The sequence below is a fragment of the Anomaloglossus baeobatrachus genome, chromosome 3 (assembly GCF_048569485.1).
Source record: "Anomaloglossus baeobatrachus isolate aAnoBae1 chromosome 3, aAnoBae1.hap1, whole genome shotgun sequence".
Lineage (NCBI taxonomy): Eukaryota > Metazoa > Chordata > Amphibia > Anura > Aromobatidae > Anomaloglossus > Anomaloglossus baeobatrachus.
The window spans coordinates 154,576,904-154,721,082 of record NC_134355.1 but is presented as its reverse complement, the minus strand read 5'-3'; the positions used below and the strand labels follow the sequence as shown (position 1 = coordinate 154,721,082).

Here is a 144,179-nt window from a genome sequence, read left to right as displayed (position 1 = left end):
CCATTAAAATTCCTAATACCCTGACCCTCTTAGCCCAGAGTTTACACATCTGCCCATACACGGCAGACCTCACGTGTCAGTCCCAGACCCTGTTGATACCTCAGGTCTTCCATTTCCCTCCTCTCCTCTTTGTGGTTGACAGTCCATTCTTTCGCACCACACTGGTACAAGTCCTGGGGACACAAGGCCAGTGGCAGAGTCCATGGGGTAAAAGGGGCAAGAGTCCATGGGACAAGGATAGTGTGCGAAGTCCAGGAGCAGGGACAAAGTCCATGGCAGATGACTTGCAACTCTCTCACCAGTCACAGTCCTGCAATCCAGCAGAGGGGTGCATAACAGCAGCAAAACAACTTGGTAGGGGAAAAACAAAACTTAGGCCACTCCGGGCCAACTTCAAAACTTCTGATCCAAGAAGCCATTTTAACTTTTCCTGTGACTGACCTCACACCAAAATAGCCTGAAGGGTACTTTACACGCAGCGATATCGGTACCGATATCGCTAGCGAGCGTACCCACCCCCGTCAGTTGTGCGTCACGGGCAAAACGCTGCCCGTGGCGCACAACATCGCTAACACCCGTCACACGGACTTACCTTCCCTGCGACGTCGCTGTTGCCGGCGACCCGCCTCCTTTCTAAGGGGGCGGTTCGTGCGGCGTCACAGCGACGTCACATGGTAGCCGTCCAATAGCAGAGGAGGGGTGGAGATGAGCGACTGGAACATGCCGCCCACCTTCTTCCTTCCTCATTGCCGGTGGACGGAGGTAAGGAGATGTTCGTCGCTTCTGCAGTGTCACACATAGCGATGTGTGATGCCGCAGGAACGAAGAACAACATCGCTACTGACCAGACAACGATTTTTCATAAACAAATGACCTCTCTCAGACAAACGATTTTTTGCCTCTTTTGCGATCGTTTAAGGTCGCTCCAGCCTGTCACACGCTGCGATGTCGCTAATGACGCCGGATGTGCGTCACTAACACCGTGACCCCGATGATATATCGTTAGCGATGTTGCAGCGTGTAAATGGCCCTTTAGACTTTGCCACCTTCACATACACATCTGAGAGGGTTCCCTAAGCCATGTTCATCATGACTGGGAGTCTCGCCACATCCATAGCTACGAGAAAGCTGGCTTCTGTCTCCCCACCAGGATTGTGGGTCTGTAGCGTCAGCAAAGGCGGGGAGCTGCTCTTCTATAAGGACCCGTTGGTTTATAGCACTCCCCAAAAGGCTCCCTCAGCTAAGGCTTGCACCACCATGATCGCATACCAGCCCATGGGCTCTCGTCTTTGATAAAGCGGACCCAGTCCCCCCAGGTAAGAGCGGAACCCTCACAAAATCCGTGATTCATGTACACCTTGGTTCTGGTACCCCTCCACCTGGATGAAGCCAAAGCCCTGCTCGTGGTCCAGATGATGGATTACACCGAAAGTTATGTGGACGCTGACTGCTCTGCCACCTAGAAGCACCAGCTGGGTCTGAACCCAGGCTTCCCGTCGCTTCTTTCCCTCAATGATCTGGGTGACCCACGTGATCTCTGCTGGGTGCAGGTCAGGGGTCTCTCAGCTACAGGGGCAGGTGCTTATGGGTCATAGGGTCACTTACAGACACCTCAGTCTGTGGTGGCCAGGGCATCGGGGCCACCTTGCGGCATAGCCTGGTATCTCCTTTGTGGTCCCAGGCTCCCTCACAAGCAGTGAAACCTGCAGCTGCTGGTTCCGCTCTCCACGGCTGCAGGGCTGCGAGGTCATTCTGGGGGTCATCATTGCAACTTTCTGGTCAAGTGGCAGGGCCTGTTTTTTCATGGCCCTCGGCTAGTTGCATCACTGCAGTCCTCCTGGCCTCCCCTCCTTTGGTTCCACAACTATTTGGGCACCCAATTCTGCCAGCCGTGACTATTGCAGGCATGCAGCCCATACCAGCAGCTGTCCTTAGCTAAGAATAGCTTCATCTCGATGTTTCTTTCCAGCCTCTTCCATGTTGTCTACAGAAATGGCGCTGACCTGTATTGTTGGGGAGTTTCCATCTTCCGGACCACACCCTCCAGGGTGGGTTCTCTTCCAGCTCTCCTGTCCATTTTTGCAGATCCACTGCCGGTTCCTTATCAACTTTCTGGGAATGGTGGGCTCTCTCTTGTCGGTACACTCACTGTACCACCACACATGGGGAGTTTCTTAATTCCCAGCTTCTGAGCAAACAGGGTCCGAGTTTGCACTCTTTTTCCACTGTACCACCCATGATGATTGAGGCTCTTTTCCTGTCCCAGGGGATGTCCTGCCATATTTGTTTTCTTGGCCATTAATAGTCCCTTAACTTAGGCAGCCTTCTTTCTGAGATTCTGTGGGGAATGACCCTGCTCTCAGCACCACTTGAAGGAGGGTGCTGCCCCGGGCCCCACAGGTGCCATGCTCCTTCTCCAAGGAGGCTCTGTGTGCGGAACTGACTTTCAGGTGGAAGAGTTCACTTAGCCAACCAGTTTTGTTTACTTTTATTCTTCACACCATTATGACAGACATGGCCTTGCTTTGTGGGGTTCTACTCTTCGTGCTAATGTGGCACCCCTTGGGGTATTATCCACAGTAAAACCATCATTAGTTACTCAACACAAGCACTAGAGCAGACACCGCACTACCACCTCTGGCCAGAAGGGGGAGCTCAAGAGACTCCCCTAGATATATTCTGATCTGAGGTAAAATTGACAGTTTAGTTTGTCTGTTGGAGCCAGGACGCTCAGAGGAGCAGCCACAGAGAAATTGCTCTGAAGTCCTTGGGAGAGACTGACAATTTCCAGGCCCAAGCCATCGGTCTGAGGAGGAGGAGACAGAGAAGAGGAACATTTCAGGAACCGGGTAGCCAATAATATCTACCCCTGAAAAGGCGCAAATACGGACACCGGATCCGTGGCTGCATTAGTTTCACACAATACAGCAACCAGGAAAAGTGAAGGCGATTCAAGCTTCACCAGGGTCAGACACAGCAACATCCAGAGAGTTCAGCGTTACTCCCAGAGGGGGTAAGCAGAGAAAAAGGACTCAAGTTGCCTGTTGAATTAGGCCCCGAGAGGGACAGTTTGGGCCAGCAGCCAGTTCACACACAGCAGCAGGGCCACACACAGACAGCGCAAAGAAGGAGGCCAAGGACCCGGCAGGGCAGAGTAACTTAGTCCTCCTGATACAGACTCCGGTGATGGGACTTGTTGTTATGCAGTTTTTGTTAAAGTAAACCGGTTAAACGTTGCCTGCGCCTCAGTCTCTCATTTAGACAGTTGCCACCTATCCAGGATTGGGACCATCGAAGCTGAGAAAACCTGTTGCTGATCAAGTAAGTGTCTGCGCCCCTAAAGTCTCCTCACAATACCATTATCTATAACCACCATTGACTTTTACCTCACCTGCCTGGGACCCACAGCCCTACCCGGAAAGGGCTTTCCACCTCAGCTGCCTAACATCATCATCCCCGGCCAGCTACTGGCAGTGGTGGCTATAAATAGCCACATTTATTCCGGGTGGCGTCACGAAAAACTCTTATAAACTGTTATTTATCCCTTGTAAATACCCCCCATTGCACTGTGCATCGCCTGAGACCACAGCCCGGGTCGAGCCACCCGTGACATCCCCTCAAGAAATAGACCCCGATCCGGTGCTGGGTACCCCGGTCTCCAGGGCGACACAAATTGGCGTCACGAACAGGATCTACCGTGCCCAGCTAAACTGGGTATTGTGTGCCATGATTTCCAGTAAAATTGGTCAAAAACTGTGTGAAAAACATCAAAAATTGACTTTATTAAAGAAAATTTATTTTCCCCATTGAAAACCATTGAAATTGACTTTTTCCCATTGAAAGACATGGGGACAAAATGGCCGCCATCCTCTGAGGTAATCACCTTATATCTGCCTGTGTTATTTGAACTGCTCCACAGCCTGAGCTCTGACTAAGAAAAACAAAAAAAACCAAACAAATCCTGCTGCACCACAGAACTATTGTGCGCCATCCCGACGGGAGCAGAGGACCGGAAGGGTCCAGATTAACTAAGGGGGCACAACATGTCGCACCACGGAGATGCTGATGCACCAGGTGATGCGACTGCAGCAGAAGGACAAAATATGAATAGAGTGTCTGGCAACCCAGCGGCGCAAGGAGCAGCGCCCATTATGCCATTTCTGATGCCCTATACTCCAGGTGACCCGTGGCTACCACACTATGAAGGTAAACCAAATACTCTTGATAACTTTAATGAGAAGCTGCAAGCCTACTTCTACATGTACCCTGCCCTGACAGAGATTCAGCGTGTTGGTCATCTTATGGGACAATTAGCTGGCAGTGCCCTGCGGGAAGTCACAGCCTGGCCAGTAGATGCAAAAGACACTGTTAAACATATAATAGCCGGATTGAAAGCAGCTTTTGAAATCACTGCCGGCAGTAAGGCTAAAACAAGATTCTTTAATTGTAAACAGAAACCCAATGAGAGCCTGAGAGACTTTGCTTTAAATCTACAGGAGGCGCTCAAAGCACTTACATTAGCAGAACCTGTCTTTACCACCGGAGCAGATAAGCTATTGAAAGATCAATTTATTGAGGGACTCTTAACCCCTTCTCACCGGGGGCATTTAAGCATGCTGGCCTTTAAGGATCCCGAACTGACATTTGCTCAAATAAAGGAAAGTGCCATTCGTCTCCAGCAGGCAGAGGCGCCCCGGGATCTGGATTTGTCTCAAACTATTGCAGAGGCACCTCAGCAGCAGGGAGTGCCAGTGACATCAGCCATGTCAGGGGCTATTGCTAAATCTCTGGAGCCTAACACCAATGAGGCTCTCCATCAAAAGCTTGCTGCCCTGACAGACACCGTTGCTTCAATGGCTAAAATCATTCAGGAGTTGCGTGGATCCCAGACTGCACCCAAGATCGAGTCGGCGACCAGCAAAGAGGACGTTCCATGGATGAGGCCCAGGAGATACTCAGCGTGGAGAGGACGACCCAGCGACCACTACCAGCCGGATGGACAGCCCATTTGCCGTCGTTGCAAGGAGCCAGGCCACTTTGCCTGGGAATGTGCTTTAAACAAGGATCCCCTGGGAAGGCGGGCCGCTTCGCAGGAATGAACTTTCAAGGTCCAACACCCTGGCATGACAAGTACGTAGGAGGGCGTCCCGTTATCCCTATCGTGCTGGACGGTATTCCCCTCAACGCCCTGCTGGACACCGTTTCCCAGATATCATCGATTCCGCATATCCTTTATAAGGCCCCCTTCACACGTCCGTGAAAAACACGCACGTGTGTTACGGGCCGTTTTTCGGGTCCGTGTCCCGTTTTTGTGTCCGTTTTTATGGTCCGTGTGGCATCTGTGTGAATTGCGTATGCTAGCCGTGTTTGTGTGTAGAACGTCCGTGTGTGTGTGTGGAATTAACGTGTATGTGTACGTGGAATGTCCATGTGGAATGTCCGTGTGTGTGATGCACAATGTCGTTTATAAATGTCGGCTGACAGCAGACAGAGTTGCGCGATGAGAATGAACTCGGGTGAACTTCACCCGACTTCATCCTCATACCGCGGCTCTGTCTGTGTCGAGTACTGATTAGCGGTCACCTGTGAAGGATTCACCGGTGACCGCTAATCCCCCGAGTGACTGAAGTTCCCCCCCTCTCTCATACTCACCGTTCCTCGATCCCCGGCACGGCGCTGCACGGCATTCACACTGCTGCGGCGGCTTTTACTATTTTGAAAAAGCCGGCCGCTCATTAAACAATCTCCTATTCCCTGCTTTCCCCGCCCACCGTCGCCGATGATTGGTTGCAGTGAGACACGCCCCCACACTGAGTGACAGGTGCCTCACTGCACCCAATCACAGCAGCCGGTGGGCGTGTCTATACTGTGCAGTAAAATAAATAAATAAATAATTAAATAAAAACGGCGTGCGGTCCCCCCCCAATTTTAATGCCAGCCAGATAAAGCCATACGGCTGAAGGCTGGTATTCTCAGGATGGGGAGCTCCACGTTATGGGGAGCCCCCACCCTAACAATATCAGTCAGCAGCCGCCCAGAATTGCCGCATACATTATATGCGACAGTTCTGGAACTGTACCCGGCTCTTCCCGATTTGCCCTGGTGCTTTGGCACACACACCAGAAAAAAATCCTTCATTAGAAATAAAAAACACACACATATACATACCCTGGTTCACCAATTTAATCAGCCCGAAAAAGCCCTCCATGTCCGGCGTCATCCAGGATGGTCCAGCGTCGCATCCAGCTCTGCTGCATGGAGTGTGACAGGAGCTGCAGAAGACACCGCCGCTCCCGACAGCTCCACGCGGCAAATGAAGACAGCCGAGTGATCAGCTGAGCTGTCACTGAGGTTACCCGCTGTTACTGGATCCAGTGACAGCGGGTAACCTCAGTGACAGCTCAGCTGATCGCGCTTCTCACCTCAGTTGCTGCGTGGAGGTGACCGGAGCGGCGGTGTCTTCTGCAGCTCCTGTCACCTCCATGGAGCAGAGCTGGATGCGACGCTGCATCATCCTGGATTACGCCGGACATGGAGGGCTTTTTCGGGCTGATTAAATTGTTGAACCAGGGTATATGTGTGTGTTTTTTATTTCTAATAAAGGATTTTTTTCTGGTGTGTGTGTTTATTTACTGTAATTTACAGATTAATCATGAAAGGAATCTCGGGGAGACGCCTGACATGATTAATCTAGGATTTAGTGGCAGCTATGGGCTGCCATTAACTCCTTATTACCCCGATTTGCCAAAGCACCAGGGCAAATCGGGAAGAGCCGGGTACAGTTCCAGAACTGTCGCATATAATGTATGCGGTTTTTTTTAATTATTTATTTATTTATTTTACTGCACAGTATAGACATGCCCACCAGCTGCTGTGATTGGGTGCAGTGAGGCACCTGTCACTCAGTGTGGGGGCGTGTCTCACTGCAACCAATCATAGGCGCCGGTGGGCGGGGAAAGCAGGGAATAGGAGATTGTTTAATGAGCGGCCGGCTTTTTCAAAATAGTAAAAGTCGCCGCAGCAGTGTGAACGCCGTGCAGCGCCGCGCCGGTGATCGGGGAACGGTAAGTATGAGAGAGGGGGGGAAACAGACCGACAGACTGTGAGAGAGGGACAGAGAGACCGACAGAGAGACCGACCGACGGACTCAGGGAGATTGACCGACATACACAGAAATAGAAAGAATAGCCGACATCACTAGAAATTAAAACACCAAACGGACACGGACTATAGGTAGATGCATACGTGTTTACTAACGTGTGTGCACATACCCATAGACTTTCATTGTGTCCACGTGTGCGTGCTCCGCGCAGATAACGGACATGCATTCGTGCAAAACGCAAACACATACGGATCACGGACACGTACACACGGACATAATGAAATAACACACGTGTGACCACAATCATAGATTAACATTGGTGCACGTTTGGCCGTGTCTCCGGTATATACGGAAACGGACCAAACACGCACGTGTATCACGGACGTGTGAAGGGAGCCTAAGAGGTACTGGGCTGGTACAGACATTGATAAAGGACCATCTAACGTTGCATTGAGTATATGGGCTAGTAATGGTGAGATAGTACCGCAAGTAGGTTTTAGGGAAATGACTGTCAAGATTGGTAGGGTAGAATTACAGAAGCAAGGTATTATTGTTGTTGATGTTGACCGGCGAGAACGTGAACCAACTGTATTGATAGGAATGAATGTAATAGAAAATTGTTTTTCCGAGGTCCTTACTGTCTTACAGCAACTCGCCAAGACTGCCAGATGTGACCAGCAAAGAATTCTACAGAGAGAGATAAAAGCTTTGGTGTTAAAGCAACAGGTAGAAGTTGCAGGTGGAGAAATTGGCAGTGTGAGGGTAAGTGATCCAACCCCTATTGTAATTCCGCCTAAAACCGAAATGTTGGTATGGTGCAGAGCCGCAATAGGCATAAAAGGGCGAGATTATCAGGCTTTGGTAGAACCCGTGTACACTGATAGTAGGCCCACTATACTGACAGCCAGGGGAGTAGTCGAGGTACACCGGGGAAGGGTGCCAATACGTCTTTTAAATTGTGGAGAAGAAGAGGTCACTTTACCGAGGTATGCTACTATGGCAAAACTATATACCGTTGACAACAATGCCATCTCAGCCATTGAGCCCTTGGATCCGTCATGCCAGGCGGATGACAATGGTTCACATGGAGAACTGGTGGATTGGTTTCAACAGTTGTACGTAGGAACAGATTTAACACCTACCCATCAAAAACAAGGGGTGTACAGGCTAGTGAGAGAATATGAACAAGTTTTCAGTAAACACCCGCTAGATTTTGGGCAGATCAAAGGGGTAGAACACACAATACCCACCGGTAACCACCCACCAATAAAAGAGAGATATAGACCCGTACCGCCCGCTCACTACCAATGTGCAAAAGGTATGCTAAGGGATATGAAACAAGCCGGGGTAATAAGAGACAGCTGTAGCCCCTGGGCGGCCCCTCTAGTGATGGTTAAAAAGAAAGACGGAACCATGAGAATGTGCGTGGATTACCGGCAGATTAATCACATTACCCATAAAGACGCGTACCCCCTACCTAGAATAGAGGAATCATTAGCAGCATTAAGATCTGCTAACTATTTTTCCACCTTAGACTTAACAAGTGGGTATTGGCAGGTCCCTGTGGCGGAGAGAGACAAGGAAAAAAACAGCATTCACCACACCGATGGGTCTCTGTGAATTTAATTGTATGCCGTTCGGACTCTGCAATGCACCCGGTACCTTCCATCGACTGATGGAGTGCTGTCTAGGACACAAGAATTTTGAAACCGTCCTCCTGTACCTAGTTGATGTAATAGTCTACTCCAAGACTTATGAGCAACACCTACAAGACTTGGCAGAAGTATTTGAAGCCTTGTCCGAATATGGCATGAAGATCAAGCCATCCAAATGTCACCTTCTTAAGCCAAAGGTACAGTACATGGGAGACGTTGTAAGTTCAGAAGGAGTAGCACCGGATCCCGAGTAAGTAACCATGATAAGGGATTGGCCAAGACCCACCAGCGTGAAAGAGGTGAGGCAATTCCTGGGACTGGTGGGCTACTATCGCAGATTCATAAAAGGTTCACAAAGTTAGCAGCACCCATACAAGACATCCTGGTAGGGCAGTAAAGGAAGCCCTCAGCCCGGAATCCTCCTTTCCAGTGGGGTGACGAGAGGGAAGAGTCATTTGAGATGCTAAAGAAGGCACTGACAGGAGAAGAGGTTCTAGCATACACAGATTACCATCAACCCTTCATCCTCTACACAGATGCCAGTAATGTGGGACTAGGAGCAGTACTGTCACAAAAGCAGGGAGGCAAGGAGAAAGTCATCGCCTTTGCAAGTAGAAAGCTCCGGCCTACTGAAAGAAATCCGGAAAATTACAGCTCCTTCAAGTTAGAACTATTGGCAGTAGTCTGGGCTGTAACCGAGCGTTTCAAACACTATCTGGCAGCTGCAGAATTCACCATCTATACTGATAACAACCCGTTGACCCACCTGAATACAGCAAAATTAGGTGCGCTGGAACAACTATGGATAGCCCGGCTGTCTAATTACAACTTTGTGATCAAGTATAGAGCAGACCGCAAGAATGGAAATGCAGATGCCTTATCCCGAATGCCACACTTGGAAAATGTGGAAGAGGAACTGGAGGAGCTTGAAGAAATTGAACTACCGGCCTTCCATCGTCCCAAGCTAGGACAGTATCATTCAGGTGCCTATCAGAAACAACAACAAGCGACTCTTAACCCATTAGCACACCACAGATGGGCTGACACGCAAGACAGCAATCCGGCTGTGAAGTTGGTAAAGGAACTGCTGATGGAACATGGTGCATTTCCCAACCAGAATGCCCCGGAAGAGACACATCAACTCTGGAAAGAGAGAGGCAGAATGTTCTTGTATCAAGGGAAGCTCTGCAGAAGGTACACTAATCCAAAGACACATGAATTAGTCTGGCAAATAATAGTGCCTAAACAAGATGTAAAGATGGTCCTGGAAGCTTACCACAATGGTGCCGGTCATTTCAGATGGAAGAAACTAGAAATACTCTTGAGAGAAAGATTCTACTGGGTTGGTATGAGAAGATCAATTGAAGAATGGTGCAGAAACTGTGGCCCGTGCAACCTCAGAAGGAAAGATCAACGAAACCAAAGAGCACCACTCCAGCCCATAGTCACCAAGCAACCACTTGAGCTTGTCGCCATAGACCATGTGAAGTTGACACCAACCGGTCTGGCTATGTCTATGCCTTAACCATCGTGGACCATTACTCACGCTTCTTAGTGGTGGTACCCGTGAAAGATCTCACAGCAAAAACAGCAGCTAAGGTGTTCCAAACATACTTTTGCAGACCCCATGGTTACCCTGAGCAAGTACTTGCAGACCAAGGTACAGCCTTTGAATCAGAGATATTCAGAGAGTTCTGCAATATGTATGGTTGCAAGAAGATCCGGACAACAGCATATCATCCTCAAACAAATGGCTTATGCGAAAAGATGAACCATATTGTAATTGACTTATTGAAGACCTTGCCGGAGTCAGAAAGAAATCAATGGCCGGAGAAATTGCCCAACTTGGTAGACCTATATAACAATGTCCCAGTAAGCTCTATAAATTGCACCCCAGCTTACCTTATGCGTGCAAGACCCGGTAAGCTACCAATTGATCGCGAAATGGGAATTCTGAAACCGGATGCAGAAGTGCAAGATTCCAATTGGGATACCCTACGTCAACAGCAGTATCGCCAAGTACAAGAGTATGTGGAAAGAAGTCTCCAGCAAGCTAGAGAAAGACAAGAACGAACTTATAATCAGCATGCTCTAGCAACCCCCTTAAAACCTGGTGACCAAGTACTAAAGAGAAATCGTCGCACCAATAAACTTGATAATCAGTGGGAAACCATCCCGTACACAGTTTTACCAGCAAGAGTGAACAATCCTAAAATGTGCCTTATCAGCAAAAACAGAGGGCTAACATCAGTACTAGTGTCAAGAGACAATCTGAAACTATGTCCTGAAACCTTGAAAGAGCCAGAAGTTATCCAATCGGAACCTGAAGTAATCCAACCCGTACAGGTTCAACCAGTTAAGGAAGAGGAAGAAAAAATTCATACACTCTTAGGAGACTTTCCTAAAACCTGGCCCACGTACCATGGTGCAGTGGTAGTACCAATGATGGCCTTTTACCAAGTACCAGAACTAACACCAGAGTCCATACAACCAGAAGCCCCAAGACAAACAGAATCAGAAGTTGACCCTGTACCAGAAGAAGTCCCAAGACAGGAAGAACAGATTCCTAGTTATAGTGATCCCAGTCACGGTGGACTTGCCAACCCCACAAACGTGGAATCATCCTTAGCAGAACCAGAAGCACCCGGTAGGTACACATCCACTCATACCATCATGCTAAGTACGCCTAGGACACTAATTTTACGTAGGTCCCAGCGTAATACTCAAGGTCAACTACCGGCAAAATATGCAGATCATCAAATGTGAATAAGTTAAAATGTGAGTTGTGTATATGTTATGTAGTACATTTAACAGAATTTAGAAAAATTTAGTTTAGTCATTAGTAATTAGTTTGCAACGTTTAAGCCCAGTACCTACAGAGACTTTCCTGTATGAACTGCTTACATATTCTTGAACTTTTCTTCATTATTAACTATGAACCATGCCACAGGACCGGTTGTGGTAAAACTACTTGTAAATAGTTATCAGCCGGAGGCGATAAACTAAAACTCCGGAAAGACTGCTTTTTGATCTTTTTCGACATTCTTTTAGACTTTCTTTTAGACTCTGTTGGAAAAATGGAACCAAGTTCCAAGACACTAATTGCAGTGCCTTTTCTAGCGGATAGTTAGTTATTTCAATATCTTCAAGAATAGAACTGTATTAATGGATGCTGTTTGAAGTGACTTTTTACAGAACTCTATTTTTGCACTTTGAGTGGTTTTTGTATTTTTTTATTTTTACGACTCTGTACATATTAATTGTTATATCATTTGTTTATTGTATCACAGTCCCGGAGTACTGTTTTTCACTAAGGGGGAATGTGGCACCCCTAGGGGTATTATCCACAGTAAAACCATCATTAGTTACTCAACACAAGCACTAGAGCAGACACCGCACTACCACCTCTGTCCAGAAGGGGGAGCTCAAGAGACTCCCCTAGATATATTCTGATCTGAGGTAAAATTGACAGTTTAGTTTGTCTGTTGGAGCCGGGACGCTCAGAGGAGCAGCCACAGAGAAATTGCTCTGAAGTCCTTGGGAGAGACTGACAATTTCCAGGCCCAAGCCATCGGTCTGAGGAGGAGGAGACAGAGAAGAGGAACATTTCAGGAACCGGGTAGCCAATAATATCTACCCCTGAAAAGGCGCAAATACGGATACCGGATCCGTGGCTGCATTAGTTTCACACAATACAGCAACCAGGAAAAGTGAAGGCGATTCAAGCTTCACCAGGGTCAGACACAGCAACATCCAGAGAGTTCAGCGTTACTCCCAGAGGGGGTAAGCAGAGAAAAAGGACTCAAGTTGCCTGTTGAATTAGGACCCGAGAGGGACAGTTTGGGCCAGCAGCCAGTTCACACACAGCAGCAGGGCCACACACAGATAGCGCAAAGAAGGAGGCCAAGGACCCGGCAGGGCAGAGTAACTTAGTCCTCCTGATACAGACTCCGGTGATGGGACTTGTTGTTATGCAGTTTTTGTTAAAGTAAACCGGTTAAACGTTGCCTGCACCTCAGTCTCTCATTTAGACAGTTGCCACCTATCCAGGATTGGGACCATCGAAGCTGAGAAAACCTGTTGCTGATCAAGTAAGTGTCTGCGCCCCTAAAGTCTCCTCACAATACCATTATCTTTAACCACCATTGACTTTTACCTCACCTGCCTGGAACCCACAGCCCTACCCGGAAAGGGCTTTCCACCTCAGCTGCCCCACATCATCATCCCCGGCCAGCTACTGGCAGCGGTGGCTATAAATAGCCACATTTATTCCGGGTGGCGTCACGAAAAACTCTTATAAACTGTTATTTATCCCTTGTAAATACCCCCCCCATTGCACTGTGCATCGCCTGAGACCACAGCCCGGGTCGAGCCACCCGTGACATCCCCTCAAGAAATAGACCCCGATCCGGTGCTGGGTACCCCGGTCTCCAGGGCGACACACTATCGTTTACTATCTTGGACTGTGTCCTCATGACTCCAGGGTCTGTGCCTCCTTCCCTCTCATACCGCACACCTTTGTCCGCTTCTGAGCCCCAATGGCTATCTAGCCGAGGAACTCTCTGTGCCCGCTAGGGTGAGCCATAGGCTCCGGACCTCCAAAGGTTGCCTCTAGGTTCCCTGTCTGGCCCTTACACCGTGGACACACTTTCTCACTTTGAACTCATTTCTTGACTGATCCCTTCCCAAATATCTGCCCTGGCATCTGTCACTGCTCCCTTAACTACTTTAACCCTATCTTATCAAACACTACTTCTAAACTTGCTCTACCACCAGCTAACCTAACCACAGAATACAACCTTTGGTAAGCTGTTGAACAATCATATCTCTGCTACATCCTAGGCTATTATCTTCTAAAACACTTAAATATCCACACATGCATTTATAATATAGTACAGTAAATACATAAAATTTAGTATATTTATATCATGAGGCATTGCCCACCTATTATATGCTGCTGCATGGACTATGAGTAAGTACAAATATTCCTCTACCATTAGAGACACCAGGACTCTACATGGGATGTCATGGTTGGGGGATCACGATTACTCCCTCAATAGTTTTCTATTTGTTGCTTGTGTGTTTTTAACACAGATATCTACAGGAGCGTACACTGAAATCATGGGGCCCCATAGAAGTTTGAATTGGGACGCTCACCAAAAAAAAAAAAATATTAATATTTGGTAGGGTCACAGTAGAACATATTTCACAACGTTGCTGCCCTTACAAAGTAATTTTCCTTCAAATTAAGCCCTTGGATTCCTGTGTCATTGCCTCCTGCTCCCGTAAAGTATGATAGCAACAAAAGTGCCATCAAAACACAGTATGAGACCCCGACAGTGAAATCCTTCACAGTACCCGCCACAGCCCTCCAAACAGTATAATGGTCCCCATACTGCCCTCCATACAGTGTGATGGACCCTACATAAATCTTCATACTGTATAATTGCTTCCATATAGTATAGTGGTCCATTATAGCACTCCAAATAGTAAAATAATCACCCACATAGCCCTGCAAACAGTATAATTGGCCCTAACAAAGTCTGGCAAACTGCAAAATGGCCCCCACATAGCCCTGCATACAGCATACTGGACCCACATAGCCCTCTATAAAGTATAAAGACTCCCACATAGCACTCGTTATAGTATAATAGCCCACACATATCCCTACAAACAGTATAATGGCCCCCACATAGCCCTCCATAAATTATAATGGCCCACACATAGCACTTCAACTAGCATAATGACCCCCCATCGGCTTTCAAACAGTATAATGGGCTACACAAAGCCTTTTAAACAGTATAATGGGCCCCATATTGCCTCCCATATAGAAAAATGGGGCCCACATTGCCCTACATTTAGTATAATGAGCCCAATATAGCCTTCCATATAATATAATGTGTCCCATATAGCCTTCAATATAGTATAATGACCCCCATATGGCCTTTCAAACAGTATAATGAGCCTCACATCATAGCCTTTCAAACAGTATAAAGGGTCCCACATTGCCTTCCATATATTACACAGGGCCCCACATTGCCTTACATATAGTATAATGGGCCCCACATTGCCTTTAATATAGTATAATGCTCCCCACATTGCCCTCCGTATAGTATAATGGACCCTACATTGCCTTCCATGTAGTATAATGTACCCCGTATTGCCCTCTATATAGTATAATATATAATGCACCCCATATTGCCTTCCATGTATTATAATGCCCCCACATTGTACTACATATAGTATAATGTGCACCACATTGAGTTTGATGTAATATAATGGACCCTACATTGCCTTCCATATAGTATAATTTTCCCCATATTACCTTGCATGTAATATAATGGGCCCCACATTTCCTTCAATATAGTATAATGAGCCCCTCATTGCCTTCTATATTGTATAATGGCCCTGCATCGCCTTTCATGTAGTATAATATGCACCACATCCATATAGTATAATGCCCCACATTACTCTCCATATAGTATAATGAGACACCCATAGCCCTCTAAACAGAATAATATACTCCACAATGTTCTCAATCATTAAAAAATAAATAAACACTCACCTTTTGTGACGCCCTGGACTAGTCAGGTCGTCCCAGGTAGTCCCGTGCACACACACCCCCTCCCTAAAAAGGTGACAGCAGCCAAACTTAAAAACCTTGTCACCACCCTCCAGATTTGATGTCCATACCAGGGGGGTGGAGCCAGGCAGTTGGCTCCACCCACCGAGGAGTTCACAGGCCTGGAGGCGGGAAAAAGACACAAGTTCTAGGTAGATTCGCTTTGACAGTGAAGGAGAGAGGTCGAGTTCAAGGGCAGACCTGTGACCAGGCCTGCCAATAGTCTACTCAGGTGTCTGGTTTGGAGCCCAGTCACCTCTGGCAAGGAGGCAGACGGTGGTGGCTGCCTGCAGGAGCTGGGATTACAGCCGGTGGAACCGTAGGGACCGGGGTCGGGCGGTGGCCCGCCGGTACCAAACCGGGGAACTGATTGGAAACTGGAGCACCAGGAGGGGTACTCAGACCCAGTACGAAGCCCCGAACCGACAGGGCCGAGTCAAATCAACTGATTGAGGACTGGACTTAAGGACCTTTCCCACACAAGACCCGTTAGAAGACAACAGCCCAACCATACAGGGTAAAGCCACCGCCAAGGCATAGAGACCCAAAGGGCCAGCATCTGCGGGCAAACAGGGCTCTACAGGCAACCAGCAAGCCGGGGAGCGGACTACCGTTGCTTAGGCATAGGAGTCAAACATTAACACAAAGAGGTGCAGGAGAAAGGCGGAAACCACCAACCTGTTAAGGGAGAAGCTGCAGCCGGCTGCGGGCCCCGTTCATCATCCCGTTTGGTTTACCAGAGACTCCAGTGTATTGTGTCATAGTGAGTGAGCACCAGCATCCAGCCTGCGCCTGTCCCCACACCTCAGCACCTCCCTCGGGCCCCCGGGACCATTACTCCCCTACCCACGGAGGGGTCAACACCAAGCTGCGCAACACCGTCCCCGGGAGGTCTAGTTAACGGCAGCGGTGGTGTCCATCTATTCACCACAACCCGTGGGTGGCGTCACGAACTTACATCCCTTCCAAACCACCGCGGCCCCGGACGTGGAACTCCCCACCGAAGTCCCTGCATGTATCGCCAACCCCCTTGCAGAGCGACGTGACCCCCGGGTCCGTGAGGAGCTCGAGCCACCCACCATACGAGCACGGATCCGAGCGGCTCGGCGGTCGCAGCCGAGCCCGCGGGGCGGTACACTTTTCTCATTCCTCCACTACTCTGGTTTCTGCAGTGTGTGGCCTGAAGCGCTGCACATCTCGGCGCAGTGGGCGTGATATAGTGACATCATCGCGCCCACTGCGCTGAGTCATCAAACACAGCGGTGGCATACCTCCATTGGAAGCAGCCCATGCGGTCGCTAAGGGGCCCATTCGTTGGGGGTATGGTATATTGCCATCTCCAGCACCTTCCCACCACCACCCAGCATCACACTTTCAACATACAGTCGAAAGCAATGAGTGAGTACATTGGTGGCCAATGGGGATAATACACTATGGATGACTATGGAGTGTGAATTATACCATATAAAGGACTATGGGTCAGTGCATTATACTTTATGGAGCACTATAGGGGTGCATTATACGATATGGGGGACTACGTCAGTGCATTATATGATATGGAGGACTATGTGGGACCCATTATACTATATGGAGGATTATGTGGTGCATTATATCATATGGAAAGCTATAGGGTGCATTATGCTATATAAAGGAAGGACTATGTGGGGCCCATTATACTATATGGAGGACAATGTGGGGTGCATTTTACTATATAGAGGGCTATGTGCAGGCAATTATACTATTTGGAGGGATACGTGGGGGTCATTATAATATTTTGAGGGGGCTATTTGAGGACCATTATATACTGTGAAGAGGTGTGGGGACTATTATCCTGTATCTAAGCCTACTCTACATGGAAAGCTATGTAGGGGTCACAGTAGGGTTATCATACTGTGCATGTGGAGGGTACTGTAGAGGAATTCACTGTGGGGGTATCATACAGTGTTTGTGGGGCACTTTTATTTGCATCGTACTTTTTGGTGTAATGAAAGGGGAATCTAGGGTCTAGGGGGTTCAGTAGTAGGAAAATTCCTTTATAAGGGCTGCAAAGTAGTGAGATATGATCTTATGTGTCATAGCCAAATATTAATTTATTTTTTTTTTGTTTTTGGGGGGGGGGGGGGCGCAATTACAAATTCTGCTATGGAACCACTTAATACACCCCATGTCACACATAGAGGGAGAATGATGGAAGAGGGAGATGACAGCTCCCTCATCTATCATTGCTTTCAATTATATCGGCATCTGTACAGTTGAACGTGAGATTCCAAGCGGAAGGGGCTCGATGCTAGCCCTAACACTGGGCCCCTGACTTAAAGGCTCCATAGCGGTCGCATGGTCCTCTGCCATTGGCGGTACAGCACTGCATGTCTGTATGACAGCGAGGATGGAAAGAGCTACAAATGCATCTCAATAAATTAGAATATCCTCAAAAAGTTCATTTATTTCAGTAATTCATTACAAAAAGGGAAACACATATTATATAGAGTTATTACACAGAGTGATCTATTTTACGTGTTTATTTCTGTTAATGTTGATGTTTATAGCCAATAAAAATCCAAAAGTCATTATCTCAGAAAATTAGAATATTATATAAGACCAAAACTCAAAAATGTTGGCCTACTGAAAAGTCTGTATAGTAAATGCACTCAATATTTGGTTGGGACTCCTCTTGCATGAATTACTGTATCAATGAGGCGTGGCATGGAGGCGATCAGCCTGTGGCACTGCTGAGGTGTTATGGAAGCCCAGATTGGTTTGATAGCAGCATTCAGCTCATATGCACTGTTGGGTCTGGTGTTTTTCATCTTCTTCTTGACAATACCCCATAGATTCTCTTTGGGGTTTAGGTCAGGCAAGTTTGCTGGCCAATCAAGCACAGTGATACTGTGGTTATTAAACCAGGTATTGGTACTTTTGGCAGTGTGGACAGTTGCCAAGTCCTGCTGGAAAATTACATTTCCATCTCCATAAAGCTTGTCAACAAAGGGAAGCATGAAGTGCTCTAAAATTTCATAGTAGATGGCTGCATTGACTTTGGTCTTCATAAAACACAGTGGACCTGCACCAGCAGATGACATGGCTCCCAAAACATCACTGATTGTGGAATCTTCACACTGCCAAATCCTGCCGGAAAATGAAATTTTCATCTCCAAAAAGCTTGAGGGAAGCATGAAGTGCTCTAAAATTTCCTGGTAGACGGCTGTGCTAACTTTGGTCTTGATAAAACACAATGGACCTACACCAGCAGATGACATGGCTCCACAAACCATCACTGAGTGTGGAAACTTTACACTAGACCTCAAGCAGCTTGGATTGTGGCCTCTCCACTCTTCCTCCAGACTCTGGGACCTTGATTTCCAAATGAAATATAAAACTTACTTTAATCTGAAAACAACACCTTGGACCACTGAGCAACAGTCCAGTTCTTTTTCTCCTTGACCCAGGTAAGAAGCTTCTGGCGTTGTCAATTGGTCATGAGTAGCTTGACACAAGGAATGCGACACTTGTAGCACATGTCCTGAATATGTCTCTGAGTGGTTGTTCTTGAAGCACTGACTCCAGCAGCAGTGTTTCCTTGTGTTTCTCCAACAAATTTTTGAATGGCATTTTCTTCACAATCCTATCAATGCTGCAGTTATCCTGGTTGCTTGTGCACCTTTTTCTACCACACTTTTTCCTTCCACTCAACATTCCATTAATATGCTTTGATACAGCACTCTGACCAGCCAGCTTCTTTAGCAATGACCTTTTTTGGCTTACCCTCCTTGTGGACTGTGTCAATGACTGCCTTCTGGAAATGTCAAGTCAGCAGTCTTCTCAATGATTGTGTAGCCTACTGAATCAGAATAAGGGCCGCTTTACATGCTGCGACATTGCTAGCATTTGCTGGCGATGTCGAGCGCGATAGCACCCGCCCCCGTCGTACGGCTGATATGTGGTGATCGCTGCCGTAGCGAATATTATCGCTATGGCAGCGTCACATGCACATACCTGTTCAGCGACGCTGCTGTGACTGCCGAACAATCCCTGCTAAAGGGGGAGGTGCGTTCGGCGTCACCGCGACGTCACTAAGCGGCCGGCCAATAGAAACGGAGGGGCAGAGATGAGCGGGATGTAACATCTCGCCCACCTTCTTCCTTCCTCATTGCCAGCGGACGCAGGTAAGGTGAGGTTCCTCGTTCCTGCGGTGTCACACATAGCGATGTGATCAAAAATTATTATGTGGCGAAAAATGGTACCAATAAAAACTCGAACTCATCCTGCAAAAAAAAAGCCCTCACATGACTCGGTCAGCAGAAAAATAAACTATAGCCTTCAAAATCCGTTGATGTAAAATAACATTATTTTGTAAAAAGTGTATACTATGGCACCCCCCTCAAAAAAGAAATCCAGAAAAATCTGAGCTCCCAAATCCAAATGCCCCCTCTCTGAGCCCTCTGGTGTGGCCAAACGCTACTGTACAGTCACATGTGGGGTATTGCCATGTTCAGGAGTAATTGGAAATCTGAGGTTAAAACAACATTTTAGTGGTAAAAATGTAATTGTTTTGTTTACCATACAATAGTATAAAATTTTGTGACACACCTGTAGTGTTAATATGCTCACTGCACCCCTGGGTGACTTCATTGGAGGGGTGCAGTTTGTAAAAAGAGGTCACTTGTGGTGAATTTATGCTGTTCTGGCACCTTAGGGGCTCTCCAAACACAACATGGCATCCGGTAATGATTCCAGCCAATTTTGTTAGCCAAATGGCGCTCCTTCCCTTCTGAGCCCTACGATGCGCCCGAATAGTTGATTTCCACCACATACAGTGCCTACAAGTAGTATTTAACCCCCTGCAGATTTAGCAGGTTTACACATTCGGAATTAACTTGGCATTGTGACATTTGGACTGTAGATCAGCCTGGAAGTGTGAAATGCACTGCAGCAAAAAAGAATGTTTTTCTTTTTTTATTTTTTTTTTAAATTGTGAAAAGTTTATTCAGAGGGTCATTTATTATTCAACCCCTCAAACCACAAGAATTCTGTTTGGTTCCCCTAAAGTATTAAGAAGTATTTCAGGCACAAAGAAAAATGAGCTTCACATGTTTGGATTAATTATCTCTTTTTCCAGCCTTTTCTGACTAATTAAGACCCTCCCCAAACTTGTGAACAGCACTCATACTTGGTCAACATGGGAAAGACAAAGGAGCATTCCAAGGCCATCAGAGACAAGATCGTGGAGGGTCACAAGGCTGGCAAGGGGTACAAAACCCTTTCCAAGGAGTTGGGCCTACCTGTCTCCACTGTTGGGAGCATCATCCGGAAGTGGAAGGCTTATGGAACTACTGTTAGCCTTCCACGGCCTGGACAGCCTTTGAAAGTTTCCACCCGTGCCGAGGCCAGGCTTGTCCGAAGAGTCAAGGCTAACCCAAGGACAACAAGGATGGAGCTCCGGGAAGATCTCATGGCAGTGGGGACATTGGTTTCAGTCAATACCATAAGTAACGTACTACACCGCAATGGTCTCCGTTCCAGACGAGCCCGTAAGGTACCTTTACTTTCAAAGCGTCATGTCAAGGCTCGTCTACAGTTTGCTCATGATCACTTGGAGGACTCTGAGCAGACTGGTTCAAGGTTCTCTGGTCTGATGAGACCAAGATCGAGATCTTTGGTGCCAACCACACACGTGACGTTTGGAGACTGGATGGCACTGCATACGACCCCAAGAATACCATCCCTACAGTCAAGCATGGTGGTGGCAGCATCATGCTGTGGGGCTGTTTCTCAGCCAAGGGGCCTGGCCATCTGGTCCGCATCCATGGGAAGATGGATAGCACGGCCTACCTGGAGATTTTGGCCAAGAACCTCCGCTCCTCCATCAAGGATCTTAAGATGGGTCGTCATTTCATCTTCCAACAAGACAACAACCCAAAGCACACAGCCAAGAAAACCAAGGCCTGGTTCAAGAGGGAAAAAATCAAGGTGTTGCAGTGGCCTAGTCAGTCTCCTGACCTTAACCCAATTGAAAACTTGTGGAAGGAGCTCAAGATTAAAGTCCACATGAGACACCCAAAGAACCTAGATAACTTGGAGAAGATCTGCATGGAGGAGTGGGCCAAGATAACTCCAGAGACCTGTGCCGGCCTGATCAGGTCTTATAAAAGACGATTATTAGCTGTAATTACAAACAAGGGTTATTCCACAAAATATTAAACCTAGGGGTTGAATAATAATTGACCCACACTTTTATGTTGAAAATGTATTAAAATTTAACTGAGCAACATAACTTGTTGGTTTGTAAGATTTATGTATCTGTTAATAAATCCTGCTCTTGTTTGAAGTTTGCAGGCTTTAACTTATTTGCATCTTATCAAACCTGCTAAATCTGCAGGGGGTTGAATACTACTTGTAGGCACTGTATGAGGTATCTGTGTATTCAGGAGAAATTGCGCAATACATTTTATAGTTAATTTTTTCCTGATACCTTTGTGAAAAAAAATCCTACCTGGTTGAAGTAACAATTTTGTGGTAAAATTGTATTTTTATTTTCACGCCTAAACTTCTGTGAAGCCCTCCGGTGTTCAAGGGGCTTACCAAATATCCAAATAAATTTCTTGAGGTGTCAAGTTTCCAAAATAGAGTCACTTGTGGGAGTAATCCATTGTTTAGGCACCTCAGGGAGTCTCCAAATGCGACATGGTGTCTGGTCTACTGATTCCAGCTAATTTTGCTTTAAAAAAAATTCGAATAGCACTCCATCCAGTCCGAGCCCTGCCGTGCACCCAAACAATTGATTTCCACCACATATGAGGTATCTGCGTACTCAGGAGAAATTGCACAATAAATAGAATGGATCATTTTTTCCTGATACCCTTGTAAAAATGCATTGCAAAAAAACATTTTTTGTGTAAAAAAAAGAAACATTTTCATTTTTTTTCCTTGAAGCACCCATGTAGCACCTAAAGGGTTGTTAAACTTCTTAGATGTGGTTTTGAGCAGTGTGATGTGTGCAGTTTTCAGAATGGTGTCACTTTGAGAAGCCTAGATGACAGAAAATACCCAAAGTCCTTAAAAAAACGGTTTTGTAAATTTTGTTGGAAAATTGAGAAATTGCTTTTGAACTTTGAACCCTTCTAACTTCCTAACAAAAAAAATTATGTTTCAAAAATTGCACTGGGGTAAAGTAGACATGTGGTAAATGTTATTTTGTAACTATTTTGTGTGACATAACTCCGATTTATGGTCATAAAATTTCAAAGTTTGAAAATTGTGAAATTTTCAGCAAAATGTTTTTACACAAATAAAAAATATTGGCCTAAATTTACAAACTATCATGAAGTACAATATATCACAAAAAAGCAGTCTCCAAACCACCAGGATCCATCAAAATTGTAAAAAATGGCTTGGTCAGAAGAGTGTTTTCAGACCGGGGATGAAGGGGTTAAACTGTATGACTTGGATCAAACATTTTAGATATATTTTCACAAGCTTCTCACAATAGTTGGTAGAAATTTGGACCCATTCCTCCTGACAGAACTGGTGTAATGTAACTGAGCCATGGTTGCACGTCACCTTGCTTGCACCTACCTTTTCAGCTTTGCCAATAAATTTTCAATAGGATTGAGATCAGGGTTTTATGATGGCCACTCCAAAACATTGACTTTATTATCCTTAGGCCACTTTGTAACCAATTTGGCACTATGTTTCAGGTCATTGTCTATTTGGAATACCAGTTTCCTACCAAGCTTTAAGTTCCGGGCTGATATCTTGAGATGGTGCTTCGGTATTGCCACATAATCTTCCTTTCTCACAACACCATCTATTTTGTGAACTGCACCAGTCCCTCCTGCAGCAAAACAACCCCACAACATGATGCAGTCATCCCCGTGTTTCACAGCTGGGATGATGTTCTTAGGCTTCAAAACTTTTTCCTTTTTCCTCCAAACGTAATAATGGTCATTATGGCCAAACAGTTCAATTTTAGTTTTGTCAGACCACAAGACAGGTTTCCAAAAATTAAGATCTTTGTTCCTGTGTGCATTTAGAAACATGAATCTGTTTTTTTTTCCTTATGCTTCTTTTGGAGCAATGATTTCTTCCTGGCAGAGTGGCCTTTCAGCCCATGTTGATACAGTACTCGTTTCACTCTGGATAATGACACAATCTTACCAGCTTCTGCCAGCATCTTAAGGTCTTTTGCTTTTATTCTGTCTTATCGAAGCAAGTTCATCTCTGGTACACAGAACCGTCACCTTCCTGAGCGGAATGATGGCTGAACATGCCCATCTTGTTTGTACTTGCGTATAATTGTTTGTACAGATAAATGACACACCTTCAGGTATCCGAAAATTACACCCAAGGATGAACCAGATGTGCAAGTTCACAATTCTCTTCCTGAGATCTTGGCTGTTTTAATTTGGCTTTCCCATGATGCTACACAAAGAAACAGTGTGTTTCAGGTGTGCATTAAAATACATCTACAGGTATATCTCTAATTAACTCAGATGTTGCCAATAAACACATCAGAAGCTTCCAAAAGATATGACATCATATGGGCTGTCCCATGTTGTTTAAAGGCATAGTACTCTTAAGGGGGCTTTACCACTGCGATATCGGTAACGATATATCGTCGGGGTCACATCGTTAGGGACGCACATCTGGCGCCGTTACCAACATCGCAGCGTGTAACACAGATCAACGAGCACAAAAACGTGAAAAAATCGTTGCTTATTGACACGTCGCTCATTTCCTTAATATCGTTGCTGCTGCCGGTACGATGTTGTTAGTCAGTCCTGTGGCACCACACATCGCTGTGTGTGACACCGCAGGAGCGACGAACATCTCCTTACCTGCCTCCACCGGCAATGCGGAAGGTGGTGGGTGGGATGTTACGTCCCGCTCATCTCTGCCCCTCCGCTTCTATTGGCCTGCCGCTTAGTGACATCGCAGTGACGCCGAACGAACCTCCCCCTTGAAGGAGGGATTGTTCGGCCGTCATAGCGGCGTCGCTGCACATGTATGTGCGTGTGACGCTCCCGTAGTGATAATGTTCGCTACGGCAGCGATCACCAAATATCGCATGTACGACGGGGGCGGGTACTATCGCGCTCGACATCGCTAGCAAACGTTAGCGATGTCGCAGCTTGTAACGCACCCTTTAGTGTATGTAAACTTGACTTTGCAGAAAATAATAAAAATTGCCTGAAAACATTCTCTCTCTCATTATTTTGGGATTTGGCAAATATAAATAATTTTTGTAATCCTAACTGACCTAAAACGTGAAAGGTTTATTCTGATTTCATGTCAGATAGTGAGAAAACCATGCATATGGGTCTTTTTTGATAGTGAATGTAAACTTATGGTTTCAACTGTTAGACATCCCCTGAAAATAAGCTCTAGTGCATCTTTTGATGCCAAAAATTTTGGGGAGAACACCGTCCAAGAGGGGGATAAAGATTTGGGACATTACTACAAGAAAAGGACCAGGATGGTAAAAGACCATGTCTAGGTCGTCCATGGATGGAATGCTCTTATCCAAACCCATACTCTTTGTTTCTGAGTCTGTGGAGCTACGTTTGGAAGATACGCATTCGGAGAAGATCTCCTTCATTGTTCTTCCAAATTTGTCTTTTTTTTTTTTTTTAAGTCTGACTTGGCTCCATGCCCAAGAGCCCGTTCTGGACTGGAAATCCGGTGAGGTACTCCGTTGGGAGCAGAAATGCCTTGAGAAGTGTCTAGTTAGTGCTTATCCATCCAGGTCTTCTGAGGTAACATCTTGCCATCCGGTCCTGCCTGTCAGCCAGCTACCATTGACTTAGCCGAGAGGAAAGATGAATTTGAAGGGGTCCCTGAATCTTCGGATGTCTACCTCGATTATGTTTCCCAGAGAAAGAATTCTAAACAAAAAGACATCCAGCCATCTCTTCTTACATTAACTCTGAGAACATCATTGTAAAGAAGACGTCTATTTCTGGCCTGGTGAAGAGGGGGCCAGGGGCTTCTCCACAGTCCTCCACATGGGTTTCCCCTGCTTCCTCCTCCAGGGACCTGTGCACACCACACAGGTCCTCAGAGAGCACTCCTAAGGCATGTAAACACCGTTGCCCTTCTCTTAAAAAGGACCTGTGTCAATTCCAGGAATTTCCCCTCAAACTATCACTGGGAGGCATTGGCTACTTCAGGCACTCTCCCACTAGGCAAGCAAAGGAGAGAGGCGATCAGTTGGTACAAAAATTGTTTTTATTCACAATAATAGCAAACAGGTGAAGGGATAAGAGGCAAAAAGCGATTTACATCACCACAATGTAAGGTGGTATACTATATTTAATAACAAAATGGCTGACAAGCAGTGCATAAAGGTATGTATGTTGAGTCCATGCTACCGTGTATAGCATCCAATATTCATTATATCCATATCATTATCACATCAATAATATGGGGTCAACACAGTACATACCATACATAAACAAATAATCATACACATATATTCATACTAGTATCATACCGCTGTGTCCATGTCAAAAATTATTCATTATTCTATGATCAAAATAATTCCGATCATAGGATATAGCCTGGCGCAACAAGGAAAGCACATAAATCAGGGATTAATGAATTACTCCACAGAAAAAGCTCATGATAAGTGTGTATGCAAAGCTATACATGATAGAATACATACAAGCCATCATTGCATATATAAATATTAAATGGAAACCTATCCCAAAAATATCATCCACCATGGGATCACGCCCCCTGACGAAGGTACACACCGAAATGCGCATCGGGCGCATTACCACCACAGTGTTCATTATCATCTAGGTAATGTTATCCATGTTGACTTATGGCTAGCGGTGCATTTTTCTTATCTTCTGCACTTTTATGTGAGTACCGATAGCGTATGGCTGTGTCTATGATATCCTGGCGCTACATGTGCTGCAGTTTTACTGCGCCCTTGGTTGACATATAGGGAATTATGTTGGCTCTTTATCTGTATGCAATCATTTAATGGACTACCTGTGAGACATCTGTTATGACCTTATGTTAGATAGCTCCCTTTTTTCTGCATGTGATTATATGGTGATGTCTGATGTGCGCTCCATTATGTGTTATATTGCGATTATGTGTTGGAGTACTGATTAGACATCCCTTGTGATCCCATGGTGGATGATATTTTTGGGATAGGTTTCCATTTAATATTTATATATGCAATGATGGCTTGTATGTATTCTATCATGGATAGCTTTGCATACACACTTATCATGAGCTTTTTCTGTGGAGTAATTCATTAATCCCTGATATATGTGCTTTCCTTGTTGCGCCAGGCTATATCCTATGATCGGAATTATTTTGATCATAGAATAATGAATAATTTTTGACATAGACACAGCGGTATGATACTAGTATGAATATATGTGTATGATTATTTGTTTATGTATGGTATGTACTGTGTTGACCCCATATTATTGATGTGATAATGATATGGATATAATGAATATTGGATGCTATACACGGTAGCATGGACTCAACATACATACCTTTATGCACTGCTTGTCAGCCATTTTGTTATTAAATATAGTATACCACCTTACATTGTGGTGATGTAAATCGCTTTTTGCCTCTTATCCCTTCACCTGTTTGCTATTATTGTGAATAAAAACAATTTTTGTACCAACTGATCGCCTCTCTCCTTTGCTTGCCTTGTAACTTTTTAGCGATTTGGTCCATATTTAGTAGTCCTTATTTGCACTCTATGATATATATATATATATATATATATATATATATATATGATATATTGATATATCCTTATGAACATGCTGATGGTTATGCCGTTATTTATTTTACTCTCCCACTAGGGAAGGTGCCTGATCAACATGATTAGTTAGTGCTTCTTACCCTAGCCAACTAGTTGTTAGGTCCCTTTATCTACTGTGCAGCCTCATGTCAGTGTACAGTGTCCCATTCCAGTTTCCCTGCCCAGTCAGTTCCCCAGTGTCTGTCTATGGTATCAGCCTCAGCTGTCCCGGTGGTTCCTGTTGCTTTAGTGACTCTATTCATCCATCCTAACCATGCTGTGCCTCAGCCGTCCAGGCTACTCCTGCTAAACTAATGACTCTGTCTGCACCAGCATCCGTCCTTGCCTTGAGAGTCAGCTGTTACAGTCCTGGTCACTGCCCTTTTGGAGGGCACTTAGTCAAACCCTTCCGACTAAAAAAAAAAAAAAAAAAAGTAAGCTTGGGTCCCATCTGTGGTCCAATAGATCCACTCCTACTCACCGCTTTATCTCCAGTGTTTAGCAATACAGTATCAAAATACTTATTTCCCCTACTGTACATGCTGTCCAATCTGTGGGCAGCATGTATCAGCTATCAAGTCCCCGTTAACCTCAGAAGAGCTGAAGAAAATAAAGATTATGGTACCCATAGAAGAAACCTGTATTTGGCAATTCACAATGTTGTCAAAGTAATATTTATTTGTTTTTTAAAGGAAACCTAGTCAACTGAATTATGCTGCCAATCCAAGAGACAGAATGAAATCAGATATGATTTTCCCTGAAAATCTGACATTTCAGAGAAAACATGGTTAGAAGAGCTGGTGGACTATAAGGAAACACCTGCCCCAGCCAACTTCCTCTGCCAAACTCCTGTCGATTGACAGTTCTTTCCCCTGTGTGTACAGAAGATACTTGTCAATCAGCTGAATCAGACAAATTAAAAGCCATCTGGACATGAAGCTGAACTTGTCATATCGCCCTACAGTCCCAAGCCGGCTCTTCCAAACTATATCTTCTCTGAAATGCATAAGCTTGTCAAACAAAAACATACCTAGCTTCAATTGTGCAGCCAGTGCCCCCTCTGTCCCCCCCCTTTACTTCAACATGACTCAAGTACCATTGAAATCCTATGGATACACTAAGGATGTGGTAAGAAAGAAATAAAAGCCACTCAGAAAAAAAAAAAAAAAAGTTGTACTGGTTCTTTACTATCATTTCTAGTCATCATCAGTAACTGTGATAGGGGTTTCTGTAAACACATCCAGGGACAGGGAATGATCAGAGCTAGTTACAGCCCGTAGAAAGCACAATAATATAGCTATAGAACACACAACACATTTAATTAATCTAACACATTGTAGGAGTACAAAATCTAAATCAAATGACTGATTAAAATGTACAATATGTAGTATAGTTTATCTTCTCTCCAAGTTTTGTTCCTGCAAGATATTCCTCAAACTTAGCATCCACCTCTTTGCTCTGTTTCTCAGTGAAAAGACTCTTCCAGTCTCCAATTTCCCCTAAAAAAAAAAAAAAAAAAATTAAAATTATTACTTCTACTAGTACTATAGATAGATATCACAAGGTAGAATCTCCAAACGTTATTGTGATTACGTGACAGATGATCTTTAATTACCTTTCACGTAAGTTAATAAATACAGCATTACTTTCTACATATCCCAGATTATAAAATGAATAAGATTATTGTTTTCCGCTAATAAAATATTGTCCCACAACAATGGTAGATCAGATAAGACAATAGTAAGGCCTCACTCACATGGCTGTAGAGTCACTCATATGAGATAATCTATAGCTGTTTATACTGTCACTAGAAGGTGGCCCGATTCTACGCATCGGGTATTCTAGAATTTACGTATTGTGTAGTTCATGTATGATTTTTGTTATAGTTATATCTCTATCTATCTATCTATCTATCTATCTATCTATCTATCTATCTAGATGTTGTTGTGTGTAGTTACCAAGTGTTTGTGTAGGGCACTGTACATGTTCTGGGTGTTGTCTGGGTGTGGCGGGGGGTGAGAGCGGTGTTGTATGTGTGTTGCGTTGTTTGTGGAGCGCTGTGTGTCTGTCGCGTTGTGTGTGTGTGTGTGTTGAGCGGTTTGTGTGGGTGTGGTGTGTTTTGGGGGGAGGTATGTTTTGTGCAATGTGTGTGTTGTGCGGTATGTGCGTATATTTATGTATGCCGCGGTGTTTGTGTGCTGGGTGTTGTGTGTGTGCAGCGTTGTCTGTGTGTGTGGGTGTGTGTATGGCGGTGTTTGTGGTTCCGTGTGTGTGTGTGTGTGGTGTGTTGGGGGGAGGTGTGCACCTCCCATCGTGCTCCATCCCCCATGCTGCGCACCCCCCATCATGCCCCATCCCCTATGCTGCGCATTCCCCATCGTGCTCCATCCCCCATGCTGCGCACCCCCCCATCGTGCTCCATCCCCCATGCTGCGCACTCCCCATCGTGCTCCATCCTCCATGCTGCGCACTCCCCATCGTGCTCCATCCTCCATGCTGCGCACTCCCCATCGTGCTCCATCCTCCATGCTGCGCACTCCCCATCATGCTCCATCCCCCATGCTGCGCACCCCCCATCGTGCTACATCCCCCATGCTGCGCACCCCCCATCGTGCTACATCCCCCATGCTGCGCACTCCCCATCGTGCTACATCCCCCATGCTGCGCACTCCCCATCGTGCTACATCCCCCATCGTGCTACATCCCCCATCGTGCTACATCCCCATGCTGCGCACTCCCCATCGTGCTACATCCCCCATGCTGCGCACCCGCCATCGTGCTCCATCCGCCATGCTGCGCACTCCCCATCGTGCTACATCCCCCATGCTGCGCACTCCCCATCGTGCTACATCCCCCATCGTGCTACATCCCCATGCTGCGCACCCCCCATCGTGCTACATCCCCCATGCTGCGCACCCCCCATCGTGCTACATCCCCCATGCTGCGCACTCCCCATCGTGCTACATCCCCATGCTGCGCACCTCCCCATTGTGCTACATCCCCCATGCTGCGCACTCCCCATCGTGCTACATCCCCCATGCTGCGCACTGCCCATCGTGCTACATCCCCCATGCTGCACACTCCCCATCGTGCTACATCCCCCATGCTGCGCACTCCCCATCGTGCTACATCCCCCATGCTGCGCACTACCCATCGTGCTACATCCCCCATGCTGCGCACTCCCCATCGTGCTCCATCCCCCATGCTGCGCACCCCCCCATCGTGCTCCATCCCCCATGCTGCGCACCCCCCATCGTGCTACATCCCCCATGCTGCGCACTCCCCATCGTGCTACATCCCCCATGCTGCGCACCCCATCGTGCTACATCCCCCATGCTGCGCACCCCCCATCGTGCTACATCCCCCATGCTATAATAGTTCTCCTATTATACTCAGAGAGGAGTATAATAGGAGGACTGTAATAGGAGGAGTAGTCCTGGGGGGAGAGGAGTATAATGCCGGCTCCCTGCACGTGTACCGGGAGCCGGTGTACACTGGTAACTATGATACACATCGGGTAACTAAGGGACCTTAGTTACCCGATGTGTATAATGGTTACCAGCGTTCACGGGCTCCGTCAAGATCCCAGCAGCGCAAGGTTATGTCTGGCGCTGCTGGGATCATGACGGAGCCGGTGTACACTGGTAACTATGATACACATCGGGTAACCAAGGGACCTTAGTTACCCGATGTGTATAATGGTTACCAGCGTTCACGGGCTCCGTCAAAAGATCCCAGCATCGCAAGGTTATGTCTGGCGCTGCTGGGATCGTGACGGAGCCGGTGTAGAAGCAAGCGATATCCCAGGATGTTGTGAGTGTGTGGATGTGATGTGTGAGGTGTGTTTGAGAGAGACTTCAAATGAGATTTGCCGTGACGTGGCGAAGCAGCTCAAGAAATTGCAATTTTTTGCCAAAAATCTCAAAATTTTTAAAATAAGTACAGTTTGGAATGTTTAGTGCTGTAGTGCACATTTGGTGCTGCTTTTTGTTTTTTCTTCATTGAATTGGTCGGTGGTTGACCTCCACCTTGTTTTGCACCCCAATTTGGGATGTATTCCATCTGTCTAGATTTTGGCGGTTGGTGACTGTTCACATTAAGTCATCAGGCTTTGTCCACAGGCTATTTACTTCATGCAGCATTTGCTTGGACCTGTCCCGCCCACAGCCATGACTCAGTCATGGGTACGGGATTGAAATAGACCAGGTGAGTGCTGCTAAGAGCAGTTCTACTATTCATATGTGAGGCCGTATGGCACATTTTATAAAAATATTTTAGTGTAGGACTGCTTCAAATGAGATTTGCCGTGACGTGGCGAAGCAGCTCAAGAAATTGCAATTTTTTGCCAAAAATCTCAAAATTTTTAAAATAAGTACAGTTTGGAATGTTTAGTGCTGTAGTGCACATTTGGTGCTGCTTTTTGTTTTTTCTTCATTGTGTTTGAGAGTGAGTGTGATCTGATGTGTGTGTGTACTCACCTGGGAGTCGGAGCTCCGTGTCAGTTGGGCCAGAGCGAGCGTGCATTGCGTGAGGGGGCGGGGCCTGCAGAGAGCCGGGGCGAGAGGCCAATCCGTGTGGGGGGGCGGGGCCATGGCGAGCCCAGCGGCCAATCAGCTTTGTGTCACCGTAAGGACACAATTTTGGAGCATGACAGACAGACAGACAGACAGACAGACAGAATAAGGCAATTATATATATAGATTCAGCTCAAGCGCTGCTCAGATCTGAGTGTCAGTTTACTGTGATCCAATTCTCTCACATGAGAGAATCCTATCACAGGTGCAGAGAAGATGGAGAAACCAATTTCCATCTTCTCCATTACTTGCATAATCCAAGTGCAGTCTGATGTTTTGCACGTACCCATAGACTTAAATGCCAATCATAGAATGCTGCATTTTTTTTTTTTTTTTAAAAAGGAATATAGGGCCCCCATGGTATAACATTGGCCTGGTGGCTAGCCGATAGAACATCAGGTAGCCCTTGTCTGTGTCAAATGCTTGTGTGAGCGAGTGCTAATGGTTATAGAACATTATAATCTCAAGTTAAAGTGAGAAGTGGTAAAAAAATGCAGAAGTCAGGGTCATAAGGCTTAAGGATCATAAGGATTTTGTCCAGCCAATAAATTTGTAGATATAGCCCTCTCCACTACTTATGTGTGGGTTATTAATTGTATTACATATATTTATTTAAAAACAAAATGTTTTAATAGATTTTCATTTTTAAATTAGTAACTCACACCTCAAAAATCTAAGGGTGACATTTGGGGGAGAAAGAAGAAAGAATGTATTAAGTGCAAGAAACTTAAAAAGTTGTTATCCAGGACTATACAAGTTTTTTACTGTAGGTTTAAGAACTAGCAGGCAGGTAATTGCTTAGTACCTACCTGTTCTGCTCACAGATTTCTGCTGGCACAGACTACTACTGTCAGCAGGGCCGTATTTGCCATTAGGCACTTGAGGGCACGTGCCTAGGGCGGCGCCTTCCAGGGGGGCGGCGCCCAAACAAAAATTTAAAAAAAAAAAAAAAAAATATTTTTTTTTTTAAATCTTCCTCCCTCCCTCCTCCAAACTCTTTATTAAATCCGGGGCCTTTTTGGAGGAGGGAGGGAGCGCACAGTCATTTATAGTCGCGTCTATAACACGCGACTATAAATGACACTGAGCGTGCCGGCACTTACTTCCGGGGTCAGAGGAGCTGTAATCAGCTCCCCGCCCCGACGTGCTGCCGTGCGCTCACTGTGCAGAGGTCACAGGAGCGTGAGGCCGCGCAGAGGAGGACGGGAGCCGCCGCCGCCGCCGGAGATGGAGCCGCCGCCGAAGATGGAGCCGCCGCCAGAGATGGAGCCGCCGCCAGAGATGGAGCCGCCGCCAGAGATGGAGCCGCCGCCAGAGATGGAGCCGCCGCCAGAGATGGAGCCGCCGCCAGAGATGGAGCCGCCGCCAGAGATGGAGCCGCCGCCAGAGATGGAGCCGCCGCCAGAGATGGAGCCGCCGAGCAAGATGTCAGATGCCGCCGCCGCCGCCACCGTGGAGAACGGGAGATGCAGCCTGGAGCAGGTAAGCGCTTTACAGCCGAAGACAGCGCCGAACAAGCAACCCGGGGGGGGGGCGCAACATGGAGGATGGGGGGATGGAACATGATATGGGGGCGCAACATGGAGGATGGGGGGGATGGAACATGATATGGGGGCGCAACATGGAGGATGGGGGGGATGGAACATGATATGGGGGCGCAACATGGAGGATGGGGGGATGGAACATGATATGGGGGCGCAACATGGGGGATGGGGGGGATGGAACATGATATGGGGGCGCAACATGGAGGATGGGGGGGATGGAACATGATATGGGGGCGCAACATGGAGGATGGGGGGATGGAACATGATATGGGGGCGCAACATGGAGGATGGGGGGGATGGAACATGATATGGGGGCGCAACATGGAGGATGGGGGGGATGGAACATGATATGGGGGCGCAACATGGAGGATGGGGGGATGGAACATGATATGGGGGCGCAACATGGAGGATGGGGGGATGGAACATGATATGGGGGCGCAACATGGAGGATGGGGGGATGGAACATGATATGGGGGCGCAACATGGAGGATGGGGGGGGATGCAGCATGATGTGGGGGCGCAACATGGAGGATGGGGGGGATGAAGCATGATGTGGGGGCGCAGCATGGAGGATGGGGGGGATGAAGCATGATGTGGGGGCGCAGCATGGAGGATGGGGGCGATGAAGCATGATGTGGGGGCGCAGCATGGAGGATGGGGGGGATGAAGCATGATGTGGGGGCGCAACATGGAGGATGGGGGGGCGCAACATGGGGATGGAGCATGATGTGGGGGTGCAGCATGGGGGATGGAGCAGAATGGGAAAATGAGGGAGGGTGGTGGACAGTATAGCAAATGGGAGTTACAGTATGGAGAATGAGAGGCATGGTATGGAGAATGGGGTAGCATGGGGGGGGGGCATGGTATGGAGAATGAGAGGCATGGTATGGAGAATGGGGTAGCACGGGGGGGCATGGTATGGAGAATGGGAAAGCATGGGGGGGTACTCTGTATGGAAGGGGAACCATGGTGGGCTTGGTATGGAGGGGGCTTGATATGGAGAAGGGGCAGCATGGGGAGCGCTCAGTTAGGAGCCTGGAAGGGCTGGGTATACATAATGCGAAGCATAAGGTTTATTATAGAGTGGGGACATCATGAGGGGGACAGTGAAGTGGGGGCTGCATGGAGAGGTGGGGACAGTGGAGGTCATAGTTCATAAGTGAGGAAGGTCTGGAGGGTATAATTCAGTGGTGAGGACAGTGGGGTTTTCATGTGAGGGGGCAGTGTAGTGGGAATGTTATAGGAGAGAATGTGGAGGCTGTATACTATAAGTGACACGGTGTGGGGTCATTCTTTGTGCTGTGAGCTCAGTGATGGGCAATTACTTATTCTTGGGCACAGCCTTGGCTTACTTCGGGTGGTTACTCTTTAGTGAGAATTATGAGTCTGTCACCAGGTTTTTGCCACCTAATTTGAGAGCAGCATAATGTAGGGGCAGAGATCCTGATTCCAGTGTTGTCACTTACTGGGCTGCTTAGTGTAGTTTTGATAACATCACTGTTTAATCAGCAGTAGTTATCATTACAGGACTACTTGGTGTGCTGCAGGTAGTCCAGCATATTCATGAGCTCTGTATAACTGCGAGATCTGCAGCAGAGAAAACGACAGCAAACAGCTCAGTAAGTGACACATCGCTGGAATCAGGGGCTCTGTCTCTACATTATGCTGCTCTCAGATGGGGGAGCAAAACCTGGTGACAGATTCCCTATACGGGCACCATTGCAGTATGTGCTGCAGCAGACCAGACAAGAGGGGAGTCTTGGGAGACGCAGGACAATGTGTTGCTAAGAGCGATGACATTTTACTTTTACTCCCAAAATGGCAATTAATCTGCAGACACATTTATATAGGGGACGTCGCTCTGGCATGTACAGTTTTACCTTAATATTATATATATGCAAACTGTTCTGTCCCCCCTGGTGCGGCCGATGTCTTGGTGCAGATGTGCACCGTCCTATTTGCATATTAAAGACAGTCCCTCGTCCTTAGGTGAGAGTCAGTGCTGTCTAAAATCACTTAGCATTTCTGCACGTGTCCTGACACTGGAGGAGCAGAGTAGCACTCCAAGTGTCAGTGTGGGTGCGCCTGCAATGTGACTGCAGTGTCCGCGTGGGTGCGCCTGCAATGTGACTGCAGTGTCCGCGTGGGTGCGCCTGCAATGTGACTGCAGTGTCCGCGTGGGTGCGCCTGCAATGTGACTGCAGTGTCCGCGTGGGTGCGCCTGCAATGTGACTGCAGTGTCTGCGTGGGTGCGCCTGCAATGTGACTGCAGTGTCCGCGTGGGTGCGCCTGCAATGTGACTGCAGTGTCCGCGTGGGTGCGCCTGCAATGTGACTGCAGTGTCTGCGTGGGTGCGCCTGCAATGTGACTGCAGTGTCCGCGTGGGTGCGCCTGCAATGTGACTGCAGTGTCCGCGTGGGTGCGCCTGCAATGTGACTGCAGTGTCTGCGTGGGTGCGCCTGCAATGTGACTGCAGTGTCTGCGTGGGTGCGCCTGCAATGTGACTGCAGTGTCTGCGTGGGTGCGCCTGCAATGTGACTGCAGTGTCTGCGTGGGTGCGCCTGCAATGTGACTGCAGTGTCTGCGTGGGTGCGCCTGCAATGTGACTGCAGTGTCTGCGTGGGTGCGCCTGCAATGTGACTGCAGTGTCTGCGTGGGTGCGCCTGCAATGTGACTGCAGTGTCTGCGTGGGTGCGCCTGCAATGTGACTGCAGTGTCTGCGTGGGTGCGCCTGCAATGTGACTGCAGTGTCTGCGTGGGTGCGCCTGCAATGTGACTGCAGTGTCTGCGTGGGTGCGCCTGCAATGTGACTGCAGTGTCCGCGTGGGTGCGCCTGCAATGTGACTGCAGTGGGTGCGCCTGCAGTGTGACTGCAGTGTCCGCGTGGGTGCGCCTGCAATGTGACTGCAGTGTCCGCGTGGGTGCGCCTGCAATGTGACTGCAGTGTCTGCGTGGGTGCGCCTGCAATGTGACTGCAGTGTCTGCGTGGGTGCGCCTGCAATGTGACTGCAGTGTCTGCGTGGGTGCGCCTGCAATGTGACTGCAGTGTCTGCGTGGGTGCGCCTGCAATGTGACTGCAGTGTCTGCGTGGGTGCGCCTGCAATGTGACTGCAGTGTCTGCGTGGGTGCGCCTGCAATGTGACTGCAGTGTCTGCGTGGGTGCGCCTGCAATGTGACTGCAGTGTCTGCGTGGGTGCGCCTGCAATGTGACTGCAGTGTCTGCGTGGGTGCGCCTGCAATGTGACTGCAGTGTCTGCGTGGGTGCGCCTGCAATGTGACTGCAGTGTCTGCGTGGGTGCGCCTGCAATGTGACTGCAGTGGGTGCGCCTGCAGTGTGACTGCAGTGTCCGCGTGGGTGCGCCTGCAATGTGACTGCAGTGTCCGCGTGGGTGCGCCTGCAATGTGACTGCAGTGTCCGCGTGGGTGCGCCTGCAATGTGACTGCAGTGTCTGCGTGGGTGCGCCTGCAATGTGACTGCAGTGTCTGCGTGGGTGCGCCTGCAATGTGACTGCAGTGTCTGCGTGGGTGCGCCTGCAATGTGACTGCAGTGTCCGCGTGGGTGCGCCTGCAATGTGACTGCAGTGGGTGCGCCTGCAGTGTGACTGCAGTGTCCGCGTGGGTGCGCCTGCAATGTGACTGCAGTGTCCGCGTGGGTGCGCCTGCAATGTGACTGCAGTGTCCGCGTGGGTGCGCCTGCAATGTGATGCAGGCACGTTCTGACACCTGGTTGCTGCCTGTATTTGACTGCTGATTCAATGAGGAAGGTTGTTGAAGTGAGCAGACAGCACATCACAGCGCCGTGTCCCCCTCCTCACTGTGCTCCTCCTGTGTTGGATGCACACATGCACTGACGCTTGGTGTGTGCCGCTGTGCTCCTCCTGTGTTGGATGCACACCCGCACTGACGCTTGGAGTGTGCCGCTGTGCTCCTCCTGTGTTGGATGCACACATGCACTGACGCTTGGAGTGTGCCGCTGTGCTCCTCCTGTGTTGGAGGCACACCCGCACTGACGCTTGGAGTGTGCCGCAGTGTTGGGTGCGGTGCAGCAGGAGATCTGGTGTTACGGTGCTCACTCTCACCAATGGATCACTATTAAGACACAGGCCTGGCTAGTATTTTCCTATATTAGGTGGTATCGTGCACCCAGGCTTAGGCCGCGCAGAAATGTCCTCATTTTCATATCAAATAAATGTGGCTTTTTCAGTGAACATTAAAGGGAACCTGTTACACCCTTTTTCAATTTTAAACTGCCCCCAATGTCTTGTTAGTGACGCAGTGTAAGTGATGCACATTTTCTGACTAACAAGACAATGGAGCAGTTTAATATTAAAGGTCGTGACCAGTTCCTTTTAAGCTGAACTCTATGGGTGGGTTTATTTCTCCACAGATCATGTCCCCCATATAAATATTTCTGCGGTCTAGGTGTCATTTTGGGGTGACAGATTCCCTTTAAGTCAGCTTAAAAATCATCTCACCTGACGAATGAAAGTTTTTTTGCTCGTGCATCGGGTGATGGACACTGTTTAGATCAGTTTCCCATCTTTGGCTGCAGTGTGAATGCTGCTTTTAAAGGGGTTTTCTCACATTGGGATCTTACCCCCTATCCTTGGGATGGGGAATAACTTTCCAATCGCTGGGGGTCCGACTACCGTGGCCCCGAGTGTTTCCCAGATCCAGAACATGCAGACAGAATGGATTCCGGGAGTAAAATTTCATAGTCCTGTCTCCTGAGCTGTGCACTTAAAAGGTCTTTTGAGCAATTGGTGGGGGTCTAAAGTCCCACCCCATGATGCCCCTTCTCCCTACTGAGCCCACCTCTGCCCTACTAATCTCCTCAGAATTAATGGACCTAAACCTATAAGATCTCGTCCAAAAGTTAAGTCTACTGCCTGGGACTAATCAGTATTGTGGTTCTTATATGGTCTACAGTCTAATGATGTCTGGTAACAACTACCAGCATCTCCTTACCATTGTTAAGGACATACTGAGAGTTGTACGTTAATGCAATACATAGATGTATATGGGTCTAACCTGACACTGCACTTGATTGCTGTGTGAAGTTGGCATTGTATTCATGTACTGATGGTGGTTTTGGCGATGTATTGTCTTCAGGGTGTGTTTGGTGATGTTATTGTGTTTAGGGTGGTTTTGGTGATATTACTGTATTGACAGTAGTTCTGTTGATGTATTACTGTACTAACTGTGGTTTTGGTTACGTATTATAGTATGTAGTGTGGTTTTAGTTATGTATTACTGTACTGATGGTGGTTCTGGTGATAGTCATGTGGCTGTTGTAATCTTTACCTTATCAGTCTTGATCCTAAAACATAGGGTCAGCGTGCTGGACTAAAAATACAGCTATCTGCATGTCTGTCAGCCGAATAAGTAATAGACTAAAGCCCCCATACACTATAGTCTGATTTTTAGGCCGGCAGCTATCTTGCTCGGCTCTCCAATATACAGGAGCACTCATTCTGCCAAGTGTTTCTGTGTTCTTTATTAGAGCCGCTGCTGGACATCTCCGACAGCAGCTTATCATTTAGAGGATAATAGGATCTACACTCCGTAATTGGACATTCTGGATCCTTATTCCCCTGACAATCAGAATTGAGAGCCCCTGTTCACATTGGGCTATCAGCAGAACCTGTCGATATTGGCGGGTTTAGACAACTTTAGGTTAATGTGTATGGAGGTCTTAACTACTATCTGAAGGCTCTGGGCTCTATCAGGGAATGTGCACACGTCTTGTAGTGGTCTGTGAACCCGCGGAATTATTCAGACAGAAAACACTTTAGGACAGTCATCATTTTATCCTGAAGCAAATATTTATTTTTTTTTGCTGTGGCTTCTTGGTTGTTTTTTCCAACATCTTTTAGCTACTGGATTTTACTTATTTTTTAAATGAAGTAGTAAGCGGCATCCAAGCAGCAGGCGCCATATAATGGACCGGTCACAACTAGTAAGCGGCATCCAAGCAGCAGCCGCCATATAATGGCCGGTCACAACTAGTAAGCGGCATCCAAGCAGCAGGCGCCATATAATGGACCGGTCACAACTAGTAAGCGGCATCCAAGCAGAAGCCGCTATATAATGGCCGGTCACAACTAGTAAGCGGCATCCAAGCAGCAGGCGCCATATAATGGCCGGTCACAACTAGTAAGAGGCATCCAAGCAGCAGGCGCCATATAATGGCCGGTCACAACTAGTAAGCGGCATCCAAGCAGCAGGCGCCATATAATGGACCGGTCACAACTAGTAACCGGCATCCAAGCAGCAGGCGCCATATAATGGCCGGTCACAACTAGTAACCAGCATCCAAGCAGCAGGCGCCATATAATGGCCGGTCACAACTAGTAAGCGGCATCCAAGCAGCAGGCGCCATATAATGGACCGGTCACAACTAGTAAGCGGCATCCAAGCAGCAGGCGCCATATAAAGGACCGGTCACTGTCAGCCGCTTCATGTCTGAGGAAACCTGACGCGCTTAAAAAAACTCCAAAGACTGAACATATGAACAGCAAGTCGTTTTACATTGCAGTGTATGAGTTCATTTCTTTAATATTTAGAGTTTGGGTTTTTTGGGCGGGTTATAGGGCGGATCTGTCTGGAAAAAAAAAAAAAGAAGCTGTGTGCATATAACCGTAATCTGACTGATCAGAAGGGGGCGCCACCACTGACAGTGCCTAGGGCAGCAAAAACCCCAAATACGGCCCTGACTGTCAGTGAATCTGCGGATGTCACAACTACAGGGCAGCAGCTTCTCTACCACTGTACTGTGTTGATGGGGTGTGACTGCCAATGTCATGCTTATTGACAGCCTCCTTCCCACTGCAAAACTATGGGACCATAGCTGTCAATTAGCATGATGTTGGCTTCTCCATCGACAGGGTGTGACAGCCCAGAAGAAGAGCTACTCTGTTGACATGGGGGTGGGGGGGGGGGTGGAGGGGATAGAGTTTAATAAAACACACAAAAAAAAAAAAACACACAGTAGTAGAAACAATCAGTGACCACTGTGACCCAGTGGAGAATAGAACAGGCAGGTAGTTTCTAACTAGTTAGCAAACTGCCAATTAGTCTTTTGACTTATGGTGTTAAATAAATAAACAACTATCTATAAGAATAATAAATTATCCTGGATAACGTCTTTAAAAGAATAAATTCACTTCATAACTTGGGGTTTCCTATTATGATTCAGGGACCGAGGAGGACCAAAAAATGCGGAATCCCAAAAAGGTAACAGAGTGGCTGGAAACGTAGTGGACTGCAGACCTAATCCTGACACACAACTAACAGTAGCCGTGGGGCGTGCCTACGATGACCTGGACACCTCTACAAAGCCGGGGAACTAAATAATCACAGATAGAAATATAAGAAAGCTAATCTGCCTCGGAGTAGTCCCCAAAGATAGATAGATAGCCCTCCACATGTAAAGGCTACAGTGATATGGAAAAATACAATACAAAGCCAGAAAAGACAGATTCAGCAAAGGTGAGGCCCAAACTATCTTTATAGGAAAGGATAGGAAAGAGCAACTGTCTGCAGCCATAAAAACCCCAATATATACCAGCACTACTGATATGGAAAAATCCTGAGGTCACACAACCTCTCCCCCACTGTACCAGCACTCAGATGTTACTGGGATCCAAAAACACTAATACAGATGAGGGACTGAATTAATACTAAGCATGACAAACACAAACCTTGCAGAATCATGGAGCCAAGTATACAGACACTCCCAGCAGGGAATGATCCCATTCCACCACTCCACACAGACAAAATAGAAATCATGCTTTAGTATCAAAGCAGAAAAAGCAACAAGAAAGTGGAAAAACAAACAGCAGAGGTACAAAGACCACTTATCTGAGAGTAGTTCTGGAAGTGAGAAGAGCTGGTTACAGAATGTCCTTAACACACGAGCAATTGACCACCGGCAAGAAACAAGAGAAAACTACCAAGTTAAAGAGCCCAATCTGACCCAGATTGCCAGTCCTCTGCAGATGTGTCGCTTTCATTCCACACATCAACTGCACCGCCAGCACTGACCACAAGAGGGAGCCCCAAACTGGAAAACGTATTCATAACAGTTTCCAGTTGGCAGGACCACTTCAAACATTTGCAATTAACATTTAGACAGATATTTGCCCTTCTATACACACAGTTACAAATGTCTGCCATAAAGAAAATAAATAATGCAACATGCAAACTGATAACTTTACAGTTTTATTAAAAGCTGCATTCTCCTCTGCTGTTTAATACACTTCGGGTTATGGGACAAAATGGAAACCTGTCCATTAAAGTTTCTGAGATCATTATCGAAAAAGTCAAGCGTTTGTAATAAGCAGTCATCTCAACTGTACATCTCACAATTGTTGTGCATTTAGACGGAGAAAGAAATATAGAAGGAACAGTTTTAAATATTTACCTTTTCGGAAAAAAACGTTTCCTATCTTCCCATGTGTTTCATCGGATTTTTCTTTCATAGACTTAAAAGTAGATTTCTCTTGAACTCTCTGTAATTGCTCGTCAGTCAAATTTATCCCAAAGAAGTCACAAATTTTTTTCAGTTCTGCAAGGAGATCCTTAAATAAAAATAAATGCAAAAAAAGTTAACAAAAATAAATAAAAAATAAAAGTTATGCCTTACTTTTATTTTCCAGCTTTTCCCTGCCAGTTTCTCCCAGCTCAGAAAAGATGGGTGAAGCTAGGAGATGGGAGTCAAACCCACACCTCATCTAATTCATGACAAGCTGTGGCATTCCTGGCATCAGAAATCTCACTCTAGTACCTGACTGGAGTAAGACTTCACATAGTAAATAGGAGGTGCATGGCACACACCAGACGCTCCAGATTCAAGAAGAGGAATGCACCTCTTCATGGATCAGGCGCACCCATCTCCAGCACTCCCCCTCATTACCACCAGTCTAGATAAAATTGGGCCCTTTATTTCTAAATATTAAAACTTGTATTAAACACTTCACTTACCGCTTTCATTTCTTCAAATGTAAGTACCAGCATATTCCCATCATCAGGTTTTTCCCAGCCGCGAGTAAAATCAAAGTATGATCCATAAATAACTAAAACAAGGAGAAAACAATTGGTCTATATTTAGTAAGAGATAAGACCAGGCCGCATTAAGAGTAGAAGTTACACTTGATTACTTCATGTTGCCTATTTGCCAAATGTCCCCCCCTCCCCTAATCTGTTGATCAAAATTTGACCAATCTGGAAGAAGATTGACTGTGGTTGTGGTGTTCCTGCCCCTGAAGACACACGTCTTGTATAGAATATGAAGGGCTGAGCGGATCTAGACTGTAAAAGTCCAGATCCGCGCGGTATCAACGATATCTGGGTGCTAGACCCGGGATCATGATCCGGATTCAGCAATTAAAGTAAAGTAAAAATAAACAAAAGAAGAAATAAGTAAGTTTCATACTTACCGAGACTGTCATGGCGGCACACTGCTTCCGGGTTGAGCATTCACTTCCTGTACTGTGCATGTATACACAGCTTTCCATGTTTTCACCACCCACCAGTCGTCCTCTTGTCTGATTGGTTGCAAGCTGACGCACTCCGAGCCTGTGACAGTATCTGCCTGCAGTCATTGCGGCTCAGTAATAGGCTACACTCATAGCTGGCAGTCTTCTCTATGGCTGATAGCTGTGAGAAGTAGCAGAGGATTTTTCTGTGTCTGTGTTCATTTACAGGTTAATGTGATGCAGGTATCTCATAGACGCCTGCGCTATCACATTAACCTAGGGTTTAGTAGCAGCTGTGCGCCACTATTAACCCATTACTACCCCGATTGCCACAGCTCCAGTTCAACGGGAAGAGCCGGTATGGCACCGGGATTGTCACATTAATAGATGCGGCAATACCGGGCTGAGAATATCAGCCCCCAGCCAGCATTATCATGGCTGGGGGATGAAAATTAGGGGGGACCGCACATTTTTTTTTTTAAATTAAAAATAAATAAATAAAAAAAGTCTGAGTCACGCTTGCGAGGGATACACTGCATTCCCCGTCCACCGGCAGTCCTGCCGCCTGTGATTGTTTGTCAGCTGACACTCAGAGTGGGGGTGTGTCTAACTGACCAATTACACGCGTCGGTGGTCAGACAAAGTAGTGAATATTGAATTGTCGGCTCCGGAAGGGAAAAGTGTGACCCAGGAGGAGTTTGCCGCCATGACAACACCTCGGGTAGTACCGTGTTTCCCCGAAAGTAAGACCCTGTCTTACATTAATTTTACCCCAAAAAGTCCCATCCTGTCTTACTTTCGGGGGAGGTCTTACATTAGCCGAAAAAAAATGACAATTTCTTTTTAACCAATAAATTAACATTTATTAACATGCTGAAGAGTCGGTCATCACCAAACAGAAGAATAAAACAAATGTAGCGTATCAAGAATATCTTGTTACTACCGTATTACCGTATGACGGTATTTCCATGTATAACATGTAAAACAACGAACTAACAACAACAAACAGTCTGAATGAGTTATATTGGAAGCGCTCATGTCTAGGGGTAAAAATATACGGTACCGTATCAGCATTGTTTATCATTCAGTATCTCTTTTACAGTACAGTACTTAACGTTACACCGTTCAACTGGAAAGCAGACAACAAATCAAAGTACGGTAACAGTAACACACTACGGTACGGTACTGTACGGTAATTGCCGTATACCCTCTGCCTGCATACCATAACAGTGCCGTATCCCACTGCACACAGCCCCATACCCCATAACAGTGCCGTATCCCACTGCACACAGCCCCATACCCCATAACAGTGCCGTATCCCACTGCACACAGCCCCATACCCCATAACAGTGCCGTATCCCACTGCACACAGCCCTATACCCCATAACAGTGCCGTATCCCACTGCACACAGCCCCATACCCTATACAGTACATGTTTCCCTACTTGGTTTTTAAATGCTAGACGTTTTCCTCTGCGGTGCGGCTGTGGGTGCGGAAGGCCTGTGCTGCAGGGAACGCTGTGCCAATCAGCAGGGAAACAGCGGTGACGTGGGGCTGGGGCGGCAAATTACAGCCAGAGCTGCTGGGCCAATCAGCGCTCGAGCCGGGGGCCGGCGGTGACGTGGGGAGCAGGGGCGGCCAATGAGCTGTTGAGCTGGGCGGATTGCGGGGTTAACACGGCGAGTTAACCCCATGAGCGCTGGACCCGCCCAGCTGCACCTGAGGACACCTCTGGAGCCTGGGGACCCAATGGGGGACAGCAGCGGCCCAAAAGGTAAGGGCCTTACATTTCACAGCGGCCCCCCAACCTTGCCTTACATTCGGGGGAGGCCTTACATTGAAGGACCCCCCCGTAACCCCCACCCTGTCTTACTTTCGGGGAAACACGGTATGCCGCACTCGCTCCTACCCCCCTATCCCCTCCAAACGTTTTTATAGTCTCTGGATTCTGGTCCCCATTGACTTATACAGGCACCGGATTCCAGAGTGGATCGGACTCTAAAATCTGGCAGTGATCCGCCGGTCCCGGTTTTTGGCAGGTTCGATCAACTCTAATATGTACTTGTAAGCTTGCGAGCAGGGCCCTCTCCTCTTGGTTTCTGTTGAGTTTTGTTATTCTGTAATGTATCATATTGTCTGTAAATGTGCCTTCTGAATTGTAAAGTGCAGCGGAATATGTTGGATTATATAAATAAAAATTATTAATTATGGTGTAGTGATTTTTAGTAATACAAGTTGGCTGCTAGGCTCACATAAAACTAACTGATTTGCCGGGATCTCAATTTTTATATGTATTTTCTTATCAGTAATGCATGCTCATATTCCTATATTCATTGTTAACATCTTAGCATTTCAGAGTGCCACTGTTTCTTTATTAGTATGATTAAAAAAAATAAAAAATGGTATGGCATAATAATATAGGATATAATAAAGGTATAGCAATTTATAGGATGTAGCAGTGTTGATAATGCAATAATATATATATATATATATATATATTTATTTATATTATATATAAAAATATTGAAATGTAGGTAGTCAGGTTTGCCCAGCAACAGACTGCAGGGTTGGACAGAGTTAATGTTGTCCACGTAAAGAAGGAAAAGCAGCCCACACTGGGTGGGGTCAAGTTTAAAAAAAAAAAAAAAAAAGTTGACAATTCCTGCTAGGCAGTGTAGTTTATTGACCTTGCGTGAAGAACATCTGATGACTAGTCTGCTGACTGTCGAGGCCTTGTGCAATGGGTGATTTGTGGCAGGGACAAAGATTTTACAGGATAGTATGAATCCAGATAGTGGGTTGGGAACAGACAAGAACATCGAGAATGATAAAGATAGACCCTCTAACTAAGTGGCCCAAGGTAGTTAGAGCCAGAGTGCAGTCAGAGCCAGGACCTTTCAACTGTAAATTAATTGGGTAAAGTTTACTGGTGATGAGTGTAACCCCCAATACGAGCAGAGTCTCTGTAAACAACGATAAGCTTAAGGCCTTACTCTGGTGATACCTGAACCCGCATGGAGAGACGTAGGGAAGGGAATTGTCACTGGTGTGTTGGATAGGGACTTTCGTTACCAGAATAAATGGAGGCATCCAAGTTTTACATTGTATACTGAAAGAATGTGTTATGCCTGCCATCTCCTGTGTACTGTTCTAGGTGAAAAAGTGCTGAATCTGTCCAAGACCCCCTTCACTCGTCAGTGATTCTGGTACGTATGCGCTTTTTTTTTTTTTTTTTATTATACGTACCAAAATCACTGACATACACAGACCCATTATAATCAAAGGGTCTGCTCACACATCAGTGATTTTTCACTGAACGCGTCTCCGTGCAGCATACACCCGTGTCCATGATTCTGCACAGAGACAAGTCAGTTTTTTTCTGGCATCACTGATGACGCACGGACCACACTATGGTGTGATCCGTGAAACACGTACCAGAAAAACACTGACATATTAAATAAACATTTTCAACTCATCTTTCCAGCGACGCGCTTTGCAGCCTCTGCAGCTCCTGCCCGGCGCATGACTATTCATGAAAGCACGAACAGCCGACCCGGAAGTAGCTGCAGAGAGCGGTGGGCAGATGCTGCAGAGCCAAGGAGTTCAGCACCATGGACAGCAGGAGCGAAGGCAGGTGAGTAATGTCCATTTGCAATCACGGATTGCACATGGACAATCCACGTGTGCCGTGAATTATGGAACACGGAGGGACATGTGCGTGTTTTACACGTCAGTGAAGAACGTCAGTGTTTTTCATTGACGTGTGAAAACGGGCCTAAGAGAAATTGTGAAAGAAAAAAAAACACCACACACACACACACACACACACACACACACACACACACACGTGTCTCAGATTGCTTCTTGTTCCTGGTCAACCGAATCGGCAGCATGTAGCCTGCACCTTTACACAGGCCACACTATCTAAGTCCACACATCCATCTTTTGTAGAGTGCCAGCGTGTCAGGACTAAACCCCTTGCGCACATTTACCGCCCTGTGCCCTCTTAGGCTATGTGAACACGCTGCGGAAAATGCGCGGATTTTGCCGCGGATTTCTCGCGGAAAAACCGCGGATTTTCCAGAAATCTGCAACACAGCTACTCCCCAGCCATTCCTATAGCATTTGGGAAATGCTGTGCCCACGCTGCGGATTTTTCCGCAGCGGAAATCGTGCGGATTTTCGTGCGGAAGAATCTGCAGCATGTCAATTATTGTTGCGGATTTTCGTGCGGATTTTGCCTATTCAATTGAAATAAACAAAAAACACAAAACACCGCAAAATCCGCGTCAAATCCGCACCTATGAAAAGGTGCGAATTCCGGGAGAAAGCTGCGGATTTTGATGCAGAAAAATCCGCAGATACAGAGTCCCGTGGGCACATAGCCTTACACTTCTGACAGACTTGTTTGAAGCCCTGGGATCTGTCTTTATTCAGCTATTAGGCTATGTGCGCACGTTGCGTACAGTCACTGCAGAAATTCCTGCAGCGATCTGAAGAGCACATGTGCGCTTTAAATCGCTGCAGAAATGTCCGTAGTGAAAAAAAAAAAAAAAAGCAGATTCCATGCGCTCTGCCTGCAGCTCCTGCCATAGACAGAGCAGGGGCTGCCGGCAAAGCGCATGGAAGAAGTAACATGTCACTTCTTAGAACGCAGCGCTTCGGCAGCAGCCGAAGCGCTGCGCTCTAAAACGCCACGTGCGCACGGCCCCTGCACTATCTCCATAGACTGTGCAGGGGACGCAGGACGCATGCAGTTACGCTGCGCTACAAAGCGCAGCGTAACTGCATGAATTACGCACACGTGCGCACATAGCCTTACATTGTATTTCAAATACCATGTAGGGTAGACATAAATTAACAATTTTTACCTAAAAGCATGAAGATGTAACAAACTTTATCATTAAGCATACACTATGTGCACACAACATTGAGCTACTGTGAATAGCATCAATTTACTTTTGTCTCCAATAGCAGGCATATATTTTAAATTTTATTTTTTAATCAACAGGAATTTTATGAATGTTACGAAAAAGTTTGTTTCTTTTTCAGGGTACGGTACCACTCATCACTGCCTGTATATTCTATTGTACCGCCCCGCGGCCTCGGCTGCGGCCGCCGAGCCGCTCTGATCCAGGCTCGCGTGTCGGTGGCTCGAGCGCCTCCGGACCTGGGGGTTACGTCGCTCTGGAAGGATATAGTGGCAGTGCACGCAGGGGGTTTTGGGGTGGTTGTTTGGTAAAGTTCATGACGCCACCCACGGGTCGTGGTGATTGTAAGATGGACACCACGGCTGCCGTTGACTAGGCCTCCCAGTGACGGTGTTATGCAGCTTGGTGTTAACCCCTCCGTTGGCAGGGGCGATGGTCCCGGGGGCCGTACGGGGAGGGATGCAGGCCGGGGTGCAGGGTCGCGGTGCGGTGCCTGACTGCACTGGTGTACTCACTCTGACACAAGGTAACGGAGACTCTGGTAAACCAAACGGCAGGATGGACGGGGCCCACAGCCGGATGTGGTGTTCTCCCTGGACGGGTTGGTGATGGCTGTCGTTTCCTTGCACCTGTGTTACGTTGTGAATGACTCCTGTGCCTGGACACTGGTAGTCCGCTCCCCGGCGTGTAAGGGGCCGTAGGAGCCAGTTTGCCCGCAGGCACTGGCCCTTTGGATCTCTTGCCTGTGGCGGTGGCATTTATCCGGGATGGTTGGGCTGTTGCCGTCAATCGGGACTTGGGTGGGAATGAACCCCTGAGGTCCAGACCGCAACCAGTAAATTTGACTATCAGGGTGGCTTCTAGCCTATTCGGGGTCTGAGTACCCTGCCTGGTGCTTGGCTCCAATCGGCTCCCCGGTTCGGTACCGGCGGGCCACCGCCCGACCCCGATCCTACGGTTCCACCGACCGTACGCCAAATCCTGCAGACGGCCACCACCGACTGCCAACATTGCTAGAAGTGCCTGGGCTCCGACCCAGACACTAGCAGTTCCACTGGCAGGCCTGGACTTAGGTCCGTCTGTATGCGTCTCTCTCTCCTCCACTCTTGAACTCCTCCACTGAACTGTTGTGTTTTCCCGCCTCCAGGCCTGTGAACTGCTCGGTGGGCGGGTCCAACCGCCTGGCTCCGCCCCACCTGGTGTGGACATCAGACCCTGCAGGGTGGCAACAAGGGTTTCTTGTTTGACTGTTGTCACCTATCCAGGAGAGGGGTATGTGTCCTGTTATGTTTGTGACTACCTGGCTAGTCCAGGGCGTCACACTATTGTACCTCATCCACATGTGAATGTGGTAGACCTTGTCAAGGGATTTCTGTCCTTAAAAGGGAAGGTGTCGCGGATTTATATAATCCAAAACAACGATTACTTGTAAGATAACATGCAGTTATAATGTTATCTTGCTTTAAATAAAGATGTCTTTCAGTTTTTATAATGCTGGAAAGCTGGCAATGGGGGCTGCCATTTTACATTCCAAGTTTTAGCACGACAGTGCAAGCTCAATTTACAGCACCTCATGGACATAGGCGATAGTAGTCGGATTCCGACCCCTTTAGTTCTATTACAACTGAAATGGTAACGCCTATGTGGGCTGCCCAATTTGCAGCCGTGGGTGTGTTCAGCCGCCATTTTTCCATAGCTCACGCTTTCAGCTGGGCTGCATTTTTCCCCTACAGCCAGGATCTGAAAGACCAAGCAGTACCATCCTAACAGATCCTAGAACGGTAATGTTACTGACAGCTGGAGCGGCGTGCAGCAGTGGATTGCCATCTCCAATGACACCCTCTCCCCCCACTCCACCCAGCCTCGCTCTTCCCCCACCGCCGGCATCCATGCAGCTGTGTGTGTGTGTGTGTGTGTGTGTGTGTGTGTGTGTGTGTGTGTGTGTGTGTGTGTGTGTGTGTGTGTGTGTGTGTGTGTGTGTGTGTGTAGAGCTTGTGAATACCGGCACCCCGCCCCCCTCTGCCGCTGCTACTGTCTCCGCTGAAACCCACCCGTTCTCCCTCTAATCCTGTCCTATGTGATACTGTCTGCTGAGTCAAGTATCTAATCCTCTCCTGTGTGATACAGCAACTCAGCAGACAGTATCTAATCCTATCCTATGTGATACTGTCTGCTCAGCCATGTATCGAATCCTCTCCTATGTAATACTGCCTGCTGATCCATGTATCTAATCCTCTCCTATGTGATACTGCCTGCTGAGCCATGTATTTAATCTTCTCCTGTGATACTGTTTGCTGAGCTGTGTATCTAATCCTATCCTGTGTGATACTGTCTCCAGAGCGGTGTATCTAATTCTATCCTGTGTGATACTCCAGCTGTCCTTGGTGACACTTTATACATTTCTGGTCACCAGCAAAATGGCTCCGCACTGTGATCCTAAATTTCATTCTCTGTTCCTTTGGAAGCACCCAGGTTGGGAGGGGGAGCTGTGACATCATACACAGGAGAGCAGACTCCGCCCACTTTACTGCAGCTGTAATCCAGGCTATTTCTACAGTGGGATTTCTGTAGGATTTCAGCAGCTGCTCCCCCTAGTGTTTAACAGTGGAAAAGAGCAAACTTTTTATTTTTTTATATTTTGCTCAATTAAAAACAAATAATATTTAAACAAAACATTGATACTTTACATTTTTTTCAGTTATTGAATTTTTTTTTTTTTTGAACGACCCCCTTCCCTTTAAGAAATGTATAGGATTTTTTTTTGGGTTTCTTTTTACATTTTGGACGTGTGTATCAGATTACCCACAATGTACAGGTTTTTTGTAAATTCACATAAAAAACACACACACACACACACACACACACACACACACACACACACACACCTCATTTCCTACATGTAAAATACCTACAGTGCATTGATGAGAGGTACCATTTTCCTCCCTCATTGCTACAGCTGTAAAATGCTGTGAATTGGTGTTTGAAAAGCCTACAATTCTGATACATGTAGATACATCCTAGGAGTAGTGAGGTTTCTGAAAAATTTAAGAATTTCCTTTACTCTATGGCTATAAAAGATAATATATAGTGAAGGAAATTATTTTCTCCCTTGCTGATTTTGTAAGTTTGCCAACTGACAAAGACATGAACAGTCTATAATTTTAAAGGGAAGGTTAATTGTAACCGTGCGAGAATATCCAAAATAAAATCCAGAAAAATCACTGTGTAAATTTGCATTTTGCGGAGAGCAATAAGTATTTGATCCCTTTACCAAACAGTAGGGCTCATGGGCTCGTTGCATACTGACATGCATTTACACTGCGTATTGCACTGCAGCGTAAATGCATGCGTCCTGCACAATCTATGAAGATTGTGCAGGATGCGTGCGCACAATGCTTGTTTGAACGCAGCGATTTGGGTGCTAAAATTTTGACCCAAATCCGTGCGTTCATAAAAGCATGTCAATTATTTGTGCGTTCTGGATGCAGCTCTCACTGTCTATGGTGGGGGCAGTATCCCGAGCGCATGAAAACTGCTTTTTTAACAAAAATACTGCATTCATTATGCAATGTTTCTGCAGTGTTTTGAAGCACAAATGTGCTGTTAAATCGCTGCAGAATATTATGCAGTTACGTGCGCATGAATCCTTAAGAGTTCTGGCTCCTACAGACCAGTTAGAGACTCATAATCAACTCATTAACTGCATTACAAGACCGCTGTTTTAAATTGTCACCTGTATAAATGGCTCCTGTCTACATACACAATTAAGGCTAGTTTCACACATCCGGCTTTTCGCCAGTTTCCAGGATTCAGTGCACGCCAGTACAGTGTATACAGTACAATGGCAGTGCGACAAGCGCTGGTCACATGCTGTCATGTGACCCGGAAGTTGCAGCGCTGCCATTGTACTGTATACACTGAACTGGCGAGCACCGAATCCGGCAAAACGCCGGATGTGTGAAGCCTGCCTAATCAGTCAGACTATAACCTCTACAACATGGGCAAGACCAAAGCTTTCTAGGGATGTCAGGGACAAAATTATAGACCTGCACAAGGCTGGAATGGGCTACAAAACCATAAGTAAGATGCTGGGTGTGACGGCAACAACTTTTGGTGCAATAGTAAGAAAATGGAAGAAATACAAAATGAGTGTCGATCGATATCGATCTTGGACTTCATGCAAAATCTCACCACGTGGGGTATCCATGATCAGGAAGAATGTGAGGGATCAGCTTAAAACTATACGGGGGGAACTTGTTAATTATCTCAAGGCAGCTGAGATTACCGTCACCAAGAAAACCATTGGTAACACATTACGCTGTAATGGCTTAAAATCCTGCAGTACCCGCAAAGTCCCACGGCTCAAAAAGGCACATGTGCTGACCTGTCTGAAGTTTGCCAATGAACACCTGTATGGTTTTGAGAGTGATGGAAGAAAGTGCTGTAGTCAGATGAGACAAAAATTGAGCTTTGGCCTTAACACAACTCACAGTGTTTGGAGGAAGAGAAATGCTGCCTATGACCTAAAGAAAAACGTTCCCACTGTCAAGCATGGGGGTGGAAAATTATGTTTTGGGGGTGTTTCTCTGCTTAGGGCACAGGACTACTTGACCACATCAATGGGACAATAGATGGAGCAATGTAACGTAAAATCCTGAGTGACAACCTCCTCTCCGCCAGGACATTAAAAATGGGTCATAGCTGGGTCTGCCAGTGTCGCGGGCGGGGAGGAGGGTGTCAGCACACTACGCTCACTCCCTTCTGCTCGGGTCTGGCGGCCGCTGCTCAGTGGTGGCTCGAGCTGTAGGCCGGATCCCGGGGGTTCTCGAGCGGCACTCCTCGCCCGTGAGTGAAAGGGGTTGGTTGGGTGTGGGGATAGTTTATTGTCCGTGACGCCACCCACGGTTGTGGTGATTTCACCACCGCTGCTCAATATAGGGATCCCGGGGATGGTGATGCGGAGCAGCCAGGTGTTGTGTTGTCCCTCCGTGGGTAGGGGTTGGTGATCCCGGAGCCAGGTGATGGTGTGGAAGGTGAAGGGCCTGGTGTGCGCAGGGACGCGGGGGCAGCGCTGTGCCTTGCGGCACTGTGGTACTCACTCAGCCTGAGACGTTGACACAGTTTTACGGTAAACCACACGGCTGGAAAGACTGTTCCCACGGACGGCTGCACTTGCTCTCCCAGTAGGTGACGGTGATGTCCCTTTTCCTTGCACCTTTTGTTTCTGTGTTGGTAGCGATGGGTTCCCACCGGTAACCCGCTCCCCGGCTTCAAGCTGGACCGAAGGAGCTCTACTCTTTGCCCGCAGGCGCTGGCCCTGAGAAACTGGTGCCTTGGTGGTGGCGGTGTTTCTGCTACACTGGTTGGGCTGTTGCCTTCAATCGGGACTTGGTTGTTGGGGGGGGGGGGGGGGGGGATCTACGTCCCCTTCACTGACGGATTTGGCAAATTATGGCGACTCCTAGCCTTGCCGGGGTCCGAGAGGCCCCTGCCCTGGTGCTGACTGTCCTTTGGTACACTGCTCCAGACCGCCGGGCCACTACCCGTCCGCGGTCCTTCCGGGAACTTCCAAACGGTCCCCCTCCAGACAGTCACCGCCGTTGCTGACCTTGCTGACCCTGTCCTGCACTTAGAAAAGAAAGCCTGAAGAGAGTCCAGCTGTCACCTTTCACCTTCCTTCCACTTCTCCTACTCCTCCTTTACCACTTCCACTTCACTTCCTTTCACTCCTTTCTCTATCTTAGCTGTTTACTCCTTCACTCCCCTAACTGAACTTCACTCTAGCCCTGCCTGGGCTAATCTGCCTGGTTCTTCCCGCCTCCAGAGCTGTGAACTCCTCGGTGGGCGGAGCCAACCGCCTGGCCCACCGCCTGGTGTGAACATCAACCTCTGGAGGAAGGCAACAAGGATTTTGGTTTAGCTTTGGTGTTCCTAACTGGGGTGTAGGGTGTGTTGGTGCATGACCTGTGACCCCTGGCTTGCCCAGGGCGTCACACCAGCACAACAATGACTCAAAACATACAGCCAAGGCAACAAAGGAGGGTTTCAAAAAGAAGCACATTAAGGTCATGGAGTGGCCTAGCCAGTCTCCAGACCTTGATCTCATAGAAAACTTATAAAAAGGGAGCCGAAGCTCCGGGTTGCCATGCAACAGCCTCAAAATCTTAATGATTTAGAAGTGATCTGCAAAGAGGAGTGGACCAAAATTCCTCCTAACATGTGCACAAACCTCAACTACAAAAAAAGTTTGACTGCTGTGCTTGCCAACAAGGGTTTTGCCATAAAGTAGTAAGTCTTGTCTGCCAGAGGGATCAAATACTTATTTCTCTCTATATACCGTATTTTTCGGATTATTAGACGCACTTTTCCTCCCAAAATTTGGGAGGAAAATTAGGTGGGGCTGTCTGTGTGCAGTCGGCCGGGTGCGGGTGGGCGACTGGGTGCCTGTGGCTGCATGTCGGTGCTGGCTTCCTCTGTCCCGGCGGCCTGCCACTCTGTGCATGTGGGTGGGCAGCTGTGCAGACTGTGGTGGCTGTGCGGCGGGAGTCCCAGTGTGTCTGCGGTCCTGGTTTCAAATGATGGTGCTGGGAGTCAGCGTGCGTGCAGATGAAGCCCTTGGATGAGGGCTCCATCCAATGATTTTCTGGATTTTATTTTGAATATTCCATCTCACACATTTAAAATTAAACTACCCTTAAAATTCGACTGTTCATGTCTTTGTCAGTGGGCAAACTTTCAAAATCAGCAAGGGAATCAATTATTTCCTTCACTGTACAGTGTCCCCCTCAAAAAAAAGTCAATTGGGTTTTGTTTTTTCCTCCCCTTCTTCTAAAAGCCATAACTTTGTTATTTTTCTGGCCACGTATGAGGGTTTATTACAGGAAAGGTTGTACTTTTGAATCACATCACACACACCGTACCGGTACAGCGATAGCAAAACTTGTCCAGTTTTTGTTTTAAACGGTCTTTGTTAGTCCCCTTAGGAGAATTTAATTTATATTTACATGATAGTTTGTACTATATGCAGCAATGCCATTGTATTGCTCTATATAGTAAGAGTCATGACTACAGGTAGAGTTTCAATAGAGCACTAATGACACGCACACAGGCCTTCAATAGATGGCCATGGCAGTCCATCGCCACCCACAATCATGGTTTTTTTTTGGGGGGGGGCCCTATGGGCACGTAGAATAACACTCCATGCTGGCACAAAAGTTAATGCCGCTTTTGTGACGCCCCTGGACTATCAGGTCATTACAGGGTACTGCACAAGCTGCCCTTCCGTGCAGTATTCCGCCTCCCTCTTGGTTCTGGGTCCCTATCTAAATGGTGTTGCCTCCAACAGCAAATCAAATCCTAGATACACCCTGCAGCACACCCACCAGTGGACGGCTTGAGCGGAATAGAGTCGCCCACCTGGGGGGGGGGGGGGGGATGGAGTGTAGTCAGTCTGAGTGGAGAGAGAGAGTTGGGAAGTAGCCTTCATGCTGTGGAGGAGCTCAGAGGAAGTCGGGAGCGGTGGTTCCTGAAGGAACTGTCTAGGTTGCAGACGGTGGTCTGGGCCTCAAGGAATCAGACCCCCGGTCGAGGGGATTGTGGCAAGGTGTCTGGACTGGTCGAGGACGACAGCCGGCAGCCTAGCACCGTCACCGGTCCGGGACCGAAGGCACAACGGGGTACACTGACCCTAGATCGGGGTAGCTTCAGGCAACCCGACAAGTCACTTGAGGAGAATGGAGCCTTTATGATCTGTTCCCACCTACTCCAGAATCGGGGCATTAGCGCAACGAGGGGGATAGGACTTTCCAATCCAAAACGGTCCAGGAAATTCCAAGCGTGAGCCCTGAGAGCAAGCTCCCATACTTAGCCATAGTGGGGAGCAGGGCCTAGCTAGTTCTATACTACTGGGCCACCAAGTTGAAGTCAAACTAAGTGCCAGGAGGCAGGTCACGGATCACCAGGCAACACTATTGGGGACGGGACCCGGATGAGCTCCCCTCAGCGGCAGCGGTACCCAGAGACTTGGTTTACCCGGTTGTCAGTGTCTGCTTATAGACTGAGTGAGTACGAAAGTGACCCCTGCACCCCACAGCACCCCCTACACCGAGTCCCGGGGCATCCCCCTACCCATGGAGAGCTACGACACCTGGCTGCCCCACTTAATCACCCTGTGTACTCCCAGCGGCGGTACTCCCCAAATTACTGTACATCACGGGTGGCGTCACGAACTATATATCAACTCCCCTGTAAATACCCCCTTTCATTTGAGTGGCCGCACGACCCCCGGGTCCGGAGACCCTCGAGCCACAGCGAACCCGGATCCGAGCAACTCGGCTGCTTCCACGGGGGCGGCACACTTACATTGAAAGTGGCATTAAAACAGGTTAAATGTCCAATTCGCCTTCAGCTGATAGAGGCATATGCTGGCTGTTTTTATCCGCCATGTATTCGACTCCAGATTTCCACCATATATGTATGATGGTTGTCGTTAAGGGGTTAAAATGTAACTTATAAGATGCCTAACAAAAATGTTGGCATGCAAATTTTAAGTATGAGAGAATGGAAGAAGCAAATGACCCTTGTTTTTATTGTGTGGGTATGGAGTACTGAAGTGGATGCTGGACATGGGTAGTACTAGGTTTTTCGCTCATCTCTACTAGTGTTATTGGTCGATCGTTTATGATCAAAACATCCTTATGAGTGAGTCGATTTCATACATTGAGAATTATGTATTTCTAAGGACTTTTTTTTTTTATTTAAAATACAATACATTTGTAGTTCAAAATTACCATTTCCGCTTATAAAATCTTCACAAAACGAGTCCCAAGAGCTATATGAGGGAAGCACGGGATTGTTGTTTGTGAAGTGGTAATACGAGACAGCTGCATCTTTTGGATTCCTGAGAATTAACAAGATCTGTAAAAAAAAAAAAAAAAAAAGTTAAATATAAATTAAATTATAAAGGACTGGCACATGACTTCTTTCTTCCAAAGACAATACTAAGGACCAGGGGGCACTCACTGTGAGTGGAAGAAAAGCGATTCCGACAGCTAAATAGGAAAGGTTTCTTTACAGTTAGAGCAGTCAGACTGTGGAATGCCCTACCACAAGAGGTAGTAATGGCAGATACTATAACAGCTTTTTTTTTTTAAAAAAAGGGCTGGATGATTTCCTCAGTACACAAAACATTATTGGTTATAAATGACTTTGTGACCAAATGTAGAATTGGTGGAGGAAGGTTGAACTAGATAGACCTAGGTCTTTTTTTCAAACTAAGTAACTATATAAAATAAAAAAAGTATTATATATTATATACATATACATATATATTATGGGTCAACGCTTGTGGTCAATAAGCCACAAAATTATCAACCTGAAAATTACTAGACTTTTGGCTAAACAATTACCGTAACTCACCCCCATTGTGGTGGCTGGAGCTGCTTCTCTCTGGTGTAGATGTGATAAGTGATACTGATAATGTTGCATTTCAACTGTTTTTCGAGGCTTGTGTTTACCTGGAGCGCAGTCAACTCTTTGTGATAAGTTTTGCAAAGCATATCCATCACATATAGTGAAGAAAATAAGTATTTGAGCCTTTGCCGATTTTGTAAGTTTGCCCACTGACAAAGACATGAACAGTCTATAATTATAAGGGTAGGTTAATTTTAACAGTGAGAGAGTATCCAAAATAAAATCCAGAAAAATCACATTGTATAATTTTTATATAAAATTTGTATTTTGTAGAGCAAAATAAGCATTTGATCCCTCTGGAAAACAAGACAATACTTTGTGGCAAAACCCTTGCTGGCAAGCACAGCAGTCAGACTTTTTTTGTAGTTGAGGATGAGGCTTATGCAAATGTCAGGAGGAATTTTTGTCCACTTTTCTTTGCAATTCATCAAGATTTGAGGCTGTCCCTTGGCAACTCTGAGCCTCAGCTCCCTCCACAAGTTTTCTATGGAATTAAGGTCCGGAGACTGGATACGCTACACCATGACTTTAATGTCCTTTTTGAACCACTCCTTTGTTGCCTTGGCTGTATGTTTTGGGTCAATGTTGTGCTGGAAGACCCAGCCATGACCCATTTTATTGTCCTGGCGGAGGGAAGGATGTTGTCACTCAGGATTTTACAGTACATGGCTCCATTCATTGTCCCATTGATGCAGTGAAGTAGTCCTATGCCCTTAGCAGAGAAACACCCTCGTAAGCATGGAGGTGTAAACATTATGTTGACAGTGGAGACCGTCTCCTTTGGGTCATATGCAGCATTTCTCTTTCTCCAAAACACGGCAAGTTGATTTAAGGCCAAAGAGCTCAATTTTTTGTCTCATCTGACTACAGCACCATCTCCCAATCACTCTCAGAATCATCTAGGTGTTCACTGGCAAGCTTCAGATGGGCCTGCACATGTGCCTTTTTGTGAAGTGGGACTTTGCACTAATGGCTTAAAATCCTGCAGTGCCCGCAATGTGTTACCAATAATTTTCTTGGTAACAGTGGTCCCAGCTGCCTTCAGATCATTAACAACTCCCGCCATCCATGTAGTTTTAGGCTGATCTCTCACCTTCCTTATGATCCTGAATACCCCACGACGTGAGATTTTGCATGGTGCCCCAGATCAATGTCGATTGACATTTTGTATTGCCTCCATTTTCTTACTATTGCACCAACAGTTGTTCCCTTCTCACCCAGCATCTTATGGTTTTGTAGCCCATTCCAGCCTCGTGCAGATTTATGAATTTGTCCCTGACATCATTAGAAAGCTCTTTGGTCTTGCCCATGTTGTAGAGGTTAGAGTCTGACTGATTAATGCAGGTAACATGTATAAAAGACTGTCGACAGATTCAATTAAAGACAGCGGTCTTAAATTGTCACGAGTTGATTAGGAGCATCTAAGTGGACAGTAGGAGCCAAAACTTTCAATGGTTGGTAGGGGCCCAAATACTTATTTCGCTCTGCAAAATTCAGATATTTTTATAGAATTTATACAATATGATTTACTGGATTATATTTTGGATATTCTAACTCCATGTCAAAATTAACCTACCTTCAAATTATAGGCTATTCATGTCTTTTTCAGTGGGCAAACTTACAAAATAAGCAAAGGATCAAATAATTATTTCTTTCACTGTAGGAGACACAGACTGCTCTATGTACATCACAGGAGACACTAGGGGCAAATACATCACAAGGCAGGCAGGAGCATATACATCACTGAGGAGGCTGTGGGACATAGACATCACTGTAGTGGCTGGAGCAGCTGCTACTCTCTTCATCTGTGGGATGGGAGTGCATCGTGTGACGCCCCTGAACCAGTCAGGGTACTGCACTTTGTCTTCTTTTGGTGCAGGACACTAACCCCCATGGTTCTGGGATCCCGACAGCGGTATTGCTCCATCAGCATGCAAATCCTAGTCACAACTTACACCACACTGTCAGGCACACCAGTGGGTGGTCTAGCTGGAACAGGGCCACTTGCCTAGGGGTCAGGCAGGCTGGTGGGAGGGGGCAGGCAGTCAGAGAGGAAGTGGAGAGCAAAGCTTAGTCAGTTCAGTAGTGGCTCCAAAAGAGTGAGGAGCTGGGAGTTTGAGCTCCCTGGGGACTTTTGGCTAGGTGGCAGGCGATGGTCTGGGACCGAAGGAGTCAGAGACCTGGTCGCAGGGTATTGGAGAAGGGTGTCCGGCTTAGTTTCCGAGGACGTCTGGGACCGGAGTACCTAGTAACCGAATTGGGACAGAGCACGATGGCAGGGTACTGGACCCTAGATCAGGGATTAGCTTCACGCAACCTGATAATTAACCTGTGGAGGATAGTTTCTTTAAGGACTTTCCCCAAGAGCTCAGAGATCAAAGGCATCAACACAAAGAGGGGGATAGGGCTTTCCAGCTTATATGGCCCACTGAAATCCCAAGTGTCAGCCATCGAGATCACAGCTTCACTACTTAACAGTGGGGAGCAAGACCCCGACAGCTCCAAGCTGAGGGGGGTCACACGGAAAATCTAAAATACAGTGCATGGAGGCAAGGTACAGACCATCAGCAATACCAATGGGAGCGTACTCGGGCTTCCCTGACATGGCAGCGGCATTCAGAGACTTTTTGTTTACTACTGTGACAGAGTCTGCTTTCTGGTCACATCCACACAAACACGGCCTGAGTGCGTATGCTGTCCTTCCCTGCTTCCAATCTGCACCATGCTTCCCTACACCTCAGCATCACGAGTCCCGGGACCTTCCTTACCCGTGGAGGGAACATCATCTGGCTGCCCCACTCCATCTCCCCGGGTACTCCTATTGGCAGCGGCGGTACTCCCCTTACCGCGAACCACGGGTGGCGTCACGAACTCTTATCCCCTGTAAATACCCCTTTTTCATTTGAAGTGGCCGCGAGCCCCTGGGTCCGGAGACCCTCGAGCCACGGTAACCACCGGATCTGAGTGGTTTGACCGCTGCTAGGGCGGCACACCTCAAATTTCTAGTGTTACGAAAAGGATTTGGACTGGACCCACTAACCTGTGTAAAGTGCACCTTGAAAATCCAAGCTGCGGTGTCAATATTCCGTTCCTGCCATTTTCCGCCATCTGGCGTCAAAACACCATCTTCCCGACCAAAAGCGTGCGAAGATTAAGCCCCGCCCCTCGTCCTGTGAGCGCAGCCAGAAGCTGGAGAGCTGGCTGCCGAAAACCAAGGGGGCGTAACGGGATGTAGCAGCGGAAGTGGAGCAGGGACGCCAGGACTCTGCCCTAGAGATGAGCGAACTGGTCGTGGTTCGGCTCGAGTTCGGTTCGTCGAACGGAGGTCTCGTTCGAGTTCAGTTCGGCGAACGTTCGACGAACCAAACTCGAACCAATAGGATATAATGGGAGGCAATCACAAACACATAAAAACGCATTATAAATGTACACATACAGTTAATAAACATTGCCATAACACTTACCGGTTCCCGCGATCCCTCCTGCACTCTGTCTCCTGCCGCTATTCCATCCGATGATCGCTGAATCCTCCCGGTGACCAGCACTGCCAGCAGTGATACAGGACCTATCGTGACGTCAAAATAGCCATGTGACCAGTCACATGGCTATTATCTCATTGGCCACAGACTGGTCAAATGACTATGACGCGTCATGTAGGACCTGTCATTGCACTCTCCGGTACACGGTGCACATTTGTGTATCGCCGTGTACCGGCGACATGCTCTAGCACACGGTCAACTCCCCGTTCCGTTAGGGACCGGCTGACACAGCCGGTCATTAACGGAGATCACCGTTGCCATAGCAACGCAGTTAGCGGTGACGTCACCGCTAACCGCGGCTCCGGGAATCACATGATCGGAGCCCTGTTGCTATGGTAACGCGTCTGTCACCGCCAGCAGCACTGATCTCTCACGGAGTGAAGGCTGCACGCTGCTTCCAGTGCAGCCTTCACGGAGTGAAGGCTGCACGGGAAGCAGCGTCTTCCCCCATGCAGCAGTGATGGAGCAGAGCTGCATTTGTTGAACGAGAAAGACAGAAGACCATGGATCGTGGAGGGCTGACAGGGGGTAATAAAGATGGAGTCTCTAATGTGTCTGTGTATTTATTTCTATTAAAGTATTTTTTCTCTGTGTGGTGTCTTTTTTTTAACCCTTTATTGGAGATTCTTAATGGCCGGGTCAAACGTGCCTGACATTAAGAATCTCTGGCTTAATACTGGCTAGTAAAACAAAGCCAGTATTAACTCATGATTACCCAACAAGCCACCCGGCTCCAGGGCTGTTAGAAGAGTTGGATACAGCGCCAGATGATGGCGCTTCTATGAGAGCGCCATTTTCTGGGGCGGCTGCAGACTGTAATTCGCAGCAGAGGCGCCCAGAAACCTTGGGCTAACCTGTGCTGTGGATTCCAATCCCCAGCTGCCTAGTTGTACCTGGCTGGACACAAAAATGGGGCAAAGCCCATGTCATTTGTTTTTTAATTATTTCATGAAATAAGTGAAATAATTAAAAAAAAAAAGGGCTTCCCTATATTTTTGGTTCCCCACCAGGTACAAATAGGCAACTGGGGGTTGGAGGCAGCCCGTGGCTGCCTGCTGTACCTGGCTAGCATACAAAAATATGGCAAAGCCCACGTCATTTTTTTGGTGGGCAAAAAACTTCTGCATACAGTCCTGGATGGAGTATGCTGAGCCTTATAGTTCTGCAGCTGCTGTCTGCTCTTCTCCATACAGACAGACAGCAGCTGCAGAACTACAAGACTCAGCATACTCAATCCAGGACTGTATACAGAAGTTTTTTGCCCCCTGAAAAAATTATGTGGGCTTCGCCATATTTTTGTATGCTAGCCAGGTACAGCAGGCAGCCACGGGCTGCCTCCAACCCCCAGTTGCCTATTTGTACCCGGCTGGGAACCAAAAATAAAAGGGAAGCCCTTTTTTTTATTATTTCATGAATTTCATGAAATAATTAGAAAACAAATGACGTAGGCTTCGCCCCATTTTTGTGTCCAGCCAGGTACAACTAGGCAGCTGGGGATTGGAATCCGCAGCACAGGTTGGCCTGAGCTTTCTGGGTCCCACTGCTGTGAATTGCAGTCTGCAGCCGCCTCAGAAAAATGGCACTTTCATAGAAGCGCCATCTTCTGGCGCTGTATCCAACTCTTCCAGCACCTGCCTGCTATACCTGGCTAGCATACAAAAATATGGCGAAGCTCACGTCCTTTTTTTGTAGTTTTTTGGCCAAAAAAAATAAAAAAAATGCTTCCCTGGATTTTCCATTGCCAGTGAAGGTAACACCAAGCAGTGGGGGTTAGCAGCCAGTAGCTGCTTGGATTACCCTTAGCTAGCAATACAAAAAATGCAGCGGGAGCAAATATTTTTTTTTAATTATTTATTTAAATAACTAAAAACAAAAAGGGCTTCCCTGTATTTTGATTGCTGGACATCACAGTGCTGTAAAAATAAATCTTTAAAAAAAATGACGTAGCGCTCCGCGGTATTTTTGATTCTCAGCGCAGATAAAGCAGACAGCTATGGGTTGCCACCCCCATCTGCCTGCCGTTACCTTGGTTGGCAATCAAAATACAGGGAAGCCCATTAATTTTTTCTATTTAAAAAATAGTTAAATAAAATGACGTTGGGTCCCCCCATTTTTGATAGCCAGCTAGGGTAAAGCAGACGGCTGTAGCCTGAAAACCAAAGCTGGCAGCTTTACCGTGGTTGGGGATCCAATGTGGAGGTCCCCTCAGGCTCTTTTTTTATAATTATTTTATAAATAATAATTACACAAAAAAAGTAGGGTCCCCCCCAAATTGGATCACCAGCCAAGGTAAAGCAGACAGCTGTGGTCTGGTATTCTCAGGGTGGGAAGGTCCATAGTTATTGGGCCTTCACAGTCTAAAAATAGCAGGCCGCAGGCACCCCAGACGTGGCGCATCCACTAGATGCGCCAATCCTGGCGCTTCACCCCAGCTCATCCCGTGCCCTGGTGCAGTGGCAAACGGGGTAATAAATCGGGTTGATACTAGCTGTAAAGTCACCTGAGATCAAGCCCAGCAGTTTGTGACGTCATGGCGTCTATTAGATACCCAACATCATAAACTGTCAGTACTAACATAAAAGAAAATGACAAAAGAAATTTATTTGAAAAAAAAAAAAACAGTCCCCAAAACATTTCCTCCCTCACCAATTTATTGTAAGAAAAAAAATAAAGGGGTCCCACGACGACTCTGGACCGTCTAGAATATTAGGGGGGTTGGTTGGGTTATGGGGGAGGAGACACTCAGGGAACGTATTCCCCATTTTCTAGGAGTGCAGACCCTTCATGTGAGGAGTGTGGGTGCAATGAATCTGCACTCACTCTCCCCGGGTCCACAGCAGCAGAGTCCATGTCGTAATGGTTGCTACCAAAGCTGCAATGCCCTGCTCATGAGGTAAGGGCATGCCTAATCAGGAGAACTATTCTACATTTCCAAATATTGGTATTTGCTGATATTATTGCTGTTCCACCTACTAAATATTGGGGATAGGATCTTGGAGATGGAATACCCCTTTAAGTCCAGTTATCCAGCTGAATGAATACTAAACAACAGAGCTCGCTATTTAGATGTGTTTTCTTGTGGCGTATAATGGACTCTCATGTTTGGTAGTCGTTCAGCAGGGAAACTATAAAAGCAAATCCCTCCGTTTGGAAATGTAGTATATAGCTCTCCTGATCAATTATGTTCCTTACCTCATGAGCAGGGCATTGCAGTAATAATAATAATTTATTCATTTATATAGCGTTATTAATTCCATAGCGCTGTATGTCTTTGGAGTGTGGGAGGAAACCTGAGTACCCGGAGGAAACCCACGCAAACACGGGGAGAACATACAAACTCCTTGCAGATGGTGTCCTTGATGAGAATTGAACCCAGGACCTCAGCGCTGCAAGACTGCAGTGCTAACCACTCAGCCACCGTGCCGCCCATTTAGCTTACAGATGCATAACCACCACTCACTGTGTCTGAACACAGGAAGCTGAGCTGACAGCCGCTCTGTGCATGCGGCAGAGACTACTGTGAAGGAGAGGGCCTTGGTGGGGGGGGGGGGGGGGAATCAACGCTGCACAGGTACCGTGGGACACCGGGGAACACCGGTGAGGTTATAGGGGGTGACCTGGCAGGGCCTGGGGTGGAGTTTTCTGTCGCATGTGTCATGGCACATGCGACAGAAATCAGAGTAGGGTGAATGCGGCCGGCGCGCTGCTGTCCGCGCGTGGCCATCTTGGATTTCTGGGAGGGCATCGGGGGGGGGGCACTTTGGTGACACCGGGGGACCAGAGGGGACCGGGGAGGAGATTTATCATATTTGTTCATGCCAGATGGGAGATAAATAATTTTTTACCGGCGCTGTCATTTACTGTAACGTGATCATCGGTATACGGTGTATACCTGTGATCACGTGAGCGGGGACCGGAAAAACCGTCCTGAATCATGATCTCCAGGGTCTCAGCTAACCCTGAAACCCCGGAGATTTTCTGACGCTGGGGGGCGTTATTGACTTATTTCTGCCTGCTGTTTATAAACGGCAGATCAGAATACGGCTACATTCACACGACCGATCCATTTTTGTGGTCTGCAAAAAAGTCAGGTTTTTTTTTCACGGGTGCATCCGTGTGGCATCAGTTTCCGTTCCGTAGACGGTCCGTATGTCATCTGTTTGTCATCCGTGTGCCTTCCGTTTTTTTTTGGGTACTGCAAAAAAACTGAAGGAGGGAAAATACATAAATTTACCCAGGATCCTTAGCTTCAAACTACATGAGGCGGTCACATGTTCACTCCAGTGCCATTTTCTACTGCTTTTCACAGCGTAGAGCGCTCTGGTGATTTTCCTGTGCTTGTACACTTCATATCAGTCTTTTCTGTCATTATAATGGCAGAAAGACACAAATGTCCCACTCTCCTGCATTTTGTAATTTTGCACCCTTTGGTGCCTTTCATGTGGCACTAAGGGGTGCTTAGCTTTAGCCAAAAAAAAAGAAAAAAAAAAAAAAAAAAAAAGACTTAGGGTTCCCCAGGGTTTTTGTAGCCAGCTAGGGTAAAGCAGACGGCTGCAGCCTGCAGACCACAGCTGGCAGCCTCACCTTGGCTGGTAATCCAAAACTGAGGGCACCCCACGCTGTTATTTTAAATTAAATAAATAATTAACAAAAAAAAAAAAAAAAAACCACAACATGTAGGGGTCCCCCCAAAATTGGATCACCAGCCAAAGTAAAGCAGACAGCTGGGGTCTGATATTCTCAGACTAGTGAGGTCCATGGTTATTGGACTCTCCCCAGCCTAAAAATAGCAGGCCGCAGCCGCCCCAGAAGTGGCGCATCCATTAGATGCGCCAATCCTGGTGCTTCGCCCCAGCTCATCCCGTGCCCTGGTGCGGTGGCGAACGGGGTAATATATGGGGTTAATACCAGATGTGTAATGTCACCTGGCACCAAGCCCTGGGGTTGGTGAGGTCAGACGTCTATCAGATACCTGACATCACCAACCCAGTCACTAATAAAAAAAAATAGACGACAAACACATTTTTATTTGAAAAAACACTCCCCAATACATTCCCTTTTTAACCAATTTATTAGAAAGAAAAACAAATCCAGGTCTGGTGTAATCCAAGGGGTTGCCATGACGATCCACACTGTCCCAGTCAATGAAGAGCAGGATGTTCCCCATTGGCTGGGAGAGCAGTGCAGTGACCTGAGCTAACATCAATGGGTCAGCCCAGGTCACTGCAGGGGATGACAAGTGCTGCTGTCAGCGAGGTACATTACCTGCGCTGATCTCCTGCACTGTTAACAGCACCTGTCACTGAGTTCAATGACCGCCGCCTTCACAGCCAAGTATCGCGAGAGGCCCGTGATGTCACCGCTAGTCAGTCTCGGGTCGGAAGCGAGAGAAGGTTATGTGACAAGCGGCGGCCATTGAGGACAGTGACAGCGCTGAGGTCAGGACTTCATCACCGCAGGTAAGCCGAGCGGGACCATGTGTGCAGAGTGCCAGGAGGAAGTCAGTGTCGTGGACTGCATGGCTGGGGACGTGTGTGTGTGTGTGTGTGTGTGTGTGTGTGTGTACACATGCCGCGTACAGGAGGGGGCGGAGTGAGCTGAGCGGGGAAGTGTGGGCTTCCTGCACGTAACTAGGATAAACATCGGGTTACTAACCAAAGCGCTTTGCTTGGATACCCAATGTTCATCTTGGTTACCAGCCAGCGATGGCTCCTGCACACTGTAGCTGTAAAAAGCCCTGCTTTTTGCTGCTAGAACCGTTCTCGAACGTATCTAGAACCATCGAGCTTTAGCAAAAAGCTCGACTTCTAGTTCGATCTAGAACAGCCCCCAAAATCACTCGAGCCGCGAACCGCACTCAACTCTACTCTGCTTATAAAGTTCCTGGACACTGCAGAGGCAAGATGGCGGCAGGAAGGGACTTGTCACTGGAGCGCGCTGCTCCAGGTACCGGGACCTGAATTGAACAAGAGACCGAGCAGCTCTTCAGGAGGATGCAGACACAGTTCCTCTACATCCTGGACCACTGGAGGGAAGAAATTAGGAGCCTGGCTGTGGCGGTGCGGGCCCGTGAGATGGAGGCCCCATGCGTGGAGTGGGTAAGCAGCTACCCAGTTCCAGTTGACCTGGCCGCGGGATCTGGTCTGCCCCCGGCCACCTCAGCTACTGTTACCCTTGGCGGACGCCGAGCCGCTAACCCCAACACTGGCAGCGGAACCTTCAGCCTCACCACCGGCCAGACCAGGCCGCAATGCCTCCAGTCCCATCACCGGCCCGACCAGACCCGGCCACATCACCGGGCCCGTACCCCGGTACGGAGCACCTGGACTCTGCTATTCCGGCTGCGGAACAGCCGGTTCCTGCATCTACCACAGCGGAGGTGAAGCCTGTTGAGATGCTGGTACCACCGCCGCCCGTTAACTGCCGGAGCCGCAGGAATCTGTATGTAGCAGTGGCAGCTGAACCCGGATAGCTACCCACCAGTTTGTTTAAGGTTTGCAAAATGACTGTTTAGACCTGTTACCCTTGTTGAATGTTCTCCAGTGTTGTGTTAAAGTGGAGAAGGCTGTCGGGGACCAGTCACCAGGTCCTCAGTGGAGGGTGACAGGAGAGCTAATGCTCCAGTAAAGATATCCTCTTTGTTGAACCTTTTTTCCCCCATGCTCCGTTAAAGGTAAAAAGGCCATCAAGGTCTTGGACAGTGCGGCGCTGGTAGACGGCACCAGGGGGCCCTTGATGGAGGATGGCATAATGGGTAACGGCTACCAGGTTACTCAGGACTGTTGCCAGAGTTGTCTTTTACACCTCCAGGACTTCAACGGCGTCACCAGAGGCTACTGAGGTGCTGGAAAAGGGGTGCCCACCAGGATTAGAGGTGGCACCAAGGATCCAGGTTGTTTGGCTGGCAGGTTGAAGGGAGAGGGACAATGGGAATGGACTGTTGCAGGAAGGGGCTGCAGCGGAGTAGGCTGAGCCACCGACTACCGCTACAACCAGTAGCATTCCCATGGTTCTTACAAATGTGAACTCTGAGAGTTTTTATGCAATGTTTAAGTGATGTGCCACCCCTGTGTGGGATGAGAAATTGTTGAATTAAAAAGGTTACGACTTTCCCTTTTTTCAATTAAAACAAAATAAACCTCTCTGTCCTGTAGCTCGGGGATGAGCTAAGTTTAACTGAGGGGAAATGTGATGCCCCTGGACTAGTCAGGGTGCCACAGGGTACTGCACCCTATGTCTTTTTTGGTGCAGGACTCAAACCCCCATGGTTCTCCCTGGGGACTTTTTGGCTAGGTCGCAGGTGGTGGTCTGGGACCGAATGAATCGGAGACCCGGTCGCAGGGTATTGGAGAAGGGTGCCCGGCTTAGTTTAGGAAAACGGCCGGGACCAGAATACCTACTTAACCGAACCGGGACCAAGCACAGCGGCAGGGTACTGGACCCTAGATCAGGGATTAGCTTCATGCAACCTGATAATTAACCTGTGGAGGATAGTTTCTTTATGGACTTTCCCCAAGAGCTCAGAGATCAAAGGCATCAACACAAAGAGGGGGATAGGGCTTTCCAGCTTATGCGGCCCACTGAAATCCCAAGCGTCAGCCATCGAAAGCATAGCTTCACTACTTAACAGTGGGGAGCGGGACCCCGACAGCTCCAAGTCGAGTGGTCACACAGAACATCTAAAATACAGTGAATGGAGCCAAGGTACAGACCATCAGCAATACCATTGGGAGCGTACTCCCAGACTGGCTTCCCTGACATGGCAGTGGCATTCAGAGACTGTTTACTACTGTGTCAGAGTCTGCTTTCTGGTCACATCCACACCAACACTGCCTGAGTGAGTACGCTGTCCTCCCCTGCTTCCAATCTGCACCACGCTCCCCTACACCTCACCACCACGAGTCCCGGGGAGCCTCCCCTACCCGTGGAGGGGACGTCATCTGGCTGCCCCACGCCATCTCCCCCGGGTACTCCCATCGGCGGTACTCCCCTTACCGCGAACCACAGGTGGCATCACAAACTCTTATCCCCTGTGAATACCTCTTTTTCATTTGAAGTGGCCAAGAGCCCCTGGGTCCGGAGACCCTTGAGCCACGGTAACCCCTGGATCCGAGCGGTTCGACCACTGTAGGGTTGGCACAATCACATGCAAACTCCGCCCACAAAGTACATTTTCGTGACACACCCGCAGGGCCTTGGGGATTTACTCGTCACCGTGCCAGTGTAGGGGGTGGGATGTCACACCAGCCAGGCCTGGTTCCGTGACCTCGGCGGTGTCAAAGATGGAGGGCTTATTTACAGGGGAGTATAGAGTTTGTATTCATGACGCCACCCGTGATATGCAGCCAACATGGGAGCCGCCGCTGCTAGGAGGTTTCCTCTGAGGGCAGATGGTAGTACACCTAGGTTGTTACAGCTCTCCACAGGGAGAGCTCAGGCCCACAGGGATGTTGGGAGTAGTAGTCTCCTGCTGCTGTGCAGCTAAGGCGCAGGAAGGGTTGGACGACAGAGGTTGCAGTTAAAGTTCTTTACTCACTGAGATTCCACTTCCCTTGGGATGCCGGACTCCGCTGTCATGGGCTCCAGCCGATCCCGGATAGTTCGGAGGCCAGAAACGGTGTTTTTCTGGGAGTCCTTACTACTTACGCTGTGAATGGGCTCCAATGCTGTCCCGTATGGCAGGCAGCGCGAGTCCATTACTGGTGCCGCTTTTTTGTCTCGATTCCTGGCTCCATATGCTGCTGTGCCTTGGGCACTTTGTGTGGGACAGAAGACTTAAAATACTCTGCCCGGCGGATTCTGCTGGTGGGACATGAAGTGCCACCAGCCTAGGGCTCCGCACCCTGTTCTGTGCGCTCGGTCATGAGGGAGCTATGGCACAGCTCTCTTCAGCGACCATGGTCTCCTCTCGTCTCACTTATTTCCTCTCGGTCACTCTTCAGTATCTGATCTGCCGAGTGTGTGTGTCACCTTGCTCCCCTGTGTCAAGCTCCTCCCCCCCCACCCAGGTTCCTGAACTAGAGGGCAGAAGGCCTACTAAATTAGTGATAGCCACCCCCCAGGTGCCTACCCTAGCCTAGTCCCAGTGAGAGGGCAACTAACTTTTGTTGGATTGTGGTGCTTTACTGGCAATGACCTCCTCCGTACCCGGGATGAATGCTGCACCTCTGATTAGGTGCAGTACCTCAGGGGCGCCACACTTGCGTTGTCACTGGCCAACAGGAGGATGTAATCCTTCAATGCATGCACATGCAGTGCAAGGAGGGGTTACAAAGGGGAGCAACTACCGGCTGAAGCACCAGAGCAATGCAGCCCATGGGAATCTGGCAGAGGGCTGCAGAAAAGGTCATCAAAAGGAGGTTCCCCACCTGACAGAGGAACCTGGTGTGTTTAGTGTTGACAGACTAGAACACAGAGGAAACACAATGGTAAAAAAAAAAAAAAAAACAAAAAAAAAACAAACAAAAAACACACAACAACCACCCACACTGACTTGTGTATTACATGCATGTGGTTCACATAGACATGGTCCTTGTGAAAGTATTGGTGTGAAGATCCCCACTGATTTTATTTAGTACACGTGTAAACATTTCTCCAGTATGTGTGAAAACAGACACAACACGTAGAGCTATGTTCTCACAGTGCGTTTTTTTCCCCTGACCAAAACCTGATCTTGTGGCAGAAGTCTCCTGGGGAAGGGGGGGGGGTCTCCTGACGGTTTTCTGCCTGTTTGGCCAGGCTTTTATGGCGTTTGTTTTTTTTCTGCACTCCTGTAATGTACGGACCATGTCCAGACCAGTGATGGTTCAAAAGCAGCAGAGTTCCGGGCCTGGGCCAGGATTGACCTGGATCTGGCACTCTGGTAGTAAAGTGAAAACAAAAAGTAAAAGCAAGCGCGCTATACTTTACCAGTCTCCGGCTTCGCTTTACCTACTCGGTAGATGCTAGAGTATATGGATTACTTCCGGGTATGACTTCAGTTCAACGTGCCCCTATCACATGGGGGGGGGGGGGCGGGGACCCCTCTCCTTGCATGATTATACTGGAAGGGTGAAAACATCACCGATCTCACTAACCCAACTAGTCACGCCCACCAACCTGAAAGGAGCCCGTACATTCTAGGCTCAACTGTACCTGCTCCCACAGCCCCTCCTACTTCCAGAGGTCACTCTCTTGGCACTGTCAATATTTTTTCTACACGCTGGAAATTTTGTATGGAGATATTCTATATGCTTCACTTTTTATAATGAATAGCAATAAACAAGTTGGAAATTTATCCTGAGTGGTGACGGATATGCCGGCGTCACACGATACGATATATCGTGCGATATGTCGGCTGGGTCACGGAATTCGTGACACACATCCAGCATCATTAGATATGTCATACTGTGTGACACCTCAGAATGACTGAACGAGCAAAAATACTCACCTTATCGTTGCTCGTTGACACGTCGTTCATTTTCAAAATGTCGGTCCTCCTTCTGTGCTCCGGTTGTTAATCGTTCCCGAGGCAGCACATGTCGCTCCGTGTGACACCCCGGAAACGACGAACACAGCTTACCTGCGTCCCGCCGGCAATGCGGAAGGATGGAGGTGGGCGGGATGTTACGTCCCGCTCATCTCCGCCCCTCCGCTTCTATTGGGCGGCTGCTGTGTGACTCCGAACATCCCTCCCCCTTCAGGGAGGGGATGTTCGCCGCCCACAGCGAGGTCGTGCGAGAGGTAAGTACGTTTGACGGCGGTTACCTACTTTGTGCACCACTGGCAATGAATTGCCCGTGACGCACAAACGACGGGGGCGGGTGCGATTGCTCATGCGGACGCACGATATATCCTCCCGTGTGACGCCGGCATTACACTCCACAGCGCCAGAATTTCCTTTCCTTTCCATAAATAAGTAATTAGGTATCAAAAAGTCCAATCTGAAAATCCAGTCACTTTCCTTTTCTAGAAAGATTTATTTAAATCTGTAATTTTGGGTTTATTCACTTTAACAGCACAAAAGAAAATCTCATTGAGTTCACCATGGTGAACGGTGTTCGTGTGACTAACAATTGGAGTCTCCAATTCATGTCAGATATCCCCTATATGATTCTTCAGTCTTCACAATTCCTTCTTGGTTTTACCAATGTAATTAATTAAAAAGGAGGCAGGTTCAAGTTGCCATATACACTACTCCTGGAGGTTTTGCAATTCGTGAAAACTGACAGCAGGTCTTACCAGAGGCCACTAAAATATTTGCAGGATTCATCCAACTACAATACAGCACCCACCACAATGTACAAAGGAGGGATGGTCTAATGTGACGCCCCTGGAATATCGGGTCGTCACAGGGTATTGCCCAATCCGCCCTCCCGTGCAGTATCCACCTCCCTCTTGGTTTAGGGTCCCTAATTAAATGGTGTTCCTACATAAGCTAATCAAACCCTAGATACACCAGTGGACGGCTTGAGTGGAATCGATTCGTCCACCTGGGGGGGGGGGTTGGAGAGGGGAGGTCAGGAGTGTCAAGAAGAGAGTTGGGTCTGAGAAGTGAAAGTGAGAGGAGGTGAGGAGTAGGGCTCCTGGGAAGCAATCTAGGTGGCAGACGGTGGTCTGGGCCTAGAGGAGCTGGACCCCCGGTGGCAGAGGATCATGGCAAGGGGCACGGATCTGTCGAGGAGGACAGCCGGTGGCCTTGCACCATCACCGGGCTGAGACCAAGGCACGACGGGTTACGTGGACCCTAGGTCGGGGAGTAGCTGCAGGCAACCCGATAAATTTACCCGAGGAGAATGGTGTCTTCAGGATCCGTTCCCACCCGGTCCAAAAAAAAAATCAGGGCATTAGAGCAACGAGGGGGATAGGACTTTCCAATTCAAAACGGTCCAGAAAATCCCAAGCGTGAGCCCTGAAAGCAAGCTCCCACACTTAGCCATAGTGGGGAGCGGAGCCCGGCAAGTTTCACACTACCGGGACCACGAAAGAAGTAAAGTTAGTACCAGGAAGCAGGTCACGGATCACCAGGCAGCACCATTGGGGACGGGACCCGAACTAAGCTCCCCTCAGCGGCATCCAGAGACTTTGACAAGTTGTCGGTGTCAGCTTAATTGACTGAGTGAGTACAACAGTGACCTCCTTGCATCCAACGGCACTCCCCTACCATCACCAAGTCCTGGGGTATTCCCCCTGCCTGTGGAAGGTAATACCTGGCTGCCCCATTCCATCATCCCCGGGTACTCCCAATTGCAGTGGTGGTACTCCTAATTACCACATACCACGGGTGGCGTCACGAACTCTATAAAATTCCTTGTAAATAACCCCCCTTCATTTGAGTGGTCGCACAACCCCCGGGTCCGGAGACCCTCAAGCCACTGAGAACCAGGATCAGAGCAGCTTGGCTGTTGGCACGGGGGCAGCGCACTATCACACCTGATGTTCTAGAAATTTGAGAAGTTGAGAAGTGGTTGGGATATCCTGCAAGTTTATTCCGCCCCATCCTGTTTGCCTGGCCTTTTCTCCCCATCACCGCCATTTTCTTTATTTCCTGCGTGCACTCAGTGAATAGTAAATAGTTTAAATAATTCGCAATGCTACTAAGATTACTTTGGACTCAGTGCTTGTGTGGCACCCTTGGGCTTTAGGCACCACAGGGTATTACACTACTTTTATGGGGTACTATCTATCCCGGGTCAGGAGGGTGGGGTGGGAGGGGGGGGGGGGGGTTAACCTTCCAGTGTCTTCAGAAAACAACAGCAGGTGCTTACTCACTTGGGGGGTTGGACTAGGGCAGACAGGATAGTTCGTCATCATGAAGCATGGGACTTCCCAGTCGCTAGGACAACCACAGGGGGCTGGCGCCACATGGGGTAGAAGTAGGAGCAACCAACATACTTTAAACAGAACCTTCCTGGGCACAGCTTGGGATAACACCTAGCACTGACAACTGGAGTTAGTGTTTCCTCTCTCCTTGTGGGAGCAGGAGGGACACTTCACTAAACTTTCATGGGCACCGACTGTGACTGCCGATTAATCCGGGATCGACTGGAGCCCATCATGGCAGAGAACGGTACCTCGGGTAGCGCTTAAAAGGACTTGTGAGTAAAAAACACTTGGAACTGCGGCGCCAACAGGGACCACTACTACCCCCACCATCCTCCCGGGGTAATCCCGCTCCGCCTGTGAGGCGCAACACCATCTCGGCTGCAAGTAACATCTGCCCCGGTGAGAGACCCTGCAGCAGTGGCCGCCCATCCCTGGCTGCATACCACAGGTGGCGTTACGATCCTAATAGACTTTCCTAACCTCCGACTACTACCTCCATCCTCCCTACCACCCTCCAATCCTCCTTCCTGTACGCCTCGGGGCAACGGAACCAGGCCAGGTCACTCAGTAACGACGCAGAAGAATATGCACCCCCCGGAACGAGTAGGTTAAAAACACCTGCCCCCTGGGGTGCTACACTTACTGGCTGAATCAATAACATCATGACTATAGTAAACATTGCCGCTGAAGTCAGATGATTGCCTACAAATGTAGACAGCACGAGTTGCTGAGCTCAAATGGTTGGCTGCAGTGTTGATCTACACTGCAGTCATGACTTCATTGCTGCAGCCAATACACAGAGACCAGAGGAACAGCAGAGAGATGGCATGGGACCTGGGAGGAATATTATCTGGTTATTTTACCAGTGTCTATAACTGGAAGACACAAAAAAAAAAAAAAAAAGTGTTTGAGTGCTTATTCTTCTCACTTTTAGATAGATACCTATAATAAGAACAGGTTTGCATTAACAAGTGTTTATTAAATGCCTGAATAATAAATGTTTTTTTGGGTGTAAAATTATAATAAATGAGGTTTCTGATACTCCAGAAAACCTAGCTATGCACAATCAGTTACTTTACCTTTGTCTTCTTTTCAAAGAAAGATTTTGGCATATTCTCATAAGTAAGATGTGAAGCAAATACTCTTGGAGAAGGTTGGTCCTTCAGGTGCTTAAAATCAAGAGACGATAAATAGAATTACATTAAGGTTTTCATGATCTTTAAACGACATTCCCCAAATGATATTGAAAAGTGGAAACTGCATTCTTACTCAAATAGGTGTCAGAATAAATAAAATAAAAAAAAAAAAAAAATAAAAATTAAAGCCCTTTTACACATTGATGATTGCACAAATGTTGGTTCATGAGAACGATCGTTAATGTGTAAACCTGATCAGTGAGTGAGTTTTCTGTCAATATCTAATCAGAGTTTGCATTCTCTAGACCTCATTAAGATGTCCATGAACTACAAGTGCTTCTCAATAATTTAGAATGTCATCGAAAAGTTAATTTTAGTAATTCAATACAAAAATTGAAACATATAATTGAGTCATTACAAACAGTGATCTATTTTAAGTATTAAATGTCTGTTAATGTTGAGGATTATGGTTTACAACCAATGAAAACCCCAAAGTCATCTCCGTAAATTAGAATAATTACCACACAACACCTACAAAGGCTTCCTAAGCGTTTAAAATGGTTCTTTAGGCTGGCTACGTAGGCTACACAATCATGGGGAAGACTGCTGACTTGACAGTTGTCCAGAAGGCAGTCATTGACACAATCCACAAGGAGGGTAATCCACAAAAGGTCATGGCTAAAGAAGCTGGCTGTTCAGAGTGATTTATCCAAGCATATTAATTTGAATGTTGAGTGGAAGGAAAAAAGTGTGGTAGAAAAAAAGGTGCACAAGCAGCCAGGATAACTGCAGCCTTGATAGGATTGTTAAGGAAAGGCCATTCAAAACTAAGGGCTAGTCACAAGAAGTGGACTGCTGCTTGAGTCAGCGCTTCAAAAGCCATCACACACAGACGTATCCAGAACATAGGCTACAAGTGTCGCATTCCTTGTGTGAAGCCACTCATGACCAATAAACAATGCCAGAATTGTCTTACCTGGGCCAAGAAGAAGAAAAAAAAAAAGAAGAAGAACTGGACTGTTGCTCAGTGGTCCAAGGTGTTTTCAGATGAAAGTACATTTTGCATTTCATTTGGAAATCAAGATCCCGGAGTCTGGTGGAAGAGTGGAGAAGCCACAACCCAAGCTGCATGAGATGTAGTGTGAAGTTTCCACAATCAGTGACTGTTTGGGGAGCCAAGTCCACTGTGTTATCAAGACAAAAGTCAGTACAGCTGGCTAGCAGGAAATTTTAGAGCACTTCATGCTTCCCTCTGCCAACAAGCTTTTTGGATATGGAAATTTAATTTTCCAGCAAGACTCGGCACCTGTCCACACTGCCAAAAGTACAAATACCTGGTTTAATAACCACAATGTAACTGTGCTTGATTGGCCAGTAAACTCACCTGACCTTAATCCCATAAAGAATCTATGGGGTATTGTCAAGAAGATAAAAGGTGGTGTCACATATAGCGACGCAGCAGCGATCACGACCAGCGATCTGACCTTATCAAGATCGCTGCTGCGTCGCTACATGGTCGCTGGTGAGCTGTCAAACAGGCAGATCTCACCAGCGACCAGTGACCAGCCCCCAGCTAGCAGCGACGCGTGGAAGCTTAACTAAAGGTAAATATCGGGTAACCAAGGAAAGCACTTCTCTTGGTTACCTGATATTTACCTTAGTTACTAGCGTCCGCCGCTCTCACGCTGCCAGTGCCGGCTCCCTGTTCCCTGCACTCCTAGCCAGAGTACACATCGTATTAATTTCCCGATGTGTACTCCAGGTACGTGTGCAGGGAGCCGGCACTGGCAGCGTGAGAGCACACCGCTTAGCGCTGGCTCCCTGCACTCCTAGCCAGAGTACACATCGGGTTAATTACCCAATGTGTACTCCAGCTACGTATGCAGGGAGCCGGCACTGGCAGCGTGAGAGCGGCGGACGCTAGTAACTAAGAAACATCGGGTAACCAAGGAAAGGGCTTCTTGGTTACCCGATGTTTACCGTGGTTACATCTTACCGCAGGCTGCCAGACGCCGGCTCCCTGCTCCCTTTAGTTCGTCGCTCTCTTGCTGTCACACACAGCGATGTGTGCTTCACAGCGGGAGAGCAATGTCCAAAAAATGAAGCAGGACATTCAGCAACGACCGGCGACCTCATAGCAGGGGCCAGGTCATTGCTGGATGTCACACACAGCGACAGCGATGTTGCTGCTACGTCACAGAAAATTGTGACTTAGCAGCGACGTCGTTGTCGTCGTCACTATGTGTGACACCACCTTAAGACACACCAGACCCAACATGCAGAGGAGCGGAAGGCTGCTATCTAAGCAACCTGGGCTTCCATAACACCTCAGCAGTGCCACAGGCTGATTGCCCCCATGCCACGCCGCATTGATGCAGTAATTCATGCAATAGGAGCCTTGACCAAGTATTGAGTGCATTTACTGTACATACTTTTCAGTAGGCGCCAATATTTGAGTTTAAAATAATTTTTTCAGTTGGTCTTATATAATATTCTAATTTTCTGATAATGAATTTAGGGTTTTCATTGTAAGCCATAAATCAACATTAAACAGAAATAAACACTCAAAATAGATCACTGTGTGTAATGACTAAATAATATATATGTGTTGCCCTTTTTGTACTGAATTACTGAAATTAATTTTTGGATATATATAATTTAAGAAACCAAACAGTTGTATAAGCATGTCAGTGTGGTTTTTTTTTTGCCAAGTGGTCCCAAAAAAAAAAAAAAAAAAAAAAAAATAATATAAATATAAAAAAAAAATATTTAGTATTAAAAGCTAAAACCAAAATTTAAAAAAATTCAACATAACCCTTGTACAAGTTAGACAAAAGCAAGCCGAAGTTGCCAATTTGTGACCATAACAATCAATTAGCTGTTTTTCCTTTTATGGATCTTACAAAGCTTTTAATTAGACATACAGTACATTGCATGCATTACCGAAGTTTAAAATGACAAAATATTTATAGGAAATCCTAGATATGTAACATAACAAACCTTATATTTTTCTGGTTTTCCAAACTCCAATATAGCTTGGTCTAGTGTAGGTTCTTTGTTGTGTAGCTCAAATAGCATTTGGTGAAGTATCTCTATTGACCAGTTTGTTCCTAAAACAAAATTTAACAAATGCTGTAGGTATTTTTATGTTAATGCACTATGTAGTAGAATACGCAGAGAATAAAGCATTTCTTTAATCATGTGTTTTTTAAATTCCCTCAAATCCTCCTATGTATAATATTTTAACCAATTCCTGGTTGCCACCAGGCTTTACTGTCCCAGACGTTTAATTAAAATGGTTGTTCCCTATATGTCATGAATGATTTTTTTTTTTTTGTGAATAAAAAAAAAAAGTGTATGTGTGGAGACACGGGGGTCAGTGGGTGCTCTCGGCCGCCTTTAGAAAGACAGCATTGCCTGGGGCTCATCCCAACTGAACGCCCAACCTCCTTAACTGTGGGCGGAACACAGACAACGAAGGGTGAGGGAATCACAATATTAAAACTCTACTGGATCCCCAAACAATTATCGGCACATAGCACATAACCAGCAAAACCACAACATGTAACTGACAACAGTTTCTCACCCTTCCACTGGCTCACCAGGAATTAGAATGTCCGTGCCTCAGTGCTTCCAGGCAGGGGCTGGCTGGCACAATTTAGCCTGGAGAGCAATCACAAAGCAGTGGCCCTCAATTTGTGGCAGTCCACCATTGGACTGTTCATCTCTGGCCGCTGCATTAAAGCAGCAGTGGTAACAGGCTTTATGAACAGGTTGGTACATATATATATGGGAACAAAGCCAAGCTTAGTGCATACATAGATACCGCAACAGAACCAACATGACTACATAGATACAGGAACTGAAGAGAGTTTATGAGAGCATAACCGAGATATGGGAACACAACCAAGCTTACTACAGAGATATGGGAGCAGAACAGAGCTTACTAGAGAGATATGGGAACAGAACAGAGCTTAGTATATCAATACAGGGACACAATCTTAGTCATCTACATAGAAACAGAACCAAGCCTCCTACATACATACGGGAACAGAACAATCGTACTGCATACAGATAGTACCATAACTAAGCTTACTGCTCAAATATGGTACCATAACTAAGCTTACTATATAGATATGGGAGCACAACCATGCTTACGGCATAGATACAGTACCATAACCCAGCTAACTACATAAACAAATACAAAGCTTCTCCTATATTTTCAATGTTAAACACGTACAGCAAATTGATGGCATACGGACTATACACTGATGACATCAGTGTGCGGCACGTATTTTTCACGGCCTCATAGTCTTCTATTGACCATTGTCATCTGTGCTGCTGGAAAAAAATCCAGACATCTCCATGTGGCTCACATGGACACGGTTTGTGTAAATACACAGACATGTGAGCAGCACCAAAGGTTATAATGGATATATGTGGTAATGGATGATACAACACGTACCAGAAACACTGACATGTGAAGGAGGCCTTCAGGTGACAGTTACGTCACAATGCAGAAAGGAGTTAATTTCACATCTTTTCATAAACACAGAAAGACAAATGAAATTCCCTAACACATATGTGAACGAGTCCTTAGGGCTGCGTACCCACAATCAGTGTCAGCAACATTTTGGATGCAGAGTTTTCGCCGCGTCCAAACTGCTGTGTTGTACAGTACACGCACAGTGGATGGATTTATAGAAATCTCCGACTCCCTGGGCTTCTTTTAGACTCTCCATAAAATTGACCTGTGGCGCGAGTTTCTGAGCTGCAGCTTGTGAATTTATTCTAAAGGGGGCTTTACACGCTGCGACATCGCTAATGCAGAGTCGTTGGGGTCACGGAATTTGTGACGCACATCCGGCCGCATTAGCGATGTTGCTGCGTGTGACACCGATAAGCGATTTTTTGCAACGATGCAAAATCGCTCATCGGTGACATGGGGGTCCATTCTCGATTATCGTTACTGCAGCAGTAACGATGTAGTTCGTCGCTCCTGTGGCAGCACACATTGCTATGTGTGACGCCGCAGGAACGAGGAAGCCCTCCTTACCTGCCTCCCGGCCGCTATGCGGAAGGAAGGAGGTGGGCGGGATGTTACGTCCCGCTCAGCTCCGCCCCTCCGCTGCTATTGGGCGGCCGCTCAGTGACGTCGCTGTGACGCCGCACGGACCGCCCCCTTAGAAAGGAGGCAGTTCGCCGGTCACAGCGACGTCGCCGGGCAGGTAAGTATGTGTGACGGGTCTGGGCGATGTTGTGCGGCACGGGCAGCGATTTGCCAGTGTCGCGCAACAGATGGGGGCGGATACCCACATTAGCGATATCGGGACCGATATCGCAGTGTGTAAAGTAGCCTTAAGATGCTAGTGCTCTGAGCGGGAGGATACAGCGAAAATCCACTGTGTCAGTGATCCTGATTGTATACACGGACAGCGCGTCTCCGCTAGAGAAAGTACGCTGCGTCAAGACCGTGAGGAAGCCTGATGGTGGGCACTCACCCTTAAAAGATAAGATATAAGATACAATACACTAAGGGCTTGTCTTGCTAAATTCTACTAAAAAGGGGGCTGAAAGCCCGTACTTCCGAAGCGCTCACTGATATCCTAATCAGGCACAAATACTAAAGATTCTGAATAGCAAGATACTATTCATTTTAATAGCACATGAATAATCAATGGTACATAGGCATTAGAACTACTTTATAGTCATAGAATCTTATACAATAACAGAAATATGCATCAACATTACCGTTATGTTGTAGCACGCCTTTCTCATCGGAGGGACTCAATTAGTGATAAGGAAACATCTGCATCACAGGAACAGTGCATCCTGGAAATGTCCCCATCTCATTAAGCGAGTCCTGTCTTTTTATAGCAAAACTTTGTACGTCATGTGCACTGAGTGGTGAATTGGTGACCAGCATGTGACAGCTGAGTCATGTTCATGTAACTTGACCACAAGCTGCTGTGGGCACCAGTAGCTTCCTGCACATTTTGCCAGTTGACCACTGGCCGACCACAGTTTCCTGGAGATATTACAAGGAGCCATGAATTTTACATGCCAGTTTCCTTACATCTGTTGTCAAATAACCACGGGTTTCCTGACTGTTGAACTGTAAACCTTACTTCCTCATAATCGTGGTTTGTTCACGATTTGCTAACATGTACGCTTTGGTCATAGTGAAATAGGGTCAGCCAGAGGATGGATCGATCTCAATCTCTCTCAATCTCTCATGGATGGATGGATGGATCAAATAATATCTGGGATCACTATATCTTTTGATTATGATCCCTATCTAATCACACTCATTCTTCAGTCATATCACATTGGTATCACAGGGCTCAAGCGCACGTAACTGCTGAATATTCTGCAGCGATTTGACAGCACATGTGACGCTGAAGACACAAGGTTCAGATGGAGTCCTAGTGATCAGTGGTGATAGGATTCTCTCTCCTCGCAGGAACTGCTGAAAAGGGGGGAAAAAAGGCGCAAATAGGGTTTTACCCGGTATTAACCGTGTAAGGATGTAGAGAGATACACTCACCTGGAGCGGTTGTGCCAGTCACAACCCCTTGTAAAGCATATGAGTGTCCGCGTGGTTCCAGCAGCAGCCCCGTGAAGACTTAGTGAAAAATTGCATATATATATATATATATATACATATATATGTGAGAATCGGGTTTTAGCCGCGCTAAGAAGCCACTGGTGTCAGGATGTAGTTTATATTAAAAATCTCTCTTTATTACAGCATCCAACGCGTTTCAGAGACATAAGCCGTCTCCTTCAGGGAAAAAGAGAATACCTAAAGAAAGAGATTTTTAATATAAACTACATCCTGACACCAGTGGCTTCTTAGCGCGGCTAAAACCCGATTCTCACATATATATGTATATATATATATATGCAATTTTTCACTAACTCTCCTCGCAGGGACATCCTTCATCTTCCGGGATGGTTCTGTCTGTACTCTACGTAGCAGCCTCTTTAGCGCATGCACAGTACAAACATCACAATAATGAACAGAGGGCGGTCGGCAGCGTCAGACCTCACTGATTGGTCACCGAAGAGGGGGCCAGCCGTGTATGACCTTACATTTAAGTAGCCGCAGCTATGGCGGGGGCCCCGTGGCTTAGTAAACCTAAGGACCATATTTTTTTGGACTATAAGACGCTCTTTACCAAAAGAAACCCCAGGTTTACACAGCAGGTAAAAAAAAACAAAAAAAAAAAAAAAACACAACAACATTTTTCCTATTAAAACATCCCTGGCGCTGTAAAGGGGAGGAGTCCGGATTACTAATTTTATATGTACTAGAGCAAAATAAGGAGGTAATAAATCTATTGTCAATGTCTTTCTGCAGTGTATAAGAACATACATACATACATATATATATATATTATATATATACACACACACACACACACATATTATATAATATATATATATATATATATATATATATATATATATATATATATATATATATATATACACATACATACATACATACACACGCACACACACACACATATACATACATACATACATACATACATACATACATACATACATACATACATACATAATTTGTGAGACAGGGAATATAGCTCAGCTGGGGTCATTGCTTTGGTCCAAGCGAGTGGCTATGGATTCACAGATGACAGCGGCAGACTGGCAGGTTCCAAACAGATACGGCCACTGCCGTGTTTATTGTGTACACTTATCTCTCAGTGTTACACATGCAAAAACAGGAAAATGAAACGTTTAAGGCCGTCTGGCCACTAACTAACAACAGAATGCTAACTACAAAATAAACCTATGTAACAAACAAAACAATATTCTCTGTGTCAGTTCCTCACCACAGCAAGCAGAGGTATTGAGTCCCAACAGCCATGAGCCTGTACCTCTCCTCAGCAGTCTCTCTGTTCTGAAATGCCTCCCGATTACCATATTTTTTGGACCATAAGACGCACTTTTTCCCCCCCAAATGTTGTGGGAAAGTGGGGGGTGCATCTTATGGTCTGAATGTGGCTACGGGGAATGTGGGTGCTGCGGTGGAGCGGGTCATCGGGGGGCATGAGCAGGCTGTAGCAGCCTGCCATGACCACGTGGACCCGCTCATTTAATATGCACGCCCATCCCCCGCCCATCATCCCTCTGCACTGAAGCAGGCACTGTCAGGTGGGTGGGATGATGGGCGGGGGTTTAAACAGCCGGCCCGCATGATCACCCCTGGCAACTACGGCCTGGAGTGATCATGTGCGGCTGTATTCACTGCTCCCTGCGCATCATCATCAGTGCGGGGAGCAGTGAATCAGTGTACAGTACTCACCGTTCCCCTGCAGCATTGCTCGTCCTCCAGTCTGTCAGCGGCAGCGCCGCTGAGTGGAGCCGTCCCAGTTACCCTGCTGCATCGCGATCATCTCCTGTGTCTGTGCCGGCGGCTGGGTGGAGACTAGCGGGGCGCACAGCGATGACGTCATCGCTGTGCGCACGTGTCCACACGCAGCCGCAGGCACCGGGCACAGACACAGGAGATGATCTCGATGCAACAGGGAAACGGGGACGGCTCCACTCAGCGGCGCTGCCGCTGACACAGACAGGAGGACAAGCGATGCTGCAGGAAGCGAGGTGAGTATGAACGTTTATTTTTTTATGTGCCACAGGATGCGGCCATACACCAGGTTGGGGGGGGGGGGTCATACGAGCAGGATGGGGGGGGGGGGTCATACGAGCAGGATTGGTGGCTATACGAGCAGGATGGGGGGGGGTCATACGAGCAAAATGGGGGTATATTATGAGCAGGATGGGGGTATATTATGAGCAGGATAGGGGTATATTATGAGCAGGATAGGGGTATATTATGAGCAGGATAGGGGTATATTATGAGCAGGATAGGGGTATATTATGAGCAGGATAGGGGTATATTATGAGCAGGATAGGGGTATATTATGAGCAGGATGGGGGTATATTATGAGCAGGATGGGGGTATATTATGAGCAGGATGGGGGTATATTATGAGCAGTGGGGGTATATTATGAGCAGGATGGGGGTATATTATGAGCAGGATGGGGGTATATTATGAGCAGGATGGGGGTATATTATGAGCAGGATGGGGGTATATAGCAGGATGGGGCCATATGCCATGATGGGTTATATAGCAGATGCGGCCATATGCCAGTATATAGCAGGATGCGGCCATATGGCAGGATGACTGTATATAGCAGGATAAGGGACATATACTGTATATACACAAGGCAGGAGGATCATTACCAGGATGCGGCACCTTAGTAGAGAATTTGGGGACATTACCCCCATAACAGTGTCAGTAGCAGATCCTCGCCCCATAACAGTGTGTCATGACCACATTTTTTGCTTAAAATTTTATTTTCCCATTTTCCTCCTCTAAATCCAGGGTGCGTCTTATAGTCCGAAAAATACAGTATTTCAGCTGATCCAGTGAAAAATCAAAACCCTGGATTGATTGTGGAGAAGGGAGCAACCAGTCCCACTGCCATTCCTACTGATTGCTCCAGGAAAAACAGAGCCCAAAATTAAAATAAACAGGCTTCAGTGACTAACTTATTGCTGAGCCAGATATAAAACTTTCATTTGCATGGGCCGACCGCTCCACAATCAAAACATGGAGACATATGAAATGAACCGAGGGGAAACATACCTGTTCTCTAGTACTTCTCCCCTCGGCATCTCATATTATATATATATGCGTCTGTCTGTCTCCAAAATTGTGTCCTTACGGTGACAAACGTCTGATTGGCCGCTGGCTCGGCCTGGCCCCGCCCCCCTACGGATTGGTCGCTCGCCTAGGCCTGGCCCCACCCCCCCGCACGGATTGGCCGCTCGCCCCGGCCCTCCGCACAAATCGCCAGACATAACCTTGCGCTGCTGGGATCGTGACGGAGCCGGTGAACGCTGGTAACCATTATACACATTGGGTAACTAAGGTCCCTTAGTTACCCGATGTGTATCATAGTTACCAGCATACACCGGCTCCGTCACGATCCCAGCAGCGCCAGACATAACCTTGTGATGCTGGGATTGTGACGGAGCCGGTGAACGCTGGTAACCATTATACACATCGGGTAACTAAGGTCCCTTAGTTACCCGATGTGTATCATAGCTACCAGCGTACACCGGCTCCCGGTATACATGTGCAGGGAGCCAGCATTATACACACCCACACAAACTGCGCAACACACACACACACACACACACACACACACACACACACCGCTCTCACCCCCCCCCCCCACACCCAGACAACACCCAGAACATGTACAGCGCCCTACACAAACACTTGGTAACTACACACAACAACACACACATATACATATATATATATATATATATATATATATATATATATATATATATATATATATATATATATATAATATGTGTGTATGTGTGTGTATATATATTATATCTATCTATCTATATATATTATAGTATCTATCTATCTATTATAGTATATCTATCTATCTATCTATATATATTATAGTATCTATCTATCTATCTATCTATATATATTATAGTATCTATCTATTATAGTCTATCTATCTATTATAGTCTATCTATCTATCTATATATATATATATATATATATATATATATATATATATATATATATATATATATATATATATATATATATATATATATATATATATATATATATATATATATATATATATATATATATATATATATATATATATATATATATATATATATATATATATATATATATATATATATATATAGATGTTGTTGTGTGTAGTTACCAAGTGTTTGTGTAGGGCGCTGTACATGTTCTGGGTGTTGTCTGGGTGTGGCGGGGGGTGAGAGCGGTGTTGTTTGTGTGTTGCGTTGTTTGTGGAGCGCTGTGTGTCTGTAGCGTTGTGTGTGTGTTGCGCGGTTTGTGTGGGTGTGGGTGTGTGTGGGGTGTGTGTGGTGTGTTTTGGGGGGAGGTATGTTTTGTGCAATGTGTGTGTTGTGCGGTATGTGCGTATATTTGTGTGTGCAGCGTTGTCTGTGTGTGGGTGTCTGTGTAGGGCAGTTGTTTGTGGTTCCCAGTGTGTGTGTGTGTGTGTGTGTGTGTGTGTGTGTGTGTGTGTGTGTTGTGCAGTGCGCGCGTGTGTGTGTGTGTGTGTGTTGGGGGGAGGTGTGCACCCCCCATCGTGCTCCATCCCCTATGCTGCGCACCCCCCATCGTGCTCCATCCCCTATGCTGCGCACCCCCCATCGTGCTACATCTCCCATCCTGCGCACTCCCAAACGTGCTCCATCCGCCATGCTGCGCACTCCCAAACGTGCTCCATCCGCCATGCTGCGCACTCCCCATCGTGCTCCATCCCCCATGCTGCGCACTCCCCATCGTGCTCCATCCCCCATGCTGCGCACTCCCAAACGTGCTCCATCCGCCATGCTGCGCACTCCCAAACGTGCTCCATCCGCCATGCTGCGCACTCCCAAACGTGCTCCATCCGCCATGCTGCGCACTCCCAAACGTGCTCCATCCGCCATGCTGCGCACTCCCAAACGTGCTCCATCCGCCATGCTGCGCACTCCCAAACGTGCTCCATCCGCCATGCTGCGCACTCCCAAACGTGCTCCATCCGCCATGCTGCGCACTCCCAAACGTGCTCCATCCGCCATGCTGCGCACTCCCAAACGTGCTCCATCCGCCATGCTGCGCCAGAATCAGCCTCTCTGTCCCCAGAATCAGCCTCTCTGTCCCCAGCATCAGCCTCTCTGTCCCCAGCATCAGCCTCTCTGTCCCCAGCATCAGCCTCTCTCATCCCAGCATCAGCCTCTCTCATCCCAGCATCAGCCTCTCTCATCCCAGCATCAGCCTCTCTCATCCCAGCATCAGCCTCTCTCATCCCAGCATCAGCCTCTCTCATCCCAGCATCAGCCTCTCTCATCCCAGCATCAGCCTCTCTCATCCCAGCATCAGCCTCTCTCATCCCAGCATCAGCCTCTCTCATCCCAGCATCAGCCTCTCTCATCCCAGCATCAGCCTCTCTCATCCCAGCATCAGCCTCTCTCATCCCAGCATCAGCCTCTCTCATCCCAGCATCAGCCTCTCTCATCCCAGCATCAGCCTCTCTCATCCCAGCATCAGCCTCTCTCATCCCAGCATCAGCCTCTCTCATCCCAGCATCAGCCTCTCTCATCCCAGCATCAGCCTCTCTCATCCCAGCCTTCCCCAGGATCAGCCTCTCTCCTCCCAGCCTCCTCCAGCACGCCATGCTCCTCTGCCGACACTCACACACCCGATCGCATACACTCACACACACACACACACATTGACGATATTGCACATACGCGCTCATACTCACAACATCCGGAGATACCACATGCTTCTGGCCATGTGATCCTCCGGCAGGTCCTGGAAGGTCACAACAGCACAGTATCGAGGCCGAGAAGCAAGCGATATCGCCGGATGCTGTGAGTGTGTGGATGCGATGTGATGTATGTGTGAGGTGTGTGTGAGAGTGAGTGTGAGCCGGTGTACACTGTTAACTATGATACACATCGGGTAACCAAGGGACCTTAGTTACCTGATGTGTATAATGGTTAACAGCGTTCACGGGCTCCGTGAAGATCCCAGCATCGCAAGGTTATGTCTGGCGCTGCTGGGATCGTGACGGAGCCGGTGTAGAAGCAAGCGATATCCCAGGATGTTGTGAGTGTGTGGATGTGATGTGTGAGGTGTGTGTGAGAGTGAGTGTGATCTGATGTGTGTGTGTGTGTACTCACCTGGGAGTCGGAGCTACGTGTCAGTTGGGCAAGAGCGAGCGTGCATTGCGTGAGGGGGCGGGGCCTGCAGAGAGCCGGGGCGAGAGGCCAATCCGTGTGGGGGGGGCGGGGCCATGGCAAGCCCAGCGGCCAATCAGCTTTGTGTCACCGTAAGGACACAATATTGGAGCATGACAGACAGACAGAATAAGGCAATAACAATATATATATATATATATATATACACACACACACACACATATACATATCCCCTAGCAACTGGTTAAAACCAATAGGATTTTTTAAATGCTGTGCTAATATTTGTAAGTGCTGCGGTTTTGCTAATAAGTCTAAAATATTTACATCTATTTCCAATGAAAAACAGTTTAATGTTCGTTCTTTTATAAACTGTAATACGGAGAATGTAGTTTATTTAATTAATTGAAATATATGCCGCATGCAATATGTAGGCTGCACGATGAACCCCCTTAAAACCAGAATCCGCAAACATCTTTCAGATGCTAGCAATTTGCAAATGGTTGGTGCATCAGTAGTATCCCGACATTTTTCAAAAAAACACAATGGGGATTTACGCGGTTTTTCTTTTATGGGCATAGAGCATGTAAAAAAACCATTGAGAGGGGGAGATTTTCATAAAAAAGTGCTTGCAAGAGAGAGTAGGTGGATATTTGAGCTGGGGACCTGTATGCCACAGGGCTTTAACAATCGTATGGATATCATTATGCACTATTGATACATTGTTGCATTATATGCTGCTGGCTATTACTACTGTGTTAGGTTTTTGTATCACTTTAAAAATAATTTTATGGTCAGGTTATTGGATTTTCTGATTGTATTTTTCTCCAAAATGTTGAATCCTTTTCTTAACTCTTATGCATGCTGTATATTGATTAATATGCGGATAGCTTATATGTTTGATTTGCTTTTCTAGCACATGTTTTTAAATCTCTCACACATGTTTGTAATTACCCTGATGGGAGTGAGATGTATATAAGGTTCTGTTTGGAAAGCAGATCAGATTCTGGACCGTGAAGAAGGCGGATCTTACCGCTGAAACGCGTAGTCCTATCTGCGCTATTTTCCTGCGATAATGCTGCTCTGAATTGCTTGGACCATTATATATTTTAATGAATTTATGAATAAAAAGAAAAAAAATTTTTTTAACAGCATCCTGGATTACTCACGTTATTGCTTGACTCTGCCTTGTTGTTGTTCATACATACATACATACATACATACATACATACATACATACATACATACATACATACACACACACACACACACACCACAGGCGAACACACAACCTTGCAATACAAGGAGAACATGAGCAAAAATAGTAAGGAAATTAAATTATGAATATTTTTAGTTTATTTTACTTTCAGTGCCAAGTGCAATAACTGGTAAACATAATGCTGAGCAACCTGAATATTGTAAAATTGTTTGTAGAATGAACATGGCCCACAAAAAGGGGTATATATTATACATATACATACACACAGGGAAAGATTGTCCCACATCAGGAATAATGGACCAGGAGGTGCAAAAAAAAAAAAAAAAAAAAAAAAAGAAAAAAAAGGTGTATGGAGAAAAGGTAGCAGGACAATTGCAGAACTACAAGGTTACAACAGCATAAGGCCCATTTCACACGTCCGTGAAACATGTGCGTGATTTTCACGGACGTGTCAAGGGTGCGTGTTCTCCTCCGTGTGCAGTGTTTATCGCACTACGTGTGTTATACGTAATAACACGGAGAACGGAAAGCCCCGCCTTACCTTTTTCTTACGGAGCCGTCTGTGGTGCTGACTGACAGCGTCCGGCACAGGCCACGCCCCGCTGACGCTGCTTCCGGCCCCCTGTGAAGATTTGTTGTTCAAATTCACTGGGGGAAGGATGCAGGTGACAGCCGCGGCAGAGCCTGCAGGACTTGTGGAGGGGAGTTTGTGTTTTTTTTTTATTTTTAAAATGACACGTGTGTTTCTCCGGCGCGTGTCACGTGGGCCCGCATCCACACTACCGTGTGGTACGTGTGCGGGCCTGTGCTGCCGGAGAAACATGGACATGCATCAGTGTGGAGCACACGGGCTCACGTGTGCTCCACACGGAGGCACGGGCCAATGGCTAAACACGTTGGTGCACATAAACCCATTGATTTTGAGTTTGTGTGCCCGTGTCTCCGGTACATACGGAAACGGACCTAGCACGAACCGGAGACACGGACGTGTGAAGGGGCCTAAGGCTGCTTTCACACATCCGGCTTGAGCTCTGCGGCTCAATCCGGCTGTGCAAGCTATGCAATGGATGCGGTGAACACACCGCATCCTTTGCATAAGTTTTTCCTTTGCGGCCAGTCCGGTTTTTGCCGCTTGCGGCATGCTACTGAGCATGCGCAGTGGCAAAAACCGCATGCGGCGGCCGGATGCGGTTATTGCCGCATCGCGCCACATCCGGCCGCCATAGGCATGCATTGAAAATTGCGCCGCATCGGCCGAATGCGGCGCGATGCGGTTTTTTTTTGCCGCACGAAAAAATGGGCCAGGCAACGTTCCATCCGGCCGCCACATCGGCTAAATCTGCCGCATGCGGCAAAAAACGGACGGAACGCAAGGCCATGCGGCACAATGCGGCACTAATTAAAGTCTATGCAGAAAAAACGCAACCGGCAGCAAAAAAAAAAAAAAAAAAAAAAACGGTTGCGATTTTCCTGCAAAGTGCCGGAGTGTGCCGCATTGCAGAAACCGGAGGTGTGAAAGCAGCCTAAGGCTGCTTTCACACATCAGTTTTTTGGCATCAGGCACAATCCGGTGAAAAAAACTGATGCGACGGATCCAGCGAAAAAAACTTATCAGTTGCATCAGTTCCTTCAGTTTTTTGACAGATCCGGTGTGATACTGAGCATGCTCAGTTAAACAACAAAAAAAAAAAAAATGGATCCGGCGGCCGGATCAGTTTTTTGCCCCATTACGCCGGATCCGGTGTCTATAGGCTTCCGTTATAAAACATGCCGTACGGCGTGATCCGATTTTTTGCCGGACACAAAAACGTTCACTTAGTTTCATCCGGCTGCCGGACAAGTAAAATTTGCCGGATCCAGCAAAAAACGGATGAAACGCACGGCCATCCGGCACAATCCGGGGCTAATTAAAGTCTATGGGGGAAAAAACGGATCCGGCGGCAACAGACGCCGGATCCGTTTTTGTCATCTTTTTTGCCGGATTGTGCCTGATGGCAAAAAAAAAAAAAACTGGAGTGAAAGCAGCCTCATAACAATGGACAAAAGTTGAAGAAAAAAAACAAAAAAAAAAAAAATTATATACCAAGTGGTGAGGAAGAATACTTCCATAACATAATAAATGGACCAAAGGCACAACACACACACACACACACACACACACACACACACACTTGCAGAACTATAATAGTTAGAGCAGCATTTACCATGGACACAGGGTGGAAGACCTCATCTTGCAGCTCCTGATCGGTGCAGAGAGAGGAGACACTGGGAGCTGCACGGAGGCTGCAGCAGCGACAGGACCTGCCAGTTCATCGGTCATGTGATCAGGCACATGACCTAAAAGGTCCTGAAATTACTCATGTCACCTGCTGAGCTCCAACAGCCTCCGTTCATCTCCTGGTAACTTCCTCCCCTGCTCTACACCAATCACATAGATAAGTGCAGAGCTGCAGGTGGGAGGGCAGCTATCGGTGAGCGGCCGACTCCTACTCTTTGCTTCTTCTCACGGGACCCGATGGCGGCCCTGGCATGACATCATTACAACACACGGCCGCTCACAGTGAACTGAGCGTGGCCGTGTCTCCTGTACTATAATGCTGCCGGCTGACACGGTCTGCGCCCGTAGAAGTGTCAGTGCCGGCCCCGCGGCATCACAGTACAGGAGACACGGCCGCGCGCAGTTCACTGTGCACGGCCATAGATGTGTGATAATGACAGTATGCAGCAGGCGACCGACCCTGTACAATGGTTGGGAGGGCTAAATTGCCCGCCCCCGATTCCAAAGGTACTTACTCCAAACCAGCAGCACCCGCTTTCCATGGGCACCCACCAATAATTGAATAATTACAGATTAAGGCTATGTGCGCACTAGAAATGTGAAGTTTCTCGAGAAAATCTTCTCGAGAAACTTCTGGGAGTGAAGAATTGCTGACCTCCGGGAAAAAATCCGCGGCAAAACCGCATGCGGATTTGCCGCGGATTTGCCGCGGATTTACCGCGAATTTACCGCGATTTTGCCGCGATTTTGCCGCGATTTTCCCGCGGGTGGTTCCCTGCGGATTTTTGCAGGCTGTACTGCAGAAATCCGCGGGATACCTGCGGATTTAATGGACATGTTCATTTTCTCAAGAAAGTTTCTCGAGAAATTTTCCTCAAGAAACTTTCTTGAGAAAAATCCGCACCAGTGCGCACAGCTTTTTTTTTTTTCTCATAGAATTTCATGGGAAATGTCTGCACAAAGATTGCAGACATTTCTCAAGAAATTTCCGCGGCAAATCCGCGGGTAAATCCGCGGGCAAAACGGTCTAGTGCGCACATAGCCTAAGGCTAGTTTCACACTTGCATTGAATGGCATCCGTTGCATTGCGTTGTGTGACAAATGCAACGGATCGTACAAAACAACGGAAAGCTTTTTTTTTTTCCCGCTTTAGTTTTACCGGCAGCAGACTATTGAGAGCGGTCAGCTGATCGTTCACAATAGCCGGCTGCTGGGCGCTCAGCTGAATGTTCGGCCACCGAGAGACAAAATAAGGTTTGTGATTAAAAAGAGATATTAATTATATATATATATATATATATATATATATATATATATATATATATATATATATATATATATATATATATATATATATATATATATATATATATATATATATATATATATATATATATATATATATATATATATATATATATATATATACACATATACACACACATATACACATATACACATATATACATATATTATATATATATATATATAACTAGAAGGTGGCCCGATTCTACGCATCGGGTATTCTAGAATTTACGTATTGTGTAGTTCATGTATGATTTTTGTTATATATATATATATATATATATATATATATATATATATATATATGTGTTGTGTGTAGTTACCAAGTGTTTGTGTAGGCGCTGTACATGTTCTGGGTGTTGTCTGGGTGTGACGGGGGTGAGAGCGGTGTTGTATGTGTGTTGCGTTGTTTGTGGAGCGCTGTGTGTCTGTAGCGTTGTGTGTTGCGCGGTTTGTGTGTGTGTGTGGTGTGTTTTGGGGGGAGGTATGTTTTGTGCAATGTGTGTGTTGTGCGGTATGTGCGTATATTTGTGTGTGCCGCGGTGTTTGTGTGTTGGGTGTGTGCAGCGTTGTCTGTGTGTGTAGGTGTCTGTGTAGGGCAGTTTGTGGTTCCCAGTGTGTGTGTGTGTGTGTTGTGTGTGTGTGTGTGTGGTGTGTTGTGCAGTGCAGTGCGCGCGTGTGTGTGTGTGTTGGGGGGAGGTGTGCACTTCCCATTGTGCTCCATCCCCCATGCAGCGCACTCCCCATCGTGCTCCATCCGCCATGCTGCGCACTCCCAAACGTGCACCATCCGCCATGCTGCGCACTCCCAAACGTGCTCCATCCGCCATGCTGCGCACTCCCAAACGTGCTCCATCCGCCAGGCTGCGCACTCCCAAACGTGCTCCATCCGCCAGGCTGCGCACTCCCAAACGTGCTCCATCCGCCATGCTTCGCACTCCCAAACGTGCTCCATCCGCCATGCTGCGCACTCCCAAACGTGCTCCATCCGCCATGCTGCGCACTCCCAAACGTGCTCCATCCGCCATGCTGCGCACTCCCAAACGTGCTCCATCCGCCATGCTGCGCACTCCCAAACGTGCTCCATCCGCCATGCTGCGCACTCCCAAACGTGCTCCATCCGCCATGCTGCGCACTCCCAAACGTGCTCCATCCGCCATGCTGCGCACTCCCAAACGTGCTCCATCCGCCATGCTGCGCACTCCCAAACGTGCTCCATCCCCCATGCTGCACCAGCATCAGCCTCTCTACCCGCAGCATCAGCCTTCTGTCCCCAGCCTCGGCCCCTCTCTGTCCCCAGCCTCGGCCCCCCTCTCTGTCCCCAGCCTCGGCCCCCTCTCTGTCCCCAGCCTCGGCCCCCTCTCTGTCCCCAGCCTCGGCCCCCTCTCTGTCCCCAGCCTCGGCCCCCTCTCTGTCCCCAGCCTCGGCCCCCTCTCTGTCCCCAGCCTCGGCCCCCTCTCTGTCCCCAGCCTCGGCCCCCTCTCTGTCCCCAGCCTCGGCCCCCTCTCTGTCCCCAGCCTCGGCCCCCTCTCTGTCCCCAGCCTCGGCCCCCTCTCTGTCCCCAGCCTCGGCCCCCTCTCTGTCCCCAGCCTCGGCCCCCTCTCTGTCCCCAGCCTCGGCCCCCTCTCTGTCCCCAGCCTCGGCCCCCTCTCTGTCCCCAGCCTCGGCCCCCTCTCTGTCCCCAGCCTCGGCCCCCTCTCTGTCCCCAGCCTCGGCCCCCTCTCTGTCCCCAGCCTCGGCCCCCTCTCTGTCCCCAGCCTCGGCCCCCTCTCTGTCCCCAGCCTCGGCCCCCTCTCTGTCCCCAGCCTCGGCCCCTCTCTGTCCCCAGCCTCGGCCCCTCTCATCCACTCACACACCCGATCGCATCCACTCACACACACCCGATCGCATCCACTCACACACACCCGATCGCATCCACTCACACACACCCGATCGCATCCACTCACACACACCCGATCGCATACACTCACACACACAGACACTGACGATATCGCACATACGCGCTGATACTCACAACATCCGGACATACCACATGCCTCTGGCCATGTGATCCTCCGTCAGGTCCTGGAAGATCACAACAGCACAGTATCGAGGCCGAGAAGCAAGCGATATCGCCGGATGCTGTGAGTATGTGGATGCGATGTGTGTGTGAGGTGTGTGTGAGGTGTTTGTGAGAGTGAGTGCGATCTGATGTGTGTGTGTATGCGTGTGTGTGTGCTGTTATGTTTGTGCGTGTGGAAGTCGCGCCGCTGCAGGACCTTGATTTACTGGTAACTATGCAAGCATGGTTACCAGCGCAACACGTCCCCCGCTCTCACGGGAGCCAACACCAGCATACGGCGGCGGCGTACGCTGATGTGGGCTCCCGTTGGTGAGGGGGGAAAGGGGGTGGGGGGGGGGGGGGGGGGGGGGGGGGGGGAGTACAGTACTCACCTGGGATTCGTGGCTCCGTGACCGTGTCAGTTCGGGCAATGCGGGGGGGGGGGGGGGGGGGGCGAGAGCTAACGTCTATTGCGTGAGGGGGGCGGGGCGTGGCGTGGGCGAGTTGCCAATGCCTGCAGGGTGCCGGGGCGAGAGGCCAATCTGTGGGGGGGGGCAGAGCCTGGGCGAGCGGCTGGCCAATCCGTGTGGGGGCGCAGCCGGGGCGAGAGGCCAATCCGTGTGGGGGGGCGGGGCCATGGCGAACCCAGCGGCCAATCAGCTTTGTGTCACCGTAAGGACATGTCACGGTGACACTGTCACCGTGACACAATTTGGGAGCATGACAGACAGACAGACAGACAGAATAAGGCAATTATATATATAGATTGCCTTATTCATTCTGTCTGTCTGTCTTGCTCCAAAATTGTGTCCCGGGACATGTCCTTACGGTGACAAACAGCGGATTGGCCGCTGGGCTCGCCATGGCCCCGCCCCCCCGCACGGATTGGCCGATCGCCCAGGCTCCGCCCCCCACACGAGGTGAGCGCATCAAGGTCCTGCGGCGGAACGAAAACACACACACACACCAGATCGCATCCACATACTCACAACATCCCGTGATATCTTTTGCTTCTCGGCGGCGATACGGTGTAGTGATCTTCCAGGACCTGCCGGAGGATCACATGGCCGGAAGCATGTGGTATCTCTGGATGTTGTGATTGTGTCAGCGCGTGTATGCGATCAGATGAGTGTGAGTGTATGCGATCGGATGTGTGTGAGTGTATGCGATCGGATGTGTGTGAGTGTATGCGATCGGATGTGTGTGAGTGTCGGCAGAGGAGCACGGCGTGCACCACAGATGCTGGGACGGCCCACCGGTGGGCACAGGGAGAAGTGAGGTGTGTGTGTTTAATGTCTGATGTGTGACTGTGGAGCACGATGGGGAGTGCGCAGCATGGGGGATGGAGCACGATGGGGGGGTGCAGCATGGGGGATGGAGCACGATGGGGGGTGTACTTCTCCCCCCAAAACACACAGCGCTCTACAAACAACACCGCTCTCACCCCCCGCCACACCCAGAACATGTACAGCGCCCTACACAAACACTTGGTAACTACAGACAACAGCATATATATATGCATGTATATATATATATATATATATATATATATATATATATATATATATATATATATATATATATATATATTATATATATATATATATATATATATATATATATATATATATATCCTTTTCTCCATACACCTTTTTTGTTTGCACCTCTGGTCCATTATTCCTGATGTGGGACAATCTTTCCCTGTGTGTATGTATATGTATAATATATACCCCTTTTTGTGGGCCATGTTCATTCTACAAACAATTTTACAATATTCAGGTTGCTCAGCATTATGTTTACCAGTTATTGCACTTGGCACTGAAAGTAAAATAAACTAAAAATATTCATAATTTAATTAGTTTAATTTCCTTACTATTTTTGCTCATGTTCTCCTTGTATTACAAGGTTGTGTGTTCGCCTGTTGTATGTATGTGTGTGTGTGTGTGTTCGCCTGTTGTATGTATGTGTGTGTTCGCCTGTTGTATGTATGTGTGTGTGTGTGTGTGTTCGCCTGTTGTATGTATGTGTGTGTGTTCGCCTGTTGTATGTATCTGTGTGTGTGTGTGTGTTCGCCTGTTGTATGTATGTGTGTGTGTTCGCCTGTTGTATGTATGTATGTATGTGTGTGTGTGTGTGTGTGTGTTCGCCTGTTGTATGTGTGTGTGTGTTCGCCTGTTGTATGTGTGTGTGTGTGTGTTCGCCTGTTGTATGTATGTGTGTGTGTGTGTGTGTGTGTATGTATGTGTGTGTGTGTTCGCCTGTTGTATGTGACTCGCCCACCCCAGGGCTATGGGACACCCGGTGCCGGGCCGGACTAGTCCGGTGGTAGTCAGTGGTGGCTGGGCCCGGCTCCGTGGCCCTGGTGGGTGTCAGTAGAATATGTGGCTTGCTTGTTAATGGTTGTGTTCGTGACGCCACCTGTGGTATGCGGCTAATAAGCCGCCGCTGCTGTGTGAGGCCACCGGGATGATGTGATGGCAGCTATGGTGGTACTGCTCCCCACAGGTGGAGCAATGCCCGGGGCACAGTTGGTGCTTGTAAATGTCTATGCAGATGAAATAACTGAGGCAACTTCAGAGGTGCAGTTCAGGTTCTTTTACTCACAGTTCTTGTCAGGGCAGGCAGAACCCTTGGACTGCTGGGACCGCTGTCAGGGACCTCCGTCTTCTGGGTGGTTCAGAGTGTGAAATCCGGTACCCTCTCTCTTAGTGTCTCTTTCTCTGCTGTCTTCACTAGCCTTGCCTTTGTTAAGATGGACTTGGCTTGGCCTCCATTACAGCCTCCAGGCTGGGGGGTCACCTGTCGGCTGATTACCCCTTTTCTGAAGGGCTGCTCTGGGTTCTGGCCCTGGGAGCTTACAACGTCCCTGGGCCTCGGTTTTTACTGTTTGGAGATTGTCTTTTCACTCCTCCAGTCTCTAGGGACCGTCCCCTGTCGCAGCTTAATCACTCCACCGATGTCACTGTGGAACAGGCCACCGCAGCCTGCAGCTATTCGTAGCGCCTCTGGGCCCTCGGCTTCGGTACCCAACAAGGACAGCTCGTGGTACCTACAGGACTACCCGCGGCCCTGCGACCCTTTCTTTCCTTCTCTTCTTTCTCCTCCTTGCCTGCCTCAGCAGGCCTCCTCCTCCCTCCTTTCTCTCGTTCTTCTCCTCCAACTACATGCTGCTTCTCTCACTCCCTGAGGTAAACTGAAACTAACTTGACCTTCCTTTCTCTATCTGCTCTCTGGTCTCCTCCCACCTCCCCAGTTGCTAAGCTACCACCCTATGGGAGCAGGGATGGGTCTTACAGCCCCTCTCAGCATGCAGCATGGGAGGGTTGCCTGCCACTTTCCCTGGTCCTGTGTGTCCCTAGCAATGGGTGTAGTGTGGATTTACCAGGGGACCGGAGTTCACTCTCTTCCTCTCCCAGAATGGGGCATCACACCGCTGATGGGGTGCAATGACCTGTGGCGACGGAAGCCTCAGGGGCGCCACATATGTATGTGTGTGTGTGTGTATGTGTGTGTGTGTTCGCCTGTTGTATGTATGTATGTGTGTGTGTGTATGTATGTGTGTGTGTTCGCCTGTTGTATGTATGTATGTGTGTGTGTGTGTGTGTGTATGTGTGTGTGTTCGCCTGTTGTATGTATGTATGTGTGTGTGTGTGTGTGTATGTGTGTGTGTTCGCCTGTTGTATGTATGTATGTGTGTGTGTGTGTGTGTGTATGTGTGTGTGTTCGCCTGTTGTATGTATGTATGTGTGTGTGTGTATGTGTTCGCCTGTTGTATGTATGTATGTATGTATGTATGTATGTATGTATGTATGTATGTATGTATGTATATATATATATATATATATATATATATATATATATATAAAAACACAACAACAAGGCAGAGTCCAGCAATAACGTGAGTAATCCAGGATGCTGTTAAAAATTTTTTTTTTTCTTTTTATTCATAAATTCATTAAAATATATAATGGTCCAAGCAATTCAGAGCAGCATTATCGCAGGAAAATAGCGCAGATAGGACTACGCGTTTCAGCGGTAAAATCCGCCTTCTTCACGGTCTAGAATTTGATCTGCTTTCCAAACAGAACCTTATATACATCTCACTCCCATCAGGGTAATTACAAACATGTGTGAGAGATTTAAAAACATGTGCTAGAAAATCAAATCAAACATGTAAGCTATCCGCATATTAATCAATATACAGCATGCATAAGAGTTAAGAAAAGGATTCAACATTTTGGAGAAAAATACAATCAGAAAATCCAATAACCTGACCATAAAATTATTTTTAAAGTGATACAAAAGCCTAACACAGTAGTAATAGCCAGCAACATATAATGCAACAATGTATCAATAGTGCATAATGATATCCATACGATTGTTAAAGCCCTGTGGCATACGGGTCCCCAGCTCAAATATCCACCTACTCTCTCTATATATATATTTATATTATATATATACACACACACACACACACACACACACACACACACACACACACACACACACACAGAAAATCAAGGATTCCGACCGCTCAGAAAACGTTACATGAGGCGTTCCTTCCGCCCGGCAACGCGTCAGCCAGAGGAAGCAACGCAGGTACTTTTGGCACAATCCGCCATCCATACAAGTCTATATTTTCCAAAAGAAATAAGGAATAACGTTTGGAACTCCATTCTATGTCTGAACTGGGTGAAAAAACCTAAAAAAAATCATTATATGGAGATAAGGTATGCACACCAGTGACTATGCAAGGGGAATACATGTAATAGCAGAAACTGCTGTGTGAATACTGACATGAAAAATTCAATAGCTATATGTAAGAATGAAATGGGAAAAACGGAACCTGCATTACTGCCATGAATATATGAATAAAGAGGTTCCATTTTTCCCATTTCATTCTTACACATAGCTATTGAATTTTTCATTTCAGTATTCACACAGCAGTTTCTGCTATTACATGTATTCCCCTTGCATAGTCACTTGTGTGCATACCTTATCTCCATATAGTTATGTTTTCCAAAAGGGCGGATTGTGACTAAAGGTAATTAACGCAAGTGTGAAAGTACCCTTAGGAAGCTGGCTGAGGACCACAAAGCCTGTAGTCAGGTGACTGGGATTGTCCAAAGCTGGATTCCTTCCTTAGGTAGTATTTGATATCTCAGCCGAGATCAATTCGATGCTGAAGTCCATGTAGTATTATAATCCAGGTTCGGTTTTGGCTTGCCAATCGGATACGCAGGTCCTAGATTGGTAGCAGGAAGCAAGAGTCTACCCGGGCAATGGATAGTCCTTATAACCCTGAGCTAAACATTCAGACCATTGGACTCTTCACGATTGGTGGATAAGACTGGGCTATTATTGGCTAGATTTCAAGCCATATACAAAATATCCCTAGTAGTAATGGTCTCTTGCAGAGACAGCCAAGTTACATCGCATCTAGCAATACATATTGTAATACAATGGCAAGTTTGCATAATTGATTTGCCTGGGTATCTGACCTTCACTGGCCAAGGCAATTACATGAGTCAACAAGAATGTTAAAACTAGACTCCTAAAGGCCCCTTTAAACACTGCACCATCACAACCAACATCGCTGTAACGTCACCGGTTTTGTGACGTAATAGCGACCTCCCCAGCGACATTACAGTGTGTGAAACACATCAGCGACCTAGTGTCTGCTGTGAGGTTGCTGATCACTACACATCTCACTACACATCTCTCCATCCACACATCCATTCTTTGGTCCTTTGTTTCCCGCTGTGCAGCATGATCGCTAGAAAGTCTCAGTGTGTAAAGGGGCCTTTACAGTGACTTAGTTAGCGACTTCCCTTTCAAAAAGCTGCTGTATGAGAGAGAACCTGGAAACAATATCCAGTAATTACTAGTCGAAAAGTCTCTGTATAGCATGGAAAAAAAAAAAAAAAAAAAAAGAAACCACACACCACCCACACGTATGAAACGCCCAAGTAAAGTGAACAGGTGCATATAGTTGTGTGTGCGCACACAGACAAGAAATAGGATGGAAATAAAATAAAAGATACTAGAAGTTAGTACAGATAAAAATGATACATACATACATACATACATACATACATACATAACCCTGGCCTATTAGGTCATCACAGGGTATAGTGCAATCTGCCCTTCTGCACAGTATCCACCCTCCTTGGTTACAGGTCCTGGTTCTTTGGTGTTGCTAACAGCTTAGCCAATAGAAATCCTAGGAACACTTCACACTTTACCCACCAGACACACCATTGGGGGCCTAAAGGGAATAGGGCTGCCCACATGGGTGGGGGGGGGGGGGGTTAGTGAGAGGAAAGTGAAGAAAGTGACAGTTAAGCTGAAGTTGAGCTTGGGGAGTTAAGAGGAAAGGTGAAGGAGAAGTGACTGAGAGATCACGGAAGAGAGCTCCTGAGTACTAGGTGGCAGACGTTGGTTTGGGCCTGATAGGAGCTGGAACCCCGGTCTCAGAAGATACTGTCAGGGGGCACGGACAGCCGAGGAGGGCAGCCAGTAGCCATCACCAGGCAAGGGCACGACAGGGTACGTGGACACCAGGCTGGAAAGTAGCTTCACACGTTCTGATAAATTTACCAGACGGGGGTGAAGACTTCAAGATTCATCCCCAACCCGCTCCAAAAATCGGGGCACTAGCGCACCGATGGGATAGAACTTTCCCAATACAGTCCAAAGAAATTCTACACGTGAACCCTGAAAGCAAGCTCACTCCGTTAGCCATACGGGTGAGCGGGATCCGAACAGTTTTATACCCATGGGTCCAACAGAGAGCCTGTGGCCCTGTCCTTGGCACCTCTAACAGCAACACCAAGGGCACGGACCCAAGCGTGCTCCCTACAGCTGCAGTTGTGCTCAGAATTCTGGTTTACAAGCTGTCATTATTTCCTGGACTGTGAGTACACTGAAAACCCCTGTTCCTACTCCCTACAGCACCCAAGCACCACACCATCCAACGGACCCCGGGACACAAACCCCCTACCCATGGAGGGGTTAAACATCAGGCTGCCACACCATAGTCACCGGGCTCCCCGACGGCAGCAGTGGTCCCTCACATTACCACACACCGTGGGTGGCGTCACAAACTTTCCGTTCCCCCCCTGTAAATATCCCCCCCTTTCATTGAGGGGGGGGTATACACACACACACACACACACACACACACACTTGTATTGCAAAATGATATCCTGCCAAACATTTAGACCTAGGGGTTGGCGTGTGGCTAGTTTAAAAATCCAGTAAGATTCATGATTAAGTATGGTTCTGTGATAATCTCCACCTCTGGCTGATTTCAAAACTTTCAATACCTTGAAATGTAAAGGCAGAAATATCTCCCCTGTGTACCACTAATGATTAATCTTGCTCACTGTCTAAGGGGTGCTCAGAGAAAAAAAAATAGCAATATTATGAAGCGCAACTCTGGCACACAAAAAAATAAAAAAGTAAATATACAGTACATTCTACAATTCATTTTACCTACAGAGAAAAGGAGTCAGTATGGGAGGTAAATTTTCACCATCCCTAGCTAACATTGTGGTTGCAGTATTTGAAGTGGATTTAATTTTCCATTCTCAGAACATTTTCTAAGATAAAATAATTTTTATGGGTGTTATATTGATGACTATCTTTATTTGGAAAGACACTGTTCTAGAAGCAGAAGAATTTGTTAATCTAAGTAATGTACTGTATTTTTCGGACCACAAGACGCACTTTTTTCCCCCCAAGTGTTGGGGGAAAATAGGGGGTGCGTCTTATGGTCTGACTATAGGGCTGCGGTCGGGAATGAGAGTGCTGCGGTGGAGCGGGTCATCGGCAGCACAAGCAGGCTGTAGCAGCGCCTGCCGTGACCACGTGGGCCTGCTCATTACATATGCACGCCCATCCTCCTGCCCATCATCCCTCAGTGCTGAAGCCAGCGCTGACAGGTGGGCGGAATGATGGGCGGGGGGTACGCGCATAATTAACAGCCGGCCGTGATCACCCCTGGCAACTACAGCTTGGAGTGATCATGTGCGGCTGTATTCACTGCCCCCCATGCATCATCAGCGCGGGGGGCAGTGAATAAGTACGGTACACTCACCCATCACCGTTCCCCTGCAGCATCGAGATCTCCTCCTGTCTGCCGGCCAGCTGATCTGTGTAGCGAGCGGTGAGCACAGCGATGACGTCATCGCTGTGCGCGCCGCTAGTCACGCAGGTCAGCTGATCGGCAGACAGCAGGACGAGCGATGCTGCAGGGAACAGTGACGGCTCCACACAGGTCAGCAGTGCTGCTGCCGGCACAGACAGGGGGGGAGGAGTGATGCTGCATGGAGCGAGGAAAGGGGAGTATAAAAGTTTATTTTTTGTGGGATACAGGATACATGCCATATAGCAGGATGGGGCCATATAGCAGGATGGATGGATGGGGGTATATAGCAGGATAAGGGCATATAGCAGGATGGCAGTATATAGCAGGATGGGGGCATATACTAGGATGGCAGTATATATCAGGATGGGGAGCATATAGCAGGATGGGGTTATATAGCAGGATGGGGTACATAGACAAGGCAGGAGGAACATTACCAGGACGGGGTACCTTAGCAGAGAATTTACCCCCATAACAGTGTAGGCAGCAGATCCTTGCCCCATAACAGTGTATCATAACCACATTTTTTTGCTTAAAATTTTATTTTCCTCCTCCAAAACCAGGGTGCGTCTTATGGTCCGGTGCGTCTTAGGCTATGTGTCCACGAGAGAATGTTGCTGCGGATTTTTGTGCCTCAAAATCCGCAGCTTTCCCCCAGAATCCGCACCTTAGCATAGCTGCGGATTTGACGCGGATTTGACGCGGATTTGACGCGGATTTCGTTGCGGATTTTGTCCATTGTACTCTAATGTGTTTCTGAATAAAGCTTTGACTGTTTTGAAGGCAAAAAAAAGTCTTTGTGTCATTTCCTGTCCCAACCCTCCTTTCTTCTCCATTATCCATTTTGTTAGCAGTCTCACAGTGTGCTTATACAGAAAAGCTGCGGCCAACACCACTGGGCTCTTACATTCTAACAGGCTGTATATAATAACCCAGTGGTGGTGGCCGCAGCTTATAGCCAAAAAATGTGGTCCCATGTTCCCTTTCACTGTTATTTAAAAAAAAAAAAAAATGTGCTCCGCTGTATTTTCACTGTCCAGCCCGATGCAAGCAAGCAACTGGGGGCTGTGCTTCTCAGCGGGATAAGGCTGAAGCATTCTCTGCCCCTCCCGCTGAGAAAAACAGTCCTCAGCTGCCCCTGAAAATGGCGGCTTCATTGTGAAGCGCTATTCTCAGGTGCTGTACCGAGGCTCATCCAGCCGCCCTGATGCATTTGGCTGACTGGGTAATCTGAAGGGGTTAATGCCAGTTTTCTGCAAACTGGCACTAAGCCCGAGGTTCATAATGTCATGCCTGTGTAGACACGGCCATTATGAACCTCCGTTTGGTAATAAAGAAAAGAAAACACTTTTTGAAAAATTTTATTTGAAATAAAAACACACACACATCCCTGATTCCCATCTTTATTACTCCCAAGCCTCAGAGGTTAATCCAAAACAATATCACAGGAAAGCTCTCTGCCGGCTGCTAGGAGCGGCAGAAATCACTGGCCGGGTCAGCTCAGTTCATAGCTGAGCTCGGGTCAGCTGACTTCACAGCATCAGCTGACCCGGGCACAGAAGTCAGCCGGTCAGCTGACTTAATTCGCGAGCGCGGGCGGGTCAACTGAGTGCACATCGACAGCTGAATAGTCGGCCGATGTGCACTCATCTGACCCAGGCACGGACGTCAACCGGTCCCAGCAGATGGAAGAGAGCTTTGCAGCATCTCGTACACTGACGGCTGCTGGGACCGGCTGACGTCCGTGCCCGGGTCACATGACTGCACATCGTCAGCTGACTTAATTCGCGAGCGCGGGCGGGTCAGCTGACTGCACACCGACCAGCTGATGTGCCGGGCTCTGATGTGCACTCATGTGACCCGGGCACGGACGTCAGCCGGTCCCAGCAGACAGAAGAGAGCTGTGCAGCATCTCGTACACTGACGGCTGCTGTGACCGGCTGATGCCAGTGCCCGGGTCAGCCGGGTGCACATCGGAGCTGTCATGGATTATCGTCGGGGGATTCAGGGAGTAATAAAGATGGGAATCAGGGATGTTTGTGTGTTTTTATTTCAAATAAAATTTTTCAAAAAGTGTTTTCTTTTCTTTATTACCAAACGGAGGTTCATAATGGCCGTGTCTACACAGGCATGACATTATGAACCTCGGGCTTAGTGCCAGTTTGCAGAAAACTGGCATTAACCCCTTCAGATTACCCAGTCAGCCAAATGCATCAGGGCGGCTGGATGAGCCTCGGTACAGCACCTGAGAATAGCGCTTCACAATGAAGCCGCCATTTTCAGGGGCAGCTGAGGACTGTTTTTCTCAGCGGGAGGGGCAGAGAATGCTTCAGCCTTATCCCGCTGAGAAGCACAGCCCCCAGTTGTTGCTTGCATCGGGCTGGACAGTGAAAATACAGCGGAGCACATTTTTTTTTTTTTTTAAAAGAATTGTGAAAAAAGAGCTGGGATCCTGTTTTGCCAGCTAAAAGCAAGCAGCCTGTAACTAGCTGCTTTTAGCTGGCAATCCAGAGTCCGGACACAACACGACTACACTGCCACTACTCTACACTACAAAATGGTGAAACTTCCTCTTCCTGAACTATCCTACATCACTTCCTGCGGATTTGTTTGCGAGATCCGCACCAAATCCGCAGGAAAAAGAGCCTGTGGGAACAGACCTGCGGATTTCTTGCGGATTTTACACCTTGCATTGACTTGCATGGGAAAAATCCGCACCAAAATCCGCAACAATAATTGACATGCTGCAGATTTTTCCGCATCAAAATCCGCGGCAAATCCGCCGCGGAAAAATCCGCAGCATGGGCACAGCATTTCCAAAATGCCATTGAAATGGCTTGGAAGTGCTGCTGCTGCAGATTTTCGGCAAATCCGCGGTAAATCCGCGGCAAATCCGCGGCAAAATCCGCGGTAAATCCGCAGCGTGGGCACATAGCCTTATAGTCCGAAAAATACGGTATCTAATCTACAGTTCACATACACTAGCCATAATACCCAAATTAATTTTTTGGATATTAATTTTACAGCCATTAAAAGGGAAAATAGAAGTAGCAACATATAGAAAAAAAAATACTGATGCCAATTCAATTTTAGAGGCTACGTCTTGTCATCCGCCCCATGTAGTAAAAAATATTTCAGTAGGAGAGATAAGGGCAAAAACGAAACGGCTCTGATGTAACACATTTCATTAAAGAGACACACAACATCAAAAAGACTCTGAAAAACAAAATATCCTGAGTGGAGTCTGAACAGGGCTATAGCGATTACTGACAAAATAGACAGATCAACTCTTTTACTGGATAAACCCAAGTATACGTCCACTACACAATATTGTTTTCTCCACAATACAAATTCATAACTGGCATTATTAATAAATACATAACTTTATTACAGCAAGACAATAAAACTGAATCAAATTTTATAAACTCATCCAATTAAATGTGTGGCCAAAAAAAAAAAAAAAAAATTCCAATCTTCTAGAACCAAGCATGGTACAGTAAATTTAATTTCTCCCAGAAGACCTACATGGCTCAAATGCATAGGTTTTTTTTTTTTTTTAATTGCAGACACAGTATGTCTTTCCTGCAAATATGTGGTCAAATCTAATACATTTCATTACTGTGTAAGGCTACTTTCACACTTGCGTTGAACGGTATCCGTTGCATTGCGTTGTGTAACGGATGCAACGGATGTGTTGCATATAGTGACACAACGGATGCAACGGATGCTGCAAAACAACGCAATTCGTTTTGATTTTTTTTTTTTTTTTTTTTCCCGGTTTTACCAGCGGCAGACTATAGTGAACGATCAGCTGATCGTTCCCTGCAGCCGGCCGCTGGGTGATCAGCTGATTGCTCCCAGTAGCCGGCCGCCGGGTGATCAGCTGATCGCTCCCGCCCGCCGGGTGATCAGCTGATCGCTCCCGGGTGATCAGCTGATCGCTCCCGGCTGCCGGGTGATCAGCTGATCGCTCCCTGCAGCCGGCCGCCGGGTGATCAGCTGATCGCTGTCACTTGCCGGCGCCCGGGCATGCCGGCGGGCGGGCGCTCAGCTGAGCGCTGTGACTTGCCGGCGGCCGGGCATGCTGGTGGCCGGTCATTCAGCTGAGCGCTGTCGCTTGCCGACGGCCGGGCGCTCAGCTGAACGTTCGGCCACCGCGAGCCAAAATAAAGTTTGATTTAAAAAAAAAAAAAAAAAAAAAAAAAAAGAGCATGCGCAGTGAAATCCAGAGGATTCCGCTGCTCAAAATAACGTTACATGCTGCGTTCCTCCCGCTGGGCGGAAGCAACGGAGCGTCGCCCAGCGGAAGCAACGCAGCTCCTTTTGGTACAATCCGTCAACCATAAAAGTCTATGGGAAACAGCGGAATCCGTTAACGGATTCCGCTGTTTCCCAAAAGGGCGGATTGTAACGGAAGGAAAATAACGCAAGTGTGAAAGTACCCTAACACGAGAGTTTATCTATGAAAAGTTACATTAATTGTAACACTGCAGGTGTCATTTGATACAATGTAACAGTCAACATGTAGGATGCACCATTTGTCCAATAAAATAGTGCATCAGAAGGCATTTATCTGATGCCTGTAATCTACAAGCTGCTAACGTATCAGCAGTATCAAGACATTTCATCAATGTACACAAGGGAGATATTTCTGTCTTTAAATTTCAAGGTATTGAAAGAGTTTTCAAATCAGCCAGAGGTAGAGATTATCACAGAACCATACTTAATCGTGAATCTTACTGAATTTTTAAACTAGCTCACGCCAACCCCTAGGTCTAAATGTTCGTCAGGATCTCATTTTGCAATACAACTGAATGTATTTTTTTGTTATATATATATATATTATATATATTACACATACACACGCACACACACACACACACATATATTTTGTTTTATCTGTACTAATTTCTAGTATCTTTTAATTTTATATACATCCCATTTCTTGTCTATGCGTGCACACAAACCTATATGCACCTGTTCACTTTATTTGGGCGTTTCAGACGTGCATTTTTTCAGGTGCATGCTCTACAAAGACTTTTCTACTAGTAATTACAGGAAATTGTTTCCAGGTTCCTTCCCATTCGAAGTGAGACTTCTCGTATATCTGTGTGCACACTAGACATGTAAGTGCAATACTGGAATAAGGCTCTACCAGCCAAAACACGTCGGATATCTTTTTTTTTTTTTCATTTCTTTTTTTAAAACCACACACACACACACACACTTCAAGAAGGTTAAAAATGTTTCTTGAAGTGCTGAAGATCATACTCTATTTTGCTTGTCTGTGTACTGCCTGAGGCCAGGGAAGCTCCGTGCACCACACCGATCCTGATCTGGACTTTAGGAAGGGGTGAGCTGAACTACTTTTTCTATTTTCTACACCATGCCACTAGAACACCGTTTTCCAAGCGTGCCAAAATTTATCAACATAAAACCTTTACAAAACGTGATGATCATTATTAGAGAACAATGACTATACTGCAGAGAAGGATAACTACTAAATTTTCTGATGGTAAAAACAGTCACCAATCAGTAAGGAGTGTACAGGCCTTTGCTTTGAAGGACTTCAGCCAGCCAATCTGTGGCCACAGGACATAACTAGTCTCACTCTGCTCTGGTGTGATTTTGGTCCACTCTTCTTCCACAGTTCTTTGACTATTGTGGGTTTCTTGGTCATGACATTGTCACCAAGGATTTTCAAGAGGTTTTCTAATGGGTTTAGATCAGGACTCTGGGCTGGACATTTAATTGTTTAAATGTTTTCTGTTTCAAAAGGTACTGCTTTATCTGTTTTGCAGGGTGACAGAGGGCATTGTCCAGTATGAAAATTGCTGACTGAGTGATGAACACATGTAAGGAACCACATGTTACTGTAGGTTCTGATACACACTTGCATTCACTCTGCAGTGTAGCTGTAAGAGAGGTCCAACTCCAGCTGCAGAAAACATTCCCCAAATCAGGACACTTCCTCCTCCACTTTTCACTGAATTCTTAACACACTTTGCATTCAGTCATTCCCCAGTTTGTCAATGAACATAATGTTTCCCCATCAGACCCAAATAAATTAAAACTTTGTTTCATCACTAAAATGATCTGTGGACCACTTTTCATCGGTCCACACTACATGCGCCTCACCAAAGAGGAGTTTAGCTTTTTGATTCTGTCTGCTAATGAGAGGTTTGGAATCCAAATGCTCTTAAACGTGACACTGACCAGACAGATCCTTACTAGAGATGAGCGAACCGGCCGTGGTTTGGCTCGGGTCCCGTTCGGCGAACTGGTTCGGCAAACCACTCGAACCGCATAGGAAACAATGGGAGGCAATCACAAACACAAAAACACCCTCAAAAAGGTGTCCAAAAGGTGACAAACAACTCACAACACAACACAAACACATGGGAAAGTGACAAGGACATATACTCATGCGAAAACAAAAGAGCTGGACAAGGAAAAAGAGGAGACACAGATATGAGTATATGCAAGGAAACATCGATGCCATTACTGTGCAACTTGAGCCCTGCTCATTTTAGGCTTCCAATCTGGATAAATTGCCTGAGCTCGCCACGTACGCCTTGGGGGATCTTGTCGTGTCCTGCAGCCAGCGTTCTCTCGGAACCTGTCTTCAGTGCTGCTGGGGGTCTGCTGGCAGATAAGCACACGCGTCTGTCCACTGACAATGTGGACATGGCTCTCAGAGGACTTTTCTTTCCCTAGGTCAGCCAGGGGAGGCGAAAGGCACGCGTATTTAAGAGTGCTTCATGCAAAGCATCTGTTTAATTTTGAAAAGGGGCATCAACTGATGCCAGTCAAGTGGAGTGTGTGTGGCCCAATGAGTGGCAATGAGGGAGACTGTGGTTGGAGTCCCCTCGCTGTGTTTCTAAAAGAACCAAGATGAACAAGTCATGGCTCTCAGAGGACTTTTCTTCCCCTGGGTCATCCAGTGGAGGCGAAAGGCACGCGTATTTTTGAGAGTGCTTCATGCAAAGCATCTGTTTCATTTTGAAAACTGGCATCAACTGATGCCAGTCAAGTGGCATGTGTGTGGCCCAATTAGTGGCAACGAGGGAGACTGTGGTTGGAGTCCCCTCGCTGTTTTTTTTACATGATTTTCGAAGTGCATGACATGCCTAAGAGGTTTAGTTTCAGCATCTCAAACTTGTTGGCTACAGAAAGGCTGCCTTTACACCCTTTTGTCACCGAGGATTTTAGAGACGTTATGCCCATTGCAGTGCCCCAAGAGCCGATGGCCATTTGCCCCCCCCTTCTCCAAGAAAGGGGTGCCCGCGCTAACACAGCAGGTCGCACACAACATCACCACTTCCTTGAGAAACTGTGTGTGACAGGGTGCATTTCACCACAGATACTTGGAACAGTAAGCATGGACAGGGGCGTTACATGTCGCTGACTGGGCACTGGGTAACTATGGTGATAAATGGAGAAGTGTCTGCTGTACAAGTCTTTCCGTCCCCACGAGTTGTGTGTTTCAATCCTTCCTCTGTATGTACAAGTTCCTCCACTGCTTCTGCCTCATCAACCTCAGCCCAAACCCTGTGTGGTCAGGCCACCCTTCCTTGTAACTGCGCCCAAGGAATCCCACACACCTCCTTACTATGCTGGCAGCAGAGCTCAAGGCCATCAGGCGGTCAAATATTTACTTTGAAATGTAGGGGAAATGTGAGACACCGCTGAGGAGTTGTGGAGTGTTAGCTCTGTAGAGTGAGACAGAGTTTCATCAATGGTTGTCTCCACTCAACCAGCAGCCAGGGAATGCTGGGTGCGACAATGATGCTAAACAGTCTGCGGCCCTTCTTCAGGGCAATGTGACACATGTGCCTTGTATGGCTCACGTGTTGAATCCGAATCTCCAGAAATTTTTAAAACACTATCCCAGCCTACATGTCCTTCTGTCAAGGGCACGGTGTAACGCCTGCCTGGATCGACACACTCAGACGGGCTGTAAAGGATAGGCTAGAGGGAACCCACTCACCAAGCTGGACCCCCAGAACCCTGAAACCCTTTAATCCCTATACAGTGATGTTGAATGACACAGGGCCCAAGTTGATCAATACCTGTGGAAGGCTGCAGTTTCAGAGAATAGTAGTCATGCAGGGTCAAAACATTAATTGAGGAAGAGGAACAGAATGGGAGGGACAGGACTTAATCAGAAAACAAGCAGAGAGGTACCTAAACAGCAAGCAGGAAAAGTAGTCAGGTAATAAGCACACAAACTCAAAACTGAACTGGGGGTAACAGTAACCAGAGGTTCATAGCTAGGTCTGGCAGTGGTCTTCAGACAGGAAAGGCCTAAAAAAGGGTGTTGTGTCTTCCCATTGGTTGTAGCTGAATGATGGTACTTCATCTGTGAGATACCCACCACCTGCATTCAGCCATTGGTTCTGCATATGTCAAGGTAACGCATCCCAGTGGGTGAGCATAACCTGCGTCCACCTGCGCCGCTGGCGTCGACTCCTCTCCCATCATCAGCACTATGCACGAAAGGAACACGTTGTCACCTTGCGACAGGAGTACAAATTGACGTAGCGGACTACGGTGGTGACTTAACAGCAGTGTGCGGCAATGATGCAAACATGGCAGCGTGCCTTCGTCAGGCCAATGTGACACACGTGACTTGTATGGCTCACGTGTTTAATCTGATTCTCCAGCAATTTTTAAAACATCCCGGCCTACATGGCCTTGTACAGCGGGCACACTCACTTCCATCGTTCGCACCCAGTAGCTCAACAACTTTCATCGCTCCTGAAGTCTTAAGGTCTGGCGGTTAAACGTCAGAAATGCGATGTTCCGACAGGAATTTTAATCTGCACATGTTGCAGCGTCTGTGGCAGCACCAAAGAGCCCAGCTGAAATACGTTATGACGTATACCCTGGGCTAACTTGATCCAGAGGTGGTGCAGATCACGCTGCTGGAGTGGTGTCAGATCAAGGACATATGCACCGTTCTACACAGTTTACAAATGTCGACGCAGATGTTTAAACACTGGCGATTACATTCTCAGCGTGACAATTCTGGTCATCTACATGATGGAACACACTAAGTATTATTCGGAGTCCGGTGTTGGTCCAAGAGGAAGTACTGGAGGAGTCATATGCGGAAGGGATAACAAGATCTACAAGGTCCAGACGGTTAGCAGCACCTTGGCGGCAGTCATGGTACGGTGGGGGAGAGGGATTATCAAGGGAGCATAGTATCAGCAAAACAGTTGAGGAAGGTGCAGGAGCCCAGGAACAAATTGAGGACGAACTGGCGATGGGCATGGAAGACTCAGCAGATTAGTGAGAGTTTGCTCACATTTTGGTTGTGCGAGGTTGTGGGGAGGACTGAGGAAGGAGGCACGATTCTCACCTCTCCGCCACCAACACACCAAGGACTTGGTCCTCCTGGATTCCCAAGACATGAGCGCCTTCGTGCTGCACTACCTACAACATGACCCTCGGATTGTACGAATTCAAAGTCATGCTGACTACTGGGTTGCCACACTGTTAGATCCCCGGTACAACACAAAATTTTGCGAAATAACTCCTGCCATAGAAAGGGACGCACGTATGCAGGAGTATCAGCAGAAGGTGTTACGCAATCTTACATCTGCTTTTCCACTAAACACCAGTGGTGCACAGAGTGAATCTCAACGCTTTTTCATCGATAGGAGGAAATGGTCTTACTTGTCCACATCTGAGGGACCGAGGGCTGGCTGCTGTGCTGAGACGGCGTTGAGTACGGTGTCTCTGCAGAGTTGCATTTTTGGTCATATACAAACTGAGTTGAAAAAGGACAAATGCTGGTGGAAAGGGAAACAGGTGTGTTGGAAAGGGTTAAAAAGTTTGTGTCCGTGGGTTTGGTGGTTAAGCAACATTAACATTTGCTGAAGAAACAACAACGTCTGGTATGGTGGGACTGGCAGATTTGGATAAGGTGGTATATACTATGTTACCGCTATATAAAAAATATTAAGAAGAAAAGAAAGAGAAAGGTAGATATCCCAATCGCCATTCAGTGTCCACCGTGCTCACAGATGGAAAAGGAGAGGTTGGCAACTGGAAGGTTAGGTGGAGGATACAGAGCAGGTTGACTCTCAAACAAATAGTAGCCTGAACAGAGTTAGACGTCATTCGGATCTGGAGACTGGGAGCCCTGTTAGCGTGACAGGGTCCACACGACCACCCAGCCCCAGAACTCCCTGTTAACAACGCTGTCCGTGTGCGTAGGGGACACACCTGTGGACAGCAGGTGCATCAGCAGCAGCAGGCCTGTTTATGCCACTGGGCTGCACTAGCAGGACTGGTAGGACAGGAGCTGTTCTTAAACGTTCTGCGTTACCAACTGTGGTGGCGGCCTGCATCGATGACCTATCCATGCCTACCTCTGGCCTAAAGCCGCAATGGGTTCAACACATGGAGGTGTGCTCTTTCGGAGCATAATAGAAGACTGGGCACCTTCTTCTTGGCTCCAGCCCCTTTTATAACCTGGGTCCACCCGAAACCAGGATGGACCACAATGCACCTCCTGGAGACAAAAGCAGAGTGACGTCATGAGTGGCATAACTAGCGTCCTATTTTGAACCGCCACTTGAATGATGACCTCATGGCTGCCACAACCAAAACACCTCAACAGTCATCGTCTGACCAACAACAATGAGGTGACAAGTCATAGGGGCGGCCCTCTGCAAGCCTGTTGGGAGTGGCCTGGCCAAATTGTCAGGACACCTGATGCCCTGTGGTCTGTATGGGCTCCCCACATCAGGGGCAGGGCCAAAGAGTTCATTACCCGACCTAGCCTCTGATGCAGTAAGTGCCTGAGCATGCTCAGTAGCATTAAATACAGTTTCTGAAAAAAAGACTATCCGCTTCAGCATGCTGTCTAGGCACAACACAGGACTTAGACCCGGCACGGAGTGCATGTACCTGTGCAAAGAGGCTTTTCTCAGTCAGTGTGCAGCCTCACAGGTGTTGTGTTGGTGCATTACCTTCAGGGACTCCACGTGGAGGAAGAGTCTGGTCACACTTCGGTTGCTTCTTTATATGTATTTTCGTGACACCACTCTCAGTATTGCGGTCAGTGGGGACTGCCACTGCAGTGTAAGGGGACACCTGGGGATGATGTTGGCTGCAGTTAGTTTTAGTGGCCTCCCGAGAGTGAGTCAAGCCCCAGGGCCCTGTGTGTGTGTTGAGCCGCAGGTCGCAGAATGACTCAGGCACAGTCCAAATGAGCATGTGCTGTAGCCCAAAATGAAGACTTTGCCTCAGGAATGACACAGTCAGGCAGAGCATACTCAGTTGGCGAAACACTGGAGTTAGGCTGCGGCTGGGGTAAAATCGGCACACAGGAAGGAGCAACCGCGGAAACACTTCGTTCAATTGTGAGGGGAGTCATTTTGGAGTTTGGTGAGGAGTACCGTAACGCCAGTGAGCAGCATCCTGTGCCACAGACCAACATTCTTCCGGTGCTGTCTATATTGTTAACCATGATAGGAGCGTAAAGTCTGTATTTATTGCAACTGGACATCACATTACCCGGGTACGGTAGGCTATGCCCAGACAGTAATGCGTGCACGCAACACTTTGTTTTATTATGAAAACACATATCTGTTCTGGGTAGGACGACTATATAGACAATCATACTTGCTGCTTCTGCACTGTCAAATTGTCACATACAGTTTAAATCAGAGGGACAGCGACACATGTTTGCATTGAATGTTGCTTTTCAAGATTTACATGACTGTGTTGCAGAGCTGTGTGGTTTGCATTCACACTGTTATCATCTGCCTTATCTGTGAGGCTTCAGCTAACAAGGGCATTCAGGGTGGGTGATGTGTTTTGTCTATGTTTAGGTAGATAACTGGGAAGCTCTTGTGATGCGCCACTAGTAAGTTGTCTTCACACACACACACAATTACTGCTGCTACGCAGAGGGCTTAGCAAGCAGTAGGCAACTGAATAGATTGTTCTATTATTTCAATTTAATGCATGGTTCTTATTGTTTGTTTTGGGAAAGTGAAACAATCATTTATGAACCCAACTGCAAACACTGCTTTTCATGTTGCGTTTTGCTGCATACTGTGGATCCCACCAAATACAAGACTTAAAATGAAGCATAAGTCGCAAAGGGAATTTCACTGTGTTACAATGCGGGCTATCGGGGCTGTGCAACCACCGCCTGCCCCATCACGTGCATCTGCGTGCTCTTCATCTTCTGTGACTGTGGGTACAGCAGTCACACATGCTTTTTCATGATGAACTTCCACCCCTTTACCCGTAAGCGGGAGTGTGATTGGCCGGTCGTCACTTGTTTTGGAAATGGAAACAGATGGTATTGTTGAGCTGTCAGACATCGAGAGAACCACCATTGGATGCAGGCAACATTATATCCATGCCTGCACCTTCGTAACAGATTGGCTGGACTACCTGCAGTTAATAATTACGTTCCAGAAATGGAAAGGACTGTAGAATGCACATATGTTGTACCTCGCTTGGCAGCAAAGGAACAATAACTTAGTATTCCAGACAATTTTAGGATGGCAGAAAAAGTGCAGTTCTTTGGACAAATTAAATAGCGTGACAAAAGTGGGCAGGTGGGTACAGTGGCCGTGTTGTGTGTACCAGGACAGTAAAGGAAGCCTCACTTTCTATCCCTCCTAATGATGAAATGCAGCAAGGAATTCCCAGAGTTTGCTATAAAAAAATATCGTTGCAAAATGTGCAGGAGGGTGTAATGCAGAGAAGCTAGAAATAGCTTGGCATCATTGGGGCAGAAATGGAGTACAACAGCCACTTTATGCCACTAACTTGCAGCATTTTTTGCTATTATTATAGCTTATTAAAAACAGAGCAGGATGGAGTAATGCAGAGGTGCTAGAAATAGCTTGGCACCATTGGGGCACAAATTGAGTACAACTACCACTTTTAGGATGCCACTAACTTGCAGCATTTTTTGCTATTATAGCTTATTAAAAACAGAGCAGGAGGGTGTCATGCAGAGGTGCTGAAAATAGATTTGCACTAGTAGGACACTAATGGAAATCCAACAGCCACTTTTAGAATGCCACTAGGTTCACTCAGTGTTTGCTAGTATAATGGCTTAGTAACAATGAGTTTGAGTGTGCAAAGGGCAGGAGGGTACAGTGGCAGGGTTGTGGGTCTCTGGGTAGAGGAAAGGAAGCCTGACTTTCTATCCCTCCTAATGGGGAAATGCAAGCGAGGAAGTCACTGACCTTAGCTACACAGACGCTGTTCTTGTGTAGCTGTTAAAATCTTTTTCCACGGACCTGACTGTCACCTACGGCTGTGAGCCTGCTATAATTAGCCCTTACAAGAGCTGAAAGAAACTGCTATCCCTATTCTGTATAGCGCTGTGTATAGAGTGTACACAGCAGTATCGGAGATAGGAGCTGCGCCAGTGGTGACTGACACCCAGACACAGAAGGCAGATAATGGCGTCCAGACGGGCAGATGCCCCTATTTATAATGCAGGGACATGTGACATGGACATCCTATCACACATGCCGTTGCTTCTCTGGCTAAAAGTCCACTTAGCTGTGTGTGTGTCTGGGATTGGCTGACATGCTGGCCCGCCCCACTACACGCGCGCGCGCTTTAGGGAAGGAATACAAGGAAAAAAAAAAAAAAAAAAGCGATCGCCATTATCCCAGCAGCAGTGATCTGAATGCGCTGTTCCCGCACACTATACGCTGAAATTTCATAATAGTGTGAGTCACAGAGTGACTTCCACTATTACAGCAGAAAGCCAGCTAGTAATTAGCTTGGCTTTTTGCTGCTAGAACCGTTCTCGAACGTATCTAGAACTATCGAGCTTCAGCAAAAAGCTCGAGTTCTAGTTCGATCTAGACTAGAACAGCCCCCAAAAATCACTCAAACCGCGAACTGGAGAACCACGAGCCGCGCTCAACTCTAAGGGTGGAAACACATCTATGCGAGTAAAATCGGTCCGACTGGGCTGAAAAAAACTCGGCTGATTTTAGTTCACGTTAGGTGCGAGTGCAACGCAAGTGCGATGCTATTTCTGAGATTTTACTAGCGTGTGTAATGCGTGTGTAATGAGTGTGTAATGCGTATTTTTTACTATGTCATCTGCCATTCAGCGCTGCTACATGGCCGCTGACAGCAGACACAGACAGCCATGTAGCAGAGCTGAATGGCAGATGACAGCAGACACAGACAGAGCCGCACTGTCAGAATGAACTCGGGTGAACTTCACCCGACTTCACTGTCATGCTGCGGCTCTGTCTGTGTCGCGTCCTGATTAGCGGTCACCAGTGAAGGGCTCACCGGTGACCACTAATCCCCCGAGTGACTGAAGTTAGCAGCCCTCTCTCATACTCACCAATCCCCGATCTCCGGCGCTGCACGGCTTTCTCACTGCTCCGGCGGCTTTTACTATTTTGAAAAAGCCGGCCGCTCATTAAACAATCTCCTATTCCCTGCTTTCCCCGCCCACAGGCACCTATGATTGGTTGCAGTGAGACACGCCCCCACGCTGAGTGACAGGTGTCTCACTGCACCCAATCACAGCAGCCGGTGGGCGGGTCTATACTGTGCAGTGAACTAAATAAATAAATAATTAAAAAAAATGGCGTGCGGTCCCCCCCAATTTTAATACCAGCCAGATAAAGCCATACGGCTGAAGGCTGGTATTCTCAGGATGGGGACCTCCACGTTATGGGGAGCCCCCCACCCTAACAATATCAGCCAACAGCCGCCCAGAATTGCCGCATACATTATATGCGACAGTTCTGGGACTGTACCCGGCTCTTCCCGATTTACCCTGGTGCTTTGGCAAATCGGGGTAATAAGGAGTTATTGGCAGCCCATAGCTGCCAATAAGTCCTAGATTAATCATGTCAGGCGTCTATGAGACACCCTCCATGATTAATCTGTAAGTTACAGTAAATAAACACACACACACGAAAAAAATCCTTTATTGTAAATAAAAAACACAAACACATTCCCTCATTACCAATTTATTAACCCCGACAAACCCTCCATGTCCGGCGTAATCCACGGACTCCAGCGTCGCTTCCAGCATGAAGGTGACAGGAGCTGCAGAAGACACCGCCGCTCCGGTCACCTCCAAGCAGCAACTGAGGTGAGTAGCGCGATCGGCTGAGCTGTCACTGAGGTTACCCGCTGTCACTGGATACAGCGGTGACAGCGGGTAACCTCAGTGACAGCTCAGCCGATCGCGCTACTCACCTCAGTTGCTGCTTGGAGGTGACCGGAGCGGCGGTGTCTTCTGCAGCTCCTGTCACCTTCATGCTGGAAGCGACGCTGAGTCCGTGGATTACGCCGGACATGGAGGGTTTGTCGGGGTTAATAAATTGGTAATGAGGGAATGTGTTTGTGTTTTTTATTTACAATAAAGGATTTTTTCATGTGTGTGTGTTTATTTACTGTAACTTACAGATTAATCATGGAGGGTGTCTCAGACGCCTGACATGATTAATCTAGGACTTATTGGCAGCTATGGGCTGCCAATAACTCCTTATTACCCCGATTTGCCAAAGCACCAGGGTAAATCGGGAAGAGCCGGGTACAGTCCCAGAACTGTCGCATATAATGTATGCGGCAATTCTGGGCGGCTGTTGGCTGATATTGTTAGGGTGTGGGGCTCCCCATAACGTGGAGGTCCCCATCCTGAGAATACCAGCCTTCAGCCGTATGGCTTTATCTGGCTGGTATTAAAATTGGGGGGGACCGCACGCCATTTTTTTTAATTATTTATTTATTTATTTAGTTCACTGCACAGTATAGACCCGCCCACCGGCTGCTGTGATTGGGTGCAGTGAGACACCTGTCACTCAGCGTGGGGGCGTGTCTCACTGCAACCAATCATAGGCACCTGTGGGCGGGGAAAGCAGGGAATAGGAGATTGTTTAATGGGCGGCCGGCTTTTTCAAAATAGTAAAAGCCGCCGGAGCAGTGAGAAAGCCAAGCAGCGCCGCGCCGGGGATCGGGGATCGGTGAGTATGAGAGAGGAGGGGAAAATTACCGACAGACTGTGAGAGAGGGACAGAGATAGTGACGGACCGACAGAGAGAGAATAGAGACCGAGAGGGAGAGACCGACTGACAGGGAATAGTGATTGACAGACATTGGGAGACATCGCTCGTTTCCAGTGTTTTAGGAAACATGCGAGAAATGTATTTAGAAAATCGGATGTCACTAAGATGGTGTGAATGCCGTCCCGTGACATCCGATTTTTTTACACGCTCCCATAGACTTGCATTGGAGAAACTCGCAGTAGAAACTCGCAAAAAAGCAGCATGCTGCGATTTTTTTCTCGGTCCGATTTGGACTGAGAAAAAAAAAAAAAAAAAAAAAAAAAAAAAAAAAAAAAAAAAAAAAAAATCGCAGATGAGAGCTGAATCATTCACTAACATGTGTCCGATTCCAATGCGAGTTTTTCTCGCATTGCTCTACTGCGAGAAACTCGCAAGTGAGAAGCAGCCCTAATCCTTACCCTGTTCAGTGCTGAACTGGCGAGCAATTCCACCTGCAGTGTTGAAATGATTACCCATGGAGATTCTCCACATTATCCTGTCCTTTCTTGCATTTGTCTTCCAAGGGTGACCAGCCTTCTTGGGAGACTTGAAAGAGTTTATGATTTTGTAAAGATGAAATATTCTCAAAATCACAGACTTGTAACAACCAACATCTCTTGCTATGGCTGATGGTGTCACCTCTTTGGCCTTCATCTGGACAAACTTCTGCTGGAGGTTTCAGTCACTTTGGAACGGCACGCCATTTTTGCAAAATAAATGTAAACTGGAAAGTTAGCCTGCCAGTTACATAGGGTTTGTCAGATAAGGAAATTACCACCAGGTGCCAGATTAACACCAATAACTTGCAGGTTTCTGAAAAGGTTCTCTAATTTTGATAAGTTTTTTTTTTTTTGTTTTTAGATCTCATTTACATTGAATTTATTCCAAAGCACATACTTACAATGAATGACATAAGCTTAAATTACTGCTAATCTACTCATGTTAGGCTTTAATCACATAGGACTACGTAATGACCTTAAGGCTGGAAACACACTTATGAGTGTAAAATCGGTCCGAATTGCATGATAAAAAAGAAAAAAAAAAAAGAAAAAAAAAAAAAAAAGGCCGATTTTAGTTCACTAGTCATCAGTGTGCTGTCAGTATGCAATCAGTTTTTACCCTCAGCAGCTGCTACTCATGTAATATTATGTACAGAAGAATTTACATTGTTCTCTGCTACATGCGTGAAATCTATTGTGAAAAACGCCTGTCACTAGGATGGTCCGTATGAACCCATAGACTTGCATTGGAGAGACTCGTGCGAGAAACTCACCATAACGCAGCATGCTGCGATTTTTTTTTTTTTTCTCAGGCCGATTTGGACTGAGAAAAAAAAAAAAAAAATAGATTGGAGCTGCCTCAATGATTAACATGTGTCCGAGTGCAATGTGAGAATTTCTCGCATTGCACTACTGCGAGATAATCGCAAGTGATAAGCCGGCCTAATATTTAGGATAGTGTGTTCTCTAATTTTGATCTCCAGGCTATATACTATAGATGTTAGCATTAGTTAGTGAAGACCGGCACTCACCTAGATTTTGTAGGTTTTTTTTTTGTAATTTTTTTTCTCAATTTAGTTAGGAGTACAAATAGCATTTCGGCTTCTACTCTGAAGCCTCTTAGGGTACTTTCCCACGTGCGTTGTTTTCCTTCAGTTGCAATCCGCCGTTTTGGAAAACAGCGGAATCAGTTAACGGATTCCGCTGCTTCCCATAGACTTGTATGGACGACAGATTGCGATTAATGGACCTGCGTTGCTTCCGCCGGGTGGAAGGAACGCAGCATGTAACGTTTTTTTGAGCAGAGCAATCCGTAGGATTTCGCTGCGCATGCTCTCTGGCTCCCTGCACACGTAACCAGGGTAAATATCAGGTTACTAAGCAATGCGCTTTCCCTAGTTACCCGATATTTACCCTGGCTACGGGTACAAGGAGCCAGCACTAAGCAGTGTAAGCTGGTAACCAAGGTAAATATCGGGTAACCAAGCAAAGTGATTTGCCTTGTTACCCGATATTTACCCTGGCTACATGTGCAGGGAGCCCGACACTTTCCGCTCGGCTCCGCCCCCTCCCGCACTCCACATGTACTCACTCACCTGTCCCCAGCCTTGCATTCCTCGCTGCACTGACGTCCTCAGCGCCATGGTCCCACTCGGCTCCACCCACCCCGCACTCCGCCCCCTCCACACATTCTCGGCGGCGAAACGATTAGCTGATCACCCGGCTGCTGTGAGCGATCAGCTGATTTGTGAACAATAGTCTGGCGCCGGTAAAACTGTAAAGCGAAAAAAAATAAATAAAAATAAATCTGTTTTGTATGATCCGTTGTGCCACTAAATGCAACACATCCGTTGCATCCGTCACACAACGCAATGCAACGGATGCCGTTCAACGCAAGTGTGAAACTAGCCTTAAACAGTTTGAGAAAGGCTTCAGAGTGGAAGCCAAAATGCGTCACTTGTATTCATAACTATATAGGATATAAAAAGAATGAAATCTACACAAGTGAGACTTTCTTCACTGACCTTCGCAACGCTACCCTGACACTAGCTTCACTAATCTTGGGAGAGCCTGCCTGAAATCCTGTGGTGTTTAAATGTTATCAGTGGGAAAAACACACTTTGAACATGGTTGCAAGGAAAAAAAAAAAAAAAAAAAAAAAATGGCCCTTTGAACATTAAATTTAAATATTTTTGCTTTCACACCAAATCACCCATTTGGAACTTATTGGTATAAAGAATGCAGTGGAATAATGGATTTGCCTATTCTTATACTTTCACCATTTTTTTTTTTACTTTTTTAATTTTACTAGTCCCTCTAGGGGGCTATAGCGATCAGCAATCTGATCGCTCTGCACTATCTGCTGATCACAGCTACACAGCTGTAAACAGCAGATACGTGCACTTCCTGCTTCCCTGGCCTCCGTACGAAGTGAAAGTGGTTCATGTCTAGCACAGGAGTCATCACATGACCCGGTGCTACCATGACAACCACCGGAAGTCACGTGATAATATCACGTGACTTCCGGTATCGGGCGGTAAGTAAAACTTTACCACGATCGCGTTTATAATGGCGCTGTCACATATTGACAGCGTCATTACAGAGGTTAAATGGCACGAGCAGATAACGATTCTGCTCGTGCCTAGCAGGCACACATCTCAGCTGTGAAAATCAGCTGAGATGTGCGCCGATCGCGGCATGCTGCTGCCGGCAGACCGCGGGCAGTAACATTATGACCGCTAGGACGTAATTTTACTGCCCGCGGTCGTTAAGGGGTTAATAGAGATGAGCAAATATATTCACCACTATTTGGTATCCAATAGATAATAGGGTATACAAGGTATTCGCTATCCGATGGCTAATATGGTATTCGCTCCGATATTTTCGTTTCTGGACTTCCTGGCGCCTTTCCAGCCAATGAACACATCTGACATTGCTTGCCCTCACAGTAACGCCGCAGCCATCTTTGTTGTGGTGTTACCGTGATTGGCTTGGCCGCACAGCGTCATAGGGTCTATATAAGGCTGCCGCTATTTTGTGTGCACGCATTCATTCCTGAACTGCCGCTGTAGCTAGACTGTACTGTGTACGGTACAGCGTTTTTTCCAGCCAACTAATACTAGTCCATCTAAGGGCTGAAGCTATTTAGCATTAGCGGTTAGTGACTGTGTAAATCCTAGAAACAGGTATAGGGACAGTGCAGTTCGTTCTATGAGATAGTGTGCCTACTGCAGAATCCAAAATAGTCCTTTTTCCTTTTAAGGGCTGAAGACAGTGTCCATTGTGCTAGCTTAAGCAAGCATTGTTGACCTTAGGGAGATCAACATATCCACTGCGGAGACACCATCACGTGTTTCTCAACGCAGTGATTCTAGAGCAACGCCCCCTGGGAAGTATGCAAATAAGAAAGCCGCGGAGACACCATCACGTGTTTCTCAACGCTGCCAGGAAACTAGCCTAGTCTTTTACTAGGCATTGCCCCCACTAGCCAGATTCCTACTCCACACTGATGAGGGGCAAATACCCCAAAACGGCTGTCTGTGGATGGATACCATGTTTGGTATAGGTGGTCTCCTTGACTGGAGACTGCCCTTCCCGTGGTTGTTCCTTCCCGGTGAAAGACCTGGCTAGTTTCCTGGCAGCGTTGAGAAACATGTGATGGTGTCTCCGCAGCTTTCTTATTTCCACTGTGCTAGCAGCTGTGTAAATCATTGAACTGCTGCAAAAAAAAACAACAAAAAAAAAACAACCCCTCTCCACACACTATTATTAGTGCTGCATACGGTCTGGGTCTGTTACTGTTATGTGTGATATAGGGACAGCTAGGAACGGCTTACTCACAGGCAGGGAGAGATTTAAAGCTGTCCTGACATCTGCACCTGACAACGTGGTAAACCAAGTCTCTGGGTGCCGCTGCCCTCTTGGGGGGAGCTCGTCCGGGTCCCGTCCCCTGCAGCACTGCCTGGTGGTCTGTGGCTTGCCTCCAGGCACAGTATTTTAGAGTGTCCAAGTGGCCCGTCAGCTTGGAGCTTACCGGGCCCCGCTCCCTACTAGGAGTAGCAGAGGAGCTTGCTCTCAGGAGCTCACGCTTGGGATTTCAGTGGGCTGCTTTGCTTGGAAAGCCCCATCCCCCTCGTTGCGCTAGTGCCCCTGATCTCAGCTTCCTGGTAACAGTCCATAGAGGCCCTGTCCTCTGCAAGTTAATTGCCGGGTTGCTTGAAGCCTCTTCCCGACCTGAAGTCCGTGTACCCCAATGTGCCTTCGGTCCCAGCCCGGCTATTGAACTGCGACTGCTGGCTATCCTTCAAGACTAACCAAGCACCCAGTCCCCCCAATCTCCCGCAACCGGGTCTCCGACTCTCCTCCAGGTCCAGACCACAGTCTGCGACCTAATCTGCGTCTCCCCTGGGAGCTACAACTCCCAGCTTCCTCCGAGCTCCTCACAGCTCGAGGGCTACCACTGAACTCAACTTGTCACCTCCCACCTCCCTGCCTGCCTGACCCCTAGGTGGGCGGCCCTATTCCAGCTTAGCAGCCCACTGGTGTGCCTGACAGGGTGTGGTGCGAGGTGTGACTAGGATGTGTATATGCTGGTGGAGGCAGTTCTGGAAGATGGGAATCCTGCACTGGGAGATAAAGATTGTGCAGTACCCTGTGACTACTTGACTAGTCCAGGGGCGTCGCAAGACCAGATTACCAATGCATTAATAGGACCCCATAATAGAGATAGGGGGGTAGCACAGTTGCAAAACACTGATGAAACAACCACTCATGGAGGAGGGAGGTGACACTAGTATTATATAAGCACACAGATAAGGCTTGCATAGGGTGCCAGTCACACAGGTAAGTGTGATGCCATGTCGCTTACAGCCTATTGATGTATTGGTCTGCCCAGCTCTATGTAAGTGCACCCCACAGGACAGACACCCCAGTTCTCCCAACCAACACTGTAGTCTTGGCTGCATCTTGCCAGTGAATTGGTAATGCTTGTTTTTTTTTGATTAGCAATGAGATAGAGTAACTGTGTGTGTTCAAGTATGGTAAATTACATCATAAAAAAAAAAAAAAAAAAAAAAAAAAAAAAAAAAAAAACACACACACCCTACAAGATTAGGTGGTGTACAGGTGGATTCCACTTCAAAAACCTGAACCCCCCAGAAATAGTAAATGGAGAAACATGGAGGTTTTCTTCTTCTGCAGAAGCAGCAGTGCTCAGCATTTTGACCCTTTATAACCTCACCCACACCACTTATTGGCAGCTTTCTATGTACGCTGTATATTAAAGCTGCTAATCAGTTGTGGGGTCAGGGTATGTTCACACAGGGCTTTTTTTTTTTTTTAGTAAGTTTATGCTGCGTTTTTTAGCTGCAGATTTGCCTTGGTTTTATGCAAATCCATGCTAATAAAAAAGCTGCTTTTTACAGTACCAGAAAAGTCAGACACACACAATGTTTTCCTGACTGTTTTGTCAAATATCTGTTTTTGCTGCAGATTTCAAAGAATGAGCATGTCAATTCTTTGCAGCGTTTTTTTCATTGATACAACTCATTTTGTAGATGACTCAATTGAGTTTTCCTGCCACAAGATCAGGGAAAGAAAAAAAAACAAAACACACAACTTACCAAAAAAGCCCTGTGTGGATACAGCCTTAAAGATGTAGACGTGCTGGTAGTGAAATAACATAGGATAGGTTGCCCAGCAACCGACTACTGGGCAAGTGACAGTTTGGATTAGCCCATGGGGATGGAGCTCGTGCTGAGGGAAAGAAAGACTCCCATCTTTGTCCCGTTTCACACGTCAGTGAAAAACACTGACGTTTTTCACTGGCTTGTAAAACACGCACATGTCCCTCCGTGTGCCGTGAATCACGGCACACATGGGTTGTCTAAGTGCAATCCGGGCTCCGTTCTCCGTGGCCCGTGATTGCACTTAGAGATTAACTCACCTGTGCGCGCTCCCGCTCTCCATGGTGCTGATCGCTCCCACAGTGCAGCATCCGGCCGGCGCTGACCCCCGCAGCAGCTGCTTCCGGGTCGGCTGTGTCGTGCATCATGAATATGCGCGACAGTAATGAGCCGGCTCAGAAGCAACAAGCTGCACGGGACATCGCTGGAGCCTGGTGAGTAAAAATGATTTTTATTTTAAAAGCACGTTTTTTTCTGGCATGTGTTTCACGGACCACACCACTGCGTGGTCCGTGGGACATCAGTGACGCCAGAAAAAAAAAAAAAAAAATGGACATGTCTCCGTGCGGCAATCACGGACACGCGGGTACGCCGCACGGAGACACGTGCAGTGAAAAATCACTGATATGTGAGCAGACCCATTCATTATAATGGGTCTGCGTATGTCAGTGATTCTGGTACGTTAAAAAAAAAAAAAAAAAAAAAAAGCACAAAAGTACCAGAATCACTGACGTGTGAAACAGGCCTTTCAGTTAGGGAATGACCAGAGTGGAGTGCAGATGTAAGGGGTACTTTGCACACTACGACATCGCAGCTGCGAGGTCGGTGGGGTCAAATCGAAAGTGACGCACATCCGGCGTCGCTGTCGTAGTGTGTAAATCCTTTTACATATGATTAACGAGCGCAAAAGCGTCGTTATCGTATGATCGGTGTAGGGTCCGAAATTTCCAAAATTTAGCAGCAGCGACGGTACGATTTTGTTCCTCGTTCCAGCAGGCAGCACACATCGCTGTGTGAGAAGCCGTAGGAGCGAGGAACCTCACCTTACCTGCGCCTGGCTGCAATGCGGAAGGAAGGAGCTGGGCGGGAGGTTTCATCCCACCCATCTCTGCCCCTCCACGACTATTGGCCGCCTGCCGTGTGACGTTGCACGACCCGCCCCCTTAGGAAGGAGGCGGTTCGCCGGCCAGAGCGATGTCGTAGGGCAGGGGAGTGAATGTGAAGCTGCCGTAGCGATAATGTTCGCTACGGCAGCAATCACAAGATATCGCTGCTGCGACGGGTACTATCGCATTCGGCATCGCAAGCATCGGCTTGCGATGTCGTAGTGTGCAAAGTACCCCTAAGCGTCCATCAGGTCATTTTAGTCGCATTCTTCAGGTGACTTGTGGCAGTAAGAAGTTAAAGGTCGTACAAGGGTAGCAAGAAAGAACCACGGAATTTCGGAATGTGGTTACACCCAGAGACAAGACCAGCAATGATATCTGGGACTTGCCAAGCAGCCGAAAGCAATCCTTGTGGGTAGAGTCTGTTGATGGACGCTTGGTAGCAGCCCTCAGGTAGCTTACAGCTGAGAGGAAAAGAGCAGACACGGTGGTGTTCACAAGAGGAGAATGCAGTCCTGGGCGGCAGATCCTCGGGCATTGTTACTCCCTGTTGCTGGTGTGGCGCCCCTGACCCGGTCAGGCACCACTGAGTACTGCACCCATTCTGGGACAGTACTTCCAGGTAATCCTAAAGGCCGGAATGAGGTGTGTACGTTCAGACTCATAGCAACCAGGTCTCCAACACCATTAGATGGGACCCTTGGGCAGTCCCTAGAGGGGTCTGGCCTTCAATTCTTGTCAAGGGGTGTAGTGGAGGGGCTGGGAGCCAAGATGCAGAGGCTGTAAGGAAAGGAGTGGAGCGAGCCAGTCTGGTAGTGGTGAGCGGCAGTTGCTAGGAGACGGAGACGCGCGCTCACACTAGTCAGACCCTGCACGTGGAGTAGCCATTTGCGGGGGAGAATGGTTAGGCTGCTTTCACACATCCGGTTGTTGCCGTGCGGCACAATACGGCGCTCTGCAGAAAAAAAAGCAATTTTTTTTTTGCCGCCGGTTGTATTTTTTTCCCGCATAGACTTGCATTAGCGCAGTATTGTGCCGCATGGCCTTGCGTCCGTTTTTTGCCGGATGCGGCATATTTAGCCCATGCGGCGGCCGGATGGAACGTTGCCCGGCACGTTTTTTTGTGCGGCGAAAAAACTGCATTGCGCCGGATCATAGAGTCGGTCGAATACGGGAACTCCTGGTGACTAGGCACGTACGGTGGAACAGGTCCCTAGAGTAGACTCAAGTTTAACTATCTGCTAAACCTGCCAGTGAGGGGAACTTCAAGTCCCTCACCAACCATACAGAGTCCGAGCCTCAGCAGCAACGCAGGGACCCATAAGGAGACAGAGCCAGAAGCCATCTCACCTGGTCCACGCTGACGGCAAACTGTCCAAAAAGGGGAGAAAAGGCAGTAGCGACTTCCCTGGATAGACCCCCCACGGTACTTAAAGTCAGGAGTTATCTGAACAAAGAGTGCTAGGAAGGAGAGTTAATGGCTACCCTCAGACTGGCTTGAAGGATACCTGGTTTCACCTGGTTTAATCGCAGCATCGCCCGGGTTACTTCACAATAACATCAAAAAGTGAGTAAAAAGCAGTTGAAAGACTTTCTGGACTGCCTGAGTTATTCTGGGACCTGTTCTACACACCCGAGCCCCTGGGGCCAGCCTCACTCACGGGAGGCCACACCATCCGACTGCAGACTCAATCAGCCCCAGACGCTCATAAAATCTGCAGTGGCGGTCTTCCATATCCCTGACTGCAAGCTGTGAGTGGTGTCACGACACATACAAAATCTGACCATACCTGTTTGCCATATACAGAAGAAGACTCTGGTGTCCCTGAAGGTGGATCGATGTCCCTGGGGCAACACACTGGGAGGATGGAGAACCGTATGTGTACTAGAGGGACTCTCATGAAGGGTACTTTTGTGCTAAACTGGGTTGTGGCAGAAGTTCAGGGAATAACAGACAGTAATATCCAAAATGAACATTGAGGAACTGTGTCTTGTGATAAAGTGTGTAAAAGGAAACGTCCAATAAGTTAGGCTGCTTTCACACCTCCGGTTTCTGCAATGCGGCACACTCCGGCACTTTGCAGGAAAATCGCAACAGTTTTTTTTTTTGCTGCCGGTTGCGTTTTTTCTGCATAGACTTTAATTAGTGCCGCATTGTGCCGCAAGGCCTTGCGTTCCATCCGGTTTTTGCCGCATGCGGCAGATTTAGCCGATGCGGCGGCCGGATGGAACATTGCCTAGCACGTTTTTTCGTGCGGCAAAAAAAAAACCCGCATCGCGCCGCATTCGGCCGATGCGGCGCATTTTTCAATGCATGCCTATGGTGGCCGGATGCGGCAAAAAACGCATCCGGCCGCCGCATGCGGTTTTTGCCACTGCGCATGCTCAGTAGCATGCCGCAAGCGGCAAAAAACGGACGGGCCGCATGGGAAAAACTTATGCAAAGGATGCTGTGTTTTCACCGCATCCGTTGCATAGCTTGCACAGCCGGATTGAGCCGCAGAGCTCAAGCCGGATGTGTGAAAGTAGCCTTATGGGCTCGCAACGCATTGTGCTGGGTCGTCCACCAAAGACTGTTTTAGTAACATCTTGTTTATGAAGAGTCAGTGGGCTCCTTCCTTGAGCTCTATAACAACTGGTCCTGGCCAGCCCACCTCAACATGTGGCCTACAGATGTAACCAAAACCCTAAAGCTCACACACTCAGCCAGGATCACAACATTTTTCCTGTGAAGTGGGGCCAGGGTGTCTACCAGAGGGAATCCCTTGCCCACGACTATTGTTGAAAGCCCCCACTTTACAGACAAGCCACTGACAAATCTACAGGTGTTACATGCCAATTTTAAGGTGTCGCGCCCCTGAGACCCTCAGGGCACTACAAGGAACTGACACCTCTTGGGGTTGCAGGAACTACCCTCTGTGACCTGGAGTAGCAGTGCCGATACTACCAAAACAGGACCAAAATCCTAGTTCTCCACACCACACTGGGTATAGAGGGTTAACCATGTAAGGGGATGGTTGCCATGGGAACGAATCCCTGGGTATAGCCAGACTGATGGGAAGGGTCAGCAGTGAGTTGGAGAGAGTGGCACACAGGAGAGGTGTGCGGACGTGCCTGAGCTGGGTCTGTGTAACTGATCCCGGGGACACAGGAGAGAGGTCACCAGGACGAGTACCGGAGCACAGGGCCCTAGGTCAAGTGTCAGTTTCAAGCGGTTTGATAAATACCTGCTTGGTGAGGACACCTTCACAGACTTCACCGGACCAAATAATCCGGGGCCATCAACAGTAAACTAGGATCAGGGTTTGGACACTTACCTCCCCGCAGGGTCCGCACTGCCCGCCATATGGAGAAGGATACTGTGCCCCAAAAGGGACAGTCGGGGGCCCCAAACGCTCCACACTATGGGGGACCCAATCTACAGAGAGTGCCGGAGACAGAGCAACCTGGGTCACTACATTGGCACTGATACTCCTGGGACCTGAACCAGCAATCCCTGGGTCCAAATGAGTAGAGACTGTTAAAGACAACCTGGTGTGGTCTCAGTTAGTACCCCCGTTACATCTCCCAGGCACAGCCCTACCTATGGAGGGCCTAACACCATTGCTGCAATCACCACCAGCCCTGGGAGTACCCACATTCAGCAGTGGCGGTTCTCCATCCTTAACCACAACCCGCAGGTGGCGTCACATGACATTAACTCTTATTTATTTATCGCCCCTGTAAATATCCCTCCTTACAAAAAGGGGCCCATGGCATGGAACCGGGCAACGGCCACCAAAGTGACATTCCCAAGTATAAGTTCTGGCCGGGACCAACTACCCCTTCACTGGGCGACACAAAAGCATAGCTGATCCTTAAGGGCTCTTCTCCACTTGCGTTTTTTTTTGTGCGATTTTAATCGCCTGTAAAAACGGTTTGCAATCTGACAAATGATTATATATGATGCTGTCTCCTTTTCAGTTTTTTTTTTTTTTACGACTCCACACGCGTTCTTGGGGAAATTGCAGCATGCTGCAATTTGCACTGAGTCTAAGCTCTCTCACCCCCATGCAATCCTATGGGAGCGAGAAAAAAGTCAGAATCCGGGTGGCATGCGCATGTCATACAGATGGCATACGCATGTCACACGGATCCTTGACACTTGCATACCGCAACAGACTGGCTACCGGAGGAATCTCCAGTAATACCAGGCCTGGCCGCAATTACATGCACTGAACTCCGGAGCTGTAACCTAGCTGCAGAGTGCAGCCTGAATAGCGAGCGCCGAGTGATTAATTCGCCGGCGATTGCTGTTCAGTTCAGCACAGCTGCAGACAGACCGGGCTGATCTCTGGAGCTCAGGTGACAGCTCCGGGGTTCAGTGCAGGTAACCGCAGCCAGGCCTGGTATTACTGGAGATTCCTCCGGTAGCCAGTCTGACGCGGTATGCATAAACACTCACATAGCACCCGTATGACGCTCGCATTTCATACGGATGCTATGTAAGGAGAAAAAAAAATAAATAAATAAATAAAAATAAAAAAAGACCACACGACTCACATTTTGAGCCAAGTATCGCTGTGAGTTATAAAACGTAAGTGGAGAAGAGCCCTTACAAAGTCAGTCCCAGTAGTTTGCATTGCTTCTAGGTACAATGCAGCGCATCACAGACACCAGAGGGCAGTACAGAGCCTAAATGGACTCTTAGGCTGTGTGCACACGTTGCGTTTTTTACCGCGGAAACGCTGCGTTTAAAACCGCAGCGTTTCAGTGGCAAATTGCATGCGTTCAGCTTTCCCAGCAAAGTGTATGAGAAAGCCGAAAAATCAGTGCACACGCTGCGTTTCTAAACGCAGCGTTTTGGATGCCAAAAATCGGTGCGGAAAGAAAAGCAGCATGTCACTTTTGTGCGGTGTGGCTGCGTTCTCTCCCCCATTGAATCAATGATGTGGGTCAGAACGCAGCTACACCGCAGTGAGCTGCTTTTTTGTTGCGGTCCGCGGGCTTTGTCGGCATGCCAGAACGCAGGCATTTACCTGGAAGTGAGGTCAAGAGGTTTCCTGTTGACCTCACTTCCTGGCAAAGTCCTGGAAAGCCCCCGGTGTCGCCAAAGTGCCCGCCCCGACCAAAATCCAACATGGCCACGCGCACAGTAGCGCACCGGCCGCAACCTACTCCTATGATTTCTGTCGCATGTGCCTTGAGACATGCACAGAAAAATGCCCCCCAGGCCCTGCCAGGTCACCCCCTGTTCCCCCGGTATTCCCCCTTACCTGTCCGGTCGCAGCGCTGATCCCCCGCGGCCCCCTCCTCCTTCACAGCAGACGCCGGTCAGTGCAGTCACATGTGCCGAGCAGCTGACAGCCAGCACTGTGTTCAGAGAGCTGTGCTGGCTGCTCGCACTCTGCAGCTGTGACCCGGGGAGAGTGGGTGCAGATTTTTGGCACCCACTCTCCTCAAATGGAGGGTCTGCCCGCCTAGAAAATGGGGGATACGTTCCCTGAACGTGCCCCCATATTCTAAAAGGTCCAGAGCCGACGTGGGACGTCCAAATGGATTTCTGCGGACCCATTTTTTTCAAAATTTTTTATTAAATTGGAGAACAAGGGAATGATTTGGGGAGTGTTTTTTCTAATAAAAATGTTTGTAATTTTTTTTTGCTTTTGTTTACTGTCAATTAGTTATGTCTGGTATCTGATAGACGCCGTGACATCACTAATTGCTGGGCTTGATGCCAGGTGACATTACACATCTGGTATCAACCCCATTTATTACCCCGTTTGCCAACACACCAAGGCGCGGGATGAGTTGGGGGCGAAGCGCCAGCATTGGCGCATCTAATGGATGCGCCACTTCTGGGGCGGCTGTGGCCTGCTATTTTTAGGCTGGGAAGAGTCCAATAACCATGGCTCTTCCCACCCTGAGAATACCAGACCCCAGCTGTCAGCTTCACCTTGGCTGGTGATCTAATTTGGGGGGGACCCCACGTTATTTTTTTTTTTTTAATTCTTTATTTATAAATAAAAAAAAAGCCTGGGGAGCCCTCCAAATTGATCACCAGAATTAGATGAAGCTGCCAGCTGTGGTTTGCAGGCTACAGCTGTCTACTTTACCCTGACTGGCTATCAAAAATAGGGGGGACCCCACGCCATTTTTTTCATTTTTTTTTTTGATAAATACTAAGCTAGGCACCCTTTAGTGCCACATGAAAGGTACTAAAGGTGCCAGCTTAGAATATGCAGGCGGGGGTGGGACGTTATATATATTTGACATCCATTCATCCATTGACGCTTTTTTGGCTGTGTGCCCACAATCAGGTTTTGCAATGGTTTGGGCGCTGAGTGTTTTCCCTGCGTCCATAACGCTGCGTTGTGCAGTAGAAGCATAGTGGAAGGATTTTTGGAGATCCCATGCCCACTGTGCTTCTTTTCTCCGCAGCATAAACTGACCAGTGGCGTAGCTTCCCGAGCCTCAGCATGTCAATTTATGTTGTGGAGACGAGAGTGCTCTCTGCAGGTAGAATAGAGCTAAAGTCCACAGCAGCCTGAACCCAAATCGTGGGCATGGGCAGCTGTGTTCTCCCGTGGACAACACTCACATCTCTGCAGGAAGGCTGACACTGTGTACTAGACGCCGTGTCGCTGGATCACGGCCACATAGCCTAAAAGTGAGAATATTGTTGCTACAGCAACATTTTGGGTGAAGTAGCTGTGGATTCAAAATGCTTAATATACTCCTGAATAAAATCCTTGAGGGGCGCAGATTCCAAAATGGGGTCACTTGTGGGGGGTTTCTGACGTATAGGTACCCAAGGGGCCCTGCTAATGTGACATGGTGCGCGAAGTTTATTTCAACTTTTCCAAAATTCAAATGGTGCTCCTTCCATTCCAAGCCCTCCCATTTATCCAAACAGAATGTGGAGAAGTAAATGACATCACAGGTTTTTTTTTCCCAAAGGTCTGTGTTCAACCAACTTTATTAACACTGACAAGTCTTAAAAAACGCACCTAAAAAAAAAACGCATGCGTTTGATGCGTTTTTCTCAAAAAGCATTGTTTACAATTCTCCCCTCTGCCAGAGGGTGCGTTTTTTTCCGCGCTGAAAAAAAAAGCAACGTGTGCACATAGCCTTAGGCGATGTGCACATGACTGTATGCTACCAGAAAAGCAGTGAGATTTCAGAAGTCTCATGAACACACACTTTTTCCCTGCCTGAAATGGAAAACTACTGCGTTTTTGACAGAAGTAGCATGGCAATTCTTTCAGCTTTTTCACCCACCATAGAAAGCAATGAAAGTGCAAAAACTCAGCTACGTTTTTTTCCTGCATTTGAGGTGAATGAAACTTTCTTTAAATAGGTACTGTGACAAATTATACTCCAAAGACATACAGATAGGGACTCTAGATTGTGAGCCCCAATTGGGACAGTATTGACAATGTATGTAAAGCGCTGTGGAATTAATAGCACTATATAAATGAATAAAATGATTATGCTGCAAAAACTGCTTTTTCACTGCCAAGAAAGCAGGTTTTTCTACAGGCAGAAAAAAAAAACCCACAACAAACTTGTGAACATACCCACAGACTATGGCAGCGTTCATGCATGGCGCATTTGTATGCAGAACTCCTAAACGCTGTTGTGTAAATGGGAGAAGATACATGCAGTAATACTAGATGGTAATCCACATAGTCCCTTCCCCCACTCACCACATTTGGGATATGTTACAATTAGTAGATCATCTTCTCTGGCTTCGAAAGCCTCCATAGCCTGAAAAGCAGGTTCACTGCATAGTAGGCTGGGATATAGAATCCCATTGATGGAAACTTTCAGTTCTTCAGGAGTCTTGTTTTTGGCCTCTTCAACTACCTTCTGCATTTCTGCTAGGAATTTCTCCCGTTTTCCTTTGTTTTCCCCCTCAGCTCCCGACATCTTTCTGCCTTGTGAAAGGAATGTAAAGTAGCAGTTTTCTCTGGCACTTCCTTTTTATGTGAGACACTATCAGGGAGTGTTCAAACCATTTACACACACACCCACTGAGCTCATTGCATAATAGTACACGGAGAGTGACCTCTGCTAACACATAAAAAGCTGATGCCGGAAGATTTCACTTCTTGTACATTTAGTAAATATAAGGCTGGTTTCAGACGTCCGTGTTTAATCAGGTACCAGTCACACGCATGGTTATGGTCATCCGTGTGTCACACGTGTCACATCCGTGTTTGCATACGTGTGACACGTACCAGGTAAAGGCTACTTTACACACTGCGATATCGGTCCCGATATCGCTAGTGTGGGTACCCGCCCCCATCTGTTGCGCAACACGGGCAAATCGCTGCCCGTGCCGCACAACATCGCCCAGACCCGTCACACATACTTACCTGTCCGGCGACGTCGCTGTGACCGGCGAACCGCCTCCTTTCTAAGGGGGTGGTCCGGGCGGCGTCACAGCGACGTCACTGAAGCGTCACTGAACCGCCGCCCAATAGTAGCGGAGGGGCGGAGATGAGCGGGACGTAACATCCCGCCCACCTCCTTCCTTCTGCATACCAGCCGGCAGGGCTGTGGAGTCGGAGTCGGAGTCGTGGAGTCGGAGTCGGAGTCGGAGCTCATTTTGGTGGAGTCGGAGTCGGAGTCGGTATAAAATGCACCGACTCCGACTCCTAAAATATATAATAAATTGGGGACAGGAGTGCAATGCAGAATGTGCTGAATATTTTACTAAATAATAACATTTAGTATAATGCTTATATTTAAGTGAAAAATTTATTGTAGTACAATGTGAACATCAGACATTTAATTGTTTTTATGATACAATAATCAAGATATTTGGATAGAACATAAAATATTTATTGGAATACAACTTTAGAACACAAAAAACTAATAAATTGTAAATATGTAATATATATATATATATATATATATATATATATATATATATATATATATATATATATATACACACAGTGTATATACACACACAAGATATATATGTAATCTACTGTATATTACATAGTGTATTACATATTTACAATTTATTACAGTTTTTTGTGTTCTAAAGTTGTATTCCAATAAATATATTTTATGTTCTATCCAAATATCTTGATTATCGTATCATAAAAATTATTAAATGTCTGATGTTCACATACACATATTCATGTACTACAATAAATTTTTCACCTAACTAAGCAATATATGTAGGAGTCGGAGTCGGAGTCGGAGTCGGAGTCGGAGTCGGAGTCGGAGTCGGAGTCGGAGTCGGAGTCGGTGCAAGAGAATTTGAGGAGTCGGAGTCGGAGTCGGAGTCGAAGGTTTGGCTTACCGACTCCACAGCCCTGCCAGCCGGGAGGCAGGTAAGGGGAGCTTCCTTGTTCCTGCGGCGTCACACGCAGCGATGTGTGCTGCCGCAGGAACGAGGAACAACTTCGTTACTGCTGCAGTAACGATTTTTAAGAATGGACCCCCATGTCGCCGATTAGCGATTTTGCTCGTTTTTGCAACGATGCAAAATCGCTTATCGGTGTCACACGAAACGGCATCGCTAATGCGGCCGGATGTGCGTCACAAATTCCGTGACCCCAACGACTCCGCATTAGCGATGTCGCAGCGTGTAAAGCCCCCTTAAAACAGGTGTCCCTGTAATGAAAAGATGTTCTATATTTACCTGTATCTAGCGATGTTGTCTCCGGCTCTGCTGCGTCCCGCTCCTGATCCCCGCTCAGTATTTTCATTGATTATTCACTGCCTGAGGATCTGGAAGCCGGAACATCGCGGGGACAGGATGGGTACAGCACAGCCGAGGACAGCATCGCAGGGGACATCGCCGGTGACAGGTGAGTATCCAGCAGTTTGTGCAGTGACATCCAGGGACTCATCAGGGTTCCCAATGAACTCTCATGAACCCCTGGAAGTCACCCTAGTGACACTCGCTGTAACGCAGTTGTCGCAGGGGTGTCATCAGAGTTCATTGGGAAATCCGATGACCTCCTGGATGTCCCTGCACACACACTGCTGGCAGGATACTCACCTGTCACTAGCGATGTCCCCAGCGATGCTGTCCTCGGCAGTGCTGTCCTTGGTGGTGCTGTCTCTTTTGCTGTCGCCGCGATGCCCCTGCTCTCAGCTGCTCAACGTGGTGAATAATCAATGAAAATAATGAGCGGGGGTCAGGTGCGGGACGCAGCAGAGCCAGAGACAGCATCGCTGGATACAGGTAAATATAGAAAATCTTTTTATTTAAAAACCCGTGTTTTCTCCGGTACGTGTCACAGTGATGTAACACGGATCACATCAGTGTGAAATCCGTGCCGCTGGAGAAAAAACGGGCACGTCTCCGTGTGAAATAGCAGGGCCACACCGTCCGTGTGAAACACGGCCGTGTGAGAGTGCACAATAGGGTAACATGAGTACGTGTGACATCAGTGTTAAAAACGGATATCATACGTATCTAAAACACGGACGTCTGAAACCAGCCTAAATCAAATTTAAAGGGATTTTCCAGGTTTGGTACAAAATTTTGCAGCCACTTTATGTGAGGCCCCCTTCACACGTCTGTGAAACACGGGCGTGATTTTCACGGACGTGTCAAGGGGGCGTGTTCCCCTCCACGTGCCGTGTTTATGGCACGTGTGTTCTCCGTGTGTTATACGTAATAACACACGGAGAACAGAAAGTCCCGCCTTACCTGTTTCTTCCGGAGCTGTCTGTGGTGCTGAATGACAGCGTCCGGCACAGGCCACGCCCCACTGATGCTGCTTCCGGCCCCCAGTGAAGAAGATGCGTTGTTCAAATTCACTGGGGGACGGATGCAGGTGACAGCCGCGGCAGAGGCTGCAGGGCTCGTGAAGGTGAGTTTGTGTTTTTTTATTTTTAAAATGACACGTGTGTTTCTCCGGTGCGTCACGTGGACCCGTGCTGCCGGAGAAACACAGATAAGCATCCGTGTGGAGCACACGGGCTCACGTGTGCTCCACACGGAGGAACGGGCCAATGACTAAACACGTGGGTGCACATAAACCCATTGATTTTAATGGGTTTACGTGTGCCCGTGTCTCCGGTACATATGGAAATGGAACTAGCACGTACCGGAGACACGGACGTGTGAAGGGGGCCTGACTGCAGACTGCCAAACCATGAGAGTGCAGTGTACACGCTATCACGATTTTGCATACTTGCTGTCTTCGTCCAACTAGATTCTCTTCCGCTTCTCTCAATAGAAATTAAGAGAGAATCTACAGTGGGTACGGAAAGTATTCAGAGCCCTTTACATTTTTCACTCTTTGTTTCATTGCAGCCATTTGGTAAATTCAAAAAAGTAGTTCATTTTTTTTTTCATTAATGTGCACTCTAAACCCCATCTTGACAGAAAAACAGAAATGTAGAAATTTTTGCAATTTTTTTTAACAAGAAAAACTGAAATATCACATGGTCATAAGTATTCAGACCCTTTGCTCAGACACCCATATTTAAGTCACATGCCATAGATTTTCTTGTAATCCTCCTTGAGCTGTTTCTGCTTCTTCATTGGAGTCTAGCTGTGTTTAAACTGATAGGACTTGATTTGGAAAGGCACACACCTGTCTATATAAGACCTCACAGCTCACAGTGCATGTCAGACTAAATGAGAATCATGAGGTCAAAAGGAACTGCCCAAGGAGCTTAGAGACAGAATTGTAGCAAGGCACAGATATGGCCAAGGTTACAAAAGACTTTCTGCAGTACTTAAGGTTCTTAAGAGCATAGTGGCCTCCATAATCCTTAAATGGAACTAGTTTGGGACCACCAGAACTCTTCCTAGACCTGTCAACTATCACTGCAGCCATCCACCAGTTGGGCCTTTATGGCAGAGTGGCCCAATAGAAGCCTCTCCTCAGTGCAAGACATATGAAAACCCGGATAGAGTTTGCAAAAAAACACATGAAGGACTCCCAGACTATGTGAAATAAGATTCTCTGGTCTGATGAGACAAAGATAGAACTCTTTGGTGATAATTCTAAGCGGTATGTGTGGAGAAAAGCAGGCACTGCTCATCACCTGCCCAATACAATTCTAACAGTGAAATATGGTGGTGGCAGCATCATGCTATGGGGGTATATTTCAGCCTCAGGAACAGGACTGGTTGTAATTGAAGGAAAGATGAATGTGGCCAAGTACAGAGATATCCTGGAAGAAAACCTATTCCAGAGTGCTCTGGACCTCAGACTTGGCCAAAAGTTTACCTACCAACAAGACAATGACCCTAAGCACACAGCTAAAATAAAAAGGAGTGGCTTCAGAACAACTCTGAGACCATTCTTGTCGGGCCCAGCCAGAGCCCTGACCTAAACAGAATTGAGCATCTCTGGAGAGACCTGAAAATGGCTGTCCACCATCGTTCACCATCCAACCTGACGGAACTGGAGAGGATCTGCAAGGAAAAATTGCAGATGATTACCAAATCCAGGTGTGAAAAACTTGCTGCATCATTCCCAAGAAGACTCATAGCTGTATTAGCTCAAAAGGGTGCTTCTATTCAATACTGAGCAAAGTGTCTGTGTCACTCTGTACAAAGGACTGGTGAGGAGTAGTACAGTATATTCCCCACTAGGTGGCAGCTGTGTAGTGAAGGAAAGTTAAAGTAACACTGTAACAGAAAGGAGGCTGAAGTACAGCAGAGTAACTTCAGCAAGAAGTTCACAGGCGAACCAAGAGGGGGCAATAGAGTAGTCAAGGTCTAGCTGGGAAGTCAAGTCAGTGCAGAGGGAGGATCAAGATCAGATCAGAAAACAGTACCGAGGTCGGATGTCAGGAGATCAGGTATGCAGAGGGGAACACAAAGGGCACAGGGAACAGAAGGCAAGACCAGAGGGTGAGGAGACACAAACACGGGAAGGAAGATGAACCAGGATGGGTAAAGAAATGACAGGAGGGGTAAGTCAAGGAATGGGACAGATGGACGAATGGTGGAGGGTTCATGTCAGGGCACAGTAACAAGGAGTCAAATCAAACAGGAAATCTCACTAGAGCCAGTTACAGGCTGCAGAGCAAAAATATAACCAGCGCTAGAATGCTGGTGCAGCGCCAAGATATAGTGTCTCCTGAAACTGGAACGAGGCTGATAGGAGTTAACCCCTGACATGACCAGGCTGGGTCTCGGAAAGTGTGGAGCAGGGAATACTGGTCCTGGATCATGACAGCCCCCCCCTTTCAAGGGGAGGGCACTGGATCCCCAGGTTTCCCAGGAAACTGTCTATGGAAGGCACGAACCAGTCGACTGGCATGGACAGATCGTGCCGGGACCCAGGATCGATCCTCCAGTCTGTAAGCCCTCCAATGTACTAAGTACTGAATTATCTACATAATAAATATTTAATTATTCTATGTGGTTGCATATTTTGTTGTTGGTTTGTATAAAGTGGCTTGTTTTCCCAATTTCTAATTGTGCAATTGGTGTTGTTTCTAAATTGAGCACGAACAAAGAGCTTGGTATCTGGCAACAAAGGAGGGGCAAGTGACGGGGCATCGCGAATTTCAGTCTCCAATTTGGAGGATAACCCAGCAACAATTAGCCCATGTGGAAGAATGGAAGGAGGAGGTTTGTGAGGTGATATCGGATCCAAGCTACGAGATAAAGCATCAGCTTTACCATTCTTGGAACCGGGTCTAAAAGTGATGGAGAAATGGAAACGTGAAAAAAAAGTGACCACCTAGCCTGTCTGGGAGTTAAACGTTTAGCAGACTCAATATAAGACAGGTTTTTATGGTCTGTAATCACCATAATCCGATGAACAGCCTCCTCCAAAAAGTGCCTCCATTCTTCAAAAGCCAATTTTATGGCCAACAACTCCCGATTTCCCACATCATAATTCCTCTCTGCGGAGGAAAACTTTTTGGAAAAAAATGCACATGGTCTTAAATTGGTTAGTGAAGTGGGTCCCTGAGACAGCACCGTACCCACTCCCAACTCTGAAGTGTCCAGAACGGTTCCAAGAGATCGGGCTAAACAAGCACAGGAACGGCCATAAAACATTTTTTTTAGCTTTCCAAATGCTTTAACTGCCAAAGACGACCAAACCTTAACATCAGCCCCCTTATGGGTGAGATCAGTGAGTGGCTTGACCACCTGAGAGAACCCCTTAATAAATTTTCTTTAATAATTGGTGAAACCAACAAAACGCTGGAGGCCCTTGAGGTCCCTGGGTTGTACCCAATTAACAATAGCTTGTACCTTTCCGGGATCCATACGAAACCGCACGGCTGAGAGAATAAATCCTAGAAAAGAAAGTTCTTGAGCACAAAAGGTACATTTCTTGGGTTTTGAAAACAGGGAATTTTCCCGTAACCTAGTAAGTACAGAACGGATATGACCAATGTGATACTCTTTGTTGGATGAAAAAATGAGAATATCATCCAAATATACAAGCACAAAACACCCCATGAAATCAGAAAATACGACGTTCATGAAATTCTGAAATACAGCAGGAGCGTTTGTGATATCGAAGTGCATGACTAGATGCTAACGAGATGTCGTTCGTGATGCACATCCGGCCTCGTTAGCAACGTCGTTGCGCGTGAAACACACGAACGACCGTTAAACAATCAAAACTACTCACCTTATCGTTGATCGTTGACCAGTCGTTCTAATCCCGATTATCGTTGCTGTTGCAGGACGCAGATTGTTCGTCGTTCCTGCGGCAGCAAACATCATTATGTGTGACATCACAGGAATGAGGAACATCACCGTCCCTGTGGCCGCCCGCACTGAGGAAGGAAGGAGGTGGGCGGGATGTTTGACCCGCTCATCTCCGCCCCCACTTCTATTGGGCGGCCGCTTAGTGACGCCAAACGAACTGCCCCCTTAGAAAGGAGGCGGTTCGCCGGCCACAGCGACGTCGCTAGGCAGGTAAGTATGTGTGACAGGTGTCAGCGATGTTGTGCACCACGGGCAGCGATTTGCCCATGACGCACAACCGACGGGGGCGGGTGCTTTCGCTAGCGATGTCGCTATATGTAAAGTCGCTTAAGGTTCTTACCAGCCGATATCAGATTTAATTCTTCATACTGTGTCCTCCTTCTGCATACATTCCCCTCACACTCCTATTTTTTATATAGTCAACACACGCTCCTACTTCTCTACAATGTCCCTCCTCTTCTCCATATGCTCCTATACTCTCATCTCTCCATTCTGCCTCCCACTTTTCCATACTGTCCTCCACCTCTCTATACTGTCCCCCACCTCTCCATATGATCCCCCTATCCCCGTGATGCTCTCACTATTTTTTCTCATTGCTCCATAATGTGCACTCACAGAAACACTACAGCTACAAACTGTTCAGTGACTGTCTCCACCATAAAAGTCCCATGTCATTGCTGTCTCTACGGCACGTCAATGACAGCAGAGTAATGAGGTCAACAGCATGCTGACCTCATCAATAGGGATGAGCGTTCTCAAACTGTAAAGTTCAACATCCATACCGAACATCTTGTGTTTGGTACCGAACACAGACTTTTGACTGTATCTCCACTTCTTCTTCGGGCTTGTCACCCAAATAAAGTTTGTTGAAAGGTTGCAGAGTAGTAGATTTGGGCTACAAATGAAAGTTAAATCACAGTAAGAGCAGAATAGCTTTACATACAGTGTTTCCCAGAGGATCACACTGCAGTCAGACTCTCTTCCGGACCCGCTAATTAAGATTTATGAACATTCAATGCTTTTCCCTCTCACCCTCTGTGCCAGTGTCTGTGATTGGTTCCAGACTTTGCACACACCCCCATCCTGTTTCCACGTCTGTGATTGGTTGCAGTCAGTTTGCTGTATAGTAGTGTAAAAATAAATAAGAAAAAATTATGTAGGCCCCAGACATTTTTTAATAGCCAGTGCAGGTAAAACAACAGCGGCAGGCTGCAGGCCCCACCTGTGAGCTTTACCGTGGTTGATATCAAAATTGGGGGAAGAATGGCCCGGACTGGCCATAGGGCAATTCTGGCAAATGCCAGATGGGCCGGTGCCTGTAGTGGGCCGGTCCCTGTAGTGGGCCGGTGCCTGTAGTGGGCCGGTGCCTGTAGTGGGCCGGTGCCTGTAGTGGGCACTCTATCTGCAGTCACCGCCACTCTGCTCAGCAGTGTGCAGGCCGGGCAGCATTATCTGCCGTGCGCACACTAGCTGCAGCAGGACCAGGAGGCAGCGCTGTGCCGGCCCTGCTGTGTGATAGTGTGCCCGGCATGCACACACTGCTGAGGAGCGCGGCGGTGGCGGTGACCGCAGATTCCTCCATCCTATTCAAATGTATTTGCATCTCTCAGACGTAAATACATTTGAATAGTGTGTAGTGCCATGCTTGCGGCCCACCCCCGATGTGCAGTAACGTGATGAGATCAGCACCTTGCTGACGTCATCATAGTGCTGCGGGAGACACAGACTCATCGGGCAGCGGTAAACGCTCCATGGAGGAGCCGCAGATGACAGGTTTAATTAATGGGGATAAGTGTGGAGAAGCTGAGGGCACATAATGGAGGAGCATTTGTGAATGAACACAGTTTTGCGACACGCAGAGAGGGAGCACTGTATTCGAGGGAGGGGGTTGCGGGTGTGTGTGGTGATGGGGCGTGCATTGTATTGTGTGTGTGTGTGTGTGGTGATGGGGGGTGCATTGTATTGTGTGTGTAGTGATGGTGGGTGCATGGTATTGTGTGTGGTTGTGGCGATGGGGGGGTGCATTATATTGTGTGGTTGTGTGTGTGGTGATGGGGGTGCATTGTATTGTGTGTGTGTGTGTGTGTGGTGATGTGATTGTGGTGATGGAGGGCGCATTGTATTTTGTGTGTGTGTGTGTGTGTGTGTGTGTGGTGATGGGGGTGCATTGTATTGTGTGTGGTGATGGGGGTGCATTGTAGTGTGTGTGTGTGTGTGTGTGTGTGTGGTGATAGGGGTGCATTGTATTGTGTGTTTGTTTGTGTAGGGGGTGATGGGGGATGCACTGAATAGTGTGTGTGTATGTGAGGAGGGGTAAAGGGGGGTGCATTATATTGTGTGTGTGTGTGTGGGGAGGGGGGATGCGGGTGCATTGTATTGTGCATTTGTGCGGGGGTTACAAAAGAGCAGTTTGGGGGGAATATTTTGGAGAGGGTCAATATGGGGGTATATTATGGAGAGAGGCAGTGCGGGGGTATATTACAAAGAGAGCAGTGTGGAGGGGACATTATGGTGAGAAGTTGTGTATGGGGACATTATGGAAAGAGGCAGTATATTTATGGGGCAGTATAATGATACTTTTATATTTAAGGGTGCTATGTGGGGAAGTGCTGCTGAAGAATAAAGAGGGAGGGCTTCAGAGACGAGCAGTGGGCAAGAAACCTGATCATGGTGTTTGTACTGCGTGGAGGCAAAAGGGATGGGAACGACTCAGAAGACGTCACCTATAAAGGTACCTGGATGTAAATGATTATTTGTGATATTGTCTGCGTCTTATCAGTATTGTGGTTCCTGTATGGTCCGCAGTCTGATAACAACTCCCAGCATCTCCTTACCATTGTTAAGCACAAGCTGGGACTTGTAGATTCCAGGCATCTAACGAGCCTTCCCATTGATTTGCATTGTAAAATACAGAACGTTTTCCAAGTGGAAAACACCAGAAGAATGGAGCGGTCACTTCTTTTAATTACTTGGTGGTTTTAGAAACCTGAATTGGGTAAAAGATGCTCAAAAGCCTGATCCTGTGCACAGCAAGTAGATGCATATGGTCATTCGAGTATTTTTCATAGTAGTTTCCATTGTGGTATCTGGCCCCCAAAAATTTCATTATATATTCCCTAAGTGGTATGTGTCCAAAATTATCACCAGTGAAAACGACAGCTTCCCTGATCACCTATCTGTAGAATAGGTCATCAATATTAGTTCAGCGGGATCTGATTTTGTATCCTTGCCCATCAGCTATATGACGACACAGCATTATGCGGAGAGCAGCATTCTCTTCATTATCTGTGAGACCCAGCTCTGTAGGGAAAATAGCGGCTTCACCAGGTCCTGCTACTAAGCGCAATAAATAGGCCTGATCTGTAATACTGGATGCAGCCGCGACTGCATGTTATATGGTCGTGTTACACAATTTACAAGTGCACAAAGATATTACACATTCACCATGCAAAAAGTGGGCCTGTGTACCCCTAAATGCCAGGGCTGAATTTTAGTCCCAGTCCGGCCCTGGCGGAAGGCGTAGGGTTCCCCCCCAGTTTTGATATCCAACCACGGTAAAAAAGACAGGTCGGGGCTGGTATCAGGATGGGAGGCGCCATGGATACTGGCCCCTCTTGGCTAAAAATACCAGCCCGCAGATGCCCAGAATTGTTACAACCATAAAATGCGACAACTCTGGTCTTCACTCAGCTCATCACGATTGCCCTGGTGCAGTGGCAATCGGAGTAATATAA

At 47.5% G+C, this 144,179-nt stretch overlaps 1 protein-coding gene across 1 annotated transcript; it reads right to left on the bottom strand.

Moving 5' to 3' along the window:
- Positions 1-27,813: 27,813 nt before the first annotated feature.
- Positions 27,814-133,747, bottom strand: LOC142295087 (sulfotransferase 6B1-like). The gene is made up of 7 exons (XM_075338157.1): positions 133,484-133,747; positions 77,634-77,743; positions 74,577-74,666; positions 56,473-56,599; positions 42,259-42,350; positions 41,699-41,855; positions 27,814-28,654 (listed from the first exon to the last, which is right to left on the bottom strand). Exons 1-7 carry the CDS (start codon positions 133,704-133,706, stop codon positions 28,524-28,526), a joined length of 930 nt encoding a protein of 309 aa, XP_075194272.1. The 5' UTR covers positions 133,707-133,747; the 3' UTR covers positions 27,814-28,523.
- Positions 133,748-144,179: the final 10,432 nt, after the last annotated feature.

Excerpts from the sequence above, each read along its gene's own strand:
- LOC142295087 (XM_075338157.1), bottom strand. The coding sequence starts at position 133,706 with ATGTCGGGAGCTGAGGGGGAAAACAAAGGAAAACGGGAGAAATTCCTA. Across the intron at positions 77,744-133,483 it reads TGTAACATATCCCAAATGTG|GAACAAACTGGTCAATAGAG; the intron begins GTGAGTGGGGGA and ends ATTTTGTTTTAG. Across the intron at positions 41,856-42,258 it reads CATTTGAAGAAATGAAAGCG|GATCTCCTTGCAGAACTGAA; the intron begins GTAAGTGAAGTG and ends TTTTTATTTAAG.